General features: G+C 40.9%; 6 protein-coding genes across 10 annotated transcripts; 2 read left to right on the top strand and 4 right to left on the bottom strand.

Moving 5' to 3' along the window:
* Window positions 1-39,126: 39,126 nt before the first annotated feature.
* On the bottom strand, window positions 39,127-93,718 carry galt (galactose-1-phosphate uridylyltransferase). 2 transcript variants are annotated; one of them, XR_014118688.1, is made up of 12 exons: window positions 93,481-93,718; window positions 92,830-92,999; window positions 92,061-92,136; window positions 91,666-91,714; window positions 89,262-89,391; window positions 87,564-87,620; window positions 79,486-79,608; window positions 60,878-61,010; window positions 57,699-57,782; window positions 41,773-41,927; window positions 41,009-41,229; window positions 39,127-39,628 (listed from the first exon to the last, which is right to left on the bottom strand). XR_014118688.1 is itself a non-coding variant. In XM_035535919.2 (11 exons), the coding sequence occupies exons 1-11, from the start codon at window positions 93,515-93,517 to the stop codon at window positions 39,539-39,541; spliced, it is 1,104 nt and encodes a 367-aa protein (XP_035391812.1). In that variant the 5' UTR covers window positions 93,518-93,717; the 3' UTR covers window positions 39,127-39,538. The 2 variants fall into 2 exon arrangements, 1 of the variants encoding a protein (XP_035391812.1); XM_035535919.2 differs by lacking the exon at window positions 41,009-41,229 and having other exon boundaries at window positions 93,481-93,717.
* A 340-nt stretch (window positions 93,719-94,058) lies between these two features.
* sigmar1 (sigma non-opioid intracellular receptor 1) lies at window positions 94,059-96,794 on the top strand. Its single transcript, XM_027031129.3, has 4 exons — window positions 94,059-94,407; window positions 95,008-95,208; window positions 95,929-96,021; window positions 96,202-96,794. Exons 1-4 carry the CDS (start codon window positions 94,263-94,265, stop codon window positions 96,429-96,431), a joined length of 669 nt encoding a protein of 222 aa, XP_026886930.1. The 5' UTR covers window positions 94,059-94,262; the 3' UTR covers window positions 96,432-96,794.
* Window positions 96,795-96,997: 203 nt separating this feature from the next.
* On the top strand, window positions 96,998-102,932 carry katnal2 (katanin p60 subunit A-like 2). Of its 4 annotated transcripts, none has more exons than XM_027031134.3 (16): window positions 96,998-97,119; window positions 98,141-98,211; window positions 98,312-98,478; window positions 98,602-98,638; window positions 98,730-98,850; window positions 98,994-99,092; window positions 99,225-99,284; window positions 99,483-99,560; window positions 99,824-99,922; window positions 100,524-100,587; window positions 100,967-101,085; window positions 101,431-101,522; window positions 101,718-101,828; window positions 101,945-102,107; window positions 102,195-102,297; window positions 102,390-102,932. In XM_027031134.3, exons 1-16 carry the CDS (start codon window positions 97,069-97,071, stop codon window positions 102,527-102,529), a joined length of 1,575 nt encoding a protein of 524 aa, XP_026886935.1. In that variant the 5' UTR covers window positions 96,998-97,068; the 3' UTR covers window positions 102,530-102,932. The 4 variants fall into 4 exon arrangements, with proteins under 4 accessions (XP_026886935.1, XP_026886936.1, XP_081558714.1 ...); XM_081702588.1 differs by having other exon boundaries at window positions 97,013-97,135; XM_027031135.3 differs by lacking the exon at window positions 98,141-98,211 and having other exon boundaries at window positions 97,004-97,119.
* Window positions 102,675-105,772, bottom strand: hdhd2 (haloacid dehalogenase-like hydrolase domain containing 2). Its single transcript, XM_027031136.3, has 7 exons — window positions 105,495-105,772; window positions 104,813-104,920; window positions 104,512-104,720; window positions 104,238-104,322; window positions 103,677-103,893; window positions 103,457-103,520; window positions 102,675-103,341 (listed from the first exon to the last, which is right to left on the bottom strand). The coding sequence occupies exons 2-7, from the start codon at window positions 104,911-104,913 to the stop codon at window positions 103,229-103,231; spliced, it is 789 nt and encodes a 262-aa protein (XP_026886937.2). The 5' UTR covers window positions 104,914-104,920; window positions 105,495-105,772; the 3' UTR covers window positions 102,675-103,228.
* A 758-nt stretch (window positions 105,773-106,530) lies between these two features.
* On the bottom strand, window positions 106,531-108,371 carry ier3ip1 (immediate early response 3 interacting protein 1). The gene is made up of 3 exons (XM_027031132.3): window positions 108,234-108,371; window positions 107,188-107,289; window positions 106,531-107,080 (listed from the first exon to the last, which is right to left on the bottom strand). The coding sequence occupies exons 1-3, from the start codon at window positions 108,322-108,324 to the stop codon at window positions 107,025-107,027; spliced, it is 249 nt and encodes an 82-aa protein (XP_026886933.2). The 5' UTR covers window positions 108,325-108,371; the 3' UTR covers window positions 106,531-107,024.
* Window positions 108,372-108,700: 329 nt separating this feature from the next.
* On the bottom strand, window positions 108,701-116,812 carry skor2 (SKI family transcriptional corepressor 2). Its single transcript, XM_035535780.2, has 9 exons — window positions 116,655-116,812; window positions 113,675-115,508; window positions 112,993-113,056; window positions 112,564-112,641; window positions 110,810-110,875; window positions 110,526-110,624; window positions 110,229-110,296; window positions 109,617-109,679; window positions 108,701-109,268 (listed from the first exon to the last, which is right to left on the bottom strand). The coding sequence occupies exons 2-8, from the start codon at window positions 115,472-115,474 to the stop codon at window positions 109,620-109,622; spliced, it is 2,235 nt and encodes a 744-aa protein (XP_035391673.1). The 5' UTR covers window positions 115,475-115,508; window positions 116,655-116,812; the 3' UTR covers window positions 108,701-109,268; window positions 109,617-109,619.
* Between the last annotated feature and the right edge of the window lie 27,367 nt (window positions 116,813-144,179).

Genomic DNA, 144,179 nt, shown 5'->3' on the forward strand with positions numbered 1-144,179 from the left:
TTTTCATTGTATTCTTTATTGGCCAGGTTTCCTGTTTAAGTCTATTCAGACTTGCTGCTCAAGCAATTTAGACTGTCCTTATTCTCTCTCTCTCTCGCTCTCTCTCTCGCTCTCTCTCTCTCTCAAGATGTTATGCAGCAATTCACCCAGCTAGAGCTGTTACAATGAGATATGACCAAACCTGCAAAGTGATTCACACTGTCTATGTACTTTAAAAGGAAAGAATATTTAGAAACATTTAGAACAGGGCCTTTTAGCAGTTTTGAAGGTTCCTGGTGACAGATGGCAAGAGTGTCTGGAAGCAGTTATTACTAACTTCAAGACAATTCATCTCTTCTGTTACAATGTAACACCAGTACAGTGGCAGGTATAAAAGCACTGTGGGGTCTGCTTCATACTTTACAAGGGGGACCGATAAGCAGGTCAAACTAAGTACAGTGACATTTAAATTTTCTGTGTTTAAATGTAATTTTAAAGGAAACTGCTCTTAACTTTCAAATTAATATACCTTTTTGTTTAAAAAAAGTAAAAGACAGAGTGAAGCTCTTCTGAGGTATGCTGAAGTATAGGTAGCTGTGACAAACAGCTGTGGACCCTGTGGGAGGAGATGTGTGCTTCAAATGCAGCAAGTGAAATGTAGCAACACGCCTCTCCTACACATAGGGTGTGCATGACCTTCATGCTTTGCTTCTCTTCACATCTGCAGTGAAAGTACCTGCACCGGTACGCATGCCAGCTGAGCATTGTGTTTGCTAGGCTATATGTCTGGTTATGCTTTTAAACTTTGAATTGTCACATTGTCACCTGTGCAAAGCATGAAGGTAGGTAGCCTAATATAAATCCACTCTTCAATACTCGATTGACTGGTGCACTGTGGCGCAAAGCAGGTGAGCTCTTTCAATGAAGGGCGTAACCTGGATAAATGCAGGAGGTCCCTGGTTTCTTCTGCATGAGATTAAAAAGTCCCTATTGGCGTCTGCTTAGCCCACAAATGCCTTGGCCATCTCTCTGCCACATGCATCACCTTGTGTTTCACTCCTTAGTAAACAAAGCCAGCCGCACACATGACATGGGGAACGAGGCGTGGATGCTTCATAAACACAGTTCAAGCACATGAAATCTCAAAGCGGTTCTAATGAGCAAATATTTACTCCATAATTAGTCAAGCCTGAAACACAGAGATGAGAAGACTGCCAATTTAAGCATGTGTACCCCGAGAAGGCTATAGCAGCCAGAAGCTAAACGGACAGCAATTCTCCATATGAAGTGTAGGCTTGAGATGGCTGATAGTGTTTGATCAGTATCTGCAATGTCAGCAGTGCAAATAAAGTTTGATGCCTCAGGAATGACAGCTGCGAAGCCAAACGTGTCAAGCTTGGTATTAACAATGAAAGAACGGTACTGAAAATGGATCTATGGTGTTGTAAAGGCTGAAGTAGTTTTGAAACAATGAGTATTGGTAATGGAGAGGTTGTCAAGCTGCATATGGTGCGCAGCTACTTTGCTGACTGAGCATAAGAAGCATAGAGTTTATGGCAGGAAAGCTCTAATAACTGTTCTTATTGCAGCCAGCCCACACTTTACATCTGGACATTTTCAGTCCATTTAATATTAGATGCAAATTAGTCACAGAGCAAAGCCTCATCAAATATAAGGAGCTAGCTCAATTCACACTTTCTGAGAAAGTAACATGAATGCACATATGTTTAGTTTTAACAACATATTTAGAACATCTCATTGACTTTTTGATCTCTGGAAGATTTATGCTGAATCCTGTCTCCCCAACAATTTGGGCTTTTTTGTTGTTGTTGTTGGGGGGTTTTTTGGGGGTTTTTTTGGGTCCTAAGCTACTCTCAGAAGTACATGGAGTCGTCCACTCTTTACAGTGTCATTTTGCCCTGGAGCAGATGCTTTCGCTGAGATGAAGCTTACCAGGGGCCCCTAACAACCTACAGAACACAGTGCATGGGCAGTAAATGAAAGCAAATGGTTTTAGCCACTTATGGGGTGATGTCTGCAACGTTTTTCTGGAAAAGGTTAGCTCCGCCTGCTTCAAATCCATGGCTAAATGAACAAATCGATGAACGCCTGTGTGTGTGTGTGCGTGTGTGTGCGTGTGTGTGTGTGCACGCGCGCACAGGCACGATTGCCTAGATTTTAAACGAATCATTAAGCTGTAAACAGGCATGATGACATCTCATCCGTCTTCACTTGTCACAGTTTCAGTCAATTTCATCTGGTTTGGCTGCCACTGTACAGCCATAAGGCTTGGTAGGATCAGTCTGAGCTCTGCATCATTTTCCTAGATATCAATCATCAATCAAGCACCTTAAGCATTATGCGAATGGAACTTAAATTAGCCACTGCAGCTTAACCAATAGCTTACAAAAAGAAATATACACCATTTTTGAATTTGCTTCATCATGGACTTTGACTTCTTCAGTCTTTTTCTTGCATAAAACACATCTCTCTGAGAATATTCAAGAAGCTGCCTATAATAAGAGAATAAAACTGGGAGCACAGCAGACCTTTCAGATTCTTGTATTACTAAAAAACAAAACAACATGATGTTCCTACTGTTGTTCCTGTGATTTCATTCTCTGTTTGCAGAATAATCTATGCTCAAACTTCTTTTCATTCACTAATTAATTAGTCATTTCATTAATATCTGACACATTAATCTTCATTTTTTTTTACATAATTTATATTGATTCAATTACTAACATTACAATATTTTCATAAGCTCTACAGACATGGTTCAGCAAGCCTAACTGGCCCAGAACAGATATTGATAGGCTACTGTTTAACCAGCAATTTGGTACCCACAGTCTATTGTTCTTTCTTTTCTTGCCTAGTTCCCCAGCTGCCAATTTACTCTGACCTCTGGTGAAACCGATATTTGACTCTTCCCTAGAGATGAGCAAGATGTCCCCTGCTCAGGCTCTCTCACATGGGTCTAATGTGAGCAGTCTTTCCCTTTTGGAGTCTGTGCACTTGAAAACACCTGACTGTATGTACCTTGGTATTTCTAAGATACATGTATATAATACAGTATATAATTAACCTTTCATAGCTGAAGGAATGTTCCTTGATGTAGCTGAATCCTTCTTCATGGATGTGTGTCACTGTGAAGTAGATGACACCTCAAAAGAAAAGATCTCTCTGAGGAATTTTCACATGCATTTTCACACGCAGAGATCCTATGTAATGTAATCCCCTGCATGTAATGAGCTGATAAAATCAGCGTTAGGGTCGCTGATGCCATTGCACCTGTTTGCATTTAAACACCATGATATGATCTGAACGCCGTGTTTCCATCAGCTCCTTTCCCTGCTGTAGTCCTCATGTATTCAATGAAGCATGTATTCATCAGGCCTGGCCCACGGGAGGCTGAGAGGGGAGAAACAAGCCAATGGGATTAAAATATGGAATTGGATAATGCTGTGTTTAGAATTACACATGTGGGCCCTGGCAATGTCTGTGCGAGAGACACCACCTGCAGTGGTCTCCACCCCTGAAGAAAGAGTGAGTCTGGTTGTTGTGGGATTTTTTCTTTTTTGCTGCTCAGGTTGTTATGAAAGCGATAGCATGGCTGGAAGCGCCTTGGGGCACGGCTCTGGGTTTAGACTGTGGGAGGAAAAGCGAGGGGGATCGAGGGAGCTTTTGTAAGTGCCTGGGCTAAGCTGACATCCCTGGATAAAGAATATTCCCTTCAGTGGACACTTCAATGGCAAGCGTGATAAAGATCATGAAATGGCTGGGATGCAAGGGAAAAATAAACAGTATGAGAGCAAAGGGAGTGCCTGCTCAAGCATTAAAAGGAATTTTATGCTACTAAAGCCACAAGAAAACAGTACTGAAACTACTAACCCTCAAGATACTGGTCAATTGCCAGCTGGGCTCAATTTTAACTTTACAGAAAATAATAAACATGCCTGCACTTACCTCGTATATATACAGTGTTTATTGAAAATTAAGCAGCCAAGCTAGACTATTTCTGGGTTTTAATTGTGCTACTGTTAATTTTGCTGTCATTACTTGCAAACTGGAAACATAAATGATAAAGTAAACTCTTTTACTATGCCTAGGTGGTACACAACACATCAATTTAAAAGAATTACCCTATACAAAACTATTTTGGGCAGGGAACCTCTTGCTGTGTTGTATAAGATTCTTTGATGGTGAATGTGCATAAAGACTGCAAAAAGTGGCACCGTATGGTTCCAAATGGTTCTCTACACCCAACCTCTCTAAAAGGACATGTTTGTCTGTCTTCCAATGAACAGTGTCTGTCTGCAGTACCCAAACATGGTAAATGGGCAGGAGTGCAAAGCATAATTTCCAAGATATTTTCAACCACATTTGGCTTGCTTGACCTTGCCAATAATTACCAAAAAGAATATAAACTTTTCCACAGGAATCCTTTGAAGTTGTTGTTGTCTTTTGAATCTCTTGTAATTATTTATTGTTAGTACTCTCTGCATGTGGATTTGTGTTTTGTGTAAGAGTAGAATGTCACATTCACTTGTCTCTATTAGGCCACCGGGTCATCACGGTCCTGTCTCTAGCTTAGCCTGAGGGTAAAGTTCACATGTTTCCCACCATTATCTGCATAGGTTGATTTTTACAAGAAGTTGCTGGGATAAGACAAGGCCAAGGGCCAAAGTGGAAGGAGGGTTTTATGGGCAATGTGTTGCTGGTTACTCGTTTAAAAAGAGCACATAAAAATGGTAATACTAGAAGTTATGGAGTTAAAGCATTTGCCTTGTCACACCTTATAATGTGCCAGGGCAATGTTGGCAAAGCAGATCCCTATTTTTTGCTAGCAGTATTTCACAGTTATATTCAAATTTAACCATACCTCCTAGTACTAGCAGTTCAATGTATGTGATATATTGCTCCATAATTCACTGTAACCTTTCTGATTGATTGCTCCCACATTGTGTCTGATTACTTTTGTGTTAAAGCAGACCTTAAACGACTCAGCTTGGCAGCCCATTCACAGCATGAGGCGACAGGCTGTATATATTAATGCAGGTAATTAGCTATCTGTGGTAGTGCACACATTAGTGGCAGCAGGCTTGGAGGTCTTGCACTACGGGAGCTGCCAGTGAGGGGGCCACTGCCAGATGCGTTGTACAGGACATATGCGGGAGCTTTTCTGGTGCCTTAAATCAAGGCGGTTTGTTACCAGCTGCGCTACTCCAGCACTGCTAAGAAGTTAGCCAGCCCATGAAACAAAAAGAGAATGAGTGAGTGAGAGAGAAGGAGGGGGAGGTAAACTGCCACCTGTAACAACACGAGGAACATGAAAAGACCCAGGCATTTTGAGTAGTGACAGACAGCCGCTCGACACTCCTAGGGAGCTGGCACCAGTCCACACTTAAGGTGGAATTTCATCAGCCACCACCACACACGGCAGCCCTTGCCTTATGTGTGGGTGGAGAGCCATCAACACCTTGATGTAATGCCAGTGCCATCACTACCATTCGCTCAGGCTCCCTGCCCAGGAGAACTGCCCTGGCTCCTCTGAGCAGTGGGTTTGAGTAGCCAGTGCAAACCATGGCAAGGACGTTGCTTTACACTGTGTTCCAAAGGAGTAAGTGCATTGCTGGCTTAGCAAACGAGGCATTTACATCAATCAAATTTAGAGCTAAAATAGATTTTTAAGTTAGCATGCCATGATCGAAAAAGGACTTTTTCCCAGCTTGAGCTAATGAAAGTGGTAAATGTATCACTTCTAAAGGTAAACTCTTGCTAAACTGGCACAACAATGAAATTTCATAGCAACAGTGAATAGTTTGGAGGAGCATTGAGGAGCTGAGATTTCATTACTTTCTGAGGTGTTGTTCAAGAAGCTCCTCAGTCATTGACAGAATGGAAAATGGCTCATTAGACATAATTTCTCACTCTTAGTGTGACATCATGAAAAATATTGTTATGGCAGTTTCCTAACTACCATTTTCATCAGTCAACAGTGTTTTCAGAAGAGTGCATTTTTACAAACCCCTCAGCAATTGAAGTTAATACCAAACTGCCTGATGGACATATGGCCAAGTTATAACATTTTGAACTTGCACCTGTGGACTTTTTTAAATTTATAGTTCAAAAGTTAAAGTATAATGATGAAAACCTGGACTCCTGATTATTTTACTTTTGCACCTGGTACTAAATAGTAATTTCAGTAAGTCAGTCTATTTGCAAGCATACTATAGCTTTAATCATGGCCAATAAGAAAAGCCTACTAGTATAACAAGTAGCATAGTATAGGAATTCAAAATTAATACATACTATAGTGCTGTATCCTACAACTTATTCAATCTTTTATCTACCAAGATTTGCCAGGGTGTCTCAGCAACATGTCATAGAGGTCATATTATCATCAGAATCTTCCATGGCCTTCTTTTCTAATAATCTACAAGCCTACTGCCTGTTTAGGCTTAACTCTGGAACATCCTTGGTTCATTTACACTAGGTACACTGCAGCATGCCAGTCCAGGCCTATCCACCTCCAGTCAAGCAGGCATACCACGTGCCACCAGTAGGGCAGCGCTCTCTGAAATCTCACCTGCTTGGGATCCTCTATCAGCAGGGGTTGGGAGTGATGACAAGGAAAGTAGCCAGGCTGCTTTAACCAGCCATCCTCCATCTCCTTCGTCAGTGCGTTTGGAGGCCCCAGGCACGTGCTTTATGAGTGCTGACCTTTGGCCTCATTAACAAGGGACTGCTGACCTTTGGCACTGTGAAGTACTGAGACACATGCACCCTCAAGGTGGTCATATAGTTGTCCGGAGGTCCACTCCAAACCTCCCTCGGCAAATGGCAGGCAGGGATTGTCAAGCTGTAGGAGGAACTTGTCCTCAGCAACTATCCTCAAATGACCAGCATTTTACTCCTTTTTCAGCTTGTCTGACAGACCTCTTACCCTTGTGGGCAAGGAGGAATTTGTGGTATGGGGTGCTGGGTATAAATGAAAGGCAGACATAAGGTTGATGGAGGCTAATGGGTGTTCTACAGTGTGGAGCGGTGCTCTGCCCAGATGTTGTCCATTTTTGGAGCATTGCTCAACATTTGCTATATCGTATTCATAAAACTGATGCATTGTGAAAATGTAACATTTTAAATATACAGAGTGACATAACAGATGGCTAAAGTACTTAATAAATAGGTAAATATTTTTTAAAAATACTATGTAACAGAGGGCTGGTTAGTCTAATTTTGGAATGTATGGTGTGTTGAAAGTACTTGAGTTCTTGAATTTCTTTATTGAGAAAATTAGCACATTAGAGATAACATTAAGAGTATTAACATGACATCAGGCAGCTACCTAGAGTTCAGAACAACCAAGCCAAAAAAGACTCTAGAATCCTTTACACCTATCCAAGAGCCTGAACTTACATCTCTGATCTCATGCTCAAAATCTTCTACTTGCTTACTAGATTCATTGCCCAAATACTTTCTTAAGGAAATCCTACCTGAAGTAACTGAACTTTTACTAAATTTAAGAAACTCCTCCTTGAACCTTGGTTATGTTTCTAAATCATTCAAATTAGCAGTAATCAGTCCACTTATCAAAATATCTAACCTTGACCCATGGCAGCTGTCAAACTACAGGCCGATCTCAAACCTTCCATTTATTTCCAAGATCCAGAAAAAGCTGTAGCTCAGCTGCTAAACTCATATCTGAATCAGAACCAGATTCATGAATGTTTCAGTCAGGGTTTAGGCCTAATCACAGAATGGAAACAGCACTAATAAAAGTAGTTAATGATCTGTTGTTGGCTACTGGCATTGAGAGTTATGGTAAACTGGGATGTTATGATGCTTTCACTTCACCTCTTTTTTTTCACACAAGTTTGTTGACTGGGAGCGGCAGAGTGCTGATGTTCCAGAGTGCCCTCATGCCTCTGTTTTTTTCTGGCTTTATTCTTTTAGCTGTGCTGCCATAGCTAGATCTGCTGGAGTCCATCTTTGCGCACTATAGTTCTCTAATTTACACCCCCTCCCCATACCCAGACATGCATAATAATCTAGTCTCTCTTTCTGCCGAGGTACACCTACCCCTGATGTCATAATGTTACTGAGCCTCAACCCATCCCAGCTGCCATGGTTACTCCCACCACCCCCTGATGTCCCCTGCTGTAGCCCACCACACCTCCATCCTAGCCAACTGCTTCTCTGTTGCCCTCAATGGACATTCTCTTGGACCTCTAGAAAATTGGAATAGACATTAATTGCTCATTTTATTAATAGTTATTTATTTTTCTCTTAAAATTGTTATTATTGTGGTGACCATTGTCAGCCAAAGGAGGATGGGTCCCCCCTTTAAGTCTTGGTTCCTCTCAAGGTTTCTTCTTTATGATCTTTCCTTGCCACTGTCATCCTTGGCTTGCTCACTCTGGGCTTGGACTTGGACAATTGTAAAGCTGCTTTGTGACAACATCTGTCATAAAAAGCGTTATATACATAAATTTTGATTTGATTTGATTTGATTTGCTAAAGCCCAAGCCAGGAATTATAGTATTGTTGTATTGATGCAAGTATTTTTAGTACTAGTACTTTTAGTTGTAGTTATTGTAGTCAAGGTCAAAAACAGAGACAATTCAGACCATCCTGAATCACAGGTCATTAGCATACATTTCACAGTCATTTACATACAATCTACTGTGGCAAAGATTCCAATGACTTTATTTTACCTAAAGTAGTCAGCTGAGACCCATTTAGGGAAGAGTGAATCTTGCCAAACTTAACACTCTTTAGCTGTTATTTTATATTGACAGCCAGCTCCGTCTCATTTGCAAGAAGTCCTGCAAATGATAAGAAGTGCACTGTAAAAATCTCACCGACACAAACCACCCACATGATCATAGCATAAATAAAAATAAATCTGTGTGTTTCATTCCTCTCATTATCACTGGCATGCAGTTTAAAGGAGATAATCTGATGGTAGGGGTGATATAGACCAGAAGTTTTTTGGTCATACAAAGAGTTACTTATTACCATATCCAATTTAGAAAATGAATGGGATTCATGTGTGTCTCCAAGCCACTGAATACAAAAGATAATTAACATTCAGACAATCAGTACTTTAAACACCTCATTGAATAACTGGGGAAGCACACTGTATTAGAAGCAATGATCATATACCAAGAGATCTAGGCCTTATTAACAATAACGATTGGCTCAAAAAGACGGCAGCTGCAGCAAGTGATAATTGAAGTGTAAAAGATGGTCAATTACAAAATGAATAGGAAAAATTTTGGCCCAAAACCCACTAATGATGCACTTGTCAATAATTAGCTTGAGTGAAATTACTTTTCTGGCAAAAGTGAGCTCTTTTGTTCTCAGTGATTCAAAATATCTTATTCACATCACATCCTCCCCAAATCCACAGCTGGAGTAGCTCTGTAAGGCATCTCAGACCAAATAAGCATGGAACAGTTTCAGCAGGTTTTGAGAAGCCTTTTGTAATTGAATGTAGATGAGCACTGCATGCTGGAGGGAAACACAGTCGCAAACAATCTGGGAAATCCAAACTCTCATTTCAGGGTATGTGCGCAATGTTACCCTATTCATACAGCACCCCAGGAAGGCATTACATTAAGAGTCAGTCTGTAAACAACCACTTCTTAAATGTGACAGTAGAGGAGCTGTATCAATTCCAGAGCATTTTTTTTGTAGGGGGGGTTGGGGGGTTAGACTATAAATCATTGTGGTGGGAGAGCACATCCCAAGAAAAGGCTCACCGTGAGTCTGCAGCCATGTGTTTGAGACGGAGCTTTATTTGAACATCTGTGGCTGCAGGTTTTATTTTGGTGACTGCAGTAACTGGGGCTGTTACAGACTGGGGGCTGAAGGAACCGTAGGTCACCAACCACAGTGCCAATGCAGTGTGTTCGAGTCTACTTCACTTTGATTGTGCGGTGGATTGGGAGCTAGTGACTTCAGTGCCACCACCCAAGTCAATTTCATGACTGACTGATCCTCCCCTCAACCATATGCAGTGCTCTGCTTAGCACACTGCCCCACTCTCACACTAACGTCATTGCTTTTCAATTACTGCAGTCACTGGGATGGCATCTCTGCTGTACGCCATTAAGTGCCTAAACTGGAAGAAGAGCCCCACCAGGGAGGAGAGAGTGCCTGGGACCTATTCAGATGTGGAGCCAGCTCTGCCTTTTATGTCTACAGTCAGCCCATCCTCCCAGTAGGAAAACCCAAATGTTCCAGTGACCCTCGAGCACAGGATCAGGGCCCACATGACAGGTGGCCGAGGCGGCTTTACCCAGAGTGCCTGAGCAGGCATCAGGAGTTTAAACTGGCAATTGAGCTGCAAATCAGTGTTTCTTCTGCAAAAGGAGGAATATGTTTAAGGGAAATTAGAAGATCTTTGGAGAATGGATTCCAACATGAGCTGATGTTGGGAACTATGGGAGAAGCAGTCTTGGAATACACGGGATGAAGATAAATCAGCCCCACCTGTTATATAACTGTAATGTCACGAAAGCCCTTTCTTTCAAAAGCACATCTTGAAAATAATAATAGGCCTCCCTGATGCTCAAAGGCAAGGGTTTGGGTGGAAAAAAAAGAGAAAAAATCTAGGATGACAGTGACATATGGCTCCACAGTAATACTTCAATTTAGCAATTAACTCTTATGTGCTTTTGAAGCATCCTCCATGGGGACAGACCCGTCTCACAGTACCCCACTCCATAGCCTGAGCTACATGCTTAAACTCATATATAATTTATGTTATAAAAATTGAGTGTAAATTCATAGGGAGTCAGTTCTTGAGCAACAACAAAACAGCAGTTGGTCTGAATGAATATAATTAGACTTTTGTTCAGCCACAAAATATTTGAATAGTGCAAACATGACTCCCTATGTACTCCTCACATTAATGGCTTCACATCTGTGTTCTTTCCCATGTATAATACAATGGCACAGTGTGTTTACAGCATGTTTCAGGGAACTAGGTTGATGTAACTTTTCCTTTAGGGCCTTATATGTTTATTTTTACTAATTCTTATCACTTCCAGAGAAATCCTCTAGCACATTAGAGGGAAAAAATAAGATTTGCTGCTGGAAACCAGGGGAGGGAAGAATGGAATGGTGTATCTCTCCCAAACTGCTAAGCGGGGCACCAACCAAGCAGTCATTCAAGTAATCAGATTCAAATCCAAGTGCAAAAGCAATTAACTGCTCAAACCATAATTGTTACCATTAGGGGTGAGAACTAAGATTGGGCTAGTGATCTGTGTCACTGACAAAACTAGAAGAATTAATGAACAAAGAAAAAAACATTATTTATTGAATAATACTTCAGTTAGGTAAGTAAGGCTATATGAACCCTACATAAACCCCCAACAGACGTAAACCTACATGAACAGTTATAAAAGATTCCAAGGTGTGAGCTGCTTTAAAGTCCAATTTAGTCAGTTCTGAAAACATTCATATTAAGTGGGTTTTGGGGTGTTGTTTGTTGTTGTTGTTTTTTTGGGGGGGGTAAATAAAGCATGTTAGTTTGTTTAGTAAGTTGTGACATAGCACAGTAACAACTAACTTTGGTATGTGATGCTTCTGGTACCTTACAGTGGCTTAATTCTTATGATGTGATATATCTTGCCAAGGTTTTTATCTATAAAATTAGACAAAAAGTAGAAAAATATTCAAGAAATGTTGTGAAAATCCCTTGTACTTGTCATCTGATGGTAACATAAAAAACTGATGTATAGTATTATGCTTCCACTGGGAATATGTCTTAGCATGACCTTATGTCATCAAAGACCTATGTCACCTGACACAGGTGTTATGTCAGCTAAGCATCAAAATTGACAAAACCAGTTTTTATGACAGAAACTTGTAGGAATCAGCCTTTATAGATCTTACTGTAGGTTGTCAGGTGTTGTGAAGTGCATAAACCAAATTCTGGTTTCTTCTACATTTCTATGGCACTACTGCTGTGCGTAATGTGTTCATAGTGGTAATACAAATACTAACATTTTTGTTAAATTACAATATAACAAAAATTATATGTATTTTTAATTGACTGAACCCCTTTATATCAGATTATAATGGCCATCAAACTAAAGCCTTGGCCAGGCTTCATCTCAACCACATATGTGGCCAGACATATAGGGGTTGAACTTGAGGGCTTAAAAACAGCAAGCTGAAAGTCACACATGTGGACTTTAAGAGCTGCAGTAGTCTGAGCTTCCGACTCCCTTTGCCTGTCCCTGGGTTCCTGCAATCTCCCCCTGCATCCTGGTGATTAATGGTGTGCTGGTGGTGTGAGACAGCTTCTCTTCTACTCCAGGACACCTCTGGCCACCTCCTGCACACCTTAATAGTCACCACAGTAAAACATATTCTGACAATGTGAAGTGCTCAGAGGAAGCTGTCTCGTACCTTATTCTGAATGTAGATATTTCAGCATCTTTTATAAGTGAGAACTAGCAGCAGGGTGTAAAGGTGTCATCATATTTTACTTTGTGTGTGTGTGTGTGTGTGTGTGTGTGTGTGTGTGTGTGTGTGTGTGTGTTTGCATCTGTGCATACATATGGTTATATGTTTCCCACATTCTCCCACATGACTCTGTTGAAAAAGGCAACTTGTACAAGTCAATAACTACAGTGAGAAAGAACTAAAGTGTAGGATATATCTAGTGATAGCACTGGGCAGTATCATGATGCGTCGACACATTTGTATATGGACAAGCAATAGTTTTTGGTTTTTTTAATCAAATAGAGTTCCAGTACACTTCTACATTGTAAATATTTACAGAGGCACCCCTTTCAAACTTTTTAACTTGACCTTTCTACACAGTTAACACTGAGTAATGTGGAGTGTTCCAAACTTCAGCCTCTCATATTCCTTTAGCGAGAACCAAAAGCATTCAAACAGCTCAATGGTGCGTGATTTATTTGTCATTTTTTAAAGCTTTCCCCACCTGCAAGCAATAGTCTATTCAGTCTTAAAAACAAGCTGCAGCCAGCTATAAAATTTGCATTCATGACTGTCTGACCCTTTGGATGGTAGGGGTTTTTGTTTTTATTGAACTTGTCCCCAATTGGGACAAGAGCCAGGTGCCTTTGTGGGGTCACAGTCTTTCGCAGATGATCCAATGGTGACCTGATGGTGTTTGGGTTTTGGATGTGGATGAGGGTGTGCAGCTTGGGGCCTGCACTGCTCAGAGCTCTGTGGCTGGGGGTGAATCAGCAGGACTGAACTCACTGGAGCTCAACCTGTTCTCTTAGATTAGGGAACTGTCTGCATATTTTCTGTCTGTTTGAAAAGAGCCCATCCATGACTGAATGTTTTTAAATACCTCATAGGTAGGTAACAATATGCAACAGTGTGTCATAAAGGGTCATGCTTTAAATGGCCCAAGAACATGGTGAATAATCTAGGAATTATGGTGATTAAACTAAAAATAAGAAAAAAAGTAAAATAACTGAATTATGAATTTTAAAAATGACCCTGAATTACCTATGTTAATATCACTAAGATTTTTTAACTTTACAAGCTTTTTTTTAGCTTAACAAGTAGCTAGCCAGTATACAGGCAATCAGAACAAGACTCTTAGGATGGCCCTCTAGAATTTTCAGCTCAACCTCCACACATTTGTCATGCCTTTTCATGTCTTATATTTTTATTTTTTCCTCTGTACATAACATGACTGGCCTGTATCCTACAGATGCTTACAAACAGTAGCAATAGGTCTGTCATTAATAGTTTTTCTATTCCAAGCTAAGCTTTGAAATGTTTGCAAGCATATGCTTTTTACAGGGTATATCACTAATATATGCAAACATGAAATAAGAGCAAAGACAAAAGGTTTTAATATGAATGGAACTTAATATATTCTTTATATATTATAAATGATCTGTAATTAATTGTTTTATATGCATTTCTTAAGATTAACAATGAAGGTTTTATAAAAGCACCAATTTCTCACATGGAACATTTAAATGAAACGTAGTATTTGATTAAGATTTTTAATAATCTAATTCATCAAAAGTGTAAGAACAGTGCACTCTATTAACCCTGGAGTGTGAGAGAATGTTCCAGAATCAGCAATCCTCTCTCCGACACGCCGCAGCCGCTTAGCTCCCAAAGGCTTCTGTTGGAATCTGCCAGAAAAAAACGCTTTCAGGCATTTGCACGTGACACTTTTTTAGGGTGGGATCACAGGGTCATTTTAGAGAGCAATTGCATTCATATTGCTTTGTAAGGAATGTACTACATTTTCTGAACTAGGGGAGTAAAGTGCGGAAGCTGAGTGAAAAAGATGTTTTTTCCTGTTTGAATAAGTGGCATTCACACATATGGAGACACAAATGCCATTTTCTTGGGTTGCATGATGGAAAATTTTGTGGGAAGTGAAAGCTCTGCTACTAATCACCAAACAAGTAAACAAATGTTGCAGCTGGTTTCCCTTGTAGCATAACCCATGTAAACACTGCCCAGGACCCAAATGTACAGTAAACCAGTGGAGGAACATGGGCCACTGGCACAATCTGCTTTTCACTGAAATGTTGCAGTATAATCATTAAACAATCATTACAGCAATCATCACAGAAGTGCAATAACTGAGAAAAGATAAGACTGATTAGGATATGAACAAAAAAAAGACTCTTGCACATCTGTTTTACTTTTTTATTTTACTGATCTGTCCATCTCCCTCTGTCTGTGTGCTTCAGAGCGAATATGGATGCTTCCACAATTTGCAGGCAGCAAGGATTATATTAAAGATTAAAGAGTCATTCATGGGGTAGTTTATACTGGGATCTTTTAGGTTATTTGGATGTGATATGACAGCCCAGAGTGAAATATATTTATTCCAGGTGTATTAACCACAAAATGGTAGCTGGGGTTTTATAAAAGCCCATTGGGTTGCCAATATTGGCTCTATAATTTGAAATGCGGGTGTATTCACATTGAGGTAAAGAAAATTCAAAGAATCAGAACTGAGAGTATTACAAATACATGAGGATATGAGCCAGTATTGACTATTTTCCACTTTCCAGGGTCATAACCATAAAATGTAATTTCTTTCTCAATATGTCGATGGATTCTCAGAAATCTCTTTCAACAAAATGGAGATAGTTCTCTCTAGAGAATTTTGATAATGTCCCAATTGTTTCTGACATTAAACAGAAGTAGTTCCTCATTACTGTGTGCTGCGGTCTTTAAGATGGTGTCTATAAAAAGGTGCATCAAAAGCCTGAGAAAACTGGGCACAGGAGAGAAATGCTGGGTAATGTGTTGAGTGTATTGGAAACATGGCTCTTTCTGATGTGGCTGGACCTGACCTCTACTGTCCGTAGAAAAGATGAAACTCACTGCACACAGTTTAAAAACAATCCTTGCTAGAGTAGGCTGTGGATTTGTGTGGTTAAGGAACAGGCATGTTTTGAGCTCATTTGCTTTGGTAAGGTTTTGTTATGTGACATATGTGAGCCAAAATGTCTCACTTTATTATTTTTCAGCTGGTTAATTGCAGTAACAATATCACTGTTACTGTTATAAAATATACATTAGAGTGGTAATGTACCAGTTTAAAATGGATTCTAAAAGTTTACAAATGTATCAATCTTGTAATATGTTTATTCTGCATTAGACATTGTATAAGTGTTTTAAAAAGTATCTTTAAATTAGTTAGAACTAATCATACGCATATTTAATCATAAATTCTTGTCAAAAGCACTGCCTGTGCTGGTTAAGTCATTGTCGTCCTCAAAAATGTCCTTGGATTGGTTCATGACTACACTCCAAACTGTGTCCAACGTAGCTTGCAGTGATTCTTTGAGCCATAAATAACTACTCCTTATGCACTTTATTTCACATAATAGCAGCCTGTGTATTGGTGTGGGAACACGCAATTAACCCGGGCACTAAAGGGCTGTGTGTCAGTGGAGATTGGTGTGGTGGGTTTGTATGTGTTACACTGCACGAGAGTTAACCACATTTCTTCAGAGAGGCCTCTGCCATTGGGAGAGTTGTGGGAACTGGTTGGGGGTTTGGGGGGATGGTGAGTTGGGGGCCTACTGTAATCTTCACAGAAACCTCACAGCAGTTTCAACTCTCTTGGTAGAAGGACCATGGAACTGACAGGCTAATTGCTCTGAAGGAGGCAATGCGCATTGCAGAGTACAGATGGTCTCTCCCCACATAGCCACTGTTCTTAATTAGGCATCTACGCCACTATGCCACAGAGCCATTTTATGAATCTGGATTGTCTGTGTGAAAAACTTTTTACCCCTTCTGCTTCTTTTATTTTTGAGGTTAAACTACACATATGAACACACATGCATGCACAGTTAAACAAGCTGCATCATTTCTGGGTCATGAATAAAAACAAAGTACTTATAAAATATAACCCCAAAGAACATCTGCCCGATGCTACGAAAGGGCAAATTCAGCAGTGTCTCTCATGGATTGTTAATGAATTAAACAAAGGGATTCAATTGAAGTTTCTTTAAGCAATAATTCCTGAAAGTGGAACAAATGCTAGTGGACAGAAACTCAGACTGAGATACAGTCAGGCTTTCAGAGACTTACAATTATCGGACTGAGGCTAACTAGTACCTGTACTGCAGACAGTTAGCACAGCACAATATCATCTCTGTGCTCTCTTAAATGGTTTACTTAGGTGGCAGGCTCTGATGACCCAGCAGATGTCCGTTACTTTTTAAGCACTATCTGAGAAATTCAAGCTAAGGCGCTGTTGTTGGTGTTAATAGTTCAACCCTGGACTGCTGAGAGCCCTGTGCTCTGGTTTCCATTTCGGAGTGCTGCCCTTGCCTTATATCTTCCTCTTTCTTTCTGCTTTGAAGTCTGATGGGTTTATTTAGAAGCTTAGGGAGTAATGGACTTTACAATGGCCATGACTTTTGCTTTGCTGAATGAAAAAAAAAATTTTCACCCTTTACTAAATGCCACATATTTGGCCTCATCTCAGAAGCAAAGTGCAAGACAAAAGTGCAAAACCAAGCACTACTGAGTTGGGGGGGGGGGGGGGGGGGGCAAGAGAGTGAGAGAAACGGCATATTTTGTCCTTATTTGTTTAAAACTGCTGTACCAGAAAGTGTTAAAACACTATTTCCTTTTTTGTCAACAAACATTTTATATTAATTTAATGGCTAGAATTGACTCCATCATACTGCAATTCATCTTGACTACAAAACAAAAACAATATGTTTGCACATAAAAAGGAAAATAATTTCTAGTCATAATGGCAGTTGAGATCCAGTGCCAACTTTTTCTTTCTAAAATTATTAGGCAGCATCATTTGTAATTTTCATCTTCTGTCTTTGATTGTAAAACTTTGTAATAAAATCTAAAACACCAAGGCAGATTGGAACTTTGAGCTTATTCATTCACGGAACTTCAGACTGGAGGCTTGAGTCTCTTTTCTTCTAACTCTGGGCTCCACATTTACAAAGAAGAGTAAGTGCAAGAGAGTTGGGCCAGTTTTGCATTTTTTCACACAATACCAAGATCTATAAAGAATGCAGGGGTGCTGATCTGAGCTCAGCAGTGTTTTCAACTGTTTGAAATGTCCTCCTGAGAGTCAGCCTGATTCTCACCACTCATACACATCAAGGATGCTGGGTTTCAATAGGGACAAGGGGCACCAACACTGCATATAAGAGCAGCTGTTAAACTGGAGATAACTTTCAGTACTATAAACATGCTTTTCATCTAGTGCCTAATCTCTTAGAAGGATTGACTCTTCTGATTTCTTAGTTTGTGAACACAAGTGTGGCACTTAATCATTTGGCACTGTGTAACTAATGATATTACTGTATAGCTGCACAGTACTTGGGTACAAACCACATCAGTCCAACTCAGCCCAAGGATGGCTGAAAAACATTAGTAGTTTAAGCAGGTTTAAGCAAACAATTCAGATGGTCTCACTTAGCTGTTTTTCTTCTTTTTGGGGGGCTCTGGTTTGCACAATCATATAGGAATGAACAAGTAATGTCAGATTGATTAGGTTGATGTATCAGGAGGTCTTGTGGGAAATGAAATGGACAGTAACCACCCTACATTCCAATGTCTTTTCCACATGCATGTGTGTGTGTGTGTGTGTGCGTGTGTGTGTGTGTGTGTGTGTGTGTGTGTGTGTGTGTGTGTGTGTGTATTTGTAGGACACGCATTGGTTTCACATTCCTTCATCACACACAGATACATCTTTATGAGAGCTGGATATTGTCAGTAAACCCTGGGTCCTCAGTTCCTCAGTGACTCAGACAGAGAGGCTTACTGGACAATGAAGGAAAGTTATCATTTAGAGGCTGGAACACTGTGTCTGTGAGAGCTTTTAAAAGGGGCATTTCACAGAGGGATTCCTTATTTACTTTCATAAAACAAGTGAGTGGTAACATCCATGAAGGACTAGACAAAGGAAAACAGCACAGCATCAGCTCCAGGGGTCGACAGTCTTTGATCTGAGCTGAAGTTGACAAAGCCTAAAGAGAGTGTGTAAACGTGTGTGTGTGTGTGTGTGTGTGTGTGTGTACACATGTCAAAGTCAATGTTGGGGAGGGTGTTAGTGGAGGAAATCCCGATTCTGCTTCAGAGCAAAACACCTCTCAGACTGCTGTCAGGTGGTGACATCACATCCATCATGGCCCCCAGGTCCTGAGATGGGCTGGAGGCCCAGAGGATGTTGCGGGAGGGCTGCTGTGTCCACAGGGGCTGGCACGGGGCCAGCACAGAGCCAGCACAAAGCCTTAGCCATTCCTATTCAACAGTGCATGTAGCCTATTAGTGTAATTCAGAACTGACACTCACCTCTTTTCTTGAGAGCTCTTGCTCTAAAGAAATATGTGTGCATTGGATATCCCATCAGTGACATACAAAGATTTTTGGACAAGGTGAATGCATTAGTAACTGCAAGGACTGGGGGATGGGGGTGGGGACGTCTATTTACAGAGAAGATAATGTTTTATGTTTTTCCCAGTGCCACCTTAACCGATGCAAGTTAACTTGTTAACTTGCTCTGAAGTGTAGATGTTTCCATGTTCCATTTTACAAACACAAATCCCTTGCCAACTTGACGTTTTATGCAGACGTTTTCACACTGTAATGTTTCGATAACCATGCCTCATTCTTTCTTCAGCAAGATTCTGTCACCTGAGCACAGCTGTCTCCGAGGTATAGCTGCCCTTAATGCATAATTCTCCATGAAGGCAAAAAAGAGGAAGAAAATAAATGAGTGCCTCAGTAAAGTATGCATTGCTCAAAACCATCCAGGATGTGCTTTTTGAGAGCAGGCACTTCACCATCAAGCAGGCTACCACTTTCAGTTAGCAAAATATTGTCTTGGACTTACAGCATCACGCTGATTTTAGAATATGGATAAGAAGATGTAAGAGAAAACAATCACTGCATGCTTGTAGAGGTCTGTAACATCAAATGCTCTTCATATGGTTTCATAAATTTATGGAGCCAGTTCTTTACACACTTGTTTTGTCACATGACCTCCTCATGGAACTGTTAAAAGGTAAAAAAAAAAAAAAAAAAAAAAAAAAGTATGATAACCTGTTTTATAGGGACAAGAACGACTGAAACAACTTACAACAATGCCTTGCTTGATCTGGTATGAAGCATGAACTAGGCCATGTCAAGCTTGATAAGCTTGTGCATCTGTGTCTCAGATTTTCCAAGAAAAGCGACACCTATAGAATTAGTGTTCAGGAACTACTCTTGTAAATACACCTCCAAACAGTCTGTTTCCATGTGAGAAAAATGCTGCTTTCCATCATGATGATTTTTAGATCAATGCCTCTTACAAGCAAGCTTACAATGTCCTTTGTGCAACAATGATCTTGGCAAACAGCACAACACATTACATCTTGTAGTCGAGAGCAACTTTGCATGGGGTTTTGAAGGCTGTTGATTTTTACTGTGTTCTAGTCTGACAATGCTTTCAAAATTATCACACTATAAAAAACAAACAAAATACATTGTTAATGGTCTGCAAATGAGTACATTTCTATGAGCTGAAGTACATTGTAAAAGCTATTCTGTTTAAGGAAGGAAAAGCATGTTTTCAGTTAAATTCTCCCATTGTCATCCATTATAGGACCTGACATGATGCAGACTTTTCTGTCCTTCATGAATAGTAGGGAATCTTTCTCTTCTTCTCCTCTCCCATATCTTTGGTCTGAATTCACTAGAACCTGCCTAGTAATCTAGGACACATCTTATGAACAGCTATAAAGCATTAGCCTATGAAAGCTCCTTCCACTGCAGGAAATCAAGATACTCCTAGGATAATACAAGCATCACAAAAAAGAATATAAGGTACATTTACATCAGAAGTGCACAACCATTTTGTTTTGGTGTGTGTGATGATAAATTGGACCCAATTATGAGATTGCATATGAGACAATGGCACCTCCAGTCTGGTTCAATTTTGCTTTCTCACCATCTCCTTCTCTCTTGCCTTCTCTGTCTTCAGAGGTAATTGTACTTTGTATTGCAGATGAGCGGTCAGACTTCTGTGATTTCTCTGGACAGTTAAACGTGATGTGTCAGAGCGAAGACAAAGCCAGGGGGTAATTGTGTGTGAAGCAGAGATGCTTAACTCAGGAACAAAGCCTTCCTGACTGAGGCTCGGGCCCAGACCTAATGAATTGTTCAGTATGTTCACTGTCACAGAGAATCAGATTTGATGGACGGCATCATTCTCTTAGCGTAACGTGGTCGGAAAAGAGGAATACATGAATGGTGATGAGATAAACCCATAACAGCTGCAGTCAGGCTGCAAAGACAGACAAGTATGGTCCTTTGTGTTCATTTAGATAAGCTGGGCTCACAGCCCTTCTGTAGTAAGCTATGCTCTATGAACCAAGAGTTGCATAAAGGCAACTGCTTACTACCTTAGAAAATTGATAACTATAGTACGATGCAGTCTGAAGACCAAATGTTACGTAAAGTTCTGCCAAAGATTTATACAAACACTCCGTTAAGTGATTTCAAGGCTCTTGGTTTCCATGGAACTTACCCCATGTGCTGAACACAATGGAGCCAGTCTTTCCCTTTTGGGGGAAGGAGACAGGTCGTGTCGAGTGGCAGTGAGCTATTTCCTTGCTAACAAATCATGCAGTGGATCAGGCATGACTGGAAATATGAGGGTCGCACGCTGGCACACAGCCCATGAGTGGGCTGCTCTCCCAACATCATCCGACTGAGGAATCGCATTCTTCTTCCCTCACATCAGGTCAGGTGCTGCTCCGGTGCACGGCAGGGTGAAACGGGTGCATATGCTGATGTCACTGCTAAAGGTACTGGCTGCTTTTCACTGACCTTCCCAAGTGATGTTTACACTGTAGCTGTAAAAAATCAAACTGTCTGATTTCATTAGGCTGTTTGCATCAAGAGCAATAATGCATTTGTTGCATTTATTTACAGAGTACATCAGCACAGGCTTTATGTATAAGTTGCCATCAACAGCTATTTAATTATTTTAATAAATTAATAATGAATGTGAAAGTACATGAGTGCATTTCCAACAGGCTGCGAACTGATGGGGTGAGTGCAGAGGTCAGGTTGCATGAAAAAAGGCAATGTATTCAATAGTGTTTCCACCAAATGAGTGGTTAATATTCCATATGAAATAGTCAAGCAAATTGATTTAAGCTGTCTCTGCTATTCTCATGGGGTAGTGAAGCAATGCCTTTATAAGAGTGTACATTTACCAGGGCATAAAACAGACCTTTCATAAAAAATAATCCACAGAAATGTAGGTTTTATTAGAAAACATCTTTTCCAGGGAGTACCAAAAATGCCTTGAGACAGAGCTTGCTCTCTGTGAAATTGAACATGATTCACTGCAGGTTGTGAAGTTGTCTTTAATAGTACTGCAGGGACCAAATTAATCAGTCTCGGACATAGTCTCTCCCTCTCTGTCACTCCTCCCGCTCTCTTTCAGCCTCAAGTAAATCTTTACATGTCCTGCTTTTAATTAACACAAGAGAAGGGGAAAAGAGTTTCCTGGATCACTCTGCCTCATTTCTCCATTTCAGCCAGTCTGCATGGTGGCAGGGAGTGGGCACCAAAGATGAGTCTTCATAGACAGGAAAATTACTAATAAAGCGAAGATGCTTGATTTGGTGAAACGGAAATGTTTGAAGGGTATTTTATTATTCTGTCTGACACAAGCTGATCAAAATGAAATAAACAGACAGGTTTAAAACCTTATACATCAAAATATGAGGACATTTGAATGGAGCTGGCATCATTACATGCCACTGAAGATCATGTTCACAGATCCTTCTCCAAGTTCTTTTCAAGGATGAAAATATCTTATACATACAGCACAGAGAGACACAGACTACACATCACTGTAATAAATTGTGAGTGTAATAAATTGTCCTCTGTGATATACACCCTAAACACTGTCAGCCATTTTCCAGTCAGACTTAGGCAGGGGTGGGGGTAGAGACTTTACTCCATCCACCAATAAATATTGGAAGGAAAATTTGCTTCTTCCTCAGCACACAGGAGACTTTGTACCCCAGGAGGCTGACAGGGGAGGAAGCTTTGGTAACGCTAACCATCTGTGGAGGGAGTCAGTGGCAGCTTACAGTCCCTTGCTAAAATTATGCCCCATTTTGTTTCTGTGGGGAAAAGTTCTAGGGTAGATGCTAAATGAAAGACATGCACCATAAGGGAATTGCTCTCTCATTACTAGCCTATTTTTCTCTTCTTTCTCGTATTCTGACCTCATTCAAAAACAAGATGAACTCCATAAAACTGACTGACTGGATGGCTGGGATGTACAGGTCATAGCACTGGCTTGTACCCGCAATGCCATGCTTATGAGGGGACCAAAATGGTGAGAGCAGGGCCAAGAACAGAAGCATCAGTTATGTGTCCTTCAAAAGAATAAGATGTTTTCATCAATTAATATGTTACAGTCAAGCTGGAAAAAATTGTTTTTGCCTGGTTTCAGACTTCAATACCTATGGACAATATTAATAACACATCATGCACCATGTCATGGTAAGAATGAGGCTTGCTTAAATGTAAACCACTCTAATCCAAGATCAAAGCAGAAAGAAAACAAAAATATAAAAGTAAATGAAGTGTGCACCAATTTCATAAAAATGGTTCAACAATGTTAGAGCAGAAACATGAACTGAAGTACTACTTAAACAACAAACAGATGCACAAACTTTACTCTGCTTTGCAACAGCAGGAAAAGGAGTTTCACAGAAGAAACACATCCTTGCAACAGGGGAAAAAGTCACAAGTTAAAGCTTTGTGAATCTTCCATTCACACCTTATATGTTTACTTCAACCCTTGACTGTAAGTCAAGAGCTGGCAGTGCCTATACACACAGAACCTGGCAACAGATTCGAAATCAGCTCTGAGACTGGTCTTAATAAACAGTAGACACAGTAGATTTCTTAAGCTGGTCTACATGTGTTCTTGGAGCATTCTTTGATGTGAAAAGGAAAGTAATTATGAACTGTATGCTGGAGCATGTGACATTTGTGTGTGTGTGTGTGTGTGTGTGTGTGTGTGTGTGTGTGTGTGTGTGTGTGTGTGTGTGTGTGTTTTAGCACGACTCTACCCCCTGCAGCTTTTTGGAGTTGCAGTCTCGCTAAGTGTCTGGTGATGCTCACACAAGAGCTAGAACTAAGGGGAACATCAAAAACATGTCTGGTTTGTATTCCTCCTTGCGGCATGCATGAAGGCTTATGATATTGTTCAGAAGCTGTATGGGTTTTGACAGGTATATATCATTTACACCTCCCGCTTTCCACAAACAGCCTGGTAGACATGCCTCTTGTACAGCCAAACACAGATTTTAGCTAAAATAGTAGTAATGCGATTTGTTAATGAAAGAAAGGTCATTTCGGTATAATGCAAAAGAACCATACCAGATCTGTGTGTTGAATATGGCTATCTGTGACAGCTACTTCTCATCTTTCGCCCCAAAATAATCAATGTCTGGCAACCTCATTGGCTGTTTGGCTCCGATGATGTGATTTATCCATACTTCGTTAGGGTCGATCAGTAAGGATGATGAGGAATATGTCGATATGGTTCAGTGGAGCAATATTTCAAACAACAGAGATCTCCAGAGATTGCGCTAACGCAAACAGAAAAGTAAATTGTGTACATTATCTACATCTCAAATGCCAAGGCATACCTATATGCCAGCAGCCTCCCATACAAAGCCTTTCTCCCAGGGTTGCTAATTAGCAATATTAGCACCAAAGCTGTTCTGCGTCTCTTGAAGCAAATGAAAAGCGACTCGGCGACCCAGGAGAGGAATGACTTGCTTTCTCATTACGCTCATCCCAGCTGACTTAATTAACGTGGCCGTAACCAGGTCAAAGCCATACCACATTACGATCTCAATAAACCCGTTTCTGGAATTGTTCCCACGGTGTGCAGCATGATTTTAATCTCCTACAGGACTTCACCACAGACGTGGCGCTGGTTCTTATATTCAACCAGTGCATGTGTGCATCAAATGCTCCTTCATTTCCGGATTGTGAGTGATCGTCGTTCTTCTGCGAAGAGACTCCTTTTTGATTAGCCACGGCTGCTCTCGTGTGCCTTCGTGTACCAGGGTGTGCCAGGGTGGATGTGGAACCGATTTTAGGATTTGTGTCGAATGCTAAAAACCGCAAGCCTCATGCTGCACTAATTACAGAAGAAAGTGTCTCGAGTCCAAATGGGAACAGAAAGGTTTTCAGTTCTAGTTTTTTAATGCAACAGTTTGGTGTCTCACTATAAGCAATAGGCCCACAGTATGGGTGACTTTGTCTAAATGTTTACCAAAAAACGATTCTCAGTTGATCTATTATTTAAGCAAACAGAAGTCATACACCAAGCTATAGTGTAAATATCGGTCTGAATAGACAGTGAATGCTGTACAGGTACAACTTTTTGGCCCACCGAGTCATAGAAAACGAGTGTTCTTGCTGTCTCGAATGCATTATCTGTGCCTTAAAACCTTAATCTTAGCTACTTTCAGGCCAAAAGCCACACGGCCCTACGTGTCCTGAGGTCTGCCTGCCATAAAAATGGCCAGTGACATCACTCTTACAGTACTGTCCTTAGCTATAGGTAAAGAGGTGTACTGAGCAAGCACCCAGTAAGGTCTACATACCTAACAGAATGCAGATGAGACATGCTTTGCATGAAACGAGGCTTGTTCCCATTTGTTCCCATCATGCAATATTTTTTCTCAGTGTTGACACACACACACACCCTTTTTCTCCACCATTTAAAAGTGCTATTTTTGTGCAAATGTCCCACAAACGCTTTGAAGTGGTCAAGTTGGCATGATCTTCAAGCACCACAGCCTGTGCATGTAGTGACCACCACCTCCATGCTCTTTTTCAGTCGATGAAGCAGTAATTGTACACTAAAGCTTAATTGTCTAAGGCTACTTCTAGGATGAGTATAAGGGGACATTTGAGTGGACAGAAACAACATAGTGACAAACTACGTAGGGCTGTTAACCATAGGCATGTTGTAAATGAGAAACTGGCTACCTTAAGCTTCAAAACAACCATTATAGCAAGGGAAGAAGTGTTTCCTGACTTCCAGAAGATTAGATCATATCAAAGGCAAGCCCCCGAAAATCAACTTTCTCAGAAATGCAGATAACAGCATATACGTTTCCTGTGATTTAATGATCTTTCCGAAAGTATCACCCTTAAGCACCACACTCAAAATGAAATATGGTGTGCATATCTGAAAGCCTTTGCAAGACATGCACACATCTGCACACGGATGGCACGCCGCCTCTGAATGGCTCTTTGCCGGACAACAGCAGATGGACGCAGTTCATCTGGATCCATCATAAGGACACAGTAAATGTACAGTACCTGTCAGTCTGGAAGGCTTTTCCACAATCTCAGCCCCATGGCCATGTTTTCATTCCTCTGAAACATGGCATGCATGATGAAACAATAAGCTGCAGAGGGAAATCCAATACTGTGTGAGACACTTGCTGGCGGATTGAAAGGTCTAAGATGATGGGATTTTTGTTCATTTTTTTGTGTGTACTCATAACAGAGCATAAGTAATGCATTTTCATTTTGTCCAGGATTTCATTCAAGACTCTCAACACCTGTTTCAGATTCACCACACGTGCTAAGAGAATAAGAGAAGCAGCCTTTGGAACAGCAATTATTCTGGAAAAAAAATTCCACTTCCTGTAATGAACTTCAGCCAGTTCCCCCCAAAAAGCATGTAAAACATTCACATGATAAATTGAAGAAACCTAACCACAGTAATCCCTCATAGATATTTGTAAGATTCACTACTAGCTGTACAATAATTTATTTTTAATAAAACATAAGTTATGAAATCGAATAAATCTCTGTTCTGTGGCAGTGGCCCATCGTCGTTCACTCCGGGAAAGCTGCAGAAGATTGCTTGACCAGTCATTTCCCTTTGATTAATGTGGCCTTCCTATGAGGTCAAATTGGAGCCATCTTTTACGAAGAAGCATCTTGTCAAAGTCAACAGGAGGGAAAGAAATCATGGTGTTAAGCAATGTCGGGTGGACTGGCGAGACCATCCCTGCCAGCCGGTCTGATAACACTGGCCTGGGTTTGAGTAAATGCACAACACAGGCCAGTAAGAGCCAGCTTAAGAGATACCTTATGTTTTTTATAATTTCTTTCATGAAAACATTTGTCTCCGGTTATGAGGACCTTCATAACTATGCATAATATAGTTAGAGGTAGGTATAAATTTTCCTTTGTGTCCAGCTGATCTCTGAATCTTACGAATAGATCTCGAACAAACATATTGAACCCTGATGATGTTATTGTGTAAGGCTGCTTACAGGTGAACAGATCTGTGAAGTCAAAGGGAGAGCAACTAAGATAAACATAAACGTTGAGATATGGGCCATTAACTGCTAATTACTTACTGTAAGTGCTTTGGTCATGGCAGAGAACACACTGTGGATGAACTGTTTTATTACAGGACGATTATATGAGGGCCTGCCTCCTAAAACAGAGATTTGAGGCCCACTAGCATTGGCCTCCTAATTGAACCAATATTTCCTTTTGTTGTGCAACATTTCCAAAGTCCAGCTAGCAAAGAGAATCATGGGATCATGATATGTCCAGGTGATTGACGAGGAGAAAAGACAGAGGCTTATTGTGCATATTCAAGAGCCAAAAATGACTTAGACCATCACCACATCTTTTCTTTGCACTTTGAGTAACTGACAGAGAAAGAACCAAAACTTTTGCAATTACAGTTGCCAAACCAAACAGCTGTAAGATTTTAACTGAGTGTTCCACTTATTTTTGTTTTCTTACATTTATTTTTGCAATCAAATGTCAAACAGGGGCCAGGGGCCAGGGGTCAGGGGCCAAAAGCTAGCTCACACCTCTCTTCCAGTCCACAAGGAGCCATTTTCATCTCTATCTCACCGGATTGTTTTTCAGTTCGAGATTATAAGGTCAAAAAATTGTTTTAAAAAAACTTCCAAGAAAAGAAACACAAGATATAATCTTCCTCTATAAGCTGTTTCCTCTCCTGTTACACTGCTCTCAAATCTGACACCTATTTGAAGCGCAAGGCTTGGTGGTGGAGGAATGTGTCAGTCTCATGCCATTTAAGACCCCTGCTGGTGAGGTGTGGAAAACAAAACAAAAAAGAGCAGGAGTCTCTCTGATGTGCTGTCACAGCTCTGCCAGCTCAGCCTTTACCTTTGAAAAAAGTGGAGAGGGGAGCACGTACACAAAGTTGAAAAAATATGAGTGAGTGAGGAGGCTTTTAATTCCTATAGGCTGCAAGCCAAACAAAATGCCCTCTCTGGGATGCATCTAAGGCCTGGTTCCTGCTCTTGGAGCAGTGCGGTGGGACTGGCAGAGTGTTCTATCCATCCTGCCTCCTGTCTTCCAACTGACCCTGCAGGAATGCGACCCCTACTCCAACACTGATGTTTATGATCTCAAGTTTTTTTTCCTATTGTCAGGTCGAGTTCAGAAGCGCAACAAGATCCACCTACTCACTCGTCTGGAAACATGGGCTATGGGATTTCCCTCCCTGCTACAGTATACCCCTTTAACTTAATCAACCATCATTGACTCATGGCCTAATTAGGTGATACTAAATACAGAATGAGACGATCACAAAACCCTTCTGGTGAGTCAATTTAATATAATTTATGAACAGGGGACTCACTCCCGAGTCTGGATTCAATTAGCCTGACCTTGGAATTTTGAGTACCAAATCCAGGGAAAAGTAACTTTTTCTTTTTGTTTTACGTGGCAGTGAAACTTTAGCTGAATGATTGCAGGAATGAAAATGAAATGTGCCGTGAGGTGGCAAACAGTACTTCAGCAGGTCTGCACTTGTTTTGATGTGAAGTCTATTGTGCGGTTTGTTACACATGAATGCTCAGGTGGATTTAGGAAAAATAAACAACATGACACACTCCTTAGGAGGAACACAAGAAATATTCTGTGGCAGCACATTCAGCCCTGCTTCTGAAGTTCACTGACTTCTTATGACAAATTCATTCATTCACTATATTCGCTTAACTTAAATGAAGTTGTTCAACCATTTAATAACATAAAAAATAATGTCTTTCTAACTCCTTAAGTTTAAAAAGAGGAACACCTTTGAATTTTCTGAAGAGAAAAGGGAAGTATTTTGTTTTATATTAACAGTATCTAATCATAATCTCATTTAGAACAAAGTAAGAACAGACATGGGATTTTAAGCATGACAAATGAACTACACCAAATGCAGCAAGCTTTCATAGCAGTTCATACATCTTTCTCTCTCAACACCCTCCATACATGCACATACACACACACACACGCACGCACACACACACACACACACACACACACACAAACACACACACACACACACACACACACACACACACACACAAACAATGAAGTCTTACTAACTAAAAACAGAAAACAAATAAAAAAATTTGCAATCTTTACAGTCCTACACAGCAAAAATCCCAGCACCAAATAAATTTCCTACATGTCCAGCTGGAACCAAATGAATGATTCAACATTACAAGTGTTGGTTCAGCACCACCTGTCAAGAAGGCATTGTTTTTCCAAATGCATATAATCCCCATCCCTATCCCAGTGGCTCTCCATTGGTGTTCATCAAGCGGCACAGTAAATCGTTTCTCATGTACAGCTGGCAAACCTGCCCAGCGCCAATAGGTTTCCCCCTGCCAGGTACTGCCGGCCATGGGTGAGGCTTCATTGTCTGTGTGCTTTAACATACAGAGGCAGGTTTGGGAATGAGAACAGTGTGGCCCATTCCCACCTCCAGCAGCACAGCAACACCGTGGGAGGAGTCAAGGCCAAACCTGCAGGCTGCTCCCAAAAATATCCCTTTCACCTATCAGATGGATCCTCACACATCCATCTGCATGATAAACACCAGATCCACTACCCAGTGACGCTTTCAGATTTATGCACATATAGGAGGATATAATATCAATTTATCAACATGGCAAGCCTGCCATGTGATTGTATTTAGTTTGACAGACAAATGTCTAAAGTCGTATGCGTTTCCAGTAAAATGAGCTATGGTGTGCTGTGTACATAAACACTCTGTTGTCTCCTGTGTTCGGTGTTATTGTAACTCCCCCACAAGACTCGAGTGATGGATGAATTGTCTCCTTTCATATTTAGCACTTATGGCAGACAGAACTGTGTGTTAGCATAACCACAGACCTCTTGTTAAGACTCTCCATGTTTTTTTTCTTACAGTCATGTGCAGAGGGATCTTGCTCAGTTCCCATGCAGAACATCTGACGACAAATGTAAAGACGTCAATAAGCAACAGAGGGATTTCCACCTGCTTTGTTGTTCCGTCATCCAGCTCCATGCGATGGTCTTGACCCCTGTTCATCAGCCACCCAATGTACCTCATTGATCATGAAGCACTTAGCACCTCAAATAACAGCACTTTTGGATGAGGGCCTGAGGATCACTTTAACTGCATGACCTTGAAATCAACCCCATCAAGAAGATAAGTTAATCTGCCTCACAATTTCAGCTAATAACACTCCTACCCCTCCCCACCAGCACTGCAGTGTTGTAAATCAAGACTGGGGTGACATTGATGTTAGATTTAAATTTTGCTAATCCATTTGAGAGCTATAAAAGATATGTATTTCTGGACAAAGGCCAGAGAAGCAAGGAGTTGAGATTGGCACATAAAGGTGAAATTTTGCTTTGGTGGATTAAAGCATTGATGAGATCAGAATCACCTGAATTTTAAGATCCAAAATGGGGGAAGTGTATGACATACAACAAGCCTTTTCATTATTTGTGAGTATTGTTTTAACTGTGGTAACACACAGTGCTCCCGCAATCTCCGGTGGCAGCATAAACAAGTGAGAAAAAGATACTGTTTGAGTGTGTGCTTGTTTGAGTGTGTGTGCAAGGAAATATGAGTATCATTCCCAGTTTGTCATCACACTTGATGGATTCATAGCACAGAAACATGACACCCATTTAACATATCCACTGCGTCAACATCGTTCAAAAGAAAACTACATCTCACCATAATAAACTTGACATTAACTATACTATTGAAAATGAGAAATCCACTGCTAGCAGGCTATCATGTATATTATCATGCCCCAAGCATGCATTTCAGAAAGAAGAGTCCAACCTGCTTGATGAGGTAAAATGAACTGCCTTGCTTTATACCCCAACAGTGCTGGTAGTTCTAATAAATACCCACACTGCCAGAATACTAGAGCAGCCCTCAAGGAAACTCATCCAAAAATGACTTGCTTCCATTAGAATATTATATTTCAATTTCCTTGATTCCATGCCATAATGCCACAATGTGTGCTCTCTAGCTCTATCTCTCCAAACAACCTCAAACTCTAAATTCTACAGAGTTGGTCCACTCCTCTAAATTCTACAGAGTTGGTCCGCTGCTTTAAAGTGGTCAGCACTGGAATGTTGTGAGGGGGGACAAAGCTAGTGCAACAGCAAAAGTACCATAATCAGAGCTAATCAATCTTTCTGACAAACTGCAAAAAAAAAAAAAAAAAAAAACTGTTTTATCTTGGAGCACTGAAAGCCTATGAGAGGAAAACCAATTCAGTAGTGAATTGTTCCAAGACATGTGGGTAACACTAACACAGGGTCACTCGGGAAAAGCAGAAATGTAAATTAGTTTTTGATGAGAAAAAAAATTAGCTATAAACAATAGCCAGATTCAAAAGGCTAATTTTAAGAAATGCACCATTGCAGGCATAGCACTACCAGAAAGCAACAGTTCAGTGTGTGTGTGTGTGTGTACACATAATATAGACACATAATGTGGTATTTTTTACCTCATTAAGCTGAGATAGGACCCATGTGACATATTCACAAAAGCAATATTACCTAAAACCCAAATAGAAGCGCTTTACTTATTAGCATTTAATGTTACTACTGAGAAGGATCGTCCATAAAGTAATAAGCATTGCCCAAACTCTCAGAAGCACTCCTGAGCCAAAAAATTATGCATTGAATATTTCTTGCATTTTTACTCAAAATGATGTTTAAAATAGTACCTCCTAGAAATGCTATAATTGTCACATCTAACTAGTTAATTGTTGGCCCACTGCATGTAATAGCCAATATTTATTCTGTAGACTGGAGGTGATGTTTTAAGGTCTGGCAATGAACATTCTAACTACAGTACACCACACATGCATGCATAGGCACCACACACACTACCTTCTGCTCCATTTTTAATTAGTGGCATGACTGCGCTGGCTAGCACCGGCCCTAGCCATCTGTATCACGAATCAGGAGGCCAACCAACAGGGCTTACTTACCAAATAATCACAAACTGTGTGTGTCTGAGAGAGAGAGAGAGAGAGAGAGAGAGAGAGAGAGAGAGAGAGAGAGAGAGAGAGAGAGAGAGAGAGAGAGAGAGAAGGAGCGAGGGAGGGAGAGAGGGAAAGGGAGAGAGATGAGGCATGGTTGTGCTGTACTACTCTTAAATTCTGAGGATGTTTTAGCCTCTACTCGAGTTTCTGGTGTTTTTTTTTATTCTGGAAATGAACGGGGCACCTTCGGTCGAAGCAGTCAGTCAGGAAAAGGCTTCACTGACAACAGTGAGCAGACACATGCGATGTCTAATAAACAACTTCGTTTGCGTATGACTCTCCCCATCGGGAGCTTTACGTTGTGACCATTTTCTCTTCTGCAGTTTTTCACCAGGTTGATATATCACTGGAGTCACAAGGGGAACTACTTACTTCCAAGTAGTTCCAAGTTTCATGTTTTGATTTAATTCTGCCACAAATTAATGTCACTTTTCTTCCCCACACACCTCAGTACTGCACAGGGCCTGCACAGGGCCTGGGTGTCTCTCAATCCTCAGGTCCAAATTGAAGGGATTATGCTTGTTGTTTTTTTACACATTCCTAGATTTTCTTTCGTGACAACATCAATATGTCATGCTGATTTATAACAATACTACTCTGCTGTTTCTATGACTGCTCTTTTAACTGCATCAGCTACTTGACCTCATTCAGAACCCATTAGTTAATGTAACTCATGTTGCCTTAGAAAACGTCATCGTCAAAGTGTTCATTGTAAACTCCATCTATGGCCTGAAACAATATTGGCCCAGAGAATTAAGATGAATTGAATGCCCGACTGATATTGCATTTTATATTTACTCTGCTGCAAAATGCCAGCCTCTTACCATTTTTGCTCCAAACCACTGTACATGAGGTACATAGGTATGTGCATATGCATTCAGCTTCCATTAACATATGGCAGCATTATGCGGGCACAGCCTCTCTGGTCTGCTTCATCAGCCCCTGTGGTCCATGGGGCCAGCAGTGTTGGAGAGGGATCAAAACCCGACGACATTAACACTCCCAGATTTAGCCCGGACCTCCGGGTCTTCCCTCAATCTCTTGAAGGCTGCAATCGGTGCTGCTGGTCCACGCAGATCTCACCAAAGGGAGTGCTCACCACGGCCTCCCACATAGATGAACCACACCAGGACACACGGTGCACAGACACACACACACACTCACAGACCCTTCCACCAGGCTGCTTGTGAGATACCCATTTTGAAAAACATTTATTTACATATGGCTTTAGTTAACCAAAATTCATTCCAGTACCCCCCCATCCCCCTCCTTTAATTCATAAGCTTTGCCTCATGATTTCACCCTTGCACCCTGTACATGACGGACATAGCAGATGGACATGCATATGTGTCATTTATGAGTGAGTTAAATCCCTTTAACCCTGGGAAAACCTTCGTCCGTGGTCGCATGTTTTGCAGGGGTTACCAACAGTTTTTCACACACAAGCATACAAGCCTCCAAAAGTAATAGCTTCATTTCCTGTTGCACATTTATAGCACACTTCAATAGCTCACATTTTAATCAACCCGCCTACACGCAAGCAGTAAAAACCCTTGGTTAACTGTAAGGAAGTCATGGAAAGGACAGGGCTGAACCATACCGCATTAGATTCTTTAAAGTTTATGAGACATTCCCCAGCTAATCAAACAATCAATGTGGGTAATGGAATATACCCTTGCACATGCACAGTGCTTGGGAAGGTATCTTGTGGCGAATCTTTAGCTGCTGTCGAAGGAGCACTTGGTGAGGGGCATTCATGCTAGCAGCTTGATCAAGTGCTGAAAATCCACTGCAGAAGCAATCAGTGAAGGAGTAAGAAAGTGTAAAGAGATCACTCCAGTCCATTTGAATTCAGTGAAGTAGGTAAACAGCCCAGGTACCAAGCATTGACATGGCAATACTTGCATCAGCTAAGGATTGGTAAGTCTCAGTGGATTCTGGAGAGCAGCTGAAATTCCCCTAGCACATCATGGGGGCCATCCTGCAACCAGACATCCTCCTTGTTTCAGAGAACACCAACTAGTCAGTCCAACTGGAGCAGACAGTTCATTGATAGGATCACTTGAAAAAGGAAATGCACCAAGGTTCAGGGAGCTGGTTAGTAACTGTCTGAAGCAGGGCTAGGTGCCATGTGTGTCTGAGGAAGCAGGCTGCAAGGGGTTTGCTTGTCTTTACAGAGACTACAGCACACTGAGAGTCATAGGGGAGAAGAGAGGACACAACATGGAAGCTACGGTTAGATCTTCTGCATGACTGTGGTCGAAGGGGAGGGAGCCATGAGGCTTTGTGCTGTTTGATCTATGCACCTCAGGCAAAGGCTTTATGATGCCCTGCTGGAGGATGGCCAGTGGAGGGTGTACAACATTGAAAGGCCTGAAATACCCAGTGATCTCAAGAACATCACTGATCACATTTCCAGATGCATCTAGATACTTGTATCAAAAGAAGTCCCAGCAAACTCCCATTTTAGTCAGCCCACACACAGACTCCAAAATCCAATTCTCAAAATCAATATTCCTCTGCAACACACATGCTGTTCCAATGCTTCTGAGAAAACTGTCATTCATATCTGACTTACATGAGTAAATCTATTTCTAAACTTTGTGTAGCTTTTTGACTCTATTGCAACTCCTGTACACACTTGTCCATTGGGATATTATATAGATTCATGACATATTTTCAAGTGTAAAATGTGAAGTTCAAGGCTATAACATTCTGGATTTTGCTTAGTTTCCTGCATGAATTATGGTTTCATTGACAAATCTCTTTATAATTCCATTGCATGCACGTGTATACATGTGTATACATGCACGCACACAACAAAACACACACATGCACACACACGGGCAAACACACACACAGACACACACACACATTCTTCCTTTAGACACAAAGTGGATCATTAAAAAACCTGCACCCTTCTTCACTTGCCACCATGATGCCCCATGTGGCAGCTTATTTAGGTATAAAACAGTGCCTGCTTATCACTATGCAAAAGAGTTCTAGGTGGATCTGATCGATGGGTGTGCCAGCAACCTGCTAATGACAAAGTGGAATGATGAGGTCAAGGGCCACCCTCATCACTATGCTTCACCTCCACCTCTAATGCGCCCCCAGGTTCTGTGCACACCAAACAGACGTGGCGCATCCTTTTACCACTGCCAGCTCAGGCTGAAGAAAAAGCAGCATTTAATTAACGGGGGGCAGAGGACTTGTTGTCAGGAGGCAGTTAAGCTAACGATCAGAGGAAAAGTGCAGCCATCTGCAATAATCCCTTCAGTTATGTTAAGAAGTCGCTATATGGAAGACACTAAGCTCTGCTGCTTAGTCAGTGTATTTACAATAGACAGACGCTTCATCCATATCAAATTGATGCAGGGGCCAGTAGATGCTTCATCCAATCAAATCCATGATGAGCCAGTTAGGCCAATGCAGCCAGTTTAGTCAGATACTTAACTGCGGCTACTAAACATGCAAAAAAGAGAGATGGCTTGCTCACAGGTAAATGCTGCTGATTACTGAGAGAAAAGTCATTCCTTTCACAGGTAAGCGATCTTGTTCTTCTACTTATTGTGTCAGTGGAAAATAAATATTGCTTGTAATGACAGATGAAACAAGCAGCTCACAGAAAGTCAAGGTGGGCCGAGGTGGGTGAGAGCCGACACACAGCCCCTGGCTGGGCTTGCCTTCAGAGCGCTGAAATTATCAATGGCTGAATACATCATGAAGCCTCTTAGCTTGTGAAACCTAAGGCCAGTAAAGCGACAGCCAGACCTGTGTGAGGAGTTTTATGGAGAAGACTGGTTAAATGGATAATGTCAACTTTTAAGCATTTAAGGCAAGAATGAGGCAAAGAACCAGGGAGAGATTGAGAAACTGGCATGGGATGAACCATAAAAAAGGTGAGGGACTTAGTCTGCTGTGAAGTTAGACATGGGTCATGTTGAGTGTATGCCCCAGTGCTGATCAAACAATCCTGTCCTTCCATGTTGATTAAGCCTTACTGGCAGACATACTAGACCTTGACACATGTCTATAAAATCAACACACTGACACTGTGCTGATTATAGACAGAAATACAGAGGCAGGTGAATCCTGAATTCTATTACTCCCCCCAGGGTTACATTTCAAAGTGAGGAGCATAAAAGAGATTTTTTTTTTGCCATGATCATGCTCCACCATGGCTCTCAATCGCTCGTTTTTTTTTTTCAGTTGATGTAGGAACAAACGCACTCCAGTGCAACACTCCAAACAGGAGAAAGAGAGCCGGAGGACAAGGAGAGGAGGCTGAAAGAGAAGAGGAAGAGGTGCAGGGATTGAGGGGGAGGGGGCTCTGTTCTGTGGGGGAGCATTCAATTTCTCGGCTCATTTGCGGCCAGTGCGTGCAGGTGGAGGCTGCTCGCCCACACACACACACACACACACACACACACACACACACACACACACTGTTAGGGTGGTAGGGGTGAAAGCATCTGCTTGCCAAGGTACAGTTAGCAGTGTGCATTTTCAAGGACGATAGGGCACAGCAAATAAGGAAACACTTTCAGCGGCTTCTAAGTCCTGACCAGATTTTCCCTCTTTGGTGTCCTCATACAAACCAACAGTGTCAATTGTTGCCCAGGCCTTTGTTAACATCTATAGCATTTATGTCAGTACAGCTGGACACAAGAAATGCTGTAAACATTTATTTACTGCTGTTAGTGTTATTTCAGGGTTTGGATTTTTCATGTGAGGAATAAGATTGGTCTTGAGCCCAAAATTGCCCCCCCCCCCTTCATCATGTGAGAGCAGCAGTCCATGTCTGCTCACTGTTTCAAGTCCAATCAGCCATGAGAAGCATGCAGGAGCCCACAGCCAACTGGACCCTGCCTTCCGGATCATTGTGCTTTCACTGGAAAATATTTCTATTGCAACGTGTCCAAAAAGGTCTCACATATAGAGACACACACGCACACGTGCACACAGACATACACAGATGCACATATAAGCTCTCCCTGTTCTGGAATCTTCTGGAATGACTACTGCTATTGCTTGCCAGAATTCCCTTAGCCTTTGGACAGATGTGCTCAGAACAGGCGACTGTGGTCAGACAGACTTATCCTACCACTAGACATGCCTGGGGGGCTATGTAGGCCTGTAAGGCCACTAGAAGTTCACCACTAATCACCTGAGAGTGGAAGGCAAAATCCCAAACCTTCAGACAGTGTCAAGTCCAGTGGGGTGTAATGAATCAACTATGATTCAAATTCCATTAACCACAAAGCCAAATAAAAAGATCTGAGGGGTACCTACATGCAAATGTGATTTGGTTGATGATTTTTGATTTAAAATATTGACACAATATTTTGAACGTGGCGATGGCCTATAACAGCTACACTGAAGTGCTTAAAGTGCATTAACATGTAATTCAGTGGCTCAGTGTTTTGAATAAATAGGATCAGGAGGATCATGGGATGTAGAAAAAGGAAAGAATCCTTGCATACACATTCCCCAGCATAGTGACTTCAGACATCAGCATTTTAGCCATCGTGAATCTATGACAAAGCAGTGCCGGACAGCCATTTGTCAGTGCACTAATTCAAACTCAATAGCAGAAGTAATTCACTGGCTTTCAAACACGGGCGGCATAGCCATAATGCTTGGGACCGCCTTGCAGATATGGATTGTTTAAGTAAGTCTCCTAAAAACAAAATTGATCTGCCATTATCAGCGTCCCTCACTGCCAAGAGAACACACACACCACACCACTGCACAGGAAGATTTTTTTTAAATCTATCGATCGAGAGACAAACTTTTTAATAAACACATATCTCTTTATGGATTACAGAGGGCCCTGGATGCTAATGGCATTCATGACCTATAAATTGTGCTGGAGATGGATGGGCTGCCTGGAGGAGTGGGTTCCGGGTGGATGGGGGGTGGGAATGGGGATGGGGGAGTGCAGCAAGCCTCTTATGGAAATCAGAACGATCGATCAGTATCAATACCACACCTCGGAGCATGCAACCATCCATAATGTGCTGCTTTTAATGAGAAAAGCACGAGGTGTGGAGAAGTTGGGTTCAGGGTTCCAGAAGCAGGTGATCTGATCTGCAGGCAAAGACAAACGACTATCCGGGGTGAAAGAGAACTTTACTGCATGTCCTTTGTTCTCTGCATATCCGCCATTCTTCAGCGGGGTCATGTGGGTGTGCCTGAGACAATATTCTTATGGAAAACTGCAGAACTGTGCACTGTATGGCCACTACAGTTTGAGAGTTCCATAGTGTTTTTTTCCCCCCCCTTTACTGATAAAGTAGGGATTATACCATCCAGTAACATGCTAAAAATGTCTAATACACAGCCTGAAATCACAGAAACTATAATTTCATTGCTGGAAAATAGCATAAAACACTTGTGAAATTATGACAAAATTGACTTATTTAGTTAGACTAAGTTAGACTTTATTTCACTGCTCATACCCACTCCTACTCTGAAAGACTCTGTTTCCCCCCACACCACATATTTCAGCAGGTTTTGTTTATTGATAAACCCACTGTGACACAATGAGCACCACACAGCAGTCTGTTTCAAAACCAGAGCTGAATTGCGGGGGTTTTTGTGAGCTATAACTCCCTTCGTCTGCAACATGCTGCCAAGAGCCCCCACTCATCCACCCCGCCGCCCACCATCTGAAATGGCACGAGACGCTGGAGCAGATGGGCAGGGGCCAAGCTGACCCAAGCCGCTCGCCAGCGCCCCCTGGAGCCATAGAGCACCTGGCGAATGCAGAAGGCCTTCTGCTGGGCCGCTGCTAATTGGCTTGTCTGGGAAAATGTCTCGCTTCTGAATGTCAACCATCCAGGGACGTTAGTTTAAGTGTGGCTGCAGAGAGGCAGGTGTGATTCAAACCGAAGGGACAACCCTCTCGACACGTCCCCTCTCAAACTGCCAGAGCTTTCCATAAATTACACTTTCAAACACCTTTTCTTCTGTAAGCTTGTCATCAGGTTGTAAATCCTATTTTCTTGGTAATTACTTATTGATGAGCAATTTCTAAAGCAGATTAGCAATTAATAAATATTTGAGAAGATAACTTATCATTTTAGGGGTGGCACACAAGGAATAGCAATTTATGAAAATATTATAATGCAAGATAAGCATCAGTTAACAATACCAGTTGAAGGTTTTATGGTAAAATGCTTTTCCTGCAGAAATGAGGAGATCATTGTGTGCATATATAAAACATAAATTCCAGTTTATCAATTGCATCCTTTAATTCAGATTTGTATCATAAGTCTTACTATAAAACATTACAGACTAGTTGTTTTCCCAAAAACTCTTGACTCATGAGTCATTGTAAGTTTTTAATATTACTCCCACACTCTCAAGAACAGGAGTCATATAAAGGAGCCATATAAATGGCTTTATAATTGAGATTCAAGTTCCCTATCAGCATTTCTGACTTAAGCAGTTATCTGGTTTCACATTTCTCCCTAAGATCAAATAGGCCCCTGCGGTGTCTGGAAATACAAAAGCTTTCGAAGTAGCCAGCACTATCTTTATTAGTTTGGATTATCTCACATTTTTAACCCTGCTGTTATCATTTTTTTGTGATGTCCCATCCGTGGGTCTTCATGAATGCATCCTCCTTGTTCCTTATTCTGTGATCACTTTCCTTCCGTCAGCGGACCTGCTCCTCTCTCCGCTCCTCTGCTCCTGTAGTGCTCCTCAGAGAGCTCCCGTAATCGCTCGGCAGCCTGCGGACACACAGTCAGCAAATCAATCGTGCTGGATGGGTCTAAACTCTACGCCGCTTGAAAGGAACCGAGGGCTAACCACATCTCTGTCGGAATGTGGAAAACGATTCCACTCTCTAAAGCTTCACCGTTCGAGCCTGGGGCCTATATTGGACACAAATCTCTCTCAAAGTAGCTGACACGGCAATGTCACCACATGCACAAATGCATGGCCCAGGACCCAACGCTCTCACTGACTCACTGTATTCATATTTATCTCACCACAAGGAATCAAGCTGCAATGGGTTTCAATGTGGAGTAAAGTGAGTATGGTCTTTCATCACCCCCTGACTCATTCTAGGGCATTTCCTGATCCACTTTCTTGGGTGCATCACAACGTTTCCGTGCCACAGTGGCTCTGGCAAAATTTGTAAGCGGCCAGCGGAGATCAGGGGCATAGCCATAGCAGCGCTCTGTATTGCTGCATTCCTCAGGCCATAATCAACTTTACAGCACATTAAACAACCCCAGAGGTGGGCCTCCACTTTCAAAACCCAAACCATTCAATTAGAAAATCTCTGCACTCAAAAGATATAAAAGCACCCAGTCCATTACATTTGGCTCCTGTCCTGAGTCTCCCATAATGGCCAAGTATGACACCCATTGATATGTACTTACTTACTTACTTACTTACTTACTTACTTACTTTCACACACACACACACAAAAAAAACTCTTTGCAGTCCAAATAATCTTTCAGTCCAGTGCCAAACTCAGGTGAAGACATGGGGGTCGACAGATAAGAGTTCATTTTATTGCTGCACAAAATGTTCTCTGACACGAACTGGTCTTGGTGTGACAATGTGGCAAACTCCAAGACAAGGTAGAGACATTGCAGGGTATTACAGAAGTGAAAAACTTTAAAAAACTGCAATTGCTGATTGCTGCACAGTGAGTGGTTTAGTAGTGTGGGGTGGAGTTATGTGTTTGATCAGGTTAGGTTACTGCTATGGCGTTTTTGGGTCTTCTTTAGCATACTTAAAGGAGTGGTGGGTGAAGTAGTTAGTGTGGAGGTTTCAGGCTGGTTCAGGTTACTGGAGTAGAGATGTTATAGTGGCTTAGGTGATAACAGTGAAGGTGCTGGGTAGAGTTGAGTAATTCATGTGACATCGGTCAGGTAATTCAGGTTACTGGAGTGGAGGTGTCAGGTGGGTGAGGTAATTACTGTGGAAGTCTAGGGTTGAGTTCATTAACTAGCATGAATGTGGTGGGCCTGATCAGTGGCAGTGCTGCTGGGGTCAGCCAGGTAATTAGTGCAAAGGTGTCGGGCCACTGCTCAGAGCTCAGTGAGTCGATCAGAGTGCTGGAATAACAGACAGGGACTGACAGCTGGCAGACTGACCGCAGCTGGATGGCACCAACTAATTTGATGAATCTATCAATCAACACGTGCAGATGGACTTTAAACAGCGCCCCCTAGCCCTGCTGCCTGTGGATAGAGAGAAGGAGATGGCAAGATGAAGGAATCAAACTGCAGCTCTCTGTCTGGATGAGACAGTGTCAGCCAGCATGGTGTGTCTGACAGCTGCAGTGCCACATGTCTGGCCATCAGAAAGATGAAAGCTGAAAGCACAAGGTGCGAAAACAGTAAGACTTTATGGGTTATTGCCATGGTATCTTTTTGTGTTGTGGTTGTTTTCTTTTAAAATTGGGGTACTTAAGAAAAACTGTTAAGCAAAAAAATTACTAACAATTAAAGTTCTTAATTTGTCTTGTGCTTTTCAAAATCTTGTATTTGACAAAGAATTGTATGTAATTTCTATTCTAAAAGTATTCCAGTGTTGGAGAAATTGGTGTTAATGATGGTTTGGTCCATACTGCTCAAAATGATAATCATAATGGTCCATTATTCTCCAACAACAGGTGGATGATGACAGTGACAATGACAGTTTAAGTTAGCAAAACACAGTTAGCAATGCAAAATATGAATGCTGTAGTAGTTGAACATGATGCAATAACAAAAACAAATTTGCTATCACCGATTCACAGAATCGTCCAAAATATTACTTTACCTGAAAACCTTGCAGCAGAATGCTAAATCTAGCCTGTCTAAGGCCCGGTCAAGGAGGGCCATGGCTTAAGGGGTTCCGCAGCAGCAGGACTGACCTGTTCAGGAGTGAGATCGCGCTGCTCCTGCGCCAGCATCTCGTAGCCCACCATGAACTTGCGGACAGTGGCTGACCGGAGGAGGGGTGGGTAATAGTGCGCGTGCAGCTGCCAGTGGTTCATGTCTTCCTCCAGGTGAGTTCCTGTCGGGGCCCCTGAGGCAAATGGCAGAAGACGCGTGACTAGTTTTAATGCTAAGCAAAGCACACTGGTGGCTAGAAACTAAACAAAGCTCCTTGAGATAGTCAGTTATAATGGATGAAATCTGACAGCAGTTGGACATGGTGAATAAGGCTGGTAGCTTATCTGTTGAGGGCGCAGAAAACCTATTGACAACCTACTGACAACCTACTGACAGCGAACATACTGAATTTATCAGTGCAGTCTGATGGGTAACATTCACAAAATTTATCAATGTATAGAGAATGGGTAAAAACTTTATAATCTGGTTAGGCAAGAAGACATTAAGTCATTATCAATGATCATAGCATAAAAATGAAATTATTAAAACAAGATGAAATTTATTTGTCATGCATCTGTGCTGCCTATCAAATGCAAACAGCCAAGCGATAGTAGATTGGCCAAAGCTGACACACTGAGGGCTTTGCAGAACAACTTATTTCACCAGAGCTCAGCTAGAGCTCTAATTACCACAGTGTCCATGGCAGTGTCTGCAAACGTCTGGATGTCAGTGGCATGCAAGAAATCTCTTGTAGGTTTTCATGCTGCATATTAAGTTATAAAATGGCTGTGAGAACCAGTGGTTTGGCCCTGGTCCCAGTTCACTTATACACATAATAATGAACGAAAAGCATATCATGCAAGTTAAATCTGATTCATCCTGTCTGCTGCATTGAAATGGCTGTTAATTTCCTCTGCTGACATTTTCAATCTTTTCGGGACGTCTCAAGTTTCGCCATCTCCTGTGTTGATTTTTCCTGGATTACATTTGGCTTTTGTTTTTGAAATTTCTCCATTGTGCAAAATCATAAGGAGACCCCACTGGATGTCAGTCATTTTAATTCAGGCCAAAGAAAATAATTTAGGGTTTAGCTCCACAAAAACAGTGCCTATAGTAAATAATTTCTGAAACTGTAATAATTCTCACAAGGGCCAAGCATAGCAAATGGACGATCTAGCCTTCAGAAGGCTCTGCTCACTGCTGCTTAAACACGGCAGCAATGACATCATCCCTAATACAATTATGAACAATGTATTAATTTTATCACACTGGGAGGTCAAGTAATCCAACAAAGAGCCATGGCCCAAAGCCTTGTGAGCCATGCACTAGAGACTGCTGTAATTAACATGGCAGGTTAATCAACTGTGCTTGTAACATTACTAGAAACTCTCAAGGGCCAACTGGATATAGTAGCTCTACACCCTGGCTAAAGGAAATTCTAGAAATTCTAAATAATTCTAAATATTATCTATGAATGCACACATCTTCTGCATGGCATAATGTACAGTATAACATTATATGCTTGAATATTTTGTCCTGTCATGACTGATAAAAATAAAAATAATAAATAAACAGAATAGACATGATGGGCAAGTAATAATATATTCAAATAGTTCATCCTTCCCAAATGCAGGAGTACACTATGTACATATGTTTGTAAACAACGGAAGCTAGAATTGCCTGGACGCTTTAGTAGACACAGATAGCTGGAGCAGACCAGTGCTGATGAATGGAGACAGGATTCTTTTAACACAGTTTTATTTGTTACCATCCCTACTTTGCTGGGTGTACTTCGATTCATGTCTCATAACTCCACATTCCTGTAGCACTGTTCATTCTGTTTCCAACTAAACAAATGAATTTATATTTCCACATTTCAACATCCTGATTACATTACTGAATGTGAAATGCATTTCATTACTTTGGCAAAAGAGCAGATCTGGGGTTTGTTGTATCAGCCCGGAAACAAGGGCTGAACTATAGACTGCATGGTTCATGTTAGGACCCCTGAGTGTTTACCACCCATAAAACCTGGTCAAGATGCTATATCAGTCCACCTTGACCCAATGTAGTCTGCTTATGCACTAACTTCTTTGGACCTTTCTCCTCCTACATTACCTTAATTTTACAACCTCTGCAACGTTACCAGAACAAGCTGTGCAAAGTTGAATGGGTAAGCAAATGTTGCCAGGTCTGCAGGAGGTTAATGCGCTTGTGAAAGCATAGGAGATAAAGCACACCTCTACATGCCCAGGTCTGGCAGGCTGTTCTGGGAGGTCAAATGTGCGGCCCAGCGGAAGGTGCCATTGGCTGAATTTGCTCGTTAGTCAAGACTTTGTTAACGCTCAACAAAGCTTGGAGCTAATTAGCTCACTGCATCCCTGGCTCATCGGGAAGCCTTTGGGGTAACAATTTTTTTTTTCCTTTTTTTCTTTTGGACAAATTAATGAGCTCGAATAAAACAGAAAAACAATGATGTTTTCAGAAGAAGCAACATGTAATGACATCCTTGTAATTGAGACTTTCATGGATCCCAGTGTGTAGTGAAAACTTTCACCCAGACCAATTAAAAGAGTAAGAACTGAAAGGTGATTGTGGGACGTTCATACAGAGAAAGATATATGACTTAATAATAATAAAGGGCAAAGTGTAAAGTGAAAGGTCAGACAGAAGAGGGGAATTGACACAGAGAAATCTGATGAGGACAACGGTGTCAGAAAGCAAAAGGGAAACCCAGCACTGTGAACCCTTCCCATCTTCTTTTGCGATAGAAGCCCCTTGCTCTCTGTTCTTACTGCCCACAGGGCAACATATATGCAGCAAACATGTCCATTCTTTGGTATGCCCATTTCATCTATATCCGACTTTCCATGTAAAGAAGAGTTCACACAATGAAAAAGGTGATGGCCTCACTCCAAACCTAACAGGCTGAATCTTCATACAAGATTTATACTGACCACATACACAATTTGCCCTTAGCCAGAAAGCTGGAGGATAGGCCATAACTAGCCACTGAAAGACAGGTATAATTGTTGTAGAGAGGATAGATTAAAAATTATTCCCCTCATGAAGTTCTAACCTTTTCCATCCCTGGGCCACAGACCAGACCTGGGACACACTGGTGCCTTGAGGATTAGCAACAAAGCCATAAATGGCACCGCTATCAAGATGGCCTGGCTCCTATCCGTCAACCCCCTTCTCTCTAAGGGTCATAAACTGATTGATGGCAAGGTGAAAAGGAAGACCATACATTCCATTAGACTCAAATTCCTACCAGGGCAAGTAACTTTGTTCATCCCACATATTCACAAAGTAATAACTTACCACTGTCAAATAATCAACCAATATTGTATCGTGATTTTAATATAATTTTAAAATAATAGGAGCACACATAATTGTTATATATGCTCTTGTTATTTTATAAATAGCTGTTGTCACATTATTCTGTTCCTTACTTGTCCTTGATTAATTTGTATTTTCCACTCATTTTACCTCATCTGTAAGTTGCTTACCTCATGCATATTGTAAATAAATTGTTACTCATTCCTAGTTGTGCTTACCAGAAATCCTATATTAACCAATTACATAATATTAAAGTTAGTAGTTTGTAACATCTAGAAACCAGGAAAGTAATTAAACTGATTATATAAATGCTCTACCCTCAGTCTAAGACAAGGAGATAGAAATGGATAGGGATATGTGATTTTCTTTATTTCTTAAATTTCTTTATTGTTTACTCTGTTGAGTTGTTGGAGGTTGGGTTGAGCAGTTGAGTTGAGAAGTTGAGAGGTGAGGAGTGGAGTCTGTTGGGGGGGGGGGGGGGGGTATTTTTTTTGTCCTTTCTTAAACAAGTCAGTAACCTCTCAATAAGCAACTAGAAATACTGGGTTGTCTTAGTTTACCATTTTTAATTGGATGTAATTTATTTTCCTTAGTGTGTATTCATTGGAATACAGAATTCCAATACACTGCCAGTAAAGAACCCACTCTAATTTCAGAAATTTCAGAGAGGTCTGCCCACAAAGGTCTATGTGACTCTGACTCGAGCAAGATCCAAAGGTATAATTCCTTGGTCTAAGAACCCTGGTCTCCACCCCATCACTGTATGCCAAGAACGTCAAGGAACAGCGGACTGCTTCAGAATCATCAGACAATCTCACATCAAGGATGCTACAATCATTGCCATTCAGGCTGTTGGATGAAAGACTGATCTTAATATCTGGCACGCTGACCTGATACCCAAAGTCAAATGGACGCTCCCTTGCACTCTCCACACGGATGATCCAATGGAACACACTCGTGCATCTCCAGACTGTTCGCCAGCAAGTCGTAAGAGCCGACATTTCCCTCATATGTTACCAGTTGGTATCATTACTAGCTTTAGTATTTATTAATAAAATTAGATGAGTTAACTCTTTTCCCTCACTTGTGACAGCCTCATAACTCTTAACTAGTTCCCCACTTAACTCTTCACAATGGCTTTCTCTCCTGATCCTCCTATTAGACTATAGGCACACTTATTACAGATTTGTTGATTAATAAGTTTCCTGTTGGTCTTGATCGATAAGTAGATTACTCATTTGATTACTCCCATAGATTATGTAAACCAATCTATTTACTTTGTTTTTCTATTTTTTAAATAGCTTATCTGGGTACCTGTAACCATGAGTTTTTGTGTTAACTTTAATGTGTTTATATTGTTAGACTTGTGATTATAATGATTCTAGTGAACAAGCTACTCCTGGTCATTAATGGAATCTTAGTCAATGATTGTTTTGCATGTTTTTCTTATCTCTGCTTATTCAATAAACATACCTTGGTTATTACGCCTGTGAGTCCTGAGTGATATTATCATGTTTGGTAGACAAGAAATAATCACATATCGAATTGGCGACTTTTATGAGTTAAGACTGAATTATTATTCATTAAAACATGTATTAATATTAATACATTTTCCCCGTTAATCAGAGTGGTGCCCAAATTAAATTTACCAACTGTAACTGACAATTCATTAAAAGTATTAAAATTTACTACATTGTGAATAAGGCTTCACAATATATCTTGGTTAATTGTCAGTGTAATATTGGGCTTAGGCATGCTCACATGTCCCAGTTTAACCTATGTTAATGAGCCCTTTAACATATCACTACATTTTCTGTATGTGCTGAGCATCCTGACTAGCCTCCAAATCAAGACCATTCTCGTGATCCTACAAATGTAAACAATTTTGGTCCAAAAAAATGGGAACAAAATAAAGGCCAGCTTTTATGTTGTCCAATCCTCACACTCTTCCTTTATATCATGTAAACCTAGCAGGACATCTAAATGAGCCCTACCACATAACTGGACTGACTGATATACAGTTAACGTCTCCAGAAATTGGTGCCCAGGGAGAGATAGCGGGAGCCGCTGTAGAAAACCCACTCCTCCTCTCTCCCTTTTCCTGCCTGCAGATGCATAAGTGAAAACAAATAAGATAAACAAATGGACTGTTTCTCAGCATGCCTTTGAGGCACATGGTGATCCAAACTTCTTCTCTTTATTAGCCTTGCACTGGAGGTCAATTACCCAGACATATTGGGAAAATAACTTCTGTTTTAACTTTCCCGATTGTGGCCCGGCAGTGTAAACAGAGGCATAATGAAAATAATTCATATCTTGGGCTGAGAGATGTGCAGCAGCCAGCTCTGAGCCCCCCTGCGTCAGTCTCAAGGCCGGTCAGGAACCCACAGAGCGCAGGGTAGCTGGGACTCAGAGCTTAGGGGACGGAGCAGTCCACACATCCCTGACTTTCATCATTTCAACGATATGCACATCATGCTTTTCTATCACTGCTTCCTTATGGGGGGTTAGTACACATTTCAGCTATTTGCTGTTTTTTTACCAGTTGCTCTAATTTATAAGATAACCAACACTGAATTTGACAACACTGAGGCTTTGTTGTTTAGAATCTTGCACTAGTCAAATTAATGGCTCTGCAATAATCAGGCATACACATGTGCACACACACACACACTCACTCACTGTCTGTACTTTCAAACACATGTCCAATGGGGCAAGTATACTATCTAAAATGCCTATAATGCATTGGTTTCTATCTGCTCTTCTGAGCTCCCTTTAACACCCAGCCAAATCTTTATTCATCCTTGGCTACTGCTTCCATGTTAAACAGCCTGAGTACTCTTCACAGTGAACACCCTACCGTCAAGGGCACCTTGTAGTATTTTTTGTTAGGTACACAGAACATGCAGAATGACCTGTGAGGCATTATGTTGTGCCATCATCTGGCCACACAGCTGGCTTGTGTACATATACAAGACATATGTCAAGATGGGCTCTTGGATGCTCAGCTGAATACATTTCATTTTACATGGAAACTAGAGTCTTTTAATCCGTTCATTTTGACAGGTTCACACTGGGTAAAACACACTGGAAGTCACTTCAAAACCTTCAGGCCCATAAACATGATGTCGTGCACGGCTGAGCGTAGCAGGAACTGAATGAACTCTGCCCCCCCTCCATCCCAATCCCTCACTCCCTACCCTCCACCACCCCCACACTGCCCCAACTCCCCACTGCTGCCACACCTGTTTCCACACTCTCAGAGCGTAGCGAAGCGCAAAGCAGCACGTGAGGCGCCAGGGAGTGTTCAGCTGGGACCGTTCGGTGTCTAAGTTTGCTGCTGTAAGCTCAATCATGGCAGAATGTTTTAAAACGTAAGCATTCATTCTTAGACATCGGACAGTGCGTGGAGGAAACCAGGCTGCAGTGTTGCTTTAAATGCTGGTGAGCGAGATTCTCCTTAATAGCTGTGTAAGACTAATTTTGTATGCCTGGCCGCCTATTTAAATAAGCCTGACCAAGGCCTATTATGGATGTCACCATCACTTTTATGGGGATAATTCATCTGCCAGGGATGAAATGGCCTGTGGATCTAAATGACTGAGGGTTATGGTGGGCAAGAGATGTGACCCTCCATTGGGAAAGGAGATTCGTATCGACAGACCCTGGTATGAGAAAATCGCTTCACATGATTGGGGTGTTCAAGCCTACTAAACTGAAGATAATGGATAGAGGTTACCTTACAGTGGCTGTTCAAAAAAGATGTGCAAAAGGAGATGTTTCGAGTAATGCACTTTAACAGAGGTACCTTAGCTGAATGTAATGACAACCTAGTGAAAAAGCTCAACACAGCTTAGTATCAGTTTTACCAACCATCTCTAATCCCTTTGATCTTCACACATCTTTTTGTATAACTGCTCTTTCGCTGACTCTAAATAAAGATGTACCGTTTACCCTGAACTACAGTTTATGCTATTTTGATCAGTATCTGCAGGATTTGCAGGTTCAGTGAACAGCCTGACTATCTACCTTCAATAATGGTCTGTGGTCTTTGAAGTCAATAAACAAGGAGCATGTCAAACCGATTTGGCGCACTTCCCATGCCCCACCCCCCCACCCCGGAACTCACTAAAGAAATTGAACAGTGAATAATAACGTCCAAAACGACATCTGGGCTATGGCCTCCAACGAGACGATCGCATGTGGCGTCCATGACAACGGCCGCCGTGCCATGCCACACCACGTGACCTCGTGTCCTGCACATGTGCAGCATATTTGCTTAAGCATAAACACATTAAAACTAGAAGTCAAAAGCAATTTCTGCCTATGTATGTCTAGAACCACATATGCAGAGAACCCATTAAGTACACTTCAATAATTATTCTTGCCTTAATTATTAATCATCACAACATCACATATAGCTAACAAAGTATTACCTTTAACCACATCACTGACCCATTATCATCATTTGGCTATTTCTAAATCACCTCTAATGAAGTCTAATAGCAATGCAGCTACTAAGCCTGCAGTTAGGCTAGTGATGTACCGAGGAGCACATCAGGACAAAAGGAGTCCGCAAACCTGCCAGTGGCATCGCTGACGGCACAAATCAGTGCCGCTCAGCTCGGGACCGAGGGCCAGATGGAAATCTTCCACTGCGTGGGCGTGTGGAAGCGGAGATAATGGTCTGAGCAGGCGGGGACGAAGCAGGTCGGAGCAGGGCTTTGCGAGGAGTTATTAATTGCAGCATGGGCTTTGGTTTGAAGACGCTCCAACTCGCCTAAGGCAGGGTGTGTGGCAGGGTGAGAGACTTGGCCAGCAGTGGCCCATGGAGGTGCAGAACGCCTCCATCTTCTCGCTGCTGCTCTGCAAACAGCCCAACAGTCTGTTCAGCAAGTTAGGTAGGCAAGACTGCATGAAGAAGGTCATGCATCTCCACAGTAAAGCCCAATAAATGGTATGTTTACACCCACGGAAAACAGGTTATGGAATTAGAATGCCATGACTAATTTGAGCTACCCTTACATAATTTATGTATGCATTAATTATTACAACATACATAAATTATACTAAAACTACTCTTGACTTTTGGGTTTGTATGATTTTATATCACTGAAGGCAAAGCCAGCAGAGCAGTGTCCAGTCATAATAATTGTCTGTCAGTTGTTAATGAGATTACAGGGAAGAAGTAGTTTAAGTTAGGTAGTGCCATTTAAAGTGCTAGTAGCATGTGAAACAGTGATTAATGAGGTAAAGTAGAAATCCAATACACAGGGTAGAATTACTGTAATTCTGCAGACAGAAATTCTTGTGATTGGCAGCTCTGTGTGCAGGCTAAGGACCAAGACATTGAAGACTGTCACATAAATTATGGACTGCCAGGAGAGCCATGGAGGACGCTAAGGAGGATGTCTAAATCCTGTGCAAACCTTCTCCTGATGATGGAAAACTTATTGACAACATGAGGTTATCATAGTATGGCAGTAGCACAGTGCAGAACTCCCTGATAAGAATGTGACATGCCGATTGGTTTTGCTGGTGGTGTTGCGCTTGAGCCTGGTCTGTCTAGTCACACATTTGGGTTAGTCTTAAGCACTAGGCGAAATGTATTTCGTGAGACCAGTTCAGAACACAGACTATATGAATGAGCACTAAAGTAAAAATAAAATGTATGGCTGGCATTTGTATCTGGTAATGAAATATTGCCAAAATGAAATTATGCTTTTAGTGTTTCTTTGGTTTTGTTTAATTAATTATTCATTAGTGGTAAAGGATAAAAAACTGAAAATTCTGATGTAAAGGTTTTGTGTTGTAAGCCATTCAAGTTATAATTGTAATTTGAATTCAGACTAATGGTCTTGAATTGAACACTTGATATTGAAATTTCCTGGGGTCGGTCTTAACTCAGACTCATCGATTTAGTCTTGGTCTTGGATAGTTAAGATCCTGGTCTTGACCAGTTAAGATGCTTGCAAACAAAACACTAAGATTTGCTTCTATCATGGAGACTTCAGTATAGGAGACTGCACTCCAGGCCCTGGCCCTCCAGGTTCACCTGCTTTGTTCCACCAGCACAGACTCTTTTTTCATCTTCAGTACTGACCCATTGCTCATTTCCAGTATACTGCCAGTATATCCCTATTACTGACCCTTTGCTCATCACCAGCACATCTCCAGTACTGACCCTTTGCCCATCTCTAGTACTAACCCTTTGCTTACCTTGGTGTACATGATTATGAAGCTGCATGCTGTCGGCCTACCTACGTTGTGGACCCTGCTGCCTGTTCTGGCCAACACCTTGTGGATTAGCCACTGTAAATGCACTCAGCACTGGCATCCAGCTGCCTGTGCCTCTCTGTCCTTATGAAGCTTCCAACATTAAACACACTGCCAAAAAATCTTCCCCAAAACTTTTCAGTGGGTTGCTTTCCAAACATTTAATGGATTGATTCTTGCTCATTTCACAGACTTGATTATAGCAATTAAAGTAATTGAAAACCTACACTCCTTTTTTTAAAGGCCATGAGAAATATCTGACAGATGACTGCACCCAACAATTATCTGGCTGTCGAATAAGGCCAAGGAGACTGATGACCAGTCTCACAGGCCTAATCGCCAAAAATTATCTTTAATAATCATGGTGGTCATAAAAAAAGACAAAAGAATATCTGACATTCTGAGGTGAAGTGTCAAAAAGGAGCTGGAAGTCAACACTAGAATGGCATGAATGAACAGAGCTGTGGAATAAAATACAAATCAAATTAAACAAACATTCATATAATGAATGCATTGCAATGATTTATAGGGCTATAAAATGACCACCCCTCCATCATTTCTGAATGAATATTTAATTATTTCTGCTAACAAACTGCACCTTGAGACTAAATGACACTTGGGTATGTATTCCAGATGAACTCTGGATGAGCAGAATAAAGGGTACTTTATTGTGTTTAACTGGCAAAATATCGAGAGATGAAGCTACATTACTGATTTAAGAATATATTGAAGAACAAATTAATTTAGCGTTTCTATGTTTGATGTGAAACTAGTTATCCGATTAATGACTAATTCCCCCGCATTTATTAGTATTCATGAACTGATGAACAAAGACGGCATGATTGTAACTAATTACTAAATAATGACATATAATTTTTCATTTCAGCATCTGTGATTACAAAGCTTCACAGGCATCACAGGAACAAAATGGGTTCTGAGACGCTTTCAAAGCACAGGCCAGCGGGCACACCTGCACCTACAGAGATTAAACACATCAGGGCATACCAAAACAAAACAACAGTGAAAGAGAAATGGGAGCGCACAAGCCTAAGATATTAATCATTCTTTCTGCACATTCATAAGCACCAAGATTTTTAAAAACCCTATGACGACCATGGCATTACAAGCAGCTAAATAATTAACAGCCCAGGGGATCTGTTGTTGTAGATGTTAAATTGGGTTTGGAAAAAGCTCTGAGAGGTGATAACAGCGCGACCACCGCATGTTTTCTTAAATGCAGTCTGGGAAGGGGTCACTTATCTGTGCTTATACTAGACGTGATGGCACTCCCCAGCAGGGGGAGGAAAGGCTGGCAACAGTAGGGCAGACTGGGCTCTGTGCTGCCACGGTCGCTCTCCTGTTTCACCCCTAATACATTAACTCCTGCTCCCGTCAAGCCTTGCAGTATCCTTTTACAAACGCATGAAGGCCAGAGGGTGGAAGAATTAAAATGTAAAACAAGAGCTATCGGAAGTGCCCTTTCTGTCACAATGCAAAAAAAAAAAAAAAGTAACTTGGGGGTAAACTGTTGCTTCCTGGCTTTACAGCAAACACAAACAGAAATGCAAACAAACAAACAAAACAAACAAAAAACAGGGTCATATCTTAACGGAGCGGTAGAATCAGAGATGCGCAGGAAACGGAGTCCCAGTTCCTTCAGTCGCACCACATCAAGCATACACTTGTCAGCAGCTCTCTTAGAAAAGATGAAAAGAATTAAAAAGGTGAAGGAAAAAGGAAACGGCAAGTCTGACTATAAGAAAGCAGCATGAAAGGAAGCATGGACCACGCTCCCAGCCAAAGCTCTAACAGCCGCCACAAGAGCGAGCACACATCCAGGGGATCTTAATATTCTGTTAGCCGCTAGTGCACACTAAAGGCCTGCTCGGTGGACGACGTATTATAGACCCATTAGCCGTAAATGATGAATGTGGCCAAGTCTTTGAGCAAGGTCCTACCTTTCCAAGAGGCCAGACAAATGCAGACCCGCTTTGTCACATACCTCCTGCTTTTAAACGAGATAGCCACGAACGGACATAAGACTACCACCTGCGAACAAGAAGTGTCCTTTTGATAAATCACTTCCCACCTAGAACACACACTGGTATCAGGATAAAAAAAAAAAAAATCAGGCTTGATGGCCTTTCAGGCTGTATAGGCAGGCTAAAAAGTAGAGGCTGAAATGGGCTTTCTGTGCAATTCCCTCTTCTTTCTCCTTTTTTTGAATGTTTGATGAATAAAGCATGGGACTAGCACAAAACGAGACAGGCTGGAAAAATCTAACTGCGGGGCAAATTATGGGAATTTAAAAGGTGAAAACACTTTCTCTGCTGCCATGCCTGGGTCAAGCCACACAGCCGTTTTCTCTTCGCCCAAATAAATGGCTTCAATTTCTCCCCATCCAAGCTCTATGTTCCATAGAGGGCTGGCTCATGTGCAGCAACAACAGTCAAACCGCAGAAAATACGATCTGTCCCTGTCATTCGCATCTTGGCTTCTTTTGGCACTTAATATAAACCCACATGTGCAAAGCATGACTGCGAATTGACTTCAGTTCAAGTATCCTGCCATAGCTTCTAAGTAGATTGCTTTCATTGTCTTCACATCATAAGTAAGAAATAATGGTTGAGCTAGATTTTTCTCCTGGAAACCGAGCAGCTCTCGCTGTGTTGACTATCTGCAGTGTTTAGGGTTGATGTGTATATAAATTAATGCCCTATTATAGAGCTCTACAAGTCACTCCCCCCTACAGATAACCAAAGCAGCTCTCTAAAACTCTGCTCTCTGGAATCCCATTCAAATTAGGCTGTTTATTATGTACAATACAATGATTGTGATGGGGTGGGTATAATAAAATTTCCATGTAACCTCTAGTCCAATAATTTTAAGTAATTTCTAATAGGAGAAATAATATTTTGATTAATCACCTAATATTCCGTGTTTAATCATACAAGCATTTCTCCACTGACAGCAGCATAATATTAATACAATCCTGATTTATTCCCCCGTTCAGCTAGTTCTATTCCCGATTCCTCACAGCATATTTATCATGTTCTAGGTCTCTCTGAGTGCTATATGACCACACCTCCAAGAAAGGATTCTCAGTCCTCAGCATCTTAACGAATTTCCAAGCATCATCAAGCTAGTCTCATATTTAAGGAAAAGAGAAGCAGAAAAAAACACACACACAGGCACTTTCTCTAGCTATTTTTTAGGCTTGTAAGATTTAGGATGTTTGTTTGATTACTGTTTGGAGCTTCCTGACATGCTCACTGGAGTACACTAAGCAGTCACCTATACAGAGGTTCAATCGGCAAGTAGCACACATACAGTGAGGGGTATCCTGTGGACTCTCTCTGCTCCCTGCACACGACAGCAGACTCAGCTGGGAATTTAGTACAAAATGTTGTTGTGGGGTGCACCTCTGCGACCCTGAGCAGGCCTAAAAGGATTTTGTAAATACTTTTCAAGGGCTCAAAGTGTTTTGTACTGCCCAACAGCAATTCACAAGGTGATCATTTAGGCAATGTCAAAGAGGTAGCATGGTATTAAAAATTTTGATGACCATTTTACTATGTATGGAATGATTTTAAAGCCCTTGTAAGGCTCATTTAATTACATCTAAAAAGCCTTTTAAAAGTATCTATGCCATCTCATAAAAGCATATGGTCTGCAGTCCTTCACAGAAGCACTTTTCTGGCTAGTTAAACCACTCATTCCCAAGGACTTTCACATCAGTGCTAATCTGCCTTCAATCTCTCCTGAGCCATCCCATCCTCTCCTGAGCCTTCCCATCCTCTCTGGAGCCATCCCATTCCCTACTGAGCCAGTCCACCCTCTCCTGAGCCATCCCATTCCCTCCTGAGGCATCCTATCCTCTCCTGAGCCATCCCATTCCCTCCTGAGCCAGGCCATATTCTCCTGAGCCAGCTCTCCAACCATGCTAATGAACTCTATGTTCACAGTGATAACTTCTTATCTCTGGCTTCCCTGTTAAATGCGGTGAATCTGATTGCAGGCACTAGAGGATGCCCAACTGGCGCATGGACCCAACTGGCTAGCACGCATCTTGCGTGGAGCAGCACGGATCATCTGCATGACGGTCGCTCTGGGCGATGGCAACCACTGTGTGGAACAACAGCCAAGCGTGTTAGAGGTGTAATTAATCCAACAGGAGAGCTGCACATTATGCCATCAGAGACTAAATGAACATTACAGACAAACATGAATTTGAAGAAACAGGCATTTCAAGCTGTTAGTCAAAAAGAGGGGGAGAGAGTGGGAATTGAGGGGGAACTGAGAGCGGAGAAGGTGGGATAGAGAGGGTGGAGGGAGGGAAAGCATAAGTTGAAATCCTCATATTTAGTTAATTTCATATACCTGCATGGTATTGGCTAATGTCATATGAGGTTATGATGTGTGTGTGTGTGTGTGCTTATGATTAGGGGAGTGTAAATAATGCAGTTGTGCTTCTCACTGCTTTTCCATCAGGTTTAAAAGACCAGGTTTAGCAGACGACAGCTGTCAGATCTGCAGAGCCTGACATGCAAGCTGCCATTCACCTTCTCGCAAGATGGACTGGCCATGCAGTGGCCAGCCATCTGAGGCAGTAACAAGATATGGGATTAAAGCAGCTGCTCCACTCCCACCAACCACACCAGCCCCACCACCGCAGGCCCCGCTGCATGCGACCTGTCAATCACCTTTCACCATCATTCATCCTGCCTGCTCTCAAAGACAGTGACTCGCGACAGGCTTTGCCCGTGGAGGACCACGGACCGACGTGTAGAAAACCGTCGGCCCGCATACCAGCTCCTTCAGTGCGCGGGAGAAGTGTTGTCTTTTCAGTGCTGCTCTAGTCAGGAAGGAGGCTGAAATCGACAGTGCAGCAACCACATTCATGAAAGGAGCAATGGGGGGAGGGGGGCAGCAGGTTTACGGAACACAGAGCCGCACAAGGCACAAAATGCCTTGGGGCTGGCATGGTTACTGGATGTATATCCCTTTACGTTGCTAGAAATAAGCCGTAGAATTCCATCAAGCAGCCCACTTCCTATTCCACAGTGGAGGGAGATAATGAAAGGCGAGGCCACAGGAAAGGCCTCTCATGCCTTGAATTATAGAAACACACAGACATGCACATACACGCACACATATGAGAGGGCATTTAGGCTGTCTCACACACCATCACACACAAATATGCAACATTATACTTCACTTATGCAGTATCAAACTCTTTTTCACATGATATCATACTCCCACACACACTATCACACTCTCATGCATACACCATCATAGTCACACACACACACACACACACACACACACACACACACACACACACACACACACACACACACCATCAATCTCTCCTGCATGCACCATCATACTCCCTTTCATATCACATTAAACTCCCATAAATGCACTACTAAATTTCTCATGCTAACTATTAAGCACTTGCACACACTAGCAAACATGCGCACACACAAATCTAATAATAGTGTGAGGGAAAGTATGCTTATAAGTTCTCACAAGTACACTATCACAGAGAGAGTATGACATCATGCGAAAGAGTTTGATACTGCATGATTGAAGCATAAGGTGTATGAGTGAAGTATGACACAACTGTGTGTACAATAGTGTGTATAATAGTGAGTGAAAGTATGAATAAGGGCCTAAAGAGTCTCTCTCTCACTCACACGCGCACACACACACGCGCACACACACACACACACACAGACGCGCACGCACACACACAAATAAGCACTTATTAAGGCATGCTGCACCTCGGGCACATTTTTAGCGCCTTTTAACAGCAGCACTAACCTACAGCCGTACTGAGAGGCAGTGTCTCATGCTCCGAGCCAGGCAGCGGCTCACAAGAGACAACAGCAATCTATTAACCGTGTTTCTCATGAATAATGCACAAGCCCCAAGCTGGCACTTTGCATTATCAGGCCAAAAGATATTTGAGACATTTCACGATAACAAGAATAGAGCCTTCATGGCGCTTATTCCATGCACAATTTGCCTGAAAGGCACTGACAGCTTTACGCCTGGTGGAGTGTCGTTTTAACCTCCCTTCACTGCTCTGGTACGCCAGGTCCCACAATGACACTGAGACAACAGTCAGCTGACGACGCAGAAGGATATTCACGAGCGTCACCTTCATCGGAGACAGGAGTGCTGGAATGGTGGGGGTGACATATTTAGCCCACCTCTTTCCTTCTCTAAAGTTCTCCATGGAAACCAGACAACTGGCAACACCTGCCATTTGTCAGAAGCCCATGGCTGCCTTTGTCTTCCCCTCCAGACTCATAATTGGCACATCGAATGCATCTCTTACCATGCCAGCCCATCGAATAGGGGAAGGAGACCTCAAAGAGGTTGTCGTATTTCGTCAGGAGCCTTTTCATTATAGATGCCAGACCTGTGGCGAGACAGAGAGAGGGAGAAAGAGAAAGATAAGAAGCTTGAACTGGCCAGAATTGACTTCAATTTTCCTCCAATATTGCCTGGGCTTAGCCTGCTTTGTTTCATTACCCACACATCACACTATACCCCAGACTCTGCCACCACATGCAAGAACGGCATTCATCCTCCCGCACACACATACGCACAATTGCTCTCACACACAGACACGCACTTGCTCTCTCTCACACACACACACACACACACACACACACACACACACACACACACACACACACACACACACAGAGACAGACAGACATATACACATGCACACACAGTTATGTATGACCAAACAAAAAAACAACTGAAAAAAGGTTCACCTTGAGAGAGTGGCAGTATGAAAACCAAATCTGTCGTTTAATGGTGAAGGAAGGTTAAAAGGGGATTTGTTTTACTAAAAAGGAAACAGCTGTCCAGATGACAGAAAAAATGCAATAAAACCATGGCTCAAATTTAATGAAGATCAGCCTATAGGAACATCTGGGCAAATGCACTGTAAAACCTCTCGCTCAGATGACTAATTCAAATTGAATTAAAACTGAAAAGGCAAATACACACTTGAGTTATATGATACAAATTCACAGGGTAGATCTTACAATAGGTGAGCTCAAAGACCCAGGCTTTAACCCTATGGTAGTATAGTGTAAAAGGTGCAAGTTTGGGTTTTTATTGAGGTTTTTGTTGTTGTTGTTGTTGTTGTTTTGCACCAAATCCTAGAAAAACAGATTTAACAGAGAGCATTTTACACATGTATCTAGAATAAATAGACAGATACAACTAATTTCAATTCATATTATGTGTGGTGTCTCTTTTATAAAATATACATAAAGCATTTGTAAAGAGGACACAAAGGTAGACAGACGAGCAAAAGGTAAATGCATTTCGAGGACACACTGTGAAACATGACACTAGGGAAATCATGCAGTAATCCATTGCTTGAATCAGTTTAATAATAGAAAACACACAAAAAGATCTATGAGAATGTCACGTCACCATGAAAAATAAGAGTGGAAAGTGAAATACTGCAGCTTTTGAGATTCATGCCCAGAATGTTTTAAACTTAGGAGGGGCAGTGGGTGATCTTCCCCCCAAAAAACCATATCACATTCTTTTTTACACCCAATAATGATACAAGATCTGAATTGCAATCGTAAAACGTACACTAAAACAATAAAATGCAGATAGAACTTTCACCGTGCTTTATTTGAGCAGCCCTCTGTCTTCATTCAGTATTAGTAAAATAATCATACCATGCATCTAGAGTGCATCAGTGTCTTAAATCTCACATTGTACAGCTTTAAACGGCATAATCTAATCTAGATAGAATGCATCTGTCTCAGTCACCCCTTTCTGTCGTTTGCTCATTTAATTGTATTTTTTAATGTTCTAATGTGTACTGTAACTGTTTATGTTTTGGGGCCTCTGAGATATCTGTTTCAGGGCCTCTGTTTCGGGGGCTCTGTTTTTACGACCTGAAACACACTCCGTGTCCCTTTAGATACAGTGGATGAACAGATTTGTTGTGTTACCTCTGAAAATGGAAATCAATGCCGAAACAAGGTTTACAGATCACTTTAATTTGAGAAATATCTAATTGTACACTTTGACACTGCTCAAATCGAGTACCTTTTTTCACCACTCCTTAATTATTGTGATGATCATCATTTTTAAAATGGGTCACAAAAGACCATATATGTTACGTGGTATAATATGCCAATCAGCACAGCCATTTTGTAACCAATCATTCTGTTGGTTTGTCAACGTAGTGTGGATCCACTTTATAACTTTATAAGTATTTTTGAAGTTTTGAAACATTAGTAGGAGAACATAAAATGTCACACTTTCTACAATACGCTTGAAGAGCTGATCAAGCACATCTTCTCATGATCATCCACAATATTATATATATATATATATATATATATATATATATATATATATATATATATATATATATATATATATATATATATATATATCAGATCGCTCACCCCCACTCAGGAGCCGCTTGCTTCTGCATTTACTCCCACTGTTTATCTTAAAAGTTAACACAAAATCTGCTGTTTACTGTGCAGTAACTCTAACCTTCAGGCAATTACAAAGTCAGTGCCATTTTGTCACTAAGCAGCCTAGAGACCCGCCCTTTCCACCCCTCCCCACCTGGCAACAGCGAATACCAACAGGAACTGCTCTGCTCTGAGCAAATTAACTTTAATTGCCACGCTCGGAGGCGGGTTGTGATCTGCCGTTGCTCTGCGCCACGCTCCCTGACAGTGGCTGACCTGCACACTAATTCGGCTGACATTTATTTACATTGGGGATTATGCCTAAACCACTCAGGCTTGTCACACGTCCCGCCCACGTCATCTAGGAAGGGAAGAGTCGTCCGTTACTGCAGCCTCTGCTCCCCCCTCATCACTTGCACTAACCCCTTTCCCTTTTTTGGCACTGACAGGTTGATGTTAATAACACACGGGATGAGTGGGGTGTTTGTAAAGTCAAGGACATTCCATGATGTGACGGGTAGAAGAAAGATCTTTGCAATTGCAGCTTTGGCAAAAAGGTCAAAAGACAAGACAAAATAAAAAAATAAAAATCAGACGCACAAGTCAAGATCTCACACTTTCGTGCTGCTTGTGGCTGAGACACGTGTGCTTTGACAAAAAATGTTTAGGTACGTAAAAGAGCTTTTCATTCTGGACCTCTCCATAATGGGCAATATCAAAAAATAGACAAGAAATTAAATAAATGATGGATATTGCTCATGTTGTCAGCATCTAAGAACACTTGTTTTCTCTTACAAAATAGAAATGGTATTTCAGAAGCAGCTCAACGATAGACAACTTCAAATACTACAGTCTTTAAAGCCATTCATATTAAATTAGACTTAAATGCAAATAATGACATTTTGTGGGTGTGACACATTTGCACATACACAGTTCACATAAGGAGGACACACACTAAGACTAGAGCAGTATTTGGCTTAACTAAGTAAGCTTGTATAATTAAATGTCTTCCTATAGCATAGGTTGAGGAAGCAGGAAAACTCACTATCTCTCTCCTGGGAAGTGAGGTCAGGAAAGCGTAGAACATGTCGTCGTGGCAACAGCAGAGTCTGAAAAGGCCATGTGGCCCAATAAGGCACAACAACTAGCCAATGCTCATTCTCCACTACCACACGCTCCTGAACGGGAGAAAGAAGTACACACACACACACACGCACACACACACACACACACACACACACACACCTCGTCAATACTTTAACCAAAGGGACAAATGGTAACATAAAGCTATATGCAATCCATGCTTCAGTAATATTTCAAGTAACATTCATTTAATCAACCATACATGTTATAATAATGTCATTAAAGTGCTTTACACAGAGATCCCAGTAGATATTGGTGTTTGATTTTTACATGTCATTTAAAAGAGCAATGCAGCTGAGTGTTTTAAGTCCTTGTCTTTTGAGAGAGGACTTAAACAAATGAAAACAATGGTATGATTTCTAGAATCAATTTGTGATCATCAAACCTGCAAGGACATGCAGAAAACAGCAGACAGTACTTCTTCCTTGACATCAAGCAATTTTCTAAACTTATTAAAGGCACTGAATGTCAAACATTTTGGCAGCAACATAAATAAAAAGCTTTTTGCTGCCAGGTACTGATATACCTGACTTTTGCATCAAAAGTGACAACACAAAAGATCCCAATGCTTTGTAAAAATTACCAATTGTTTCAGACTCCTCATACATATGGTCTTTATAAGTTTAAATACATAGCCGAAGTGTAGCGGTGAAAAGGTGCTAAATCGTTTGGATTTTGGGAACCCTGACATAATAAAGCACAAGTACATTTAATCTGCAATTTCCTTTGGGATCAATAAAGTGTTATCTTAACAGTATACACACATTGTTATAATATTTATTTATTTATTTATTACTTATTTATGTGTAAATTGCTAAACAATTTCTTTAACAATATAATTTATATGATAATAAACAAGCTATTGTCACTTCCAGACATCTGTGTGTGTGTGTGTGTGTTCGTTTGCATGGCCACGCCCTCCCCGTGCATCACACCTGTTCCTCATTTTATGTCATTACTGTGCGTGTTTAAGGGCTTGTTTAGCTGTTGATGTTTGTCAGTGTTTGACCATGTGAGCCTGTGTTCTAAGCTGTCTTCATTGTGTTACATGTGGAAATAAACGTGTCACTGTGTTCAACATGGTTCGTTCCTGCATCCTTCTTAGCCTCCCACATTACAGCTATATTCATGAAGTAGTGCAGACTATAAAATATAAACTAAAATGAAAGGCCAAATTAACTACACATAGGCCTGTCTAAGCAAGATTTTTTTTAATTATGATTTAAACACACAGAGCTTTTTACAGAGACTTTTCCGGATATTCTCTGGACTACTATTTCTGACTTTATGATCAATATAAGAAATATATCTTCCTCAAATCAATTTATAAGTTATCCTAGGATTAACAGTAGGAGCCAAGTGCCTAAGATGGACTAAGATAGAGCTCCAGGAGCACTGTAATATATGCCAAAGCTAAGCCCTTAAACAGCTTCAGGCATCTTAACTAAGACATGGTAATCAGTGCAAAACTTAAAAGGAAGCCAATGTAAATTGAGTAAGATCAACATGATATGTTCTGGCTTTCTTTTTTCCATTGTTAATTTGTACCAGTTATGAACACGCTATACCATCAAAAAGTTCGAAGTGAGAGACACAACCATACTCTTGTGTCAGGGCCCTGACTCAGTGAGTTTTGCTGCAGTCCTTCCTCATCTACTTCATTCAACTCTATTTAAAACCAACTCGGGGAGGAGAAAATGGGGCTTCAGGCCATCATAAAGGGCCAACTTAGAGGAATTTAACCCCCATAAAGCAAGCCATAGTCTGATTAAAGCTACCTGACTTGCTGCTGCTCTTCTCCTGTACTCTAGTTTCCTTAGACTCCCAAGGACGAGACTGGGGAGGCAGTTCTGCAACATGACAGCTGATGATGGATTACAAAATGGCTGAAGGTGACGGCGGCTGCTACAGCAGGCCGGGTTCTGATGAGGAGGCATTTGACAAAGAGCAGCTCCACGAGGCAGTGAGTGATGGGAGCTGATTAGAACCTTGGCTCGCGACAATCTTCACATGCACTGACTGCAGTGCGAGAGAGAGAGAGAGAGAGAGAGAGAAAACCTGGGCCAGACAGTAAGATGATGGTACGTGTGTGTTGAGGTGGGGGAGGATTGTAAATTAGTCCTGGATGCAAGAATGGAACACAGGAAAGACACAAGATGCAGCAGAAATGTGATTTCCAGAATGTGTTATTTGTTTTTACATGTTGGGTTTGATGAACAAAAGTGTGTACTATTGTCTCCTTTCCACAAAAACACATGATGCAATATTGTAGGATTCTTGGGCTCACAGTTCTAACTTCAAATGAACAGAAGCCCATCCCACTCCTTGGCCCACTTTTCCAATGTCTTCCAAACCCATTATTTAATTACCTTATCTTTCAACATGCTCTAAATGTCCTCAGCTGATATCATAATCCGAGTATGTCTTAATGCCTCAGTGAGTTTCTGTGTGCCAGTACCATTTGGACCTGGATGGTACAAATGTATTCAATCCACCATTCAAATGTCTCATGAAGCCTATGAAGGAACAAAAAAAGCCTAGCATAACTGAGAGGCCAGTGATTGCAACAAGGCTGTGTTTTGGTACAAATTCAGCTTATACCATGATAACAATCTGAGAGCAATATCCCCTACAAAGCCTTGCTTATTTACATCCAGTCTTATTGTTTACACTTCACATATCAGCGGTAATGTCAATGTAACTTTGTGCTGTTTGAAAGGCAGCTTATATCATGTTATGATATATAGATGTGTAAAAAAAACAAAAAAAAACACATTCTGACTTTACAGAGTTCTGAGGATGTTCTGGAAAAGTCTTCTTTCCCTCCATGCTGTCACAGACAGAGAGCATAAGAATGCTGGGCCTGCAGATAAGGAAGCTTCATTGCATAGCCGCTTTGTTACAAAACGTGACTACACAACCATAGGTTATTAAATCTGCAATTAGGCACCATTTACAAGTGAATTATTTAACAATTTCTGGAGCAGGCACAACAGCAGTTGCCATGGAGACAGCACTTCCAGGGGAGGGGGGAGTGGTCTACCTCAGAACACTCTTTTATCATTCCCTTCTCTTCTATTTCTCCCTGTACTATCCCTGCATGTGAACGATGAGTAATCTGATGAATAAGTTATTATAATTTGAGTTATTAAACATTTTGCACCCTCTACCTGAAGAAAATGTTTGACCTTAGCACATGACAGTAGCTCGATCTACTGAGACTGGTTGAAATGATTACGGGCATGCAGTGTGGCTCAGTGGTCCCATTCGTCTGTGAGAGAGCACGCTTGGGAGAGGCCATAACCGACATGCCAGCGTCTCACAACAGCAGCAATTTCTCGCCTGGCCCCCGGAACGATGGGACCACATTACAAACGGCTCATGTTAATCTCCTCTCAGGCGGCAAGATAAATTCATGAAAGGGTCCGGTGTGCGAGGAGCACCTGGTGTTATGCTAGAGATGCTAAACGGTGCTTGGCTTTCCCAGCCTGAGTGATTTGTGTTTTGAAAATAGATGCAGAATGTTGGGCAAAAAATGGGAAGTTGTCAGAAATGAGAGCTCATGCAAGGACAGAGGCCTTCAGGGATGGCCAGATGCCAGGGGAGGCTGTGATAAGCAGCATTCCACTGTAAATGAGATATGGCTATATAAACACACACAAACCTTGATTAACCCCTGCTGTGTGCATGTATGTGTGTATCAAAGAGGCTGATGTCTTATTTCAATATATTAATCATTAACCAATTTAAACCAATTCTGAGTCTTGTTCAACAGCTCATATTAAAAACAGTGAACTCCTAATTACGCAGTGTTCATTTGTTTTCTGTTAGTACGGAAGACCTGTGATGACACTTTCAGCAAGACAGAGAATTCTGCAGTGATCGTCTCTGGGGAGTAATGCCCATTTAAGGAATCACTGACAGTAAGATATGTCAGTGATTCTTTTAATGCACTGTCTTCATCTTTGAATCTCATAAGCTGTGCAGCCCAATGAGGAATTCTCAAGCCCTTACCACCAAAGAACACCACAATTATAGGCCTAATTACAGAGTCATAAGGTCCAACTCAGTCAGGCAGACAGAGAAAGGGATCCATATGGATTATACGACAAGTAGTGAGTGCATTTGGAACACAAATAGCAGAACGCAATTAATGAACATAGCGCCTCTTTACACTCCGAGAAACACAAAATATCAAAATATCTCCAATAGCCTATTCATAGCTTATATATATAAAAAATATTCCCCATTCATCCTCCTCTGGGCAGTCTCCTTTTCCTTCAAGCTCTGGTTGTCTACGAGGCCTGGGAGCTTGAGGGTCTTGCGTAGAATCTTAGCTGTCCCAGGATTGCACTTCTCTGGACGGAGAGATCTCGGATGTCATTCCTGGGATCTCCTGGAGCTACTTTCCGAGTTTGGGGTTCACAGCCTGTAGTGCTCCGGTTAGTACTGGAACCATTGTTGTCTTCACCTTTTCCAGCTTTTCTCTCAGCCCTTGATATTTGAGCTTTTTGTGTTCCTTGGTGCTGATGCAATTACTTGGAATTGCTACATCCATCACTACAGCCCTCTTCTGCTCTTTGTCCATCACTACTATGTCTCTGGTTGGTTAGCCATTACTATTTTATCAGTCTGGATCTCAAAGTTTCATTGGATCTTAGCTTGGTTAGTCTTCTCCACCTTCAATGTCCCACTTTGACCTCAGAATTTCCAACCTGTACTCGCCACAGATATTTCTGTATACTATGCCAGCCACTTGGTTATGGTGTTCCATGTGCGCTCTACCTGCTGGCATCTCGAATCCAGCTGTTATGTGCTGGATTGTCTCAGGGGCATTTTTGTGCTGTATTTATATCAAAATTACAATAGTAGTAGTAGTAGTCTCCATTAGCCATCACAAAGTATAAACCTTGGAAGTGACTGCACTGTAGGCTTCAGTTCCATTTCTGAAGATTAGGACAAATTGCATGAGATTAGGCTTGGTAAGAGGGTATTCATCCTACAGCACAACTATTGATGCCTACTTTAATAAGTGTGATGGTTATTTCTGCTCAGCTTGAATCATGTTTCTGTGCTTCCAGGCAGTAAAACCACTGAGGAGTCTGCCACTGTTTTTGAGCTCCAGGCACTCTAGCAATGCATGTTATTTGTGCTAAGGAGGATGAATTCTCAAACTTCATAACATCATAAGCAAACATTGCAAGGGTCTCTCAGTGACCTCGACTGTTTTCAGATAAAGTTTTAAAGTGTCTCTGTAAAACATAAATGGCTGAGGGCTTAAGATGTAGCCAATTATTGCATTAACTTCAGTTTGATCAATACGGAGAATTAAAGCCATAAACTGAAAAATGAAAATTAAAAAAAAATGATTTGGATCAAACAAGAAGAAAACTATGAACAAGACTACCAGGAGAGCAAGTGAAAAACAAAATCTACTGCTACAGATGTTCTAAACTTTTATTACATTTTGATCTGAATGCTGACAGTGTGTCTACTTTCTGTGAAAGCAGACTGCACAAACATGCATAGCTACAAGTTGCAAGTTAAAGAGGTTCAGGACTGCAGCCAAGTGCGAGCACAGCTGACACTAAGAGAGGTGAAAGGCCAGAAAGCTTTAGCTACAAGCTATGCTTCAGCCAAATCCAATCTAGCTAAACAGCTCGGATAGCAGAGTGAGAGTCGCAGTGATGGGTCTCTACCTCAGCTCTTTTGTGCTGGTGGCTGTTTGGGAAAATGCCAACACTTGTTTCAAAGTTTGACTCCAAACAGCAGCATACTGGGACAGCACAGTTCTCCCTCATCCAAGCAGAACTGATTCACTGATTTCGGGGGGGGGGGGGGGCACAAGTCTCTAATCTCTGCAACTTTGCTCCATTCCCCTGTACTTTCTTTCAACCGCATATCATTTACCTAGTCACTTTTCTTTTATAGGAATCTGGCCTCAGTGAGTGACCATGCAGTGACTAGAAGTGAGCTGCGATAGATGCACAGGCAAAATCCTTAAGAAAGCAAGGTTGGCTTTGATCACGGCCGTCGCGTGCATTCCAAGGCGAGCTGCTCAGCAGACAGCTCGGGCTCACAGACATTTGCCTTTGGCTGCTGCTGCTTCTTGTGGCTTCAACATCTCTCACTCTTTTTCTCCCCTGAGTGAAGAGTATGTCTGGTCTTAGAATCTCAGTTAAAAAAGAGAAAGAAAGAAAAAAAAATATTTTTTTGTCTTGCATTTTTCTAAGGGAGCTACATGGCCTGCATGTGTGTGAGGCAGCATTGAACTGGAGCCTAATGAGTTTGGCTGGGGATGCAAATCAGAGTCCAATGGGATTTCGAATAGTACACTGCATCAAATTTGCATAACATAGAAGAGAGCTGCATAGAGACAATGGTGATTATTTTTGATTGGTGTTACTACAATAATCAGGCTTCCTGTCATATCACACCTTTTGTTGTGTCTGATTTCTTTTGAATGTGTGAACATTAATATTTTAATAAACTGCAAACAAAAACAACAACAATAAGCAGAGTTAAACATCACTGAGAGGTATGGTAAGTTTAAATTCTCCAGACAGCTGCCCTGGAAAGGCAGCTAGAACACGTATTTGCATAATAAACAAAAGCCCAGAAAAAGTGTTGTCCTTTCTTTAATTCCTATGACTGGATCGCAAATAGCCTAGAAGCTTGAAAAAAAGGCCTAAAGTTTGTGAACCTCCTGCATCATTCCTTGAGACTACTTGATGGATGACATGTGCTTTCATGTCCAAAGGCATACAGTTTTGGCCATCTATTGATAATTAGAAATGTAAGATTGTGTGTTGCTTTCCCCAAAACTGGGACCTGCCTGCTGGGGCGATTTCTGACCTCAGGCTAAAATCAAACTAGACTACAGCCACTCCTGCAGAGAGATTGCAAAACTAACCATCAAAAACAAATATTTATTAACTAATCATTACATTCTTCTTAAGCAGAAGCAAGACATCAGTACCAATCCTTGCATGCTAAAGAAATACAACACTAGCTTTTAGCAGACATATTCAGCCAAACATTCTAGTGCTCAATGTGGACCAGCATCCCACATAGTACAGTGACCCTCTTTCTGAACCTTCTTTGGTTATCCGAATCAGCATGAACACCACACATATTGGGTTCTCTGGGCTGAAACACATTTAAATTGCTGACTGATCAGACCATGTTACATAATGCATGACAACATGCGGCAGCTATGAGGTGTAATGCCATGGGTATTAGCGCTACACCTCCCTTCACTTTCCATTTTGATGTCTCAAGTTCCTTGATACAACAAATTCTGTGCAATGCCTACAACAATGCAGAAGATCATGAAACACACTAATCTTATTCCCCTGATCTACCCTTATTGAACATATTCAGTGGATGCAGAAAGTATTCACACTCCTTACTTGATTCTGAATAGATATAATTGCCATTTTTATTTTGCCCATCAATCTACACTTAATGACCCATAATGATAACGTGAAAACATGTTTTAGAGCATTCAGAACATTTACTAAATATCAAAAACTGAAATCTCTTATTCACAAAAGTATCCAGACCATATAGCATTCCAAATTATGTTCATGCATATCCTGTTTAATTTCCCTTGAGATATGTTTTGAACTCATTTGGAGTCTGTTGCAATTTGAATTGATTCTAAACTATGTCCAAAGGCACATGCCTAGATCTATAAAGGTCCTACAATTTACACTGCACTATCAGCTCAAAAATCAAGCCATGAAGTCCAAGAACTGTCTGTTGATCTCCACAATTAAACTGTGGCAATGCATAGATCAAGGCAAATAGATAAAACAATATGTAAGTGTACACACAGTAGTTTCAATAAATATGAAAAGGAAGAAGCTTGGCACAACCTTGAGCCTTCCTAGAGTTGGCTATCGGGCCAAATTGGGCTTTCAGGAAACAAGGGCTTTGGTCAAAGAGGTAGAATTGAACCCAACGGTCACTCTTAAAAAGCTCCAAAAGTCCTATGAAGAAATAGGAGCCCCTATTGGTTGGACATCCATAAATCAGGTAAATGTATAAATGCATTCCATAAATCAGTCCTTTATGGTTGAGTGACAAGAAGGAAACCACTGTTGAGTAAAAGACATATGATGGCTGGCTTGGACTTGGAAAGTAATGGACTCTGGTTACCTATGGAAAAAGAGTCTCTGGCCTGATGAGATGAAAATTTGAACTCTATGGGCAGAATAGCAAGCAACTTTCTCTGGCAAAAAACAGGCACCACACATCACCTGGCTAATACAAGCTCTATACTGAAGCAAGGTGGTGACAGCATCATGCTATGGAGATGCTTCTGTGGGGCAGGAATAGGGAGATTGGTAAAAACCAAGGGATAGATGAATGCAGCCAAATCCAGGAACATCATTAAAGAAAACCTCTTCCAAGAGCGCACAAAAACAGCCTGGGGAGACAGTTCACCTTTCAATACAATAATGACATACAGCCAAAACAATACTGGAGAGACTGGAAAGTCTCTAAAACTCTTTGAGTGGCCCAGCCAAAGCCCATCAATCAGTGGAGAGACCAGAAGATGGCAGTTCATAGACCCTTGACATCCAGTGTGACAGACACTGAAAGGATCTGCCATGAATAATGGGATGAACTGCTCAAATCCACGAGACCAATAGCTTGTAAAACAAAGAAGACTTGCAGCTGTAATTGCTGCACATGTTATTAGTTCATTATTGTGTTTAATTAAGTATAAGCCAATGAATAAAAATGGCAATTTTATCCATTCAAAGTCAAACCTACAACACAATAAAGCCTGGAATAAGTGAAGGGGTCCGAATACTTTCTGAATTCACTACATTTCGCTTAAACTTTCACAAAGCACAACTCCTTGTTAAGCTTCTTTACACATAAAATCCTCTTTACTCCATAGATTGGATAGCTAAAGTGACTTAAACAAAATGAAAAGGGTCTAAAACAACTAAACTGTGTTCAACAAAAGGATGAGATACTTTATTTAGCACCAAGCTGCTACAGTCAAATGCACAATGCTGAACTGCATACAACTATAGATAAATAGCTTCTAAACAGCAAAAAAAAAAAAAAAAGAGATTGTTTGCAAAAACTATTTCTGTTCTCTCATGGAGAACATTAGAGGTCAAGAATGCTAAGGTATTCATTCTACATCACTGAGAGAGATGGAGAGTATTTCCCTCTGCCTGACAAGAGCTGGCAGGAAAATGGTTGGTTAACACCTGGCAAAGTGGACATCCTCCTCGGGCAGAGAGGTACTAGCACTAGAGTGCAGCTCTAAATGGAGGCATGGTCTTAGAGGGAAACCTGGTTCTAAGGAACATGATAAACACATGATAATCTCCCACACAGTCCACAGGAGGAAAGCCAGTGGGGCATATCGGACAGCTTGAGTTTAAATAAGCCTGAAACAAACTGAAACAGCTGGTCAATAAGATGGCAGTCATGGTAAAAATGGCCAAAACCTTGTCAGAGTCTATGAATTTACTGCAAATTATCACAACTACCCATTACTTGAATAAGTTAAAATTTATATCCAAAAAAGATTCAATTTCTTAAAAGCAAAAAGGAAACCCATGCTATGACTTTGTGAAATAAATAAATAAAAAACAAAAAAACAAACAAACAAAAAAAAAACATGGCATGTGAGACCATAGGATCCATCTTTCAGAGTCCTGAAGTGTCATTTAACATATTGCCAGTGACCTTTTATTGTCTTATGGGTAACATGAAATTACTTACCCGGGCTGGAGAATCCAGAAGTGCATTAAAGCATGGCATGTTAAGCCTTTTGGCATTTACATCCTCTCATTTCCATGTGAAAGAAGGAAACACCTGGTTAACATGAAAGGAGTGTTTACCCAAACTTGGCAAACATGCCCCATTAAACAGCAAGCCTTGCCGCTTTCAAATGCTTCTTAGTGTCAATGTTGTATTTTGTCTCAAAACCCAAGTCAGCATTACAAAACACTCACACAAGTGCACACACACAGACCTACACCCAGGTTTCCCACTAATGAACACACAGGCTCTGCTGAATGAGAAAAAAAAATATACAGTGAGCAGTAGCATTTTTTTTCCACTCAGTCAGAAAGTGGCAGATGGCTATTCACTAACTGTGGAACATGTATAGAATGAATTTCACACCTGTGTGTCCTTTGGATGAATCATTGTGAAGTTTACTGCATCCTTCCCTGTGCTGAGATATGTCAGGTTTTCATCTGAGGGTCACATAATATTCTGCCGTATTAGGGAGAGAGATGGTGCAGAATACTGATGTGAGCAGATACATTATGCCTGGATGCATCTGTTGTAACTGTAGAGATAGAACTACCATATGGAAAAAATTCTGACTGCATTAGTAACGAGTGAAACTACATCAGGCAATAAGATCTCATCTGTTTCATTGGCAAAATGTGAGAACAAAATCATATCATGTGCTAAACAGCACCAGCATTCAATGTATTTGCATTTGCAAAGTTAATTATCTTATTACAACAAAAAGCCCACTCAAATCTGGACCTAAGATACAAGAAAAGGCAATAATTGTTCTAATTTTAAGGCAAAATGGGGGATCCAGGGACATTATAGGAACAAAGCAATATCACAGAACAGCGTTTAAGGTATCTTGTCCAGTCTATTAGGGTACTGTGATGATCCCCACTGCAGGAGCGGAGTCACTTTGACCAGGACACTGATTCAGGGTTGGGAACACAGACTCAGACAGCCCAAGAGGAACAACTGAGCTTTATTAACTTATGATTTCAGAGAAATGTGATCACAAGTGAAAATGATCCTTTCACTTGTTAGAGACTTGTATAAACAGAACCAGCAGACTCATCTCTCCAGCCAGTTTTGCTCCAATGAACTAACTCATACCTGTTCCCCAGTGGGGATGACTAATTACGAGCAACATAATTACAATATCAAACTGTATAGAACAACAAAAAACATTTGGAGCTCATACAAAAATAAAGAATAAACAAATCATGTGACAAATCATAATTTCAGAAAACCTTATACATGAAAACACATGTCCCAGAAGAATCACTATCTATGAGAGAGTGATCTGCGATTGAATCCCCCTATCTCTTCCTCGGGCTCTTGTACGATTGGAGTCTTCTCTAGCAGAGGAGGGTCAATCAATCACAGTAGGAGCACAATACGGCTAGAAGAGCAAATGGGCCCAGACACCTCCCTTCTTGAACTTCCAACTTCTCAGAGCCGTTGTCGTGACAACTCGTGTGAAAGTCACAGTCGAGTCCAACTAGTCCAGCTGGCAAGTCCAGGATTAGCGAGAGGTCCAGCACTCTCTAGTCTAACTTCTCTTTCAGTAAGAAGTGATACAGATGGTTCATCTTTTTTTTTTTACCCACAGCCCCATAAGCTGGCACAGGAGGAAAGACGGGAAGAAAAAAGGAAAAAGAGCCAGTGAGATGCTGTCATTATCATCAAAAGAAGCATCCCAGGTGCCCTTTTCAAGCTGAAGGCCTTTTTTTTTCTCACTCTGAGAGACGTAGCCACAAGAAGCTGTGGAGTGGACATGTGAGAGCGTATGATTAACTCATCACACAGCGCTATAAAAAGTGCCTCTTTATTCCCACGCCATGGCACAGATGCTAACTGTATCTTCTCTCAGTCTTCTTATCCCAGCCATTAGACGCTTGATTTACAACAGCAGGGGAAGATAAACTTTCGGGCACACAAGATGACAGTTGTGAAAAGCTGTTTTTTCTAAATCCATTTCTTCTGACTGAGCACTGATAAAGCATTTAAAGTTGTATTCAAGTGGTGCTCAACACTTCAGTGTCTCACTGCTCTCTTAATGCAGCACAATACTGGCAAAATTAGGACAAGGCCCCAATCAGGAACATGTCATCATCAACAAAGGTTTTTAAAAAGCTTTGAGTAACTTACATATCCAAAATTCCAAACGTCTTGCAGCAACCTGGGCAAGAATGTTTTCATGCACTGTCTGCTGTTTACTGTACAGGATTATCCTACCTAGGATCATGCCCTACAACAAAGTACCCTACTTATTCCTGCACTAAAACTACACGGGCCTTTGTCCAAGGTCTTTTGCTCTCTTGACCTCTTTTGAGGGTCATAGCTTTTATTGTCATTAGAAACATTTTCCCTTTCTAAAGACTACTCTAGGCATAGGATCAGAGTATATATTTGAGGATTTAGCACTTCAGACAGGTTGAATGTTGCCTGAAATTCTTCAAACCAAACGCTTGTGAAAACTGAACAGATTAAGTGATGTCAGCAACACTAAAATAAAACAATCAAGCATTTGTAGTACTAAATATTTTGTTTCTGAAGGTCATTTTCTGCAGTGCTAAACTACAATCAGTGGAGGAATTTATATCCCTGGTCAGTATTTTCATTTAGCATGCAATCTGAATGAAGACCTGGTACTGAATCTCTGAGTAGCTCTGGCATGTTTAGTGTTTTGTTGTTTTTTCTTTACCACTCAAAATTTGTTTGTGAGCAGTTTATAAAGGTTTTATTTTATGCACCTGTTCCTCTCCACATGTCAAAATCACTATAAAACACTATGTTGCAATTATCGTGGCACCTTGTGTGCATTTAAGAAAAAAGAATTCTTGTAAAGTGAAAATAGCATTGTTAACAAGCTCATGGTGCTAAACTCCTGCTGTAACCTATTACCTCAACATATTGTGGAGTTAATATTCTGCAGATGCCTTGCAAAGACCCTGTGTGCCACAACGGTAACTCACCATGATCAACCTAATGGATCATAATCAATATGATTAGGCATTGAAGGGGTTATGCTCATGCGGCTTCACACCTATTGTGTGTATCTGACACAACACAGACCTGCGTAATATCATAATTTCACATGGTAAATAGAAGCACAAATGTGGTATCAATTGTTCTCATATAAAAGGTCAGTCTGTCCATTCTTCTTCCAGCCTTTTTCTGTCCTTTACCAAATCAGCAAATGAAGCAGCTAACTGTCATTAGACCTTGAACTGAATTCTGGCTTGACTTAAAATGTTACCATGCATCACTGACTATCAGGAGTTATCGTGGCTCATCAATTTCTGCCTTAATTAGTTCTTCACGCCAGTGAGGGTTTAAAATACAAAACACACCATATGTGGGAGTGTGCTTTTGGTACACTTGGCAAGACATGTCACAGGAGTGTTTTTAACCTTGAACTCTGCTTTCCTTAGCAATCATTAGAAAAATCCCCTGGTCTTAGGAACTGCAAGTGAAAGAAGTTTTGTCTGATGAACAAAGTCATCAAGAAAATTGATTTTACAGTGTTCTCTTCTTTCCTGGTTCCACAAAGCCTTTAGCTTTCACAGATGGAGATATTTCAAATCACATTAAACTGTCGCTTGTGGTCACACTCCAAACACAATAAAGACAGGAATGTGACAAAACCTCCACAATAAAGCATCAACACAGATATTCCTCTTACTAATCGAATTGTTTCCATTACTACACTGAGCAATAAAAGGCATTTCCTTCCTTTACTTTTCTAAGTCTGTCTTAAATTATGGGGTATACAGAATAAACAAGTGGTATAGTTATTACTTATTTGTGTTCTGCATAGAACAGTGAAGGTGAAATTCTGCAGATCTATTCAAAGCCATGGCACAGATAAAAAAGTGAGGAAGAATTTCCTCATTTCCTCAGCTTAAAGCAGGGGTTATGTTTGGGCCGTCTTCTGTCAGTTATATTCAAATGCTCATTAACCTGCAGTCACCCCAAGTAGTCCTGCTGCAACGGCCTATCCCTTCAGAGATGCAGCCCCAGCCAATCAGCCATGGCTTTATTCCACACAGACTGCTGGGAGATATTCAGAATTGAGAAAGGCTTACTGCCCAACAATAGATGAACTCCTAGGTAGTTAACTTTCACCAAACTTTCTTTTTTCTCTTGTCTTTCAGTAAGGTGCTTTTTATAGTCCTGTGACAGCTTTTGGTAGGAAACATCACCATAGCAGATTAATTTGGACCCATGTCCCTCAATGAAAGCTTAGTTGAAAGGTGAGCAAAGACTGGTTTCAGACATTTTGAGAAGAACTTAACAGTGGAAACTGTCAAAAGTAGGCCTTGCCCCAGAAACCAGACATAACTATACAGTCTGGCATAATCTCACCTGCACATATATGCCACATGATGGCTACAGTACTAGTATATTTCCTCTGGAAAATTGCTTTTGTCAATCTTTTGCATAACAAAGACATTTAATTTGCATTGCGACATGCAGTGTGTTTATGCAAGGTAAAATCACAATTTACACGCAGTGTCCGCAGCAAGGCATGGTACTCTTGGAAGCTGGCTTTGAGCCAGAGGGTCATATGTTTTAACCTCCCTGTCACGCACGCACGCACGCAGGCACGCACAGACCCAGCTCCTGTAATACTGCAATACGGTAGCCTATCACCAAATCTCCCCTGCCAGGGCATGCTTGTCAAACACAACGTGGTTCTTTTCAATATACTATTCAACACTGACAAGAGTAAGCGAAATCTAATAACGTGTTGCTGATAAATGTGCACAGTTTGTGCTGTCGATTCTTTCTATGGCCATATATTAAATAAATGTATTTGGTTCTTCATTTCTATATATGGAGGTATGGTACATCAGACTGCACAACACTCATACAACGACTGCTGCAACACTCCTTTCACAAAAAGAGATAACTACCGTACATCAGCAGCCGAAAAACACAGTAACAACAGTAAAATGGCAGCAGGGTGGGTGTGATGCATCCAATATCTCCAAACACCTCATTCAATATCGCCAAATTCTTTACGCAATTTATGAACTTAAAGACCATCTCCAATCAGGAGCTGTGGCAATTATTTCTATGAACACCGTTAGTGCCTTCATGGTCATTTACACTGGAACATCCAGAATAAAGCCAGAGTAACTGTTTGATTCATTTTATTATTAACAGAAAAAAGAAATGTTGAGGGGAAACATTCGGGGGGTGGAGCTAGGCTGTGTTCTGGCCACCTCTCTTTTCAGGAGTAGTGACAGATCGCTGAGGTTCCCACGCTGGAGCAAGCACAATGAGCTGCAATGGGCCACAGCATGGCCCTGTCTTTCACCCTTCACCATTCCCCATGCCCTGTCAAAGCTGGTTTGGGAGCTGGCCTTGGGCTTGCAACAGTGACACTGCTAGGAGAGCTTAAACCAGCCTGATCTTGAGGGGGTTCCTCTCTTTGTGTTTGAAAAATTAACTGAAGGGAAACTAAATGAGCACCAACACTGCTAAAGAACATCCTGCCTGCTTCTGCTCTTAATCATACCATAGCTGACCCTGCCTCTAGCAGTGATGTTAATGGAAGATGAGATCAACCAGAAAGGAGACGACTTTCAGTTCAAAAGTTCTCAAAAGTGTACTTAGATGGTGAAGTTTGAGAAATAGTTCAAGCTAAAAGCTAATGTTGTCATTAACATGTGAACATGGAAAACCATTATGCATAATAGTAACTGGTGAGTACAAAGCTTTTAATCAGTATCTACATTTAAAGTAACACATTTGGTAAGTTTTACAAATCCTGTGGGAAATTTTAGATGGGTCACAGGTAGAGGAGCTTCAAAGTCTTTCCAGAGTTCTGCAGATGGTCAGTGATGACAGGCTAATCTCATCTTGGTGGAAAAGTGCACACTTGGGCCAAAAAAAGGGACTGGCAGATTGCAGCCGGACAAAAGGCTAGGTGAGCGTGTGAAAGAGGCACCGGTGAGACTGCGGGGAAATTAGCCACACTCACGACAAGAGAGCGGACAACATCCATCTCATGATGGGATGGCCAGAAGGACCTCTGTGAAAGCCATCCAAAATATCTTAAGCCATGAGTTTCAGCCATTTACCTTTTGACAGCAACAGTTACATAAAACATTTTTAATGACAGAAATGTGTCCATTTTATTAAAACAAACAAACTATTTTTGCTATAACCAAAATCTAATTATTTTCAGGAAAGGTTTTCCATTTAATTTAAAAATTATCTAATTAACAATAAATCAAAGCTCTCACTGAATTTGATAAATCATAAAGACAACAAAACATGCTGTAGCATTAGCTAGCCCATAATTACAAACACAGAGAAAAGGGGAAGTGCTCCCAATTTGCAGGTGGTGAGGAAGAGAGACAGCGTGGCGCTTCCAGCTGGTCAGCACTTTTTCCCCTGACCCCCTGCTGCCCGGACATGAGAGACTAAATGCAGCCCCTGCAGCCATAGCAACTCAGTGATAATAGGAACTCCCAGGTCGGGGTAAACCATAGGGCGCAAGCGACACGAGTCATCTCCATTTTCTTCAGTCGCTCTGTGACTGAACTAAAGTTCCCATCCAAAATAGCATCGAACATACAAGCAAAATGAAATGCACCAGTTTAAAGCTTTCTGGCATATTAACAGACACTCCTAAAAAGTTGATTTAATGATTTAAGTTTAATGATAAGTCAAATGGAATGACTGCAAACTTTTTTTCCATTCCACACACATTAATACCATGAAAGCAGGCTATGTAAAATAATTATTTGATTCATTAGTATACTACTTAGTGCTTTTATTAGACTGGCGTTAACATCTTAGAACTGTTCCCATCTCTAATCAAGAAACTGCATCCTTAAAACGCTAACGGCTCCTATTTTATTAATGACTATGCCTCAGCCTTTTAGGTCTCAGAGCAGGAATTTGAGCACTGGCATCCAGAGGCAACAGCAGCACAACACAGATGAAAGGGAGAGGGAATATGAGTGAGGAGATGGCCTAAGGGGAAAATGCACTGCCTGACTGGCAGAGCAAACAGTGGGAAATATCTAAAGGGGAATAAACAAGTGGTGACAACCCCAATGTTCATGCCAGCAGAGGTAATTCATAAGCTAGAGTAACCTACATCAATATAAAACTGATACTAGGAAGGCAGGGTGTTGTTTGTTAACCATTATTTTAATAATGGCCTCTACACTATAACACAGGTGAACAAGACGAGGAAACAAGTGAGCTAATGAATCATAGAAATTTCCCATAAGCATAATGTCAAATGAGCAGATGGTCCTGATAAGTGTTCTGCAAGCACTCCGATATTCACATGGTCTGTAAATGTGCATCTGAAGAAAATTGTGTGACCCATGTCTTTAACCATGTGCATGAAATTATCCACCATTTAAAGATTTATTTTGGCATCACTTTGAACCATTAACTGTGCAAAGATTTGTTTTGGCACTTTACAATCAAAGCATCTAGTGATATGACATGCTGTCCACTTTCTGCTGCCCTGCCAGTGCCGCCTACCGTGTACACTCTGCCAACATGTCAGGATCTGCCATCATTTAAGTCACTCAAGAATTAGTGAAAGGCTTCCAGTAAGAAGCCCCTCACTTCTAATACGAAACCCATTGTGTTTTTTGAGTCATATAAAGGAAGCAAATCAACCAGCTGTCCTGGTATTAATCAGCTAATTTAAGCATAAATAATCCAAAGCGTTAGACAGTTGGTTAATTCAGTTATCACATATAAAAACACAGGCTTGGTGCTAACTTGCTTACTTTGTTAGCTGCTAGTAGAAACATGGACAACAATAGCTGAGTAACCCATATATGAAAACTGGCTGTTACAGGAATGTCTAAAACTGCAGGTCTCCTATTAGTCATATTAGTCCAATTTGATAACTATTAGCCAACATGGGGACAGTCCTTTACACATCCTATCTTGCGGTTTTATTAACGATATGGTATTAGTATGTTGAAGTAATGCTAAATAAACCAATATTTGTGCCTTTCAAAACACACCATGCACCAAATCATTTTATAATCCAAACTCCCTATTTGCATCTTGATATAAGTATGTTTGCCTCTTATTTACCTCTCTTTTCCGAGCAATGTAACCAAGCCAATAATAATTTCTCCACCATTATGGTAATTGCTGGCTTTTTCTTGTTGACTCCCATGTGCAAATCAGAATCAAACCCCCTGCTCCATCCAACCCAACCAAGCACCACCCTGTCCCACTACAGAGGCAGTGGGCCCGGTCAGTATGTGCACCAAGCATCGCGTTGGCGAGCAACCAGGTAAGGCTGCCGACATTTGCTGGTGCATCACCAGCTCAGATGTGCATGCTAATGCCTCCCAGTACCCCTGCAGACCTCAACGGAGATAAGGAGGTGGGAAGGCAAAGGATGAAAAGCAGCTGTTTCTGGGAGGTGAGGAATGAACACCTACTCTCAGAGCAGCAGTGGTGGTCTAGGATTAGATTGGTCTGTTTAAAGTGAGATTTGGAAACTGAGCCGTTAAAACTTGGTCTGTCAATACCATCTTTTTTCATTCCTGTAGTAAACCGAATAACATCGAAAGGTGCATAATCCATATTACAAAAATGAAATAATCACTGCTATTTATTTATTTATCCAGCATAATTTTGATAATATGAGATCTCTGATACAGTCAGAGCAAAGGAGTAGATTACAGTAAGGAGGTTAACCTCCACGTTTGGGTGGCCATCTACCTGTGCCTGAGCCTCCATACGAGCATACCGCAACAGCATGGCCTCTCCGTGCTTCCGTAGATACTCTCTCTGACAGCGTTCAGCCAGGGCTGGCTCATTAGGCAGGAAACTGCTGGCCCAAATCTAGAGAGAGATAGAGAGAGTGACAACAAAGGGAGACATGGAGTCAGTGTAGTTATTCTTCATCACATTCACCAAACAGCAAAGACCTTGAGCGCAGCACTGTAGAAACAACACAATCTGTGCCACCCCCAATAACAAACAATGATGTGCTTAGTCTCCTTCCCAGTCACAAAAATAACTACAGTCCCAGCGAAACCCTGCACTCCCACACGCAAATGGATGAAGAGAGACACTGCGGAGCATGGAAGTCCCAATTATCCTGCATGACCACTGGAGTTAATAAGCACTTGTGAAGATAGCATCTATTCCATCTGCTGCCCCACAGAGAAGGTTTAGGTGAATCAGCAGCAGATACTGACTAGGGCTACACTTCCTAGCACAAGGACCTGCTACAAAGTGTGTGGCTTTGGAGTGTTTCATGAGATGTGCATGGAGCCAGTGGGAAAAATCTGTCCACTTTGTGATTGAGATTCTCTCTTCCCCACTGTGTCTGCACCAAGAGACTTTCATCCTAGCATTATCACCTCAGGCCCTGACACTGAGCACAGACGGACCTGAAGTAGAGGAACTCCGACATAGCCCATACATAAGACAGCAAGGTATTCTTGTACACCCTGTTAACAAATGAACAAAATTACAGTCCAATCACTACCTCTCAATGGTTTCATAGTTTTAGCACATCATTTATTTTCCAGCATTTCCTATATACTGAGAATCACATTTGAATCAAGAGAAATGTGGCATAGAATCCAAAATCAGAATCCACAGCTTCCATTAAATCGCAACGGATGAAAAACAAGGTTAACGTTCAACCAAGGCACTGCTGTTGTATAAAATATATTATTAATACCTTTCCTACAGCTTATTTCAGCTTAATGATTGAAAAAGGACTAAAGGAGAGATAGGGGAAAACAAGAAAGAACAGTGATAAGAGAGTTTGCACTTTATATAAGGAAACTATGAAAAGCACATTAGAAGTAGGAATCCCAAGAAGTAGGAATCCCAAGGCTTCATTTGCAGTGACACTGAGCTATTTAAGATCTTCTGAGGTGGGTAATCAATCAACAGGCATCATCACCTAACAGAATATTGTTTTCAACTGGCCTGTGTGAAGGTAGCAAAAGAACCACACCAATGATGTGACCCCCTTCTCAATTCTTTTACAAAGCTGATGCCAATGCACGTGCTATGTTTCAACATTCTGGACTCGCTGATTAATGCCTAATAAAGTTTAACTGGTCTTGATTGTCCTGGTCAGACTTTCAGAAAAAGTGCCCGGTTTCCTTCATCACCACATTAAGTGGAGAACATTCTTGTAATCTCAGTTCAAACATAGTGCGGCAACTCTTCCAAGACGTCTGTTATAACTGGAATGAAGAGTTGCAATCAGGATTTATTCATTAAATTTTAAGCACCACCATAAACTCAGCATCTGTTTTCAGGGATATGTGAGTGATGACTACACCACATACAGAAAGACAAAATCTCCTAGGACAAAAAAAAGTCAAGATTTAAGACTTATATAAGCCTGACAGAGTAAGTTCTATTAAAAATAATGTTTTAACTAAATGGTCAGAGGCTCGTGAAATTCAGGAATGTTTTGATTAAACGGTCAAATTAATTTGAGCATTTTTTGACCCACAACATACTGCTAAAATGTCATACATTATGGGCAATTTACTATTGTCATAGATCATAAACAAGCAGAGGAGCTGAACTGCTAAAATTTGTGTGCTGCTATAATTACAAGGCAAAACTACTGGACTATCAAAGGTGATTAAATTGAATAAAGATAAAATTAACTAAGTGATGGAACAGAAAATACTGCAGGGTCTAACTAAAGACTATTTGCTTAGACAGGTCTGTTTTCAAAAGCAACTAATTCAGCAACACACTCACCATAGCTCCTTTTCCTAATTCAATTTCTGCACTCCAATTCATAACCCTGAGAGATTTTTAGGCTTTGATTAGAGAGGCACTTTGGCTCGGGTTCGTTGTAGAAATTCACCTAGAGTGTAAAACAGTAAATAAGGTTTTGAATAAAGTCTCATGTCAAGCATACATCCGTTTGACCATGATCTCAACTCTTCTCCATTTTCCTCATACGTCATGACAAAACCGCTCACACTGCTGCAAGGTTCTAGCATATTCCCGTGTGGAAACTTCTCTTTGATAGAGGGAGACATTACATCAAAATTACCAATAACAGTCAGCCCAAATGGTACAAATCTCCAAAATGTCTTCCACAACTAGTTTTTCATATCAAGTGTCCCAGGGCCAAGCCACAGAGTAAAACCAAATGGGAGACCAGAGTGAACTTTACAGCACTGTTATTCATGGAATGTAATCCCTGAAAACGTGCTAGCAGTAAAACTAGACAGAAGTCTTGTCATCAGAATGGAGGCCTGCAATGGTGAAAACACAATGAAGGGGAAAAATGGTCAGCTGGTGTTCTCTTTCAGCATTACATTAAGCAGTGTGGATTAATTTTAGGATAAAAGCATGTTTCTCTTCCATCAAACTGTTATACAGCAATAAAAATTAAATAACACTCGAGAAAAAATAATCGTCTCTTCTGAAGGCACGGGCAGTCGGTCTTGCTCACTTTCATAACATCTGGATCGGAGCCTCTCTTTGTTTGTTCGTGTTTATACTGCGTTCAAGGCTGCGCACCAAAATGTCTGTGCTCGTGAGGATTTCTCAAAATGAAGGATTACGTAAAAGAAAATGACTCATTACTAGTAGTCCTGGCGTCCAACAGCCCCCCCAAACCCCCACCCTCCCCATCTTTTTTGTGGGTGATTTTTACAGGCCTGCGCAGCAGTGGCCAGTGCTTATATTAAAAGCAGATGAACTTCAGAAGGATTACCCCAGTCTGAAGCTGATCTCTTCCAGAACATGAATCACAGTTGAACAGAGTTTTTTGAAGACTTTTCAAGCTATTGTTTTGAGAGACATTATAACAGAGCACCTGTGGTGAGCCCAGGAAGATGGAAAAGAAGCAGTGCCTTACGTAGGAGTCTGACCAAAGGGGCGAGAAAGTGATATATCATCTACCATTTGTACTGTGAGACAGCCAGTTGAAAGAGCCCTCACACCATCATCATTCTCTTAATTGTTTTCAAGGCACAGGCATAAAGTGCTCTATTTATGCACAGTGGATGACAGCATAACTTCCTGTGAGGTGGGCAAGGGTCAACCAGGTAATCTCATCCAGAATTCATTCAAAAAGAACATGCTGTGCTCATGCATTAAACATCAGGTCTCTCGACATACATGCATGCGCATGCAAGCGTGCACGCGCACACACACACACGGCCTTAGCTGACCAAAAATCAATTAGTCATCATAAACTGATAATGTTTTATGCCAAAGAGTTTGTGCACACAGTCTCAGCCCTCTTTATTTTAAAAGCTCTTCTCATCTAGGTGGAGGGTGGAAGCCGCGTGGACCTCTGGCTGCCTGTGTGCAACAGAGGCAGGAGACACAGCACAAACACAGACAGTTCATCCACACTGCAGCTGCCTATTTGAATGTCAGCAGTGATAAAGGAGGCATTTGGGGAGAAGAGGAGAGAGGGGCTGGGGGGTAGGGTGTGGAGCAGCAGGGAGGACAGCTAATCGCAGGCTCTCTGCCTGTCTGCCTGCCGACACTGCAGGCCACGTCAGCCTGTGAACCTGCATGAGCCGCCAGACACCAGTCGTCCATCGCCCCGCCATCTCTCCCTTGTGCAAAACAAGTATAAGAATGGCTAAAGATAAATGAATGGCAGGAGCACTGTCTCTTCTGCCATTAAATAGAACCTAGCAGTAATGCCATTGGAGGCACAAAAACCGAGACGGTCCAGTGTTTGGATTACTACCTGCAGGCAAGGTTTGGAACATGGGCAGGGCCGAGTATTAATATTTTCCCTGCTGCAGGATTTCTGGATGATTGACGTTTTCGCTGCCATATGCACCGTGCTATTTCTTTCTTTCTCGCGTCGCAGCCCACCACGTGCTCCAGACTGACTTCCCATCTAGAAAGCCATCAGCCAAAGTTTACCTGGAGAATGTCAATCTCCTATCAGTCCTTTCCCGGTGTGTCCTCTATCTCTCACTTTGTAAATGGATAAGTAAAATTACACATTTATACATGACCTCATGCATTTATTCATGGAAGGCTGAAACAGTGATAGAGCCATCTGGGTTAGGCTAGAGAAAACATCATCTTATATTTACTTACTGGCTGTGATAAGTCTATGATAAATGACCAGGGAGATGATGCTAAATGGAACGGAATCAGTCTGGAGTTCACTGTGCAAACTTTGAGTAAAGGACAGAGGAGAGATCATGGGAACATATTAATAGTGTGGACCTTCTCAAGATCGAGAAGTATGGTATCACACAGATGTCTGATCAAACACAAGTCTTCTGCTCTGATATATGAAAGAAAATGGACAGACATTGAATTAAAAAAGAATGCACAACAGCCATGATTCCACTGCCAGAACTGAAACACAAATAACCCAAAACTGCATTTCACAAGTCTGTAACTGCACTCCAAATTATTCAAACAAACAAAAAACATAGATCTGAGGGTAGGTTTGCTATAACACAACCCCCTGCCAAAACTAACCTTTGGGACTTCACTTAACTCCAGCAGACATTTACTTAACATGTTAGTGAAGCCTGGTAATGGGCATCCTTTGTGCTTCCAGGCCAAACACACAACAGGTCATACACATGTAGAATGAAACATTCCAGTACCCCTGTTCTGTCTGATAAAGGTGCAGACACGAGTGCCGCAGATTTCCCACATGGTCCGAGGCAGACAGGATCAGTGTCTAAACAGCTGGGCCACAGCTAAAACTGCCTGGGAGATTTTTTATACGGTTGCACCGACCTAGTGAGCAGGTCCCTCTCTGCACTCAGAGAAAATGAAGCTCTTCGGTCTGCCCTCCATGGACTCCACACTGCCTGGATAGTACTTCAAAAGCCTAGTGGTATTCACAGCAAATATCTCCACATGGGAATTTTGGAATTATGCCTAATGCATTTTTAAGTGATTTCAGCAGAGTTCTCCCCCAACTTTTTATTTATATATACACACACACACACATATACACACACATATATACACACACATACACACATTTTATTTTAAATCCACAGAGCACATAGAGAGAGAGAGAGAGAGAATATGCAGGATCATATTCATATCACCAATTCTCCAATTCTTTATTGCCCCCTGGCATGCAGTATAACCCAATTCCTCCACTGATTCTTGAGCACCCCTCTGCCATGCTCTGGTCTGGAGTCTTCTGTGAGCAGTTCTCCACTTTGCCATGCTGTTTGGGCTGCTGCCTTTGTTATGTTTCATTTATAACCGAATCACACACACTTTGACTATGTCGGAAACACACAAGCGTTTACAGTCAGAAGTTCAGGTCTGGGGCATAAAGGCACATCTTAAAATATATATATTTTTAATTAATCTCTTTAGTAAAACACAGCCATTGTTAGCTGTTTATAAAGTCTCCACGAGTCTGTAGAGATTGAAGGAGATTGAAGACTTGACGACAGGTTTTGCAGCACAAATGGCAAAAAGACACTGGTGATTTTGATAAACAGACTTTGCTTGCTACCTCTAGAATGATTGCTGAATAACTGTTGAAACAAGCTAAAAAAAGTTACACAAATTAAGCACCCAAACATAAAAGAAACATACTGTCAGATTATGATAGAGATAGACAAATAACTAAATTAAACAAAAAAGAGAAAAAAGCGATGCTAATCACCTGGTTGTGTTTGCATTGCAATTTTGGCTGATTTCCAGGACCAACAGTTACCTTCCCTCATTTCATTTTCACTAAACAACTTAAATCTGCTCCAGCCCACCAAGTATGAAAAGTACAGCACTACTCAAACACACACAGCGTGCCGAGGACATCACACAAACCGAATGAGCACCCCTAAGCCAGACTAGTGCTTGCACAACCTCCCTTATGAGGAGGCAGACGTGCCTCCGGGCCATTTCTGGAACTGTACGCAAGTCTCACAAAGGTGAAAGTCTGGGTGCGTATGATAAGAGGAGGGAGAGGAAGAAGCCAGAGATATCCGGAGCTGTATCAGCACAGCTGTCCTACTGTATAACTCCTGATGCAAGCACGCCTGTTCTCTCTTTCCATCCATTGCCCTCTTTCCTCCTTTCATTTTCATCTCTACCAATGTGCTTCTCCCATTCCTTCGCCATCTCCTCTCTCTCTCTCTCTCATGCTGTACACACCTTGTCCCCGACCGGCTCCTGAACTGAAGTCCACCTTGCTCAGCCCCTCTTTTCACTGGGGAAGGTGAGCTGGTGAGCTTCTCCAGCCCTGGCAGGGTGCTCATTGGCAGAGCCAGTGTCCTCCACTGGGGCACGGAGGGCTGCTAGCTCTCCAAAGGGGCAGGCATGTGAAGGAAGATTTGTCAGTCTATATTTAGCTCAGCCCATTGATAGAAGCCATGGGGCCCAGCACTAAAAAGCTGTCAGGCTTAGCATGAGCTCGATGCAATCTGGACTGTGAACCACAGCCCCAGACCCAGGCAGACGAGAAAGCAGGCATGGTCTGGGTGACTGGCTTGCAAGGGAACTGTCACGGTGAGTTCATGATGTATAGATAAAGTGTTGCCAGGGAAACTGCATTGAAGATGACAGGAAGGAGTCTATTAGGTCTAAGGAGGAGGCGTCATTTGATGAGGCACACAGTGTCTATGAAAGGCACAGGGATGCATCTGTATCTCCTTTGTTTTAGTATGTACAAAGTCACAAAATAGTGAAGACTTCCCAGATCACTTTAAGCAGACACTTGTACTGAACAGGTATCCCTTGTCTTTGGAAAAAATTAACTGACTTCCCGTGCGAGAGAGAAAAAAACGTTTTTCTAGACACAATTAAGACCTCATGTAAGACTTTTAAAGGAGTTTTAACAAAAAACTCAGTTAACAGTATAACTCCAAAATGAGTCTCATTCTGTGTCTAGATAGCCATCCCAATAAACCGTCCCACTAACAAGTCTGAACTGACTGAGCTCAGTGACAGTCAGTGACATACTATGAAAACATTACCATACAAGTAGCCTTAGCCTGCTTTCCCACAGAGAGGCATTTGAATGGAAAAACAAGAACAGGTGGCTGCTAAGATTTCTTTCACAGTTCACTCAACTTACTCAAGGTCCTCTATTGCCCCCTAGTGATTGGTGGATCTCAGCCCAACATGGTGTTCCTGCACACTAGGGTTATGAGCAAGCAGTAGAGTCACTGTGGAGGTGAGGTGGAGAGCCTGGAGGAATGCTCGACTTGCTCCACCGTCACGGCACTATGATGACAGCCTGCCTGCATCTGGAGACAAGGAGGGCGAGACAGACACCCAAGCGAGGACAGGAGAGGACAAGACAGGAGAGGCAAACTGAGAGATGATGTTGCTAACATGCCGTGCTGAGTTCCATCAGGCGCAGCGAGGTACCAACTCCACCTGCTTCCATAGTCACCCTTTGGCTGCATTTTTTTTTTTTTTTATAGCTGCCCTACAAGCGCACATGCCCAAGTACACACACACACACACACACACACACACACACACACGAATGCAGTTCAAACCCAGACGTAGGAGAACCTCATCGGATCCCAAAATAGAGGAAGACAGTTCCAGGGGTGTATGCTGCCGGAACATCCTTTTCACCCTCTAATTGGAGTCCAAGGAGCAGTTAAGTGGCCCTCTACATAAGCCCTGTCTCATCAGTGCACTCTGTGCCAGAGTGACAGTTAAAGCCCTATTGTAGGTGCATTCCAGATGGCCACTTAATCCACAAGAAGAAAGAAAATCCACAAGAAGAAAGAAAAAACAACACTGCATATCTGAGTGAGGTAGCAAGCATGAGTGCTAATGGGTAGGAAGCTGAATGGCCAGGCTCAAGGGCTGAGATAGCACCATACCTGACAGTGAGGATGAGGGTTGGAGCAGCCCATCATGGCACCTCTATTCTCAAAGATCTGAAAGGTGAGAGAGCGAGAGAGAGAGAGAGAGAGAAGGAAAGAAATTAATGATTAAATTTAGAGTAGAGCTATGATGCGCTGTCACAAGGACACACTATGCATGCAGAGCTACACACTAACAGTGTGTGCAGCCACTACTGTAAATGGAACCATACAACTATACGCCAGGTCTGTCTACACACAACCACAGCAAAGAAACACACACACACACACACACACACACACACACACACACACACACACACACACACACACACACACACACACACACACACACACACACACACACACACACACACACACACACACACACAAAGTGTAAACACACAAATATGCTAGGTCAAAGCCCAGCAGTGTGCGCAGGACCGTGGCAGAGGAAACCTCCTGTCGGGGAGAGTTTTAAGACTTCCTCAGGCCTCCCTCAGGGGCAATATGAAAGGATTTGCGCAGGATCTGCCCTTGTCTACTCTGCTTGATAAATATTGACTTGTCTAACGTCGTTGTTCGTCAGGGTCTGTAAATCTTAGGGTGGGGGGGGGGGGGGTAACCACACGCTCTGATGCCTTTAGCAGAGAGCAGATAACCACCCGGCTTTATCTGAAGGGTTGCTAGAGTGATCCTCTCCAGCAGACAAACAACATGAGAGGCTTGGAGAGTGCGCTCAAGAGGTTAGAGGCGCAGGGCTCCTTGAGGCTTCCCAGACTAGTCCACATTAAAGACCAGCCTGACGTATAGGCAGGCTGACCTTTAACAAGTTTGCTAACTGCTCTTGAAGCCTCAAAAAGTCCTTGACAAAAAGTTGAAAGTGCTAAGTGCTCCTTAATGCCTGCCTCTGATACCACAGTGGCCTTTGGTGTGAACCCAGCAAGTGTCCAGAGCAAAGTCATAACTCAGTAATAAAACAAACACACACACACACACACAATTAAAAGAGAAATGGATATCCTTTGTTCCTGCCATACAACCCTTTAATAAAGCCATGTTTTCACAAGCTGATGAACCTTCCGATTGTCATCGAGACCTTATCAACCATTTTAGCCCTTAACGGTCTGTAAGCTTATGCTGGAGTTCCTGCTCCAACCTGACACAGCTCAGCTCAGTTCTGGACACTTACAAGCGCTGGCAGGCTCTGAGGTGCACGGCCATTCTGTTTAGAGGCTTTAATACGCTGACGGAGGCCAGAGAAACACATTGCACTGCTTCACATTGATTAAGCCTGAGAAGCCCTCACTGAGGAAGCCCGCTCCCAATTGATCCAATTAGCAAAGACTGTGGAAGACTGTCATGAGAGCCAAAGCTAATGTTGTCCCCAGCTCAGGCTGGCTGCTTTAAAACATGGACTGTTACATGATATGGAGAAAGAGAATAATCCATGTCCGGCTGGGAGAGAATGTCTTTTGATACAAACGTTTCAGTACAATGTTCGCAACTCCCAGTGTGCTTAGATGTCACTTATTTAAAACTGAGTTGCTGTAATATGCACAACACTTGTTTGTTTGTTAACTAGTGCAGGAGAAACTGAGTGTGGTCCACAACTCGAAGCATCTGAAAATACTGCTTTTAGACCAGCTTCTGTGTCTAACATCACCAGAAAATGGGAAGGAATCTGATACTAGGTCACTCTCCAGAATGTCTTACCTGCACCCATGGATAGGTGGACCCTAGCTCCTCTATCAACTCAGCCCACTTGTCAATCACCTTGCGGATCTCCCCTGGTTGCATTAAGGGAAGGGTGATGTCCGACCAGGGGTGAAAGCACATGACCTTACTGAGGGAAAACAAGCATTAGATAAGTCATATCCATTTGAATGTAACATCAAAACATTCCTATAACCCAATTTCCCCTTCTACCAAAAAAACTAAAGAATCATTTTGTTTTCCCTTAGTCACTTCAAAGTAATCTTCACAGATCTGCATCTGCTAGTGGCATGTCCAATGCAAAGGCCACAGGGTACAAGTCGCAGATTGCATGTTATCAAATTAAATGTGTGCCGCACTGCATGTAGGACTGATTCCCTCTACACACTGACACCTTTGATCCTGACCGCTGCATAATAAAAAGGGCAACCTCCCTACGTGCGCGCTAGTTCCCCATTCCACACACCGCGGTGGGAGTTCGTAGGCACTCTATGCACTGCGCTGCGCTAGTCGACACTGACCCCAGACTTCCCAGCAGTCTTTCACCCAGGCCGAGACGGTAGGACATGGCTAGCTTCAAAGGGCACACAGCAGCCCTCTCCAAAGCAGAGCCCCCCTCTGATCTACTCCTTAGCTCCTCATCTGCGGCCAGGACTTAGCAGTCCGCTGCGCGCGACTTGTCGGCACCTCAAGCGGCGCGTTCGGTAACTCAAGCAAAACAACATGAGCTGCCCATGTGAGGAAGGAAGACCTGAGGGAAGGTCACAGGAGACTTTCCTATGCTAGCCTTTGCTGAGGCTGGAGCACTAATTGGCTTCCTACACGCACACAAACACACACATCACTACTTCAGACAGGTCAGTGGAGTCTGAGTGCTTTAGTGGAGTTTTCATTTTCAAGCCAGTGTAGTAAAAGGGATGGAGCCAGGGAAGATAAAAATTATATGACTTAACACTGCTGGCTGACTTTTTTTTTTTTTTTTTTTTTTTTAAAGAATAAAGTTTAACTTTGACTTTTTTATGCTGGTAAATCGAAAATGTGCACAGCTGTTCGACTAAAGGTCATAACAGATCACAGATCAACTTGAGCATAACATCTCACCACACTAGAATTTCATCAGTTACACAGTCTTGATGACAGCACCACCTAGTGTTCGTAAGAGATGTCAGCTAGCACTTCAGTTCCTGACATCAAAAAACAATCAGGCTTGTGTTGTCCACTCAGTGCTAATCATATATTTCAGTCCGGAAACACATCCTGTATACATGCTCTGTTTTAGTTAGCCAAATTGTATGTCTGCATAGGTCATATTCAAAAAGATGTGAGCCAGACCCGGACACACAATACATCACTTTAAAATAAATGACATTTAGGCTTTCTTTAGTCAAACAGAAAATTCTCTTCTCTGATCTGATTTTGTACCTTAAGCCTAAAACATCACATGACTACAGCAACAGATCTTTCCCACATTCACTTACCAACAGAGTGCTGCTCTTGAAGATTTTAGGCCAGAACATGACTAAACTATCCATAAGCTCCCTAAAGTCTGTGCATTCCTTTTCAAAGTAAGAACCCTACACAACACCACATGACAGTCACATACAGCACTGTGCACACCAATAAATCAACCTGCAACACAGAAAGTGAACAGATGCAGAGGAAACTTTGGTAGCATGAAAACAGCCCACAAAAGGCATGTTCCACCTCATTAAGGAACTACACCAGTGCTGATAGAAGCCCTGACCCAGCACCCCCACCCCGCCCCCCACTTATTGATTTAACTTCAATTTGCCACAAGTTTGAATACAAAAATCATTCGGCTTTGCCCTTTCTCCTCGAATAGCAGCTTCTCTGGAGAGGACACAAAGCATTAGTGTTCCAGCACTGGGCACTAATAAGCTAAGGGAAAGCGCTTCCTTAGACTGTGTAGCCAGGAGCCAAATGTACAGTGCTCAGAAAATGTAAGGGACCTCGATTCCCTCAAAGCAAAATGGCCATTGTTTACAATTTATCTGACAGGAAGGGAGAACTAGAGTCTTACTTCTCATAGTTACAGCGGTCTCCTTTACTATGGGTACCTTCCAAAAATACATCCAACATAGTATATTGGATACAATAATAAAAACACTCAGACAAGTTATTTTCACTTCTGATATGTCTGAATGAACAATGCATGCACACAGCTTCCTAAATAGCTCAAGAATGTCTCCTGTAGATCATGTGTTCATTATTCAGTCAATGCACATGCAGACAAATCCTACTGTGAAAGTCTAATGGAAATTGAGACAGGAGGCTTGGCTGAGCATGTGCCTGTGGAATGAATGGGGAAGACTGTTGCACGTTTGGTCTGAGGGAGCATAATAGGCCTCTGGGTATTCTACAGAAAAGGATGAAGTTTTCTCACCAAATCCCCCTTGCAGCTTTGGCCTGGAACAGAGGGTGATAATTTGAACCTATGACACATAAGGAACATATGGTCTTTGGGAAACAATGTTTCCATACACAAAATTGGAAGCAATAAAATGTAACAAGTACATATATACCCTTCTTTGCAGGTCTGCCCATTCAACAATTACTGTATCCAACTCTTGACCGAGATATTCTTCATCTATCATTTATGTATGCCCAGAGATTTCTCAGAGATATTCAGCAAAATGCTGGCTATAGCATAAAACAAATACATATTTGTGACCCACAACAAGTGACTGTCTGGGATGCCCAGGAAACTTCTCCTGGATGGATGGCAAGGTGACAGGACCCTGCTTGAGTGCTTGGAGCAATAAAACCTGCTGCTCTTACCAGGGTCTGGAGCATCTGGCTGCAGCGCAGGGAAGTCATTATCAAAGAGAAAAGTGCTGTCATACTCAGGATTCACCTGAAACAGCAGGTAAAATTGAAAGATTACGGTAGACTGAAGATTACATTCAAATTGTAGATTTTGCTAATAAAATGATCAAAATCTCCCTTGAAGGAAATTTGTTACAATTTGGAACTCATTAAAAATAGCATTAGTTCATAGCTGCATAAATTATCATTTCTTTTGCTTAGTCACATAAGATATAATGAATGAAGGCACCAGTTTCTGCAGCGAGCAAGGTTTTACCAGAGACTATAAAAAAAAGAAAAAAAATGAAAAATCAGCACCCACAATGCAGGATTACACTTTCAGGCACTCAAGGACATACTGAAAGTTGCTCAAATAAGACAATTTTAAGGCTACACACCATTACATGGACTCAGAGGACAACACAGAAAAACGGACCATTATGTCTATGTGTACGACTGATAGTCTCCTAGAGCAAATAACTCACCACAGGTCTGTGTGTAACAACAGGAAATGACCTAGTGTGGTTATTCAGCACAAATTATTCAGGCCTTAAGACTTTGTAAATGAAATACTTTTGCCAAAACATATACACAACAAAGGTTGTCTGCAATAAAGGTAGAAATGTTTGCTGACTCCTGTTTCCACATGGCATATGAAAAACTAGAACGTGATTTCAGGGCCTAGGTCGGCACTGGTGACAAGTGACGAGTAGGCCTACATTCTATGGAGTTAACATATTACCTCCCCATTGGCCCTGGTGCTTAAAGGACAGAGGGGGTTGTTTGGGTCATGTCGCGGGATGTTTTCTTCAGGCGGTTTTTCTACTTGTCCTTTCCAGGGACGCTTCATCCGATGGGCTGAGACCAGAACCCAGGAGTCCCGCAGAGGATTATACCTTAGATGCTGGTGCTCTAATGAAACAAGGTAATGAGAGATGGTGTAAAAATAAACGTAAAAAACAGTGAGCCCAACGTAATGATAGATAGATATCAAATGGTGTAAAAGCTGGATGTATAAGACTGCCTACACGTTAAATAGTTCTCTCATCTATGCGTAGCCTACATTCATTTGAAATTCAGATGTAACTGAATGTAGAGGAAGTTGCAACTATGACAGTAATGGACGATCCAGGAGACCGATCACGAGTTAGCAGTGTGAAACAAAAGGCTACGGTATCTTCCGATAGTTTGGCTTGCGGTATAACTGTTTGTTAAATCCGTATATTCTCGCATAAACTGTCAGCCTCTTGAACAGAAAATATATGGGAAAATATAATGGGAGAACAATGACTTCGTATACTGCAGCCTAAGATAAAATTAGCCTGTGCCGACAAAATACCGAAGACAGAATGACATGTATGATTAGTCAGGGGTTATGAAGCCATTAACCTACCTCTGGGATCGAACCTGAGTTTGCTCTCACTATCCATGGTGCACTATGGTTTCAGTCTCCTCTAAAGGTAGAGTAACAGTGCACACAGAGAAAGTAGACCACTGTCCACAATGAAAATGGGTAACGACGCGCCAAGTCAATTATTTTAAAAGTGCTTAGAGAGTGCAATAGACAAGCTTCTAGATATGTCATCTCGTAGTCAGCTGGGGTCGTAGTGTCTTCCTTTGGGAAGTTTCTTGTCTTTTCCTGTAGACTTTAGTGGGTGCTTTTGCGTTAAAATAGCGCAAAATAAAAAAGCGATGCTGCTAGGTTCCAAATCAGTGTCATAAGATGAAATAAGTAAGTTCTATACAACTAAAGCGGTATTGTTGCATGTTCTGTAGTTTTACCTGTAACTAACGTTAAGGTATTTTTTATTATGCACTTAATTATTTGCGTATTTATGTACTATGTTGATGTTCGTAATTACACAGACACAGCGCGCGCTTCCTAGTAGCTATTTTGCAATATTTAATTGGTCGAAAGCAACTTAAGTTGACTGATGATTGGTCAAAAATGCATGTCAGGGTTCTCGTCACGTCGACCAACATCAGGTGTTTACAATGCTGGCTAGCTAGCTAGCTAGCCTGTCTGTCTGTTAGTTTTGTGAAATGATCTGTTTGGTAGAATGAAAGTGTGTCAAATGTTTTAAAGCCTTAGATTTTGATATACAGGTGTGGTGTTTGCGCTAACGTGTTTAATATTGCACTATAGCTGCGTCAGCAGTCGTATTCCTAATTACAATGTCCGTAACTACAAAATTTCTCAAACTCGTGGTGGCCGTTGGTGTGTTGGTCTTAGTGATCCAGTTCTTACAGTACTGGATGACACATAAGCGATATGTCTTTACAAAAGAGGAGGTTGCCAAATTGGCCAAACAGTACGCAGGTAAGCTCAGGTGTAAACTAGTGTAACAGGCTAGCAATTTTTTATTATTTATTTTTTATTGTACTTTGCTTGTGAGTTTAATCAAATTAGCTGGCTATTCGCGAGAATTCTAACCAAGCTAGTGTTAGTTAACCTAGTGATCTTATCTGGCTAAGTAGCAAGTTCTATTTGCCGGATACGATTATACCTAGCTGTTGTGCATAACCTGGCACATGATACGTTATCTAAATTAATTGATAGTAGACAAATTACTGCGTGACCATATAATTTCCAGTCTGACGTGTAAGGGAACATTGCTCTGCAGTTCCCACTTTCGCTATTCTGAATAGTTATTTGAAAGGTGACTATCTGGTATGGGTCATATTCACTACACACAACTGAGAGCCAGCCATACAGGACCTTAAGTTTTTTTAAACATTTGTAGGTTAATTCTCATCTTAAGTTGATTTGTTATCTGTTTTGATAATGATTGCATATTTTCCCCCCTTTTTAGATATAGACTAAAATTTATGCAGTACTTATTAGACGTTTTCAATAACTACTAATTAAGCTAATTTGTCAGACTTCCATGCAACAACAATACCGTGTATGTGTGTCTAGGTCAGGATCATGAACAGGCTTTCTCTAAAGTGGTCGTGGAGTTGCGGAAGCGGTACCCAGGACACATACTACCTGACGAGCACTTGCAGTGGGTGTTTGTGAATGCGGGTGGATGGATGGGTTCCATGTGCCTGCTCCATGCCTCTCTCACAGAGTATGTGCTGCTCTTTGGGACTGCGATCGACACAAGCGGACACTCAGGTGACTTAATCTTGCAGTACTGCGCAAAGGTTATAGACCAACTAAGAAGTTATTAGCTATTTATTTTAGTTATAAGTGTTTATTTGCATTTAAAAAACACTGTATAACACAAGCAAACAATAATATGCTACACCATTAAAGCACAAAAACTAATACAATAAAAAGTGCCAAGACATCATCAAAAGTCCTCGAGATCCTGTGAAAGGACTATAAAACACAAGTTTCTCTCTGAGGTTTAACTTGGAAAAAATATTTCCTAATGATGATATTTGTTAACTGATGGAATACAGTTAAATGACAGAACTCTTGCAGACTCAGCAGAAGTACAGAAGAACTTAACGGAAGCTATGTGGAAAAGAAGAAAATGTAGCCAAATCAAAGTAGTAAACTTTGTCAAATTTACCATTGGCTTACTTTTCTTTCTGGATCAAATATATACTTACTGCCCTGATAAATGGCTTTAGACAGAATTTTTATGGGTAGACTAATATGTTTTCACAATACTATAGATCAAGAAACTCTCACTGGACTTGGCTTTGCCTTAGCTTATGACTGGTATAACACATTTGTGAGCATGTTGCTTGGGTTGCTGTTTCAGACACATGTATTTTATAGCAAAACTAGTGCCTTATACAGCATTGAGTAAATGAAGTTCCTAGCTGTAAGGATAATCTCCATTTTGAAAGAGATGTGCTTATTTATTATTAATGTCTTCTTCAGGGCGTTATTGGGCAGAAATATCAGACACTATAATTTCTGGAACCTTCAGGCAGTGGAAAGAAGGAACAACTAAAAGTGAGACTTACTACCCAGGTATGACAGTAATGGTATATTTTTTCATAAGCTCCATATGCATATTGCATTTCTAGGCTTATTGTCCAACAGCATTGTGATCATCATTATATGTATCCAAAATATTTATGCACGTAGGATGCAAAGGTTTCAGGAAGTGACGTGTGTGTGTGTGTGTGTGTGTGTGTGTGATTTTGACAGGTGACACAATTGTTCACACAGTGGGAGAGGCTACCTCAGTGCAATGGAGTGCAGGGACCTGGATGGTGGAGTATGGCAGAGGGTTCATTCCCTCCACACTGGGCTTTGCTCTGGCAGACACGGTCTTCAGCACACAGGATTTCATAACATTGTACTACACTGTGTGTGTGTACATCAAGGGGATGCTACTGGAGGCCAATACCTTCCTGACTGAAGCTGGAATCTTCTGAAGATTACTTTGTTCTCTAGTGCCATACTGTATTTTCCAATGAGGCATGTTGTCCTAAATCAGATTGATATGGCTGTGGTGGTGTTTTCTACATGGACAGCTAAAAACTGTGAACTGCACTTTTACAAGGCACTCACCGTCAACCTGATGATGGAATGTAACTCATTTGAATTAAAAAAAGTGTGGAATGACTAAGTGTTGAAGGTAGAACAGTTTCATGTGTTAGTCCCTTACTGTCTGCACCGTCAGGTGTGAATATTATTAATAGTTATTATATCTACTGTTCCTTCATGTTCCCTGGGAAATACTTTACTTTCAAATTGATACTGATTTGTTCTTCAAAATAAAACTAGCTTGTACTGTTCTGTGCTGTAAGCTTTCTTGTGAGAAAATTACCTGATAGAAATAATTCCATTTACTGAATACAAAACTGAAAAAAAAGGGAAAAAAAATTACTTTTTTTTTTTTTTTGGTCTATCTGATGCCTCTGGTTTGCCAGCGTCGTCTCAGAGGTAGCCGATGAACGAATATCTAGGATACAAGATCATTTGCGTGGAACACTAGCTAGCAGTTCTGTGCCAGGTCTGTACGTGGGTGGTTGGCTGCGTTGCTCCTCTACGTAGCTAGCTATCAACAGTATGGAGCTATCTTTTCAAGCTATGAAAACTGCAACTCAAGCAAGGGAAGCTGTAAGTAAACTAAATGGTTAGTTAGCTAGCTATCATTTTTATTTTTTGTATCACGTACATCTCTTTTAGCTATGTAACGGCTAGCTAGCTGGCTAACCTAGTCAGCTGCTATTGGTTAGCTAGCCTAGCTCTAAAGTGATTCCTTGCATCTACCTACCTAGTATGTTTTAGTGAATACGTTTTTGGTTTTTTTTAAGAACATTAGGAAGGTCATTTTAATTTGTTCGTTCATTCTGTGTGGGAGGTTGTTTAATTTGGTATTAGTGCGGTAAAGTTAATTGTCTACTTTTGCTCTGTTAATTGTATTAAGCTCTATGGAGTCCTGCGTTTCCTAGGCAACCCGTCACATGGTTATTATTGCATATTCTTCATTTCGAAGATTTGGCGTCATCTTGTGGAAATTTATTTCATAGTCCTCGGGGTGTCATAGAAGATTGGGGCGTCTTCTCCAATCCCGTTTGATGATTTCCCTGCGTAAAAAACACCTGTTCTTAACCCGTCTTCGTCTCCAGAAAATAATCCATAACATTTCTAGAAAATATATTTGACAAAGATTTTGACACATCACCCATTTTTTATTTGTAGAATTTAACTCTGATGCCCTTGACGTAAATACTATCTATGCTTTAATCATATTTACCTGCCTGCCCCCCCACCCCGCTCAAAAATATATATATATATATATATATTACAGTTGAAGAAAAATTAGAAAAATGACTTGCATCATAAAAACTAATGTGACTAATGTAGCAAGTGTTATAGTTTTCACCTAAATTGTTATATTGGATATGTGTTGTTTTTTATTCTTCTTTGCTCTTGTCTTTTCTTTTCTCTGTGCCATGCCCTTTTCCTTTGTATTGAAAAGATAGCAACATAGCGACTGAACTTGATGAACACTGATTCTTAGTGTAACCCTGCAAAAACCTGATAGAAACACACACACCTGTGTAGTCAATAGTGAATTCTCATGTTTTAGGTCATTTTAAACAGTGGAAACATCAGTGACTTTATGTTATTTTAGGATGAACTGAGAACAGAGACAAGAAAAAGAAAATTGCTTGTTTTAATTTATCATCATTTAATGGAGGAGGGGTGAGTTTCTTCTTTCATAATGAACCTGCTTTATTCTTGGTAAGTATTTAGATTCAGAGAACAGCGCTCAGTCTAATCTTCTTTTTTCACAACTGTGAAGATATTTAGATGCTGCTAATGCACTGGAACAAGAGACCAGTTTTGGACTGCGCCGGTTTGAAGTGTGTGACAATGTTGACTTGGACACAATTCTCATGGAGTATGAAAGCTTTTATTTTGTTAAGTTTCAGAAATACCCCAAGATAACTAAGAAACTGCCAGAGCAAGGTAGGTGTGATTATGACACACTGACTTTGTTCATTTTGTCTTATGCATAATAGAATATGCACCAGAGAACGACATGCTAGTTTAGTCTTCAGTCTTCAATCTATTGCATCTTATACCACACAGGGGAGAAAAGATTTGTTAGAAGCTGTGGTAAAAAGAGGTGAGTATGCTTGATGTATTTACCAAGAATGCATAATGCACACAATAAACAATTATCTTCTTTTAAGCTAATTTGTATTTATGTTTTAAAGGACACCATGCATAACTCAAACACTGCCCAAAATCACCTCTGTCCAGCGACCCCTTTCCAGGACCGGGATTAAAAAGTTAGAATGTCAAGCAGTAGCCAAGGACTCCACTAAATCTGCCTGTGTGAGCGTCTTCATTCTCCTTCTCTGTATCGGCCATTTAAAGGGCAAATATACAAAGTGGTGAGATACCAAATATTGCCCTGCTTGTAGGCTTTCCTCTGTCATGGTCTGAGTGCACCAACGGCACATCTGTTCCCATTTCAGGAGAACGGAGTCTCGTCTCTGGCAGAGAGCACAGAACTTCACTTAAATGTGTCTTCCATAATCAGGAACGGAGGAGGTGAAGGGATCCAGATGAAAAAGGTGACTCCATTATGATAAACTGTCTGGTGAAACATCTGCTCCTAAATTACAGTTAATTTCACAAAATATGTGTTAAAGACAGATGTGAAAATTATGGTTAATGCAATTTCTCCTCTTTATCCTTTAATCCAGGATTCAATTAAAGGAACTTTTAATGAGATGGCTGCAAACAACTGCAATCTAGAACCCTCAGTAAATTTCACTGCCTTCTAACAAACACATTAAGAAAATTCCTACATGTTTTGTCCACTATTAGTACACAAGTGGTTTGATAAGACAAGATCTATGTGTATTTTATTGGTGGTCTTATCCATGGTGATAGCATTGCTGATGATTGTGCTATGAACAGCTGATTGGGAAATGCATGGTTTCTCTCTCACCTTGGGGCAGGAGAGGCTGCTCAAACCCATCAGTACCTTTTGTGGTACAAGCAATGAGATGAAAGAGCTAGCAGCTGTCATTAGTAGGGTAGGTGCAGTCTGCACATCTTACATTTCAATAGTTTTGCACTTAAGAAAAAAAAGACAACTAGTGCAGTGTGGCATTTAATCATAGATTCAGTACAGTCCTATTTAATTATAATCTATAATCAAATTGATCTAGTCTTTCGCAGTCTATGCTAGGTAATGTCTTTCAACAGAGTATATGTGAGTTTGTATATGTGAACCCACATAGCCGAATAGATATTAATGAATTGCTGTGTTTCATCTTCATCCTGTCTTTCCCTAAAGGATATCTATTTACACAACCCCAACGTGTGCTGGGATGACATTATAGGCCTGGAGGCAGCCAAGCGATTACTCAAAGAGGCTGTCGTCTACCCCATTAAGGTGCCAGTCTGCTAAACAGTGTGGTATTTCTCAAGTTGCCACTGCCCTTCGATTCTGAATATCTCACTAAAGGCTACAGGAGAGTGCTGCACAGGCGCTTATAGCTTCAGCTGACATTAAATCCATACTTGAATACCATCCAGTCTTGACACTCTCCATCTCTTAGTCATTCCTGCCTCCTCTGCTGGTGACAAATTTGCGTCAGGGTCCTGACACACAGGACACAGGAACGATACCGCTTCCTCTCTTTCTTATATAAAGGCAGAGTGGTATGTTTGTGAAGGGATTGTGATGTAAAAAGTTGCTCCGAAATTTACACATAATAAGGCCTGAAATGCAAAATAGGTATAGAAAGTCGCTGTTATGTGGATTATCAGGACTACCATCATAGCCATTCTAGTGTATTAAAGCAGCTCAGTGAATGTAGTTTGTCAATACAAAGAGGCTCCCCTGGGCTTCAGCTAAGACTGCCTGCCAATAAGCCCCTCAATAATGTGCAGTTTTTAAGAGGCCACTATACTTATATGTATAAGTTAAAATGGTATTAGTGAAATCAATGTGTAATGTTAATTACGACCTGTATATCTTTCTTCCTGTCCAGTACCCCCAACTGTTCACTGGTATTCTCTCCCCATGGAAGGGTCTGCTGCTCTACGGGCCTCCAGGTTAGTGTTCATAAGCAATATGTCAGCTTTTATAATTGGACTTAATGAAATATTGCATAACAGACATCATTTGCTGCTAATTTGTAATGAATCTGGCTCATGATGAAGGCTTACTGCAATGAGGCAGTGCCAGGATTTTCTGCGGCAGACGTCCAACATGCATTGCTCCTGCTATTTTGAGGTTGTAACAAGCAGTTTCAGCAAGGACTGGAAAAATATAACAATCCTAAAAACAGCTCTTCTTACAGGTCCTTGCAATACTCGATGCCTAGTCCCCTACTCACCTAGTCCACATTACTACAACAGCCTGTTATTTACATGATATGGACAGGACCTGGGCCGAGGCTGTCACTTTTTATTATGATCTTGTAAATCTCAGGTACAGGCAAAACAATGTTGGCCAAAGCCGTAGCCACCGAGTGCAGCACCACGTTCTTTAACATCTCTGCCTCCAGCATTGTCAGCAAATGGAGAGGAGACTCTGAGAAGCTGGTTCGGGTCAGTGTCTCCTCCAGTATTGCATTTACATTTAGCTGATGCTTTTATCCAAAGCAACTTACAATTATGACCGAACACAATTCAAGCAATTTAGGGTTAAGGGCCTTGCTCAGGCAACACCAGGAAACTTGGCAGTAGTGTGGCTTGAACCAGCAACCTTCTGAATTCTAGTCAAGTACCTTAACCACTGATCCACCACTACACCTGTAGGATTGAAGAATATTCTTCACTGGAGGGGCTTAATGTCATTCCACAGTTACACAGTGAAATGAAATTAGCACTTACAGCCCCTCCAGGTGGAGCTCAGTTATTGTGATTTGATCCATTCTTATGTGTCTTCGACAGGTTCTGTTTGAACTGGCGAGGTACCATGCCCCATCCACCATCTTTCTGGATGAACTGGAATCAGTGATGGGCCAGAGAGGTGTTGGACATGGGTACGAGCCAAAACCCTCCCCCAAAACTCTACTGGACTGTTCTGTCTTCAAAGGCATACATCAGATATTAAACATTTGTATTTTGTTCAAGTGATAAATGTATGGGATGAATATGGTATAAGTATACAGTACAATAAATAGGTATCTAGGACTCCAGTCCTTTGGTGTGAATTACTCCTTGTCCGTTCTACTAAGAGGTGAGCATGAAGGCAGCAGACGGATGAAAACCGAGTTGCTGGTGCAGATGGATGGACTTGCACGCTCCAACGACCTGGTGTTTGTGCTGGCTGCCTCAAACCTACCCTGGTGAGTAGGTACAAACATGCTGTGTTTGGAAGAAAGCTATAGCACACTGTAGTGTGATAGTGATGAGTGCCATAGTGCGAGTCTCCTGATGTCTCTTTGCTCTCACTTGATTTCAGGGAGCTGGACTATGCTATGCTGCGGCGACTAGAGAAGAGGATACTAGTGGGTCTTCCATCTGGGCCAGCAAGGCAGGCCATGATCAACCATTGGCTTCCTCCAGTCAGCAACACAGGAGGGGTGGAGCTTCGAACCCAGCTAGCATATGATGTGCTGGCAGAGGTGGGTCATACAAGCAAGCCTCCCTCAACAATGGCACAAGAAGTACATTGAATAATAGGTACTAGTAACAGAGGGTTTCTCTTTAAGGAGACAGAGGGTTATTCCGGCTCAGATATCAGACTTGTGTGTAAAGAGGCTGCAATGAGGCCTGTCCGGAAGATTTTTGACACCCTGGAAAATGACAGTGAGGGTAAGATGCAAGTTGCCTCTCACCTCCAAACTACATATTCCTTCTACTTCTTCCTTCAAAATGTCCTCTACTGCCCTCCCTCATCTCCACAGGTCACTGTGATGTACCACATATTGAGCTAGAAATGGTGACCACAGAGGATTTCCTGGAGGTAATCGCTCACACCAAACCGTCAGCCAGGAGCCTATCTGACAGATTCTCTGCCTGGGAGAGAGAGTACGAGTCTGTTTGAGGTGACAACCTAGATGGTTCTCACGATGATAGTGGCATTATCAGTTGTTTTTTTTGTGATTCATCACATCTGCCTACGTTTGCAATTTGATCATATGATTACTATAACATAAAATACAAATACAGAGTTGGCCCACAAATTTACATAAAAATCTCAAAAATAAAATGCTTTATTTTATCTTATGTACTTTTATTTAGGAAAGGTAGTTTTGCTTAACTTCTGTATTTTATGGGGGGTTTTTTTATATAATGACTACATGTACAGTTCCCCTGGTCTGGAGTGAATATTCATTGCATTCTAAAGCATGGGAAAATGGATGTCTTTTTAGGTTGGGGAAACACTAGTTTTGCATTTACAGCAATGGCAAATGTTCTTATCTAGAACAACTTATGTTTATGATTATGACAGTACATGTACTCTCTGGGAATTGAACCCATGACTTTGGTGTTGTTAGAATGTTGCTCTACATCCTCTAACAGGTGAGCTACAAGTTTATTACCAGTTCCATCTTGTGATTAATGATGTGATTAAGTCAGTTGAACCCTACTGTATCAAAAACATGCATGACAGGAGATTACTGGAGCACATTCTGTTTCCTATGTGTTACATGCAAGGTAATCTTTTCCTCCAACCAAAACTCCTGCTCATGTCCCACCATGTACCCAGACATCACCAAATTTTCAAACAGCATCAGCAGACTCATTTAGCTTCAAGCAGATGTTGAAGGATATAATTTACAGCCTCTGGAAAGCTGTCACAAGTCAGATGAGGCGAAGGGTTTATTTTGCCTTCATCACCTGCTCTATATTTACCTAAGAACAAGAAAAAACATATGGGTTATGTATTATGAGTATCTCATAATACAGTGTACTGAAGTGAGCTGAGATTATCAAACAATAATTAATTTCAAATAATGTAATATTTTACCAGTTTTGACTAATATTCCCAGCATTCCTGTGTTCTGAGCTCCACCAACGTCATCCCTAGCATCCTGTAAAGGCAAACACCACAGCAGTATTTCAATTTGAAACATTACTTAAATGTCTATTGTTTACACATATACAATATTTCTTTCTCACCAATGCAGTCAAACCATACAACACGTGACCCAAAGCATCCAACGTTGCAAATGCAAAATCATGCTTACATCTCCGATCATCACGGCCTCCTCTGGGCTGCAGTTCAGGTCACGCAGGGCCTCCAGGAAGAAGGTTTTCTCAGGTTTGCCCACCACGATGGCCTGCGTGTCGGTGGCATACTCCAGTCCATTCACAAATGGACCGGGCCCCAGTGCTAGGCCGTCCTTCCGCTTATAGTAGCGGGCTTTGTGAATGGCAATGAGAGGAGCACCCTCCAGAATAAGCCTAATGCAGACCCAAGACGAGCATGATGCCATCACTAGCTGATACAAATGCTTGCTTGCAATGCATCCTTAACTGCGGTTACATGTGCTTAAATATGGTTTTATTCTGTGGACTCTATGGTTTTTTATAGCTACACACAGACATGGGATGAAATTTGGCATTTTAGCTAAAAGTGGGAATGTTCACTGTCCTTTTAATTAAACATGTAGTACAAAGCTTAAGGGACAGTGCATACTTAGAACAAGTAGATAGAGTGGGCAGTGGAGTATTGCAATTTTGCTCAGAATTGGATCAGAACATGTAAATATTTCTGCACCAAAATGTCACTTAATTTGAGTCCTCACCTGAAGGCCTTATTAAGCATTTGATAATTAAAGTGGTCTGGGGCTAAGCCTATCACAACAGCGTTAGGATTGTTGGTTTCGATTCCTGTGACAAGAACAAAGAAATTCTCACTTGAGAAAGCATGACAGTGTGTGCAACTGCCAATTTAAAAAATGCTAATAGAAACTACAAATAAGTAGAATCTTATGTCCTTATTAAGCCCTTTGTGAGATCAGGATCTAGCAGAAAGAACACTAAATTGTCATGCTATTCTGGACAGTACCCTCAGCTCACCCATGAAGTCCTCCAATGCACTGTCCTCTACCAGCAATAGGGGACGCACCATCTTCTGCTCCAGCAGATTACGAGCTGCAGTGAGTGAGGTAAATATCTCATGCTCTTCGATGTTAAACCGGAGCCGGCGTAGTCGTTCCAGCAGGGTTCTCTTACACTCCTTTGTTGTGTTAGTTACAAATTTCACAGACACTGGAGCATGTCGTAACCTTAGCAAATGAATATAGATACATTTTAAATAGTTACTGTATTCATTTAATTTGAAGGTCTTTGCCATCAATCCCATTGTATGTTGACTAACCTTGCAAGGGCTTCCTGGGCCCCTGGTACTGCAGTGTCCTCAATGTGAAGGGTTCCACTTAAGTCAATGAGCACTGTCTTCAGTGCGCGGCGAGATGTCATGACTTGCCTATCAAACCGCAAGAAACTAAAGTCACCCTGAGTAAGTCGCAGCCCTCTTGGGAGGGCCTATAACAGACTAGATTTCGTATTTCTTTTGGCCTGCTGGACTATGCTGAAACGCAATTTATAAATAAAAAGATTAAAATACTATAGCAACATAGTAGTCAAATATGTCTTTAATTGTTGTGTAACCAATAAAAATAAATGTTATTTATGCTATATTATGGATTATTAAAACAGCTCAACATATAAGAGGCATTGACTAACTTGTATTATTTATAAATATTAGCTACTTAGTGCAATGAAATCCCTAACGCTGAATTAACAATTAATGTTTTTTAAAACTCTGTATTAAACAAGCCCGCCAGGCTGTGTTTCGGCACCTGATCTGCATTTACCTGAACAGTTCAGGATTTGGAAAATCCTGCTAAAATACGTTTTTGTAAAATGCGGCCATTATACGCATCATAAGTCAAGGGAGTGATTTAGATAGACAGCAATAATCAGACTGCCAAAAAATCACACAAAGTTAATATCACAGCCAAATAAAAACATATAAATTAGGAAACTGTAGAATATACCGTTCGTGAATATCAGTGTGTAGGCTGTATTTATGCAGCTAAAAATTCGCGAAGAATCCCGTCTACTCCTAAAGTCGGCCCACATAGGGTTCAATAATCCCTTTAACTGGGCAATAAAACAAACTCATTTTTTTCACCCCTAAAGGCAAGATGATTTTATCTGAAACAGGCTGTAAAATAATAAGGCACTCGAAATTTAAGATTAAATCGGGAAAAGCCAAAAGAACCCTCATTTAGCTATCCCACGTGAGCTTTTTTTTTTTTTTTTACGCACGCTTCCGTGTGGGGTCCTTCGTTTTGCTGTCCTGGTATATGCCTGTTTGGTTGATCATTTCGAAGTCATTTAATGGGGGTGAAATCAACGTTTTTGTTGTAATGGGATCAACATTTCACGAATAACCTGCAGTAAATTAGTCTCCATCTCTGATCCACTAAATCAATCATATTTTTACTTCAAAGTACATGTAATAGCTCAGATATAATGAGCATGTAACCATTTAAGAGGGTTAGTTAACTATGGGACAGAGTACTCATTCGCTAGAAGGAAAAGTATGTGGTTTACTTTTCCATCAACTAGAGATATTTTATTTATTTAAAACGCATTTTTGTGCAAATCGATTTAAAAGTGTCATCACTTATTGAAAAGTTGCTCATCAACATGAAAACTACCATTTTAGATTGAAAACTTTTCTTAAAATCCCGAATTAGAAACATTTTATATAAGGTTCGTAACTTCTTAACTGATTGGCCAACAATGAACTTTTAAAATTAACCTTAGTTAATTTTGACCTTAGAATCTTTGCAAAAGTACATAAAAAAGCAAATAAATTAATTTTAAATAGAAGTTCACTAAAATGTCCAGATCCCCCCCTCCACCACACACACCTTAAATAAATATTTATGCATTATGCAACGCTACGTGACTCCACTAAGATGTTAATAAATGGTCTTTACATATTTTTGTAATTTGTTAATAGCGATAGATTTCAATTTCAAACAAATATTAACTGCCTGTTCGTACATGGTACACCACAAATGCAGAAATGAAATATGAGATTTATTGAAATCATAAATATTCTAACTAGCTCACAGAGGTATAAGCTAATTGTACTAAACATTTTGGACACTTTGGGGCATTTTAAAATTTTAACTTGTGGTTTAAGAGTTTTATGATTAACAGATGACATGCCCACACGTGTTCAGAAATACATGATACCAGGGACAATGCAAGTGAACAAGAACTTTTATATTGTATATTAAAAGTGAATTGTGTAAACAGCAGTTAGAAGAGCTCTCCTAAAAGCCATATTTCTATTGAGCAAAAGCATACAAAATAATATTGGATGTACTGATGGAGATATAAAACTTTGGAGTAGTAAACAAGAGTAGGAAACAATCACCTGATGAATCCCAGAAACATTTGGGATACAACAGTGAGACATAAAAGCAACAAATACATAAATCACATGTACAAAAAACAGTCCATTTCCTTTTGCCAGATCTTGTTCCACGTTGAATGTCCATCTTTCTTCATCCAAATAGCAACAGTAACAAGATGCACACCGAATTTACTATTATTAAAGGCACTGTGGACAGGAAGAGATCAACTGAAGTTAAAGCATGATACAGGCTATTGCTAAATGATGCTCAATGATGCTCAGAGTAAGAGAGCAAGTAAGCATTAGCCACTTACCCCTCATGACTGTTCTGACCGATCGGATGAGGTTTAGAAGTTGTGCTTTAATTCCTGGGTCATCTCCAAAACCACCAATGCCCTGTTCTGCTCCCCACCCAACTAGAATTGAATATGAATATATATATATATATATATATATATATATATATATATATATATATATATATATATACACACATATACATACATATATATATATATATATATATATATATATATATATATACACACACACACACACACACACACACATACACACATACAGACACACACGCACGCACGTACACCATACAGTCTTCATCTAAACACTCGAATAATTGTTCTCAAACTAACATACAAATCCCTAAAAATATATCCAAAATCCATTTAGGTTCTCTGGAACTATAGGCGAAAGTCACCCCAAATACCTTTTCGCTGGTACTGTACATTACCAGAATAACTACAATGCTGTAAATTAGAGTGTACATCCCCCCCCCCCCGCCCCCGCCAAAAAAAAACAAACAAAAACAAACAAACCTCACATATATTATTTTAGCCATTACGCGACAGATAATAGATAATTAAGATAGGGTTAGCAAGCTAGCGGTGTTAGGAAGAACCATGTACATGTTAATCTGTACACGAAGTTACTTAGCTACGGTCACCTAGATAGCTACGAGATAGTTGCCTAACTAGTTATCGAGCTACCCTACCTAGCTGCAACACTCAGTTAGCTAGTAACATGGTGAAACATAGGTTAAGTTAGTTAGCTAGATAGCAGTTAATACGATAGCAAGCTTCCATCATACATTGTATAAAATAACCATGTGGTCACGGTATGCAGTCCCACACAAAAAAGCATACATGCATTAATCAGATTAGAATCTCAGGTATCACAAGACACAATCTATTTTGCGAGGTTAACTAGCTAACTAGCTAGCTAGCTAGCTAGGACAGATTACTTCTTGCTCATTGGCTGGCAGATGGGTCAATGTAGTCTAACAATGGTTTTCTAATCAGTGGATTCTCTATCACGAAAGACAAATATATAACGGAATACTTACTTTTACTTAGAAACCTTTCTTCGTGTAGTACAGCAATCGCATTTGTAAACAAAACTGCCGTTTGAATCAGTGCATACAAGGTAAACGCCATGTTGGCACTTCAATTTCACCGCAATGACGTTTTACGCAACTACGAAGTCCTTACCGTTGATGTGCGTCTTTGCCTGCCACGCCATATGTTTCAAGTGATTTGATTGGCTGGAGATTAACGAATGTAAATGAAATTAGCCAAAATACTCTTTAAGAAGGCTAATCGTTTTGTCAAATTGGCTTCAGTTATTTTTCTTTATATGTTCGTCATAGTCATCTATTTGATTTCCAGAATACTTTACATTGGTATTAAATCACATATGTGATGTAAGATTTAATATGGGTAAAGTTCAGGAATTCTGACGATGTTATTTTTGATGTAAATGGGAAATCAAGAAATGCATCATTTGTTTTTAATGTTATAGACTTTTATTATCCACATAAATAGTAGAGAAACTACAAGAACATATTTAAATACATTTGCATTAACAATAATAACATTCTTAATTTTATGTAAACAAGCAAGCTGCCTAAAGAAGATTGCTTGCTTGTGCAACTGACCTTAGGCATAAATTTCAGTAAAGAGCAAATGTCCTGTGTGTTTTCCCCAGACATCATTCTTGTATATGTATGGTATTTCTGTAGCCAGTATATTTATACACTGTTCAGGTTTTACAAATAAATAAATACATAAAAGAATACACAAAATGAGCTCACTGTACAGGAAGTATCTGATGAAAGATGTGTTAAGTAGCACTAGTGGAGAAGACAGACTTCTCGCAGTGTAAATATGCATTTTGGTTTCTCATTGTTTAGGAAAATGTACATAGTTCAGTATCTTCAGATCATCAGCATGTGATGAGGGCATGATGAGAGTGCATCTTCTGACAAAAGACAACATTAGTTGCATTTGTCATATTGTTAGAGTCATCATGATAGATGTGTTCAGTGTGTTTAACTGAGGTTGAGAACAGCCTGTTCCATTTGAAATAGCACTATCCAAAACTGAAAGCAAAGAGAAACAATACAAAAGTAATTGTTTAATTTTATCAGAGGCAATAACATACAGCATATTATTAATGTATTGGCAACATATTTAATATTTAGTATTTGGTAGGAAGCCTAAAAGACCTTGATGCTCAAAGTAACCTGTGCATTATAGCCATTAAAGACATTTCTCAGAATATATTTTACATGGATTTGCAATACATACTGTATTAAAGGAACACACAGGAAATGAGATAAAGAATAACATGACATGCAACAAAGCAAACAAATACAATAACCCCCAAACATCATGTGACCCATATTACCCATATATAGTCCACAAAGGAAGAAATAGGTAATACTTACCATTTAGCTTTTGTTTAGATGTGTACTAACTTTTTCTTTTCTGATAATGTTTGCATAGGGAATCTAAAAACAAATATATGGTCATAAGTGTTCAAACCTTCTACAACCTCATCTGATTTTCAGGTAATCATTATAGGTACAAGCTATACAACAACCATGAATATCATACTCAGAAGGTAAGGTACTTAGTGAAGGTATCGCTAAGTCTCAAACATCTTCTTGACACTTTGTATTTAAGTATTTGTATTTGTATCTCAGTAGCTATATTATCTTTACTGAAAATCCCAATATGACTAACCTAACAAACGTGTTCCGCTACTATTAGCAGAACTTTTCTACTCAGGTGCAAAATTGAATAATTTAGGCTTATGAAACAGTCAGTCACTTATAGATAGCAGTATACCATGCATGATTCTTCCTCTTTGAATTTTCTCATCACAAGCTAATATAATTAGATGAAAGGTAGAAATTCAGGTGCATCAGAAGCAGCCTATTTTTAAGGCACCATTGAATTAAATTTCTGAGCAATAACTGACTACTCATTTTGACCCACAGGTGATGCAATTGTAGGGGTGATTTTACTGCAAGTATTAATAAGAAAAGAATCCTCACCATCTGTAGCTGCTGAACCATCTCCTCTCGGTATGCCAGTTCCCTTTTCATTTGGTCCTGAAAGTTGTCTAAAAGAGAAAATGATTTTGTGAAAATGAGGCACTGGTCGAGTAGATAATGAGTCTCCTTCTCCCTCACAGACTGTTACTGTTGCATACTGTTACTCATCCCATTCCTATTAACAAAAATGTACTTGTTAAAGTGGCAGCTTGTAAAATACGCTTACGTAAAATTTCATTTGCTGAGTACAGAGAAGTGTTCGGAGGTCGCTTTTCGAATGCTAATAAGGTAACTTACGGAAAACAGGGAATGCTGAGCTGCCTTTGAGGGCATGAAATTCCTGCTCCAGTCGTCTCCGTAAATCTATCTGCTCGAGTAGAACTTTTTGGAGCTCCTCTGAAAGAAAATCGACACTAATTAATATCACAGTATGCCAAGGCATGGCTAGGTTACACTGTTAATGTTAAAAAAGAACAACTCTTGTGTGAAGGTCTAAAGTCAAAAGCCTTTAAAATAAATACAGAATGTTCTTTCTAAGAGTAATCTTTTTTATTGTTTTGAGATTATTTTCTTGACCTCACCTTTTTCCATGTTTTCAACATCCTTCTTAAGTGAGGCAGGTGAATGTGTATCTTGATTTTGATCTGCTGCAGAAAACCATGATTCAAATGAATGTTAAAAATATAAATGTAGAATTTATAAAACGTCACGTAATAATTTATATCTCACGTTTGAATTTTATAGTAATGGCAAAATATTTCATCCAATGCAATTTAATAAATTACCGGTAGGTGTCAGTCTAATAACAAGATAAATGTTCAGGTACAGTGTATTGTAGGAATTCTGTGCCACAATCACAATACTTCTATGCTGCAGTCACAATATTCCAACAGTAACTAGAACTAATCAAATCAAATAGTTGGATTTTTTTAAATGAAATTAGTACACTAATAATTATTATTGTCATTATAAATAAGATAAGTAAACTTTCATTAGCACATTTTAAACTATTATTATGAAAATTGTGAAAAACAAGTGATCGGGTGTCAATGTTTTTAGATAATGAGATGTGCTTGGCTCAGTTAAAAGGATAGCTATTCTATTATTATAAATTTCTAATCAAATCCTCATGCTTATCAATGTGCCTACAATGCATCAGCATTCATCTGCCTATACATTTGAAAATGAAAGCAATTTCATTTAAGGTGAGAAGTTGTTCTGAAGATACGGTTCTTCATGTTATTGATTTTATTGTTGTTATTCCACTAAAATATCAAATTATTATAACCTGCATGTCCTCAGGAGTTGCCATATTAAGCATATTGCACCTATGTAGTATATTGACAATGCGGGGGTGTCTGCTTTCCGTGTGCTGTGTTGCAAATCAAATGCCTTAAATGAAGCAATCCCGCACATTTTTGTATATAATCCCTCTCTCTCTCTCTCTCTCTCTCTCTCTCTCTCTCTCTCTCTCTCTCTCTCTTACACACATACACACACACACGCGCACGCGCGCGCGTCTTGCCTCCTTAAGTCTTACAATGCTTTCCTCATTTGGAAAGCGGGCTTGTTCTCACTCTCCTCCTCTCTCTGTCTCATTTGACAAGCAAATTTGCAGACACTGCCTGAGGATAACAACCTCGTTTGACAGTCAATTAACCGTGAATAGTCAAAGCCAAGGCAGTTTGCATTACATAAATGGAAAATTAGATTATTTTTTTTCTCCCAAGAAACAGAGCTCTCTTTAAGACACTGCCTTTAGACTCGCAAATCAGAACTTCTAATCACGTACCCCACTAGCCCCTTGGAGACATTTAGCAATCAGGCAAAGGTGGTTTCATTTAATTTGTTTCATGTAATTTTTTTCAAACATATTATACATTATGTGAGGAGATCATTATCGGCTCGATAATATAAATGTTGGCATAGATGTCATAAAACACTTTTAATGTCTCCCTGACAGATAAGAGGCAATAAGCTATGATCTTTGTAATGGAAGATTTTGCCAGGCAAAACGCAATTATATCCATTTGATATTGTTCAAATGGTGATTGTCACCTTCCCTCCATAGAGCTGATTGTCTTCTTGAACTGTTATGGCTCCCCACTGAACACATTTTCCCAATGACATTGTACAGAGAACTGCTCCATTTTAAGTGTGTGGCTGTAGTTGAATACATATTCCATTTCATCTTTTATATTTAGTCTAATCCCACTATCCTTGCAGGATATTTATCCTAGTTGTGCTGTACAAATTATTTTGTTGCTCTCTTGCTGTAAATGCCAGTTTGTTTATTTATTTATTTAAACTAAAATGACAGTGATGAAGGTATTACCTGTGCTGTCCCTCCAGTACTCTGGTGCTGATGTTTCAGTCTCTGAGATAAAGAAATTGCCCTGTTCTTTGTTTTCTTCTGAAAGAGCACAGAGAGTTGTTAATGCCATAAATGCAGAATATACATCCAGACTCAAGCCTGCAAAAATAAACACACTCCAGTATGTATACTTAATGCCAGGATGTGTACTTATAGTTAAAGTATACTTAACTGCTCCAAACCCATCTTAATCCAGCCCTCGGTGTTTACTCAAAACAACTTACATCATTAATTTCACGAGTGTTTTAAACAAATAAATAATCAAAAACTCTTTGCCACCTAACTTGCATTTTATTACACATGCCAATACTGGATTAGGTCACATACATCTTAAGGCAAGAAGCCATTATTAGTGCATAATTTGATGTGCTGTTATGGACTGGCACTCACCTGCACGTGTTGTTTTGTCTTTGGTTGCATATGCTGGGAGTCCATCCTCTCTGCCCTTGTGTGACTGTAAACCCAAAGCACCAAAGAGCTCTGATTAGACCTGATTCATGCCTCCAGGCCAAAAGCTGTGCATGCGACACTATGCGAATGTATCAGCCAGCCAAAAGCACACACTAGATTAGCCTTGAGGATGACAGTGTTGTCACCAGCACTTTGTTTAAATGTCTTTGCCAGATAGGCCAGATTGTTTAGCAACCAAGTCATTAATTGGGCAGTGTACGTTGTCACCGTGTGTGTGTGTGTGTGTGTGTGTGTGTGTGTGTGTGTGTGTGTGTGTGTGTGTGTGTGTGTGTGTGTGCTCTATTCGCTACTGCATTGCTAAGCAGCTCCCTCTCTTCCCCCTTGGCAGCTGCGAGTGACTCTGCCAGCTCCCTCGGTTAATGTAGTGTCGGCAGGTTAAAGACTGAGAGGGCTAATAGACAAGAGTGACAAAAGGAGAGCAAACATAATGTCGCCATTAAACAAAACACGCCTGGGCTTATTAGGAGGGATCAGAGCACTCGGAATATTTCATTTCTGGAGGGAGCATGGCACTATCAATCTCGTTATGCATGCAGATCCCGCCAGTCTGTGGCCCGCATTTAAATAATAATTAGTTTAAGGGCCTGCGGGGAATATTTACGTTTTTGTATACGGCGGTGTCCTCCAGCGAGGCGTGAACAGGGCTGGGGACTCTGAGAGAGGCAGGCGGGCTGGCGGACAGCCGGGACTTGTCTTCAGCGCTGCTTTCAGGGGGGATGGTGGGGAAGGGGGTGGCGTCTTTATCCCGATCACTGGCATCATTGTCGGTGAGCCCATGCAAGTGCAGGGTGCATGCCTGCGTAGGCAGTGCTGGGTGAGCACTGAAGACCTCGTGTTCCTCATCCTGCTTGGTCTCCACATCTACCTCCTGCTCTTCATCACTCTCACCACTCTCGCTCTGATAGCTGCAGCTGGTGCCGGGCGAGGGGTGCCGGTCGGTGCTGAAGTCCTCCACGCCACCATGCAGCTTGGCGATGCTCTCAGCATCCTTCACCACAGGCCGGAAGGCAGAGTGGTAGCTGGCCTTGCGCGCCTGCAGGGCAGGTGTGTCCAACAGCTTGAGCCAGCCCTCTGGGGTGGGCCGCAGGTCAGGGGCAACGGGCGGGCACTCACTCTCGAAGAGCCCTGCCCTTTGGTTGGCTCCCATGCCAGTGCCGGTGCCAGCATCTCCCTGCTCAGAAAGGTCCAGGAAGGCCTGTCGCAGGGAGGGGGCTTCTGTTAGTGAAGAGAGGGTGTTGGGCTGGGGCTGCAGGTATGTGGGCACCGGGATACCACCCGCTGCCCTCGGAGGCCACCACATGCAGAAAGGTGGGTAAAAGGTGTCCTTGCGCCCTGGCCACAGCAGGCCTGACAGGCCGGCATTTTTCTGCCCACCAGGTGCCTCACCATCATCCTTTTTCTGCTGGCACAAGCCAAAAGCTGGAAACGGGTAAGGGCCCGGGAACAGCGATGTGGGCGGGAACTTCTGCAACATGCCGAAGCCCTTGCTGGGTACGGGAATGACTGGGTAGCTGCGTGGGTTCTTGCGGGGTGAGAGGCTGCCGGCATCCAACTCCTCCTCCTCCTCATACCTCCCGCGCTTCTGGCCCAGCTCCGAGGAGATCATGTGCGGTAGCACTGATCCAACTGCCTTCACTGAGTCCATGGGCGGGCATTGGGACGATGGAAGCGCCCTCTTGCGGCTGCCCCCATTGAACATGGCTTTCACGTCCTCCCAAGCGAACACCAGGTCGTCTGCTGGCGACTTGTCCGTGAGCTTGAGATGCCGGCGCCACGAGTTGAAGTTGGCGGCATCTGGCTGTGTGTACTTGGCCTCAGGCATGCGATGCGAGTGGAAGATGAACTTGTTGGGTGAGAAGTACATGTTGCAGTAAGAGCACTTGATGCACTTGGCTCGGGAGCTGTTGTAGCGTGCAGGGATGAAGCTGCCCCGGCAGCCCCATGCACACTCATGTGTCACATCAAACGCAAAGTTGTCAGGCAGCTTGGGTGGCGTGTTCTCACCCAGGAACGACTTGCACAGCCGCTCTGCCTCCCGCTTTGTGATCATGCCACACCGGCGGGAAGAAATGGGCATGGCGCCTGCTCGCCGCAGGATCTCCAGCTGCACGGGCGTGCACTGCACACAGGTGATGCCTAGCGCCACGCGCCGGTTGTGGATCTCGTTGTAGCTGTAGTTCTTCAGCAAGGTGTTGGAGATCTGAGCCAGGCACAGGCGCTCCTGGTGATCAATGACCAAGGAGACGATGGGCACTCCATATAGGATGACCTGACCCACCTGATTGGGCTTCAGGGAGGAGGAGTGGTTGGATCTGGGTGGGGTGAGAGGTTCTTGCTGGAACGAGCTGGGTGGAGAAGTCATGACTATGTCGCTAGGTCCAGGAAGTAGACTCTTGTCCATCCTGCAGAGACCTTAAATGAGAAACTGGTTGTAACTGTGAATAAAAAAGAGGAAAACATTGTAATTACAATCCGAAGCACTGCAAGAATGCAAGGTATGCATTAGATTTGTGAGTGTAATATAATCTGTGTAATTGTATTTACTTAATCTAGTTATTTAATTAAACTACCATATAATGGCTGGTTAGAAGTATAAACACTAATAAATAGCGAAAGGGATAAAATGTTTTTATTTGCACAAATGTATATGGCAAAATAGTTTAATCGCATTAGAAATATAATATTTTCCGCTGTTTTCAGCCTGGTAGGCTGCATAGAAAACTCTCTAGCAAAAACTGTGAAAGGAAACTCATAGAAATCACGAGCATGCGAATTGCTTTGAAAGAAAAAATCAACAAATTTTTCTAAACTTTAATCCTGTATTTGCAGTGCATTATCTTTAAATTAAATTGAAACATTAAATCGAAATATAAATACGTTATGTTCTAATATGACACTTTTTAATCTGATGTTACGATTTTTTAAAACACTTATTCGAACATATAATTTTAATAAAATATCTACTCATGAAAATATTTTAAATACAGTCGTGGTGTAAGCTAACGGAACTGGCAATGCGCCATTTTTTTAGACATTTACTTTGAGCCGTATAGTAAACTCGGTCTTACGATCGCCTCAAAACAAAACCTGACAGTGACAGATTTACCGACCCGGGATCAAGGCTACATTCTATGCATAATCTTTCGGCTCTGGGGTCTGTTTACAAGTTTGGTGTCATGCTTAATTATAGTCTTGCTTGCATATACTACTACTACTACTACTACTACTAATAATAATAATATTATTATTATTATTATTATTATTATTATTATTATTATTATTATTATTATTATTATTATTATATTGTTATTATTGTTATTATTATTATAACAATAATATAATATAATATAATATAATATAATATAATAACTGTTAATAATTATCATTTATTATTATTACTATTATTATTATTATTTGTAGTAGTAGTAGTAGCAGTAGTAGTACTAGAAGAATTAGGCTATGATTACGGATTAAACAAAAAGAGTTCCAATTTCACAATGCAACAGCGGATCACATATAATAGACACAAGACGTACATCAATACGTTTTGTTAAAATAAAGTTTTAGTTTCCGCGCCTCACCTCCGCGTTTGTCGGAGATATCCAAGCGCTACAAAATGTAAACCATGTCCGTATTCCCTTCACAAATTAGCGTAGGCCTAAATACGACTAAACTAAATAAACATTGCAATAAAAAAAAAATTCACTGTAACAACACGTTCCTTTTTAGCTGGCGTTAACAGGAGCGAATGAGCGAATGACTGCGCTTCAGTAGTTGGGTTATTCCCTCTAAACGCCGTCGCTCCAGCGTTGCTGGGTCTGAGTTGATTGGCGTAGCTCTGCCCCTCTGCTGCCTTCTCGCCTCAAAAGACTTTGCGCGAGGAACCAATGACGTTTCACTAACTGCCACTCAACACGCTAAAGAGAGGCTAAGGCACGAGCCGCGCCTCAGGCTATTCCGAGCTTGTGTAGCTGATATTTGAATGAGGAAAAGCAGCAATCGACGCGGTCCATATGTACTGTTTGTTTAACGTGTAGAACAAAACGGTCGTTTTCTTTTATGTTGCCTATGTAACATATGCCTACAGTTAACGCATTTTAAAAGAGGCATACATAGGCTCGTTGTGATTAGTTCTAGGTTAGACCGTCCTTGTATGACAAAAGTAATATTTAGCCTTTGGCCAAAAACTGACAACGCAGTGATAAGCACCGTTCTGCGTTCATTTTACTTGGCAGTAATTCTGGCAACAAGCTAGCCTATTTAGCCACAGCGAAACCTGATAGGCCTGCTAACACTTCAGGCTAACTTCGGGACCCTATATTTCGCAAATCACTCATGAGAAACAGCATGACTGTGATTGTGACTAATAAAAAATAATAATAATAATAATTATATATATATATATATATATATCTGCCGTGCCGTCTATAGGATCGAATGCTTTTTTTCTCTAATAAATCTCTATCTGCTTTGAACTTAGGCAGGTCTTGTGAGAGGCATACAGCTAGCCTACATACTGTGCTGTAGGTACAATTTACTAGCCTACTAATTTATGGGACTAGATTATAATTGGCCTATAATGCCTAATCAGCCTTCTTTATTAATAATAACAATAATGAATTCTCCTTATCCGGTACGACATGAGGGCTACCTGTAACATATTCGATTTGCCTGAACTGTACACCTAAAATGATGGAGGATACATCTTATTAATAGTGCCCTCTTATTAATCTTAACCCCGCTAAAGAAGACAGAGAATGGACAGTGAACAAATCCTGAACTGTCATTTTTTCATCATTATGAGAGCAATAAAGCTACACCCACGATCGACCACAATCAAGAGCAAAAGGCTAAGTGATTATTTGAAACAGATGACATCTTGCGTCTCAGTACAACTCATCAATAATATTATACTATAATATAGTCTGTTGGGCTATTGATTTATTTAAGTTTTTTTTTAAATGATCTTGGTCCAAAATGCCTTAAAGCGACAAAATCATAAAGAGCGTTCTATCTTTAATTCATTTCAATTAAGGACTATTCGGTAAAAATGTTATCATGTTTAAGTTAAACATTGATCACCCTGATAACAAGTAGATTGTTATTGTTATTTTTCGGGTATTTTCGCCATGATTAATAGAATATTAGAGGTTAACTGTTTTTGAAGCGACGACCTATACTGACAGCGCGGATGGGGTCCCATCTGCTGGGTTCTAAAACTAATTTAGATCCCATCCTGTTCGCCTTTGTCTCCGTCTCAGCCGCGCACGGAGCAGGCATCACCGCGCAGCGGAGCAGGAGTCTGGCAGAGTACCTCCGAGACACGTTATCCCTGGAATAAGACACGTAAATTCACGAACCTAAAATCTAAATTATTTTTGATATATGGACATGGAGTTATAAAATTGCATGCTGTATAAATGCATTTGGAATAAATATCTGAAGCATAAATAAATGGTCTACTAAATAGCTAGGCTACGTCTTCCTCAAATAGGTTACTGACACTCTCTTCAACTATAACAACTAAATTGTCTGCTGTTAGTGTACATAAATCAGCCCTGGATTGCTGGGATAGAGCAGCTATCAAACAGCAACAGACGTTACACTGAGCTGATCATGGTGAACAGTAAACTGCCTAAAAATTTAGGTATCAATAAATTATGAGCTTCCTTGATGCATTGAACGTCATCTATGTGTGCGGAAACCCTACTGTGAAATTAATCATGCGCTTAAAAAGAATTGCTTACGTGACCTACAGGGGTCAATGTATGAGGAGAGATACTACAGAAATTAATAGCTACAAGAGTAAAACATTACACACCAAATCAGTCAACAAATCAAACATGCCTGGAGCAAATTAGTCTCATTTTTAAACAAATGAAACACATCATATTTCTACAAAGGGCCATTTCTTAGGCTAATGTCCCCGTATGAATTTAACTTTTCAAAATAGACTTATGAAGAGGAAAACAGGGCCTTTTCATTGTATTCGTGACCAAAAATGACGAGGATGTTCACGACCAGAAATGTTCTTTAAATAGGTATACTTCTCTATATTATACTAATCCTTGATTAATTCTGCAAGCTTCTCAGGAAATTACAAAACAAGACTAAGTGTTTCTTCATCTGTCTCTTCATCAGATTTTTGTAATATAATACATTCCATCTCATTAAAACGTATTTCTATTTTTAAAGCATACTCCTGATTACTTGCAGACAGTAACGGAGATGTTAAGCTTTCCTGCTTCTAGTCAATCACTCTGACGTCATCGGACTCACCGGATACGCGCCCTCGGTGTCTTCAAATTCAAGAAGTATGCAAACAATACATATAATGCAAGATAAAGAGGTTTTTTTTGTGCTGAGAGTTTTCAGTTAGTCTATAATGAAGACCTGATGTGTTCAAATTAAAAGCTTTTCGTTTCTTTGTCATTGCGCCCTGGAAATCATATTTTTATTCAACATGGTGCAATACGTTTTATGAATGCTTAACATGTTGCTCTTCATGTAACGTCCAAAAGCAGTTATATAGGCCATGGTGTGCATTATGGCGATTGATCCTCCAAGATCTTTAGCTGCAAGTCCAGAAGCACCACCTTCACTACAGATAGTTTCATATCACAATGTTTTTACTAAAAATGTGATTATCCATTGTTCAGCATATAAATATCTTAAAGTACTTTGAACAAAAAAACGTAAATGTGCTTATTGAAACTCGCACAAATTTCTAACCAACCACAGAAAACGTACAGTAAACTGAAAACAGAGTTTAATGAAGAGAGTTGCTAAATTACTTTACAATCTGTGAAGCTTGGTAAAGAATGACTGTTGACAACAAACTGTTGCTTTAAAAAGGCTTTAAGTTTTACTTAAAAATAACATTTACATACCTTAGCAGCAGGTATTTAAAAGTATTTTAAATATTGCTGTGCAGTCCAGTCAAGCTGCAGCATCAGATGAATTCTGAAAAGGTGAATTGACATTTCCACATATGTTAAAAACTCGCTTCCGCAATAAAACATCTGCAGATTAAATATTCTATGCTATTTCAGGAATTTCTGGGTGGCAAAGGCCTATTACACTGGTCGCAAGACACCAGTTATGTTTGAAGCAACTACCCTTCTTCCAGTAGATAATATAAAAAGTGCAAACATATTAGGTACAGTATAAAAGGCCTAATTATATATACGAAGGTTTTCATTATTACTTTCAAAGAATTAATCAAAATGTTAAATTTTAAAAATAAGCCTGCATAACTCAACAAAAGTAATGTAGGAGTACACAAGCTTTATTAATATTTTTTTATTAACGGTAAAATTAGGCTCTGCTAGGGGAGAGTACTTTGTTCATCTTTTATAAAAGCTATAACTTTATCGCGTATCTTAACCCTATCATAGCCTATCTTCACGAAACGATTGCGAACAGTTCCTTTCACAAATATAAAAATGAGAAAACCTAGAAAACTTGAATGCAATTTCTTTGAAACACTGGTCAATGTACTGGACAATCTTCTGCTTGCGCAAAAAGCATTTTCTGTTATCAGTGCACAGTAGCATGCATGTAATGAACAAAAATGACAAACCATACGTTGAACAGTGCATTGATTCGTCTACCTCGTGAGCTCATCGCCTGTGTGAAAGCACTTCAACCTTGCTGAACCTTGATTGCGAAGTATTGTTTTAGAGTCGCCTACAAAAAACTTTTTGACAGTTGAAGCACTGTACACGTTATCAAAAACATCTTACCTTATTTACCATGTAAAAGCGACGTGCATTTCACTTGCGGAAAACTGTCAGCGGAGACGTGCTGCCCCCTGCCCACTCCTCAACACGCTGTTCTGTCGCGCTTCTGTTTTACAGATAGGCGGTATTCCACCCTGAGCTTTTCAAATGCACCGCTAACCTACCACGAGAAGTGATTGCTACCGGTAAAATGACTGTGGTATAGCCTCAATGCTTCTTTGGACTGTTGAGCCAAACAGATGAGGCATGAAGCCATACCAAATAGAACTCCGCATGCTCTCGTAGACTACAATGGGGATAAGACTGAAAAAATACGCTCATTTCAGCCAATGCTATCACTTCCCATCTCAGGACTGAACGGGGACAAATCGTAAGGATCTTCGCATCGCGGGCGGGCTTTTTACTGGATAATAAAATGGATAATGGCAAATCACTTTTCATCTTTGCTACCTTAAACTTCTGAGGGAAATTTGAAACTGGGTTTACCGACTGATGCCACTGTTTATGCATAGGTTGTCACAATTTCGTCACTTTGCAGATTTTAACCTAATTTTGTATATCTTTGATACGTTGATAAAGAAATAATTTTCTTTAAATAGTGTTCGCTTGAGGAGGATGAACAAATATGAATAATGTTATATAGAATAAAAATCCTGAACAACATTAACTTTCTTTAAAAATGTCATTATAATTTGTATAGAAACATGTTTATAATAATAAAACCTAAGGAGTCAGTTTACGGTGGAATTTTAAAAAGAAGTTTAAGAAGTAAGTTTAAAAAGAACATCATTACGTCTGTATCGTTCGTATTGGGAATATGAAAATAATGTATCCGTTAAATTAAAAAAAAATGCACCCAAATGAACTTTATCGTTGAACATCTGTCATTTATCGTTGAACATCTGTGTAAAGGAATGATAGTGAAGACTCAGTAGCAGCAAATGGTTTTTAGAAACAAGTTGCAAGGTACAAATCCATTCCAGAAGAGTTTGGTGAAGGATAGTGGGCATGGTTTATTTCCAGAATTCCAGAAACTTCCAGAAACCTGTCAGAGCTACATTTTGGAAAATAACTCTAAAGTCAAAGAACAAAGTGAGATGCAGACATCATTCAAAATTCTTCTTCAAATTCTAATTAAATATTAAACACTTTCCTCTGCCTCAGTGGTACTTGGAGAACATGGGAAAACATATATGCTATAGAAATGATTTCTAAGGAGGAGCACTTGTGTATGTATTTTCTTTACATCATGTACATTGGTATGTACATAACTAACTCCTTTCATCAACGCATAGATTAATTGTAAACATTCATGATATTTAAGCTGCTGTCCTCTGACAAAAGGCCTCTAATAGCCTTCTCCTGTATCAGTACAGTAGAAGACACCACAGTTTCCACTTAAACTACATCCTTCTCCATCTACCATAAGCATAAGCTCATTTAACTTGGTGTCATCTTACATCTTGGGGTTCAAAACACAGGGCTGTGGCCTGCATCTCATATGGGTATTACACTATAAATGGGCCACTCGGTTCGATGTGTCTCGAAATGACATGAACGCATGTCAAATGTCAAATGTGCATGAAACAGTTAACAGTTCCATGCAATCACAGAAACCAATTGGGAAGCCAAGCAAGAAGTACACACCAGAATCACCTCAAGAAATGGTCATGATCATCACTCAACAATGCACAGATGGCAGATGACAGAAAATTCATATAGTCTGTGCATGTAAAAGATTTACAACTTACAGAGTATTTATGACCAGAGGTTTATGACCAGCAGTGCACCTTGGTTGTTCATAGCTAATCAACCTTCAAATGTTACAGCTGGCTGCTTGAGCATTGAGCATTGAGCACTGATATCTTCAACTTAAAAGACAGATAGCAAAATCATTGGCCAGTGTCAACTGCCTAGTTGACTTCTGACTCATCTTAGTATTGGGCATGTTTGTCAATGTTATTTGGTTAGACTCCTCACCTACTAAGTTTAGTAGTGTGTTGTACCAATGGTGTTATACGAGTGGGTTGTATTTGATGATGAAATTGAGCATTTTAATGATTTACTCTGCCCAGTTAGCAGACTGCTGGGTATCGCTGTGAACTAGGATTTATCTCTTTGCTCAAGCACAAGGAACTTTGACACAATAAGCAGAGTAGCATGTAAATGAAAAAGTTTCTAACATTTGTTTATGTTGGGCTAAGATTTGCAAATGAGTTACCAGACAAGTTCATAAGGAAGAATATTGATCCCAATACTAAAGAGTCTTTGTTAACATGAGAAGCTTCGCATATAAAGAATTCAAGGGTCCTATGCATTGCACTGGGTGAATAAGGATCACAGATCACAGTTCTTCTAACTTTCACTTCCTTAATTACTATGCAGATCTGGAGCCAGGCCCTTTATGGTCTTCATAATGAGGCACTTTCCAGCAGCTCGGCCAGTACTGGCTGCCTTCAAGACCCTCCTTCAATAACTTAATTGATTAGTTGGCATCTCTCACTCCACAGGAATAAAACATGCAAGTGAGATCTCCCTCTTTCTCCCTCACTCACCCCTTTCCTCTCTTCTTTCTTTCTTTCTTTCTTTCTTTCTTTCTTTCTTTCTTTCTTTCTCTTTCTCAAACATGCCATCAGAATTGTATCAGGAAGAAATTCAGATCTTTGCCATAAATGTACACACAGAACTATAGCTCTATAGCTCTCTCTTTCTTTCTCTCTCTCTCTCTCACTTTCCCTCTTCCTCCCCCTCCCTTTCTGTGGCTCATTAAGGGCTCTCTTAGTTCCTCTCACCACTGACTTGTAAACAGCTTTTAATGTGGCTATTAGAAGAAGAGGACAGGAAGCAGGGAAAAAAAGCTCTTCATTATTCATGAGGAGGTTTAATCCATTGCTTAATCACCATTGTTTACATGGTGTAGGCCTTCGGTGGGCCTCTTCTGGAGACAGGAAGTCCATTATCCATTTATGAGCCCTCTAATTTTATCATTTAATTCATTTACACAGTACCTGAAATTAAACAAATATATATTCCAGAACATGGGATAATAGGATTGTAGCTATTATGTGTTACTTTGCTGTTTAGCTTTATAAAGGTGACAGCTACTGTCCTGGCTTTTTATTAAACCTTTTATTAAACAAATTAAACTTTCTGAAATACTGGAGATTATCGTGTCGTGTCTAATGGGTCTTGAGTCTTCTAAGATAATGTATTGTCACTTGTTACCAGTCTGAATTGAGTCATTTAGTAATCTTACTATGTATACCTAGGTCTCACAGTTCAGAGGAGATTGCTTGTTGGAGACATATTATTTACACAGTCCTCTGCATCCATAGATGACCATTAATTGAACACTCTCTTAATCCGACTTGCGATCCCTAGATATATAGGATAGCAAATAAGGGCATTAAACTGTTTACTGTTCTTTGCATATGTGGACTAATAAAACAGACATGTTTTTAGACTAACTAGGCGCTGTCCCATGAGGCTTGATGTCTCAGGGTCTCATGTGAAAGGCTTGTCATGCTGATTAGTCAGCTTTTATGGAATGACTTCTGTTTTTATTGGTACATCTCAGAGAGGTTCAGTGTTATAAAATGCTTTTGATGCTGAGTCAAACAAAAAAACGATCTTCAAAAGTAAGGAAAAGAGAATTAAATTGAATAGAAATAAAAGTTCTATGTAATAATATTTTCAAACTTAATTATGCAATGTATAGTGTTTCAACAGACAAGGAAGAAACTTGTCAAAGGGCAATATCTGTTCATGTGTTGTATATTTTTAACACATATACAACTAAACCTCTGTAATGAGAGCAGAGGAGAGCTGTTTGTGAGCTTATTTTCACCAAAACAACTAAAACAATTTAATGCAATCATTAAATGCTGAGACACTTGAGTGAAATATTCTACCTGGGAGACACCACAGGGCAAATGCACACAAACAGAACCAATTAACACACATAATTATTTTTAAGACAACAGCCCACAAATCTCTTTCTGTGTTTTAAATAACAGTTGTCATTAGATGTGTTACACAAGCAGTGATGGCAATCAAAAAATGTTAAAGTAATCTCTATTTAAACCTGAATACTAGGCATAACAAACAAGAGCACACCACAACAGGACATGTCATAACAGCTCATGCCTTACATGGAAAGAGAAACACTGTTACTAACAGAATCATATGTGCCACATAGTGATTTCATTTTAAATCCACCATGGTCATCCAACAGTATCGCAGTATCAGAACAGGTTTTGGACTGTAAACAAGAGGTCATTAATGCTGGGGGATTAAACATATGAACCTTAGTATCATGACTTTAAGTGCACTGGTGCTTGTTGATGATATTAACCAAAAGCAAGCTTACATGATACATTATGTTTGTCCTTTATTAAGGAGATTAAACCATGTATAATCAAAGTGATTAGTGGAGAATGAGGTAAAGAACTGATGCATATTGAAACAACAAAAACAATCATGCTTTTATGGTAAGTTAGACTGATGTATCTTTAACACAGTCTTTGAATTTTGAAAATGAAAGTTACACAACAGTTCACAAAGAAAGTAGCAAAACCAGAGAGATAACATGAACATAAAAATCATTCACACCAACACAGAATCTGGCGTGCCTGCACTAGGAGGCTCTTTTTAAAAGTATGAGTGCAAAGAGCCTGCAATACCTGCCTCTGTTTGAGAGGCACTAACCCATAGAGGCAACGTCTGAACTGACTCTAAAGGAGCAGTAAAATAGGCTTAAAGGATTTATAATGTGGTGTTATCAAGGCTAGAGGAAAATGAGGTTAGAGCTATGGTCATGCCATGCTATTCACAGCAGAAAGCAGAGAAATCTTATATGAATTTTATTTTGAAAACATGAAACATAACTTCAGGGTACACTTGATACAGGTGATATCTGTAATCCTTCAAATATAAGAATGTATGAAGGCATGGCAAATAATCATAAACAAACAAACCAAAAAAATTCTATACAATTATAAAAATGTAAAATAAATTTAAGAAATAGAAATACATACATACATTAAACATACAACTATGCACTACATAAAAGGAAAAGAAAGGTTAACATTATATTTGGTTTTATGAAAATGTTTCTTTTTCCCTTTAAAAGCGACATAAACATGTGCACTTTGTCCTTCAATCTTAGCATGCATGCTTACTAAGAACTAAACTGACACATGCTTCATTTTTTCCTTACTTAAGTGCTTTTGAATATGTTTTATGTTGTCACAACTGCTACAAGTCATGACAAGAGATTTAAACATGTGGATTGTGGAAGTCTTTCTAAGGAGGGTTGAAGCATGCTTTATCACTGTTAAGTGAAAGTGTGGCACAGAGAGAGGGAGAAAAACATGATTAAACATTAGACCTTAAAAAAACATAAGCAGCACTTTAGTGGGGCTCCAAATGTTAATGTGGTAATATAATGTAGTGTACTTTGATTGGCCAGAAATTTCTGAATAAGATGTTAATTACAATGCTTTCTTGTTCATAGTGAGTGCAAGATGGGAAATTTGAGATTCTTAAATAGTTTAAAGTGTAGCAGTTTTTGACCTTTCAGTCCTTTGTGGGCTTTAAATGGATGCATGTTACTTTCAAAATCCTCAGGAAAAAAAAAAAAAGTTTTTGCATAAGTACAAGAGGATTAATGGGAGTAGACAGGTTAACATTTTAATGTTTTACAGGTAATTAAATACAAAAACAAACAGACTGTTGAAATGTCTTATAAAATTAACTTATTGAAATATAAATACATCGAAAAAAATGCAGTCACAGTAGTTAGTATTTCAGCACCATGGACAGACCCATCAGTTTACATAACTCACTTCACTAATTAAAGGTGTTGCCACTCACTGTTGCAATTATATTACACTAATGTAAGTAATTACACTACAAGCTTTTAAAATGTTGTGATAACTCCACAGTGCACTGCTGACACAGGCTCTAGTCCTGCAGTGTTTCTCACCTGAATCACAAAAGTGAGTGATTTGGAAATACAAATCATATCACATTTCATGTCATCCATTTACAAAAGTGCAATAAATAAACATGTTTTAAATGCCTATCTGCGGTATGTTAAAATTAATTTTAAAAAGTCCTGTTTATGAATAAAGACTTCTGTGACCTAAAGTGTATGTATGAGTGTTACAGTCAGGATGGACAGTGGATAAGTACACTGGCAATCCTGAGAGTTGCGCTGAACAGTAGTCAATCTTAGCAGCCTCAGAGCACTTACCATTTATTTTTACAGTTGGCCCTTTTCTTATCTTCTGCCTGTATGTGTGAATCCATGCAAATAATGGAGTAAGCAGAGTGGAATAGTGTTCTGAACACTGTATGAACCCAACAAATGAATAATTTCTCCTTTCTTGTGGTTAGACATTTGGTTAGTGCACAAAGTTATATATCTGATTTCTATGCTTGTCCTTACAACTGTTCAGTCTCTCTCTCTCTCTCTCTCTCTCTCTCTCTCTCTCTCTCTCTCACACACACACACACACACACACACACACACACACACACACACACACACACACACACACACACACACACATACACACATGCCACATTTGTCTTTGATAATTGCCTGATGAGTGGTATGACTGTAAGAGAATCACAGGGAGCCTGTGTCCCACAAGCCTTCATCTCTTTTGATCTCCACTGGAGACGAGGACCCCAGGCTCTCTGCTTTCTCCCAGCATACGTGCCTCATGCTCCAAGAACATGCCCCTCCAGAACATACACATTTTTCACCTGTCAGTCAAGTGCAAGCATTTTCAAACATGTACAGTACAGATAAAGCATCAAGTAAGAATAAAAGACTATGACACGTTATAATTTCTTCACAGGTATACATCAGTAGGGGCTATACCAGAAAGAATATGAGCCTTTGTGAAAAATGTACAGAGAGAACTAATTTAGAGAAAACCACAGCTCTATTGCTTTTACTATCTCTCTCTCTCTCTCTCTCTCTCTCTCTCTCTCTCTCTCTCTCTCTCTCTCTCATACACACGCAAATACTATCTCTCTCTTTCACTCTTTCACTCTCACTATCTCCCTCCCCCCTCACTCTTTTTTTTGTTATTGTGACTGGCTTTCCAGGGCCTTGGTGAGTGAATGTGCTATCACCACATGCTTTTCTTTTGGCATTGTTAAAACTAAATGAAACAAGGTAATTAGCTTGTTACAATTAAAGTGACTCGACTGGATAAATTGTAATCACCCGAAATGAAGTTAGGCTTCCCTGCAGGATCGGCCAGCCAGCTGAGCAGCCTCATTTGCATAATTAAAATATACAAATGATAATGGATTTTGTACTCAATATCCAGCGGCTGTAAATCCAGAGAAATATGAATATTACAATAACAACAGGCTTGCCTTGAGGAAAACACAGGATGATCTTCCCTGTCCCTTCTTTTTCTCTCCCCCCCGCCCCCCCACACACAAACACACACACACACAAACACACACACACTCTTGATGTCTGTCTCTCTCTATCACTAGATCTCTCTCTCTCTCCGTAAGGTTCGAAGAAGAGTTGGAATCTGTGAATAGAAGTGCCATTTAAAAAAAGACAAATAAAATAGATGAAAAACATTAAAAGATGTTGTTAATATTAGTTAATAATGCCTGTGGTGGAACACAAACATGGAGGGAGAGTGATTGAGAGTGTGAGAGAGAGGAAAAGAAGGAGAGAAAGAGAAAAGGGTGGACCAATTACATTTGCAAATTGTGAGCTGCTGGTCCTCATAGCTTTGCTCTACCTCAGGGGAAGCCTTTCGCCTGATTACACGAAAATGGGATTGAATTAAACATCCAAAGGGTTGTCCTAAGACAAACTGAAATGAAATTAGACTCACTCTTTTAGCTGCAAGCATGAGGAAGCTGGCAGAAAGAGAAAAACCAGAAGAAAAAAAAATCGCTGAAGGAATTTCACAATTAGGTGTGGGACAATGTTATGAAATTAGGCTTTAGAGCTCCCCCTCCTTTTAACATTTCAGGAGTAACCCCTTCACCCCCCCCCCCCCCAAAAAAAATGGGGATTTGCTGTAATGGATGGATTTTCCTTATGGATAGCAGCCTCATTTAAAGTGGAAGAATGCCAAACTGAACAGAATACAGAAAACTCCAGGCCATGGAATGATCACAACAGGCAGAATGAGATATGTCTCACACAAAAGCATGCCTGATGGCCTTCACAGCCTGTCACCATCAATGGCATCCTCTTCATATTGTTGGAAATTACCATTGGACATGTGCGTGTCACAAACAGAGAGATAAATAGGATAGGCTTCCTTCCCAAGCCTGAGAGTGCTTTGGGCTCGCATTTCGGTGAGTGTATGTGATGGTGATATGCCCGGAGCACCACAGAGCAAAGTCGACTCTCAAAGTAGACGGTCTCAGAGAGAGGCAGAGGACACCACAATGTGGACACATTTAGGACAGGCTAGGACATTAACCTGGCTCACTTAGCCATGAGGACACACTGTTGCCACTCAGAGCATTATCTCTCATTTCATAAGACCATGTCACCTAGTTCACATGTGCAAGCAATTACTGACACAAAATGGAGAGCTAACTACTGGCTGCCTGCCTGTGTGTACGAGCACACGCTTACATCATGGTGCTGGATCTGAAACACATGGGTGCACTACTGCTGCACAGTGAGTGACTTCCCCAATGCCTGCCAGTGCAATAACGTGTACCAAAGCTGTAAGTAAATAATTTGCAGTAATCAAAGCTAATGGAACCCAATGGGAGAGGCTTACTGTATTGCAATAATCTCATTTAGGAGACAGCAGATTTAGTGGATAATTGGACATAAGTAAAATTGAATTCCCCAGCTCAATTACAGAACTGCTTCCCTCTAAATCAGCAAACACAGGTTATGTTCCATGAACTAGCAGCAAATTGGACAGGAGATAAAGAAATGTGCATGTGCATTTGTAATGTGTGCATGCCGCTATCTACAAATTGCAGTGGGCCATCTTCAGAACTCTATGCACTGGATGTATTTTTTACACAGATCACCTGCCAAGGCAATAATATAGGTTTTATTATCCACAAGATAATGAGGCTTTTATATTCAAAAAGGAGTTAGTTCTAATTAAAAATATATTATTTTGCATCATTACAATAGAAAATATGGGTTTAGACATTTCCTCTAGTGGCTGCGTAAGCAAGAAGTAAATTACAGCAGTGTAAGACAGCGATTGTACCATTTGAGGTCACTGGAACCATAAACACATGTTTTTTTCAGGGGATGTGCCCTGACCAGCCAAGATTCACACTAGCCTGGGAATGAAGAGGGAATCTAAATGAATTTGACAACACCGTGTCCCTGCTTCCTGTGCTTGGTTTACCCCCAGCTGTAGAAGCCACATGGCCAGCACAGGTAAGCCTGGTGCACGCCTCCAACCCGGGATGGGCCGTGCTGCCGGCCAGCCTTCACTCTGAGTACCAAGCACTAAACCACAGCCAGCTGTAATGCTGGATGGTGATCTGTGTGTACACTGGTATTTGTATCTCATTTTATTTACCAATTAAATAAAAATGGTAAAAAAAATAATAATAATAATAATTTGGTAGGAAATGGACAAATGGACAAAGTCTCTCCCTCATTATCATTCTATTTCTCTCTATCAATGTTGCCTCCTCTTTTCTGAACTGATGTCAATTCCATGATGAAAATTTGATTCCTTAAACTGTAAGAGTATTTGGAGCATTCACTATATTCAATAAGTAAATGTGCTTAAATCATAATTTAGAGTAATGTCTTCTGCCCTCTAAAGCTCAGACTTCTTTAGAAGGCTTAAAGCCAGATGCTGGGGGAAGGGCAAAGCTGACTCCAGCTGACTTATTTGTGATGGTCATGGGCCTAAAACAATGTGTTTAATCTTAAGATATTAGTGGTTATTTTTACTTACCATCACACAGTATTAAAATAGACAGTTACATTTGCTTAAAGATTTTACCATATTTGGCTGAACAAAATCAAAATGAGAGTGGCTCTCTTAAATCAGGGCTTACCCTCATCCAAGGGGTTTGGTCACAAGGGCATCACAAGTATAAAAGAAAGATAAATGGTATTTACAGGAGTGGCAGGTGTAAGGCTCCTCCCCCGCATCACCTCACTTCCACTTCTTCAGACAAAAAGTAAAAGCTTCCTCAGCCTCCATTCTTGCCTTCACCCCTCTCAGCAGGAAATGGGAACGATAAGTGTACAATAAGCTGTCATTACTCTCTCTCTCCCTTCTTCCCTCTCTCTCTTTCTCCCTCCCTGCCTCCCTCCTTTTCACACACCAAGTGCTTCATTTAAATAACTTACAGGTCCAATTAGACAGAAAATTAAATTGTCATTATTTAAGTGGGTGACAGCAAGAAAAAGTGACAGGAAGCAGAAGTGGCTTTTGTCCCTTGGGGCCTCCTGTAGTTACAGCTAGGAACACAGGGAGAACCAAATCTGGCAATGGCAGGCACCTCAAGGTAAAACTCATGTCCATGTGAAAACTGGAAAAGTGGAGCATATCACGGTGTGCTAAAACACCTATTTAAGTCAATTAATGAAATGTATAAAAACTATATGAATGGAGCCTTCAAAAACATTTGTTACAGTATTACAATTAATCAAAGCCTTTTATCAGGACTCTATGTCTGATCTCTCCATATGTCATCTATACCTCAACATTCATCCATTCATTTATTCACACACTCATCTCTCTCATGCTCACTATTCGTCTTTATGCAAGAAGCAGCCTGATCCTCTGACCCTGATCCGCAGGCTGGTGGAGAGGATGGTCATGCAGACCGGGTCCCTGTGGGTTCCCTCGCATGTATGCCTGGACTGACGCACCCTGACCATAAAGCTGATGGATGGAGTGAAATCAAAGATTCACAGGTGATCTCTGACCCCCAGCCACAGCAAATGGAGCCCAGCATCTGTGCAGTGGCTGTAAACGGGCCAGGGGGCTTACCCTTAGTGGCCACTTCTGAGGACTGGGCTTATGCAGTCTGCTCAGTCTCACCAGTAGCCAGCCAAACACTTCATTACACAACTCAATTTGTTTGTTTGTTTGTTGTTTCAAATTTGGACTGGAACTTTGATTATGCATTAGATTATGCTGACACTGGTGATTATTTCCAGTGTTCTGATTTGCATAGCTGTTGTGACATTTTTCAAAAAGTCCCCTGCAGGGACTTCCAGCTTGAGAGTTCTGGTAGCACCACAACAGCCCTGGCATGAGAAGGACATTCTTTGTGTCCTCTCCTGTAAATGCTTTGGCGGCTTGGCATCACAGCCATTTTTGCTTCAGTGAGAGGAAGCCTTCACATATATTTCCAAAAGAGAAAAGCTTTTAAACTGAGTCAACAACTGAGATCCAAACCTTAATAAGGAGATGGGAGCCAGACATTCCAAACCTTCTTGCCCGCCACACCCTCTTCGTCCCGAAAGCTCTGGGTGATTTTTCTTGTTGCCCATGAAAAGAAACATCTCCACAGGAAAAAAAACAAAAACAAAAAAGTGGCCACAACCAGCAAAAGTGGCCACAACCAGCAAATCCATTTGTTGAGCAAGTACCTTTCACTTCCAAAAAAAGAAAAAAAAGACCAGAGATCTGGTCAGGAGTAATATGACGTGTGCTAATAGCATGCTTTCCATATTGCCATCTGTCTAAAGAAAAGGTCAGGGGAAGATGGCAGGAACATGGCAGGTGATGGAGGGAGCGAGGGAAGCTGAGGAGCGAGAGAGAGATAGCTCATGGGGGGGGGGGTGTAATCCACAGTGACAGACCATGGAGACTGTGACATCATATGAATACCATAATTGAGCGGCAGTAAATTGAGAGGGCCGCTTTCGATGTGTCAATAAACAAGTTCAAGGTGACATGGCGGATCAATACAGCGCGACAAGAACCATCCGACAAATTTACTGCAGTGTAATTGGGTGCAAAATGACTCGACTCAACCTTCATGCTGCAGAAAAAAAGCAAAGGAAAAAAACCAAGAGCAAAAAATCAAAGTGGCTGTCGTCGCCCTCTGGCAACAGTTTGTACATGTCACATATGGCTTGAGGTGGCATTGGCAGACAATAATGGATTTTGTTTTTCTGTTGTTGTCATTGTTGGGTGTGTGTGTGTGGTATGCATGTGCTAGTGTGTGTGTGTGTGTGTGTGTGTGTGTGTGTGTGTGTGTGTGTGTGTGTGTGTATAAGATGGTGAAAAGAAAGAAGAAAGAATAGACTTGGTGTGTGTGTGTGTGTGAGAGAGAGAGAGAGAGAGAGCAAGAGAGACAGAGAGAGAGAGAGAGAGTGAGAGAGAAAGAGAGAGAGAAAGAGAGAGAGGACAGAATGCATGTTTTTCATGGTTATGAAAAAAAAAAATTATCCATTTAATATACAACAACCAGAGATGCAGGTGACATATATGAAAAGTAATTGCATTATAAAAATTCAAACACTCCACAACAGATCCATAATGGTATTGACAAAAGTCATCCATGTGGCATGAGGAAATCATAATTTCTCATTCATGGTGTTGCTATCAATTGAAACAGGTACATTGTTGGAACACTAACAAGATGATCCTAATTGATTTTGGGGCATGCAGTCATTAACCTCAAATGTCAGCACCTCCTTTTCAATTGCTGAGTTATCGATCTACTAATGGGAGTCCAATAGAGGCTGATGGTTAAACGGAGGCATAAACATGATTTTGACTCGGGCAGTAAATGGATCACTGTCTTTTTAAGGCATGAGGCAAAATGAGAGAAGAGGACTGTGGAAAAAGTGAAGGGGGGTTGAATTTCTCATTAGCTTTAGCATTTTGATGTATATTTGCAGAGCTAAACATTTCAGATACCACTACCCAACTCTTCAGACTACAGTTCCCTTAATCCTGGCCACCCAGAAGAAACAGACTTAATTCATATCTGGGAATCTGGATAGAGAGTCAGAGGCAGCCTGGCTGAGGGGAAGTAATGGCGGTCAGAAATGTTTACACACAGTAATATTTACATAACATTTAAGTACTGCTGGATGCTTAGGGTGATTTTCTTGAACTATATTTTTGAATATGCTAAACAGAATCAATGGATAAAGCAACTTAAAATCTTAAATACTGTTTTTTTAAAAAGGTGGAATCAAAAGTGAAATATGAAATGTAATGTTTCATCGCAAGGCAGGCCCCCTAAAAAGAATGCTAAATAAGGCAGTAACCGATAAAGTGAAATCTGATATCAGTACTGAGAAAGGTGGTTTACTTGGTGGTTAAGCCCAATTACACAGTTCAAAAAAACTTTCCCCTTTTATGGATCACATCACTGATGCTCAACCTCAAACACTATACAAACATCCTTGGAGAACATGGGGAGTGGATGTGAACCTTCGCCTTTTGATGGATTAGTGGCATTCCCAGTGTAATGCACATCTGAGCTTACCCTCACCATGAGGCCCGTGTGGGTTTAAACTCAAGCTGGAGGAAACGTGTAACTGATATCTTTGTGTCACGGAGCATATCCGGCATGTGGCGCGCTGACAGCCTGCGAGTGATGGCTGCCGCTTCTCTGTGTGTATGTGTGTGTGTGTGTGAGTGTGTGTATGTATGTGGTGTTTCATTGTCTTAGTGGCATCCCCCTCCGTCTGATAGTCGAAGAGGCCTGGGGCAGCCCAGAGGTGCAGAGTACAATCAAAAGTCCTGTGACACCGCTGAGAATCATCACAGCTTGATGATAACCTGCCTACCTTCAGGAGATCCTTCACCATCCCTCAGAAGTAATAGGAGCTATTTTGACACAAACTTTGCCAGTGCTGAGAGATATTCAATCAGGCCTGTCCACATGGCTTAAATACTACTACTCTTTGATAGATGGGCAGATTTTTACATTTTTTTTTCTATTTCCCACTTTCATTGTTGTCAAGTCTCAAACACATTGTGAGCTTTCGTTTTTACACATCCTGTACTGAAATGGGCCTACAGTAGTGCAGTAGTACTACAGTTTTACACTATCAACTTGAGCTTTCAATCAGAATGCTTTTTTAATATATATATTTTCAGAATAAACTTTATAGTGAATGTGCTGACCTACAGAGGCTGTCATCACCCTTAAGGCTAATTTATAAGCCAGTAGACAAGGGTCTCTCAGCAAACAATTACGTCATAAAAGTACTGGCCGGGGGTTGCAGACTGTGTTGACCACCTTCTCGAGATGCAGTGCCCAGCAACAACCATGAATACTTTTAACACCTGAACTTGAATACCTGACAGGTTTCATCCACCCAAGTAAAGCTAATACAATATTTATAGAGGTTTGTTTTGGGGCTGGAAGTGAAGCTTTAGTGAGTTGTAGAGTGGAGGAGGGAGAGGTAGAATCTGCTAAGGGCAAAAATTGTAAATGTATAATGGCTTGAAATGTGTGGACCATCTCTCTCCCTTAAGCAACTACCCCCCAAACACAAATACACACACACACACACACACACACACACACACATACACACACACAAACACTTTTTAGCTCCCCTCCCAAGCAAAACTACTGGTGTGTGAAATATGAAAGAGACATGTTGTCGTTCAATTTGTCCAATATAGCTCACAGGTGGGCTGCAGGTATGCGCCCCCTCAGTGCCTGAAAAATGAGTGGAGGAGAGCAGGGTGACTTTGATGAACCTCGCCACTCCGGGCCCTATCATTCTTTTCCATCTGGCTTCCTCGGCTGCCGTGTGGACTACACGCCACAAATTTGTCTTATTGAAGTGAAGCCGCGCTCCGATTCCTGCCAACAACAGCGGCTAATGAACAGACAGTTTGGGCCACGCAGAGTTCATTCCTGTGTCCCGCCAAGCCAGGCATAACCACGCCCCCGACCTGAGCCCCCGCCCTGAGCCCCCGCCCTGAGCCCACACCTCCTCCAGCTTACCAGCATGCAGTGTCTATCACTGGATGCCTTATTGGTCATCTGATTATGCGGATAATGCGTCTGATTATGTATTGATGCCAAAGACGCCAGCAGAGGAAACCTATACACTCACACTCAGGTGATTTTAGATATATCTAATCTTTGAATGAGCAATACTGGCTCTTAGCAACAGATAGCAATATTTAGCATTCAATATTTGTTTTCCCCTGACATAAACTGAGACATAACCCCATTATAATATGCCAACTATTAAATCCCAACTATGACCAAACTATAAAAGTAGGGAAAAGAGAAAAAATTGGAGTCATTTTCAATAGCCACTTTTCCTAGTCATGTCATCACAAATGGAAACTAAATCACTTCAAGGATAAGCAGAGTAAATGTGCTGAAGCTCAGGTGATGTTATCTTAGCCTTCATGGATCCGGCTGGTCATACAGGATTAGGCCAGGCCTTTTTAAAGCTGGCCCCAGTGTGCCCAGGCAAATCAGCCATGGATGCTGTGTGGGTGAGATTAAGTTGGAGCGGTCTCCAACAGGGACACGCCTAAGATGAATAAGACTGCTAATCCGTGCAAGCAACGATTGACCCCATGGAGTCCGGCCCCCTTTTGACAAGTCAAGGTGGTGAAAAGCTCCACCTCACTTTACCCCCAAAAGTAATCACTCATTAAGGGTTCATGTCAAGTCGCCTGCTTCATCAGTGCAGGGTTTTGTGGGGGACGTGCCACCATGCTGCCCTAATTGGAAAGCGAGGCTGCCTCTTAGAGTGGATTCACAGTGCGGTTTGCACACTGTTGTCGCTCATTATCAGCTGATTGAATGGGGAAGTGAAAGGTTCTCATTAACATCATCTCTGGGGTTAAATGCTTATACTTGTTTTCACTAATCAAACACTTATTGGAAATTAATACAAATTAGTGTTCTCAGCAGTCAAGAAATATATCTGTCAATTACATTATACTTTTTGCACATTTTTATATTTTTATATGATTTGTAACAATTTTAAATTACCCTATTTTGCTGTTTGTAATATATACTATTAAATTATCACTCTATAAATTATTATACACATTATACTAGTTTACTTTTTTTTAACATATATTTGTGTAGTGTATTCATCAATTCATTCATCTACCATCCTCCTTGACTGTCTGACCAATTTGTTGTTTTTATTTTATGGTATTTGTTACCAGTCCAAATTTTTTACAAGTCAAAACAACTATCACCTCATTATAGAAAGAGTGCTTGGAAAATCCTCTGAATCATTTACAGGTAATCAAAGCTCACGTGGCCACTAACTTCAGCTGAGTCCGTTGCTAGTTATCAGACAGACATCAACAGAGCAGCAAGATCCCCCCAAGCTGACTGCTTAATTAGGCTGGCAGACTCCAAGAGATCATCTGTGCACAGCAGGTGACCTGGAAAACATTCAGAGTACACGACTTGACAGTTTAACTCCAAACCCATGAGAGGAAGCTTGGCAGACACAGGCAAAACTGATCCTGAAAACTGACCTGAGACCAGTAATAACCATCTTCAATAATTGGTTATTATTAATAAAAAGAAAAGGTGTGGATTACACTGGGAGCCTTGGCTGGTTATTTGGCATTGTAAAATTTATGAAAAGATACCTAAGATTTCATTAAAAGATTGCATTTTTACTTCCAGAAGGCATTTGATGTTCAAAATTAACTAGCCATAATCCTCATGAGACAGGCTTTGACATTCTGAAGAGCCTGTGAGGAGCCAATGGTGCACCTGCTGTAGTTTCAAAAGCAGATTTCCCTTCAGACTGTGTGCTGTCATAGTTGTAAAAAAAGAGGACTCAAGAAACAAATAAATGAACAGCCTGATTATGACCAAGATAACACCCATGCACCATCTGGGCAGCTTTCTTAAGCCCTTTAAGGACAGTTTTAACAGCCTTTGATCTGAACTGGAAGCTGTGAGGTTTCCTCATTTGCTGTGGTGCATATGTTCTCATATTCAACAAGGACAAAACCGACTCTGGTGAGGATATTTAAAAGTAGGACATTAACAGAGCACTTGCCAAATGCCGGGCCTAACCTTTCGCCCTTCTTCAGCTTTCACTGCCTCTGACATGTGGTCTGGCAGAGGGCACCCACCCTTTGTAATTACTGCCCTCTACACAACTAAACTATGGAAGCCTGTCCATTAATCCCAGAGCCATCTCTAAAACAACCCAGTGCATTACACAAATGAAGCAGAGAGAGACAGAGTGAGTGAGATAGAGAGAGAGAGAGAGAGAGAGAGAGAGAGAGAGAGAGAGAAAAACACACACAAGGAGGAGGGCAAGAGTACTGGATATTATTTAAGTGTTCTTGTAAGCCATCTAAGATATTAATGTTGCAAAGCTTCTTATGAATATTTAAGAACATAAAAGGGAGATAGACTTGCGCGGCCTGTCTGACCACAACTCAGTGGGGAGCGCATCCCTTGGACATTCATGATGGATTTTAAACACGATAAAAACAATCAGAGTGTTTATGGCATTAAAGTAGAAAATGGAAAAAAGCGAAGCTCCTAAAAGCCTGCGGCTCTATGTACCACTGGCCAGTGTAAGCAAAGCTGACCGCTCACTGACCACAACACATCCGGATGAGTTATCGACTCCAGCAATTAAAAGCCTGAACAAAGCACGGCTCTTAAGAAAAGGACCAGGTGATGATTCCAGCATGGGCATTAACAAGTAAAGGAACCGATGAGTTAGCTGATCTTGATCAAAATTGGGTGAAAAACTATTTGGTTTCATGGCATAAAATAAGCAACACTACAAACTTGACATCCTGTAGTTTTGTGCTAAGATGATTTTTTGGTGAAGAATATTCAAACATTTTTAAATAGAATGTTTGTGTTTCACAGCTCAATGCACTTCAGTCTGGATGTACAAATAAAAATGTACAGAAAACACTACCGCTTACATTCAAAATACTGTACATCACTTTCTCATACTCTTTTACTCACAAATAAATTGAACCTTGAAGCACAACCACCCACGCAATTTACTGCACGTGACAACTGAGAGAGAAAGAAAGGTGCGCTTCATCAGGTTTTACTATGACAAATATATATTTATTTCACCTTTATTTAACCAGGGAAAATTCACATTGTGATAATGAATCTATAATAATAATAATGATAATAATAATTATTATTATAATAATAATAATCAGAAGAGAAGTAAGCATGAGTAAGTTTTATTAGGCTGCTTCCAATAATCATAGTTGTTACAGGTAGCAGGGATAAGAACATAGGCAGGTATGGTAATCCAAGGGAAATCTATGACTGTAGCTTTGGTCAGCTCAAGACTCCTAGCCTGGGGGCAGTGGGAGCTTAGTGGTTAAGGTACTTGACTAGTAACCAGAAGGTTGCCACTTCAAGCCCTACCCCTGAGCAAGGCCCTTAAGCCTCAATTGCTCAAGTTGTGGTCAGTCAGAATTATAAAGTTGCTTTGGATAAAAGTGTCAGGTAAATATAAATACAAGCAATATGACTAGGGCCAGGGCAGTACAAGTAAGGGAAGGTTCCAGGCAGGACCATATGCTTCTGTGTCACTTGTCAATGAATGATGTGACACTAGCTATGTATCAATATATAATAATTATTCTTAATGTGTAACAAATATGACACAGTCAATCTTTTCAGAATTATCTTTTTTTTTTTAAATAACCTGTCCAGCATGTTATACCTTGTAGTTCATATCAGGCAGCATTTGTTAGTTGTAAGTCACATACCATAACTTCTAACACTCTTCTAACATCTGCAATCTTCTAACATCAGACTTTAGAGTGCAGCCAGTTAAACTGACCCACTTCACCCATGCCACCTCTTCCACACTTCACAACCTGCACCAGAGCTCACGCCTCTCCTGGCTAACGGCTGCCTGCATGGATTGACACCAAAAGTAAAAATGCACCTAAAAGGCTCTTCACAGCAATCTCGGGATGAGCTGCCCCAGATGAAATCCCAAACATGTAAGTTGGCTTCCGTTAATGTGCTCCAGGATGGAACTGGGAGGATTAATGGTTCACATAAGACCCTGATGAATAAGATTTTTCACTGGAGCCAGACAACAACAGACACTCTTGTATATTCGGTACTGGACTTTGAACTGATTTTAAATTTTAAATGAACTATTACAGGTAGACAGCTCTATAAGATACAAATAACACATTTACATTTATGGCATTTAGCTGATGCTTTTATCTAAAGCCACTTACAATTATCAATGAGTATAATTCAAGCAATGGAGGGTTAGGGGCCTTGCTTAGGGGCCCAACAGTGGCAATGTAGTTGAATACACTGAACTATTAATGAACCACCACTGCCCCCAGTAAACATGAATGCAAAATCAGAAAAACAAAAATAATGTTTAGCTGGAACAGTGTGAAAATGGGGCAAAGGTTTTAATTCTGAATAATCACCATGAGGGTGACAGTGTAAGTAAGCCTGACCACATTGTGGTTTTAATACAACACTTACTTTAATAAGCCTGTGTAGGTCTTAATGGGGTCACTACAGGATTCATAAAACAGGGCTCTGGGTTAAGCTTAAAGCTTTTCCTCCACCACAATTTAATCAAAATGCCACCTTTAGACCATTAATCTCCCAAATAATACATTACTCATTAATACGAGTACTTTGGTCTACAAGAGTCTAAATCTTGGATTTAGAAGATACAAGGAGTAATTAACCCTTCAGACAACTGCAAGCAGCATCACGGCGACCTGACTAATGGCCTGATGAATTTTTAAGTACAGACAAGAGAGATAATGCAATACTAATCCATTAGCGTTGTGTGTATGTATATGTGTGTGTGTGTGTGTGTGTGTGTGTGTGTGTGTGTGTGTGTGCGTGCGCGCATGTGGTTTAGTAGTGAATGGGAAACTTGTACAAGAGACACTGAAGAGCACCAGAAATGCAGGCACCCACTCAAATGAAGTAAAAGCTTTACTCTTAAGTTGTGGAACTTCTGACCAAAATCATGCACTGTGAAAAAAGTGATAAAGTAAGCAGACAAAGTGACTTCAAAACCTTAAACAATATTTATTTTATGCACAGCAATTCAAGTAAAATCCAATAAGAGAAAGCTTCAACTCTCTAATAATCTACAAAAGTTTTCATAACTTCTAAAATGAAACATTATGTCATCTCACACCATATCCCCAGTCTTCCTAGTCAAACCTTTTATATACATCTCAAAAAACAGGAAAAAAGGGTTACACATTCATCTCAACATCCATTTACAAGGGTGATTTAGCAGTTTGAATAGCAGGCAGATCTGAAAGCCTGCCTGGCAAGGAGGACAGAGCCAGGTTGGCTGCTGCCGGCCTGAAGGGGCTCATTCCGTGGCTCTAGCACACCAGTGTGCTGCAGTGTGGAGAGCTGCTGGAAGCAGCTGCCCATCCCTGCTGATCTCAGCCCAGTCCTGTTATCTGCAAAGGTGCAGGAGCCAAAGGCAGCACATTGGTGTTATTACTGTTACGAAAACTGAATTTATAACATTTTCACAATGTAAAAAATAAACAAACCAAGACGAGGATTTGCAAAGCAGCCTCACCAACACGGACAAAATCAACACTCATACCTTCTAGCGAGTGTCACTATATATGCTGATTCCAAATGTTCTGCTATATCTAAAAGTTCTTTTCAAACTTAAAACTGCTAGATCATAAATATTTAAGGTGTAGGCAGCCATGGAGGGTTCTGCATGATAATACACATCATCTAGCCCTAGTACAGATGTGAACATTCTTCATAACATTGGGCTAATATATGTGTGTGTGTGTGTGTGTGTGTGTGTGTGTGTGTGTGTGTGTGTGTGTGTGTGTGTGTGTGTGTGTGTGTGTGTGTGTGTGTGTGTGTGTGTGTGTGTGTGTGTGGTAGTGAGGAGTAAATTCACTCACCGACACACACGGGCAAAGAATTATTGTCTTTTATGAGGGGGGTGGGGGTGACCATGGCTTAGTACTAATGAAGAATCTCAGATATTTTATTAACATGTCCTCACACATAGGACATGGAACTCCTCAGTAGATTCCACAGTGCTGGATGGTCATACGAGAGACGCGGAGTCATGGACAGTACTGGCAGACTGCAGCATCTCCCGCAACTGATGACACCCATGCATTATCCTGCCTAAATGCATTACAACTATGTGTGAAAAATAGGGGTGTCCACAGCTATCTGCACATGTCACACTCCTGGCTATAAGTTTATCTTTCCTGGGTGTGTGTGTGTGGGTGTTTCTGTGATGGCCTGGCTAGTGTTACACATCCGAAACACACTTGGAAGAGGACTCAGTAAATGATGGCTGTAGGCGAATGGGGCAACTGTAAACTCTGTCTCTAGATGACCTAAAGCAGCAAGTGATAGATATGTGTTTTGGCTGGCCTCTGGCAGAAGGAGCATGCTTATTTACACAGAGCACCCTTGGGTGAGGGCACACACACTTAACATAAAACAAAGGTACCTGCTAACAATCGGCCCAGGGAAATTTTCCTTGCCACTGTTGTGATTTGCTCATTACAGATCTGCACCCAAATGTGTAAATTTGTGTGATATACAACGTAGTATATAAATTGGACTTTCACCATATAACATCCAGCAGTGGGTGATAGAAGGTGATAGATGCATGAAAAATATAATCATGAAGATGCAATGGAACAGAAATTTACTGGAATTCCGGTTCTTTGTAATCTCAAAAAGAATTCTTATGAGTGTGAGTTTCCATGAAGTGGTCAGAAAAACTATTGGCTCCTCTCTTAATTCCTCATTCCAAACATTTCATACAAGTTGAGTTGTGCAAATTCTTACAGGTTTGCCAACATCTCAGTTCCTGTAGGTCCTGAGATTTCATTTTCGTCATAGATATTATTGATGCCAAATTAATTTTTCCAAAATTAATTTCAATCTTTGACATGACCTCCATTCATTCTGACTATCATTCTATTTATGTCTCAAACTATTTATGTCTCAAACTTGGGTCTGAAACTGCTAAATCTGCCACAACGTACCCTAACATCTAATACAACAGAGGAGTCTTTTATTGTCATATTACAGCACAGAAATCTATGATCATATTCATAAGCACTAGTTTCTGTAGTAAAATGAGTGGTCAATTCCTCGACATATTGGATAATCTATACTCCCTCCTCCTCCTCTCCCATATGGGTCAACTTTTATTACCAGCTTACCTGAGTTGCTCTATAAAATTATTATCTGTACTGCACCTATATGCAAACCAATGGCCATAGTTTTACAGTAAATATCATTTCACAAAAAAAGACTCTGGATGATAGAAGAGTGCATTTAAAGGACGGGTAAAGCTAATGGGGAGAGCGCTGTCTTGGTCTTGCCATCTGGCTGATCATCCGTGCAGCGTCTTGCTTCCAAGCGCGACTTCTGTAGCCACCCATTTAACCTTTCAGCCGCCGACTGCATTCGAAACTGTTGACTTTCAAATGACGGCATGTGACAGCCCAATGAGTCAATTACTGCATGTGGCGGTTCATCATGGCAATGGGGGGCCTGTCATTGGTGCGGTCGTGCTTACGCGTTCCTACCTCGGGTGACCTGACTTGCCTCACTCCCCTTGTACTCCTGCCTCTGCCCACTCTCCCAAAAGCACTGCAGAATCATGATCATCTGAACTATGGAAGAGTGTTATGCTCTCAATCAACTTACAATTATCTTTATGAGGGGTTTTTTGTTGTTGTTGTTGTTGGTGGTGGTATTTTTTTTGCATCACTGGTCATTATCAATGTGTTGGAATGCTTTGGTGTAATTACTGTATGATTCTAGCTTTCCTTTTGACTGGTCACTACCCAAAGCACTCTGGACCTTTCTCAATGCTGAATGCACCTAAGAAGGCAAGCTTCCTCAAGTGCCTGGTATTGCAGTCTGCAATTGATTTACTGCAATTACAAACAAAATCGAAATGTGATTTATTTGGTCGGAATCATTTCAATTTCAGAAAAAAACCCAGACCAACTATAGACATCATCAATAAACCAGCCATTCCTTTTTCCCTTGATCCATCCCTCTCTCCCTCCCTCTCTGCGTATCCATTCCCTACAGAGGCAATCATTCTACAAGATGTCAATACAACCAGTCAAGCACAAAAAAAGACCAGGCGATTGAGATATTTTGATTTTTCCCCCACTCCCCCTCCCATTGCCATCTCTTCTTTTCTCTTTTTTCCCACTTAATTAAGTCGCCACGAGGCTGTCAAGGATAATTTTCAAAGCGCAGGGCCCGCTCGTGCTTGACATTTGATAATATTGCGCTCCATGCTGATTGAAATTGATTTTGGGGAGGCTCGCTACAGCCGGACCCTTTTGACAACTCCCAGCCTATAAACCCAAGGACAAGGGCCCCCTGGTCCACAGTGCAGCTCATATCCCCACG

Source organism: Electrophorus electricus, chromosome 19 (assembly GCF_041902795.1).
Source record: "Electrophorus electricus isolate QZ-2024a chromosome 19, ASM4190279v1, whole genome shotgun sequence".
In the NCBI taxonomy this organism is placed as follows: Eukaryota; Metazoa; Chordata; class Actinopteri; order Gymnotiformes; family Gymnotidae; genus Electrophorus; species Electrophorus electricus.

Coding starts and splice junctions, on each gene's coding strand:
- galt (XM_035535919.2), bottom strand. CDS start 93,517: ATGGATAGTGAGAGCAAACTCAGGTTCGATCCCAGAG. Junction 91,715..92,060: donor GCCAGATGCTCCAGACCCTG/GTAAGAGCAGCA, acceptor TATGTGTCATAG/GTTCAAATTATCACCCTCTG. Junction 57,783..60,877: donor CACTTCCCAGGAGAGAGATA/GTGAGTTTTCCT, acceptor GTCTCGCCACAG/GTCTGGCATCTATAATGAAA.
- sigmar1 (XM_027031129.3), top strand. CDS start 94,263: ATGTCCGTAACTACAAAATTTCTCAAACTCGTGGTGGCCGTTGGTGTG. Junction 94,408..95,007: donor ATTGGCCAAACAGTACGCAG/GTAAGCTCAGGT, acceptor ATGTGTGTCTAG/GTCAGGATCATGAACAGGCT. Junction 95,209..95,928: donor CGACACAAGCGGACACTCAG/GTGACTTAATCT, acceptor TGTCTTCTTCAG/GGCGTTATTGGGCAGAAATA.
- katnal2 (XM_027031134.3), top strand. CDS start 97,069: ATGGAGCTATCTTTTCAAGCTATGAAAACTGCAACTCAAGCAAGGGAA. Junction 97,120..98,140: donor CAACTCAAGCAAGGGAAGCT/GTAAGTAAACTA, acceptor ATGTTATTTTAG/GATGAACTGAGAACAGAGAC. Junction 99,923..100,523: donor CTGTCGTCTACCCCATTAAG/GTGCCAGTCTGC, acceptor CTTCCTGTCCAG/TACCCCCAACTGTTCACTGG.
- hdhd2 (XM_027031136.3), bottom strand. CDS start 104,913: ATGACATCTCGCCGCGCACTGAAGACAGTGCTCATTGACTTAAGTGGA. Junction 104,721..104,812: donor GCCCAGGAAGCCCTTGCAAG/GTTAGTCAACAT, acceptor TCATTTGCTAAG/GTTACGACATGCTCCAGTGT. Junction 104,323..104,511: donor TGCATTGGAGGACTTCATGG/GTGAGCTGAGGG, acceptor TTCTTGTCACAG/GAATCGAAACCAACAATCCT.
- ier3ip1 (XM_027031132.3), bottom strand. CDS start 108,324: ATGGCGTTTACCTTGTATGCACTGATTCAAACGGCAGTTTTGTTTACA. Junction 107,290..108,233: donor AGAAAGGTTTCTAAGTAAAA/GTAAGTATTCCG, acceptor ATTCAATTCTAG/TTGGGTGGGGAGCAGAACAG. Junction 107,081..107,187: donor GGTCAGAACAGTCATGAGGG/GTAAGTGGCTAA, acceptor TCCTGTCCACAG/TGCCTTTAATAATAGTAAAT.
- skor2 (XM_035535780.2), bottom strand. CDS start 115,474: ATGGACAAGAGTCTACTTCCTGGACCTAGCGACATAGTCATGACTTCT. Junction 110,625..110,809: donor TGTTGAAAACATGGAAAAAG/GTGAGGTCAAGA, acceptor ATTTTCTTTCAG/AGGAGCTCCAAAAAGTTCTA. Junction 110,297..110,525: donor CTCAGCATTCCCTGTTTTCC/GTAAGTTACCTT, acceptor TTTCTCTTTTAG/ACAACTTTCAGGACCAAATG.